The sequence below is a fragment of the Panthera pardus genome, unplaced genomic scaffold (genome assembly GCF_024362965.1).
Source record: "Panthera pardus isolate Hobbes unplaced genomic scaffold, ASM2436296v1 HiC_scaffold_16, whole genome shotgun sequence".
NCBI lineage: Eukaryota > Metazoa > Chordata > Mammalia > Carnivora > Felidae > Panthera > Panthera pardus.
Window position 1 is genome coordinate 122,949,902 of NW_026526721.1, and position 144,179 is coordinate 123,094,080.

At 43.7% G+C, this 144,179-nt stretch overlaps 2 protein-coding genes and 1 long non-coding RNA gene across 4 annotated transcripts; 1 reads left to right on the plus strand and 2 right to left on the minus strand.

Moving 5' to 3' along the window:
* The first annotated feature begins 1,097 nt into the window (after positions 1 to 1,097).
* Positions 1,098 to 31,730, plus strand: COPB2 (COPI coat complex subunit beta 2). Its single transcript, XM_019437900.2, has 22 exons — positions 1,098 to 1,231; positions 7,401 to 7,538; positions 10,997 to 11,083; positions 11,282 to 11,408; positions 12,253 to 12,401; positions 14,504 to 14,650; positions 15,509 to 15,608; positions 16,226 to 16,368; positions 16,877 to 17,076; positions 18,958 to 19,068; positions 20,776 to 20,864; positions 20,949 to 21,055; positions 22,206 to 22,349; positions 22,971 to 23,101; positions 23,379 to 23,586; positions 27,415 to 27,525; positions 28,702 to 28,916; positions 30,322 to 30,414; positions 30,508 to 30,688; positions 30,836 to 30,904; positions 31,056 to 31,127; positions 31,355 to 31,730. The coding sequence occupies exons 1-22, from the start codon at positions 1,229 to 1,231 to the stop codon at positions 31,448 to 31,450; spliced, it is 2,721 nt and encodes a 906-aa protein (XP_019293445.1). The 5' UTR covers positions 1,098 to 1,228; the 3' UTR covers positions 31,451 to 31,730.
* On the minus strand, positions 19,993 to 22,207 carry LOC128777316 (uncharacterized). The gene is made up of 2 exons (XR_008422572.1): positions 22,111 to 22,207; positions 19,993 to 21,617 (listed from the first exon to the last, which is right to left on the minus strand). It is a non-coding gene; the product is annotated as an uncharacterized LOC128777316 (long non-coding RNA).
* Positions 31,731 to 32,146: 416 nt separating the features above from the next.
* On the minus strand, positions 32,147 to 53,236 carry MRPS22 (mitochondrial ribosomal protein S22). Of its 2 annotated transcripts, none has more exons than XM_019437912.2 (8): positions 53,034 to 53,236; positions 42,403 to 42,566; positions 41,170 to 41,334; positions 39,186 to 39,329; positions 38,183 to 38,266; positions 36,781 to 36,926; positions 33,334 to 33,442; positions 32,147 to 32,375 (listed from the first exon to the last, which is right to left on the minus strand). In XM_019437912.2, the coding sequence occupies exons 1-8, from the start codon at positions 53,203 to 53,205 to the stop codon at positions 32,280 to 32,282; spliced, it is 1,080 nt and encodes a 359-aa protein (XP_019293457.1). In that variant the 5' UTR covers positions 53,206 to 53,236; the 3' UTR covers positions 32,147 to 32,279. The 2 variants fall into 2 exon arrangements, with proteins under 2 accessions (XP_019293457.1, XP_019293462.1); XM_019437917.2 differs by lacking the exon at positions 53,034 to 53,236 and adding an exon at positions 42,671 to 42,693.
* Positions 53,237 to 144,179: the final 90,943 nt, after the last annotated feature.

The following is a 144,179-nucleotide window of genomic DNA, read 5'->3' on the forward strand; positions in this document are numbered from 1 at the left end:
CTGAGGCCCACAAAGAGATCACATTAGCAGCAAAGCTCTCACTGAAAGACACGCAGAGTCCATGTCTCTCTCTGAATGTTTCTACACACACACACACACTTTTTGCCTTTCTGAAAATACAGAGGTCTTAAAAAGCCAAGGCTTCTGTCAGGCCAGAGGTACTCATTTAAACGTAACAAGTTTTTATTTGGCCCACGGTGTTTAAAACAAAATAAAAGCAGGAATATAGGAGGATGTTGACAGGCAAATGCTCTCGCAGTTTTTGCAACCTGTGGCTCATGTCCTTTCTACAGTTACCTCTATGAAGAGATACTCTGATGTAGTAGAAAGATCACGGGACTTTGAGGACACATGGATCTGGGATGAAATCCCGACTCCACCACTTACTATGTGGCCTTGGTCAGGACACTTCTTTGAACTTTAGTTTCCTCATTAGTCAAATGGAGATAATTCAGTTTGATGGAAGGGTTTGAGAGGAAAGTATGTCTAGCACACAGCTGAAGATCGATAAATATTTGTTAAATAAATGAATAACACAGTCGATGCTCAGTAACAAATGATCATGCGTGATTGGAATCCCTATCTCCTGGGGGCTCCAGACTGAAGGCTCTTGGCCTCCCTGCAAGCTTACAGGCCTCAAGCCCGGCCCTGAGTCTGGCCATTTCTTCCCAGGCTCACTCGGCGCTCGGTCCAGGGCTCGCAGAGAATTTCCTGGTCCTAGTTCTCTGGCCACCTTAGTACTGAGGCGTCGGACCCGTGCTCCGCCTCCTCTCCCGTTCCCTCCCATCAGAGCCAAAGTCGGAAGAGGCGGACGCGGCTCCTCAAACCACAACTCCACTACGGCGGTGCTCCCCCTGCCGTTAGCGTCCAAAGGGATTAAGCATTTCGTTTTTCTCTTTTTTTTCTCTCTCGGTTTCTAGTTCTCAGTCTCCCCTCACGGGATCGAGTCCATTTCGTTTGGTGGTTAAAGACCACACGCAGCCTTCTCAAACCCTTCGGTTCAGAACAGTTTAGAAGGCCGCGTTGCCTGGGAAACTGAGAAGGGCGTTGGAAAACGGCCACCCTGCGTCGCGTTTGCGCAGGCGCTAGCGGCCTGGCTTCCATTATCGCGAGAATCGCCTCCCGGAAGTTCCACGTCAGTCAGTCGGCCGGCAGCAGGTCGGTGGGTCTCTCAGGGTCTGCGTCGCCGGTGGCAAGTGCGGGCTCCCGGGCTCTGACCAACGGAGCGATGGTAGGTCCAGACCCTGCAGGAGGGAGCGGGGCCTTTTCGGCTGAGGTCACCCTTGAGCTGCTGGAGTGTGGGCTGCGGATGCGGCCGCCGCCTCAGGCCTTGCGGGGTCCTGGTCCGGTTTGAGTTTTTTGAGGGAGGCGGCGGCGGTGGGGCCCAGGAATCTGAGGTGGTTTGGAGACGCAGTGCCTGGGCTTTGACAAAACTACCTCATTCTGCCCTTAACACGGCGGCAGCTGACCGTACTCTCATGTTGGGCTTGTTCTTGCTATAATAACGTGTGCTGACCGCACTGACGATCTTAAACAGAAAAGCATTCCCTCTGAAATAGGTAAATAAAATGTATATGGATTTCAAAGTGGAATTTCGAATGCTTTGGCATCCCACTTTAAGTTTCTAGGGGGCAAAGAAGGGTTAGGATGTTGCTTATAAAACTGGTGTGCTTTTCTGCATTTGCAAGGATAGTGGCTGGTAAGAATGGCAGTCAGGACAGGTAGCACTTTTTTATTGTCATTCTCACCCTCAAAAATACCCTAAAGTACTTTTGCCCAAGAGTGTTCTAATAAGAAGAAAAAAAGTACAATAGTGTGAGGATATGATTTCTGCAAAAAAGTAAGAAAGTCGGTATTCTGTATTTAAACATTATCCTGCACCTCCCCCCACTTTTTACTTGTTCTGGAGCATAGGTCAGAGATTTTGGAGCCAGAAGAACTTTGGGATTAATAAATCCAAAATCTGTATATTGCGGTAAAAAAAAAAAAAAAGTTTGTAAAGAGCTAATTGAGGCAGAGTTGGGATTACAGCAGAGGTTGAGTCCTTAGGGAAACTGGTGAAAGTTATGGATAATGGGTAGAGAAGCACACAGCGTTGCAAAAAATTCAGTGGGTTCACTAGAGACCACCTCTCCCCTATCCTTATCCATGAACTTCGTTGGGTCCCCAGGTTAAGGGTCCCTGAACAAGATCTGAGGTCTCTTAATGATCCTACTTCATATTGCCAATGATCCGCTCTGGTCTGGGATCTGCTGCGCTTTCAGTAATGGACATTTTCTAACGAAATATCCTTCATTCTTTAATACATTTAAAATCTTTTTAATGAGATACAAATACGAATGTATTTTTTCACTTGTTTACCATAGAGTGTTTACTATGTGCCCATGCAATTTGCTAATCATTTGCCTCCTAAGTCTTTCAACAGCTGGGAGAATGAGTTATAAGAAGTGTTTATGGAGCGGTTATGATAGGCCAGGCACTATTCTAACTGCTTAACACTGAATTTAATTCTCATAACACTAAGACGTAAATAAAAGTATTATCCCCGTTTTACTTAATGTCGAACCTGAGAGAAGTTCTAAGTAAACTTGCCCATTACTGCATATTTGAAATGAGTGGCAGAACTGAAATTTGGGTGCAGCATAATTCCCTAGACCTGGATTATACCATCTGTCCTTAAACCCCATATCCAAATGTAGAAGATGCTGTGGAGATAAAGACATGAGTAAAGCAATGACCCTGCCCTTAAGAAGAATCGACTCTATAAAGCAAAAAGAGATACGTATACAAATGTTAAAGGTTAAAATTAACTTCTATAAGATCCCTTAGGAAAGGATAGTTCTGGCTAAGGTAATCCAAAAGATTTTATTGGTGGCAGCAGCATTTAAGATGAGTCCTAAATGGGGACGCCTGGGTGGCTCAGTCAGTTAAGCGTCCAACTTGGGCTCAGGTCATGATCTCACGGTCCGTGAGTTCGAGCCCCGCATCGGGCTCTGTGCTGACAGCTCAGAGCCTGGAGCCTGCTTCGGATTCTGTGTCTCCCCTTCTCATTACCTCTCCCCTGCCCACAGTCTGTCTGTCTCTCTCTCTCTCTCAAAAATAAATAAACATGAAAAAAAAAAAAGAGTCCCAAATGCATCCGGTTTTTCGAAAATGGTGGCATTTAGAACGAAGGGTACATATGAATATCTTACTCGTGTTTGTATCCTAGAGTGTCTAATACAGTGTCTCATTCAAAGTAGTCACTTAAATGTTGGGAGAAATGTAACAAGAGATTTCATACGTGCTTTTTAAACTGGGATTTGTGAATTAGGGATACTTGGAAGTATTCTAGGGTTGCTTAGTCCCCCGGCCCAACTTTCCATAGCATCACTTTTACTCAGTAATCATTAAACATCCATATGGTAAAATATATACAGTTTGTAAGTGATGGATTTCCTCATTTGCTAGAGGAAAAGTGTGAGATGTGCTGGCTTACATGAAAGCCCCCTCTGTGGTTCCTGGCACACAATAGACATTTCATGTTTGTTCACTCTGAAGAGACCAGCAAAAGGAGTTGAAATTTGTCCTGCAAATTAATGAGGCAAAATTGAGAAAAGGATGAAGTAAAAAGTCCTGCTTCCCTGAATGACCAAGAAGTGTCAGGATGGTGATTTGAAAGTGGAGAGTTTGAGATGGAGAGAAAGGCACACCAGTGGAAACATTTTTTGGTGATTGTAGAGAAGAGCCAAAGAACTCTGATCTTTTAAAGTAAAGAGATCTAGGTTATTGCTAAAAGTGGGAGAGGCGTGTATAGAAGTGATAACAGGGTTGGAGGTAGTAGATGAATAAAAGCCTTGTGAGGCGTTTGCTTTGTTTCAGAAAATTATCTCTGCTGAAAATATCTAGTGATCTTCATTTTGTGTTGAAAAGTAACCTTAAATTTCTGTTCCATTCATGATCATTCTGGAAGATTACAGAAATAAAGATTCCGCAGTAACTCAACTTGCCAAATAAACTTTTCGGTTGTGTTTAAAACCTGTCGAAGGGGAAACATTTTAAATCAGTCTTCCCCAATATGCGTCCAAGAGAGAATTAAGACTAAATCCAAAGGTATCACTGTTTATAATGAATTAACTTTTTTTCTAGAATGGTAAGTATTCTTGGGAGAATTGAGAAAATACTTTATTCACATCATTTTCTTGTCTGTGGTGTAGATGAATCCAGGTTGAAAAAAGCTGTTTTAAACTATTAGCATTTTCTGACTCAAGAGTATTTTAATTTTTGTTTAAAATTGTTCTAATTAGAATTAGGTTCTTGTATTAGATTACTAAGTAATGCATCCATTAGGTTCCTAATTAAGTACGTTAGGTTCCTATAACTTTAAATCCATTAAAATGTTATAAATATTCCCATTTGCCTCCAAAGGCCTTCATGGACATGGATATAACCCATATTGATCACACATCCCATTCATCTAGTATTTACTAATACTGTTGCCAAAATACTTTTGTCTGAAGAAATCAATTTTTTTATTGAGGTATAATGGAAATAATGTTATGTTAATTCCATGTGTACAATATAATGACTTAGCATATGTATATATTGTGAAATGGTCACAACAGTAAGTCTAGTTAACATCCATCGCTATATGTGGTTAGAGTAATTTTTTTTGTGATAACTTTTAAGGTCTAAGCAACTTTCATATATACAACACAGTATTATTAACTAGTCACCGTGTTGTACATTATATCCCCAGGACTTAATTATTTTATTACTGGAAGTTTGTACCCTTTGACCTCCTCCATCCATTGTGCCCATCCCCACCCCTTGCTTCTGGCAACCACCGATCTGTTCTCTGAATGTATGAGCTTGAGCTGTTTAGTGTGTGTGTGTGTGTGTTTATTTTTTTTTTAAGATTCTACATACAAGTGAGGTCATATAGTGTTTGTCTTATTCCAACTTATTTGACTTAGCATAATACTATCAAGGTCCATCCATGTTGTCACAAACGGCAAGGTTTCATTCTTTTTTTATGGCTGAATAATATTCCTGTGTGTATACAATGGAATATTATATATAAATATATGTAATATGTATTATGTACATATATACAATGGAATATTATATGTATAGTATGCATATATTACATATGTTTTCTTTATCCATTCATCCATCAGTGGACACTTATACATTGTTTTGATGTCATGGCTATTGTAGATAATGCTACAGTGAACATGGGGGTGTATATATCTTTCCAAGTTGGTGCTTTCCTTGTTCTTTGGATAAATACCCAGAAGTGGAATTGCTAGGTCATACATATGGTAGTTCTGTTTTTAATTCTGGCAGAGGTGGGGGGGTGGGGGGGGAGCCTCCACACTGTTTTCCAATAGTGGCTTCACCAATTTACATTCTAGCCAACAGTGCACAAGGGTTCTCTTTTCTTCACATCCTCACTGACACTTGTTATTTCTTGTCGTTTTGATAATAGCCCTTCTAATGGGTGTAAGGTGCTATCTCATTATGGTTTTGACTTGTGATGATTAGTGACATTGAACATTTTTCATGTACCTATTGGTCATTTGTAGTCTTCTTTGGGAAAATGTCCATTCAGAACCTCTGCCTATTTTTAACTAGATGATTATTTTTATTATTTTTTATTTTTTTGTACTTGAGTTGTATGGGTTCTTTACATATTTTGAATATTGATCCCTTATCTAGATATATGATTTGCAGGTATTTTCTCCCATTCAGTAGGTTGTCTTTTCATTGATGAAATGAAATGAAATGAAATTCATTGCTGATGTTTCCTTTGCTGTGCAGCGTTTTATTTGATGTAGACCCACTTGTTAATTTTTGCTTTTGTTGCCTTTATTTTTGGTGTCAGATCCAAAAAAATCATCAAGACCAGTGTCAAGGAGCTTGCTGCCTATGTTTTCTTCTAGTTTTATGGCTTCAGGTTTTACATTCAAGTCTTTAATCCATTTTGAGTCAATTTTTGTAAAATTAACTATGGTGTAAGATAGTGGTCCAGTTTTATTCTTTTGCATATGGCTGTCCAGTTTGCCAAACATTTATTGAAGAGACCATCCTTTTCCCATTGTATATTCTTGGCTTCTTTTTGGCAGGCTAATTGACCATATATGCATGAATTTATTTCTGGGTTCTCTGTTCTGTTCCATTGATCTATGTGTTTTTATGCCAGTATCATACTGTTTTGATTGATATAGTTTAGGATTACTAAAACTTCATGAATAACACTTTAGAATATTTTCGAATAGGACACTCATGACATGGACACAACATTGTGATTTAGTGGATATGTTATGTATGCTTACTTAGATATTCTGTAAACCAAGGGTTCTCAAAATGTGATCTGCAGTCTCCTAGGAGTCCCCCATTCTTTTTCAGGAGGTTCACAAATTAAAACTGTTTTCCTTATAGTAAGGCACTATTGGCCTTTTTCACTATGTTGATAATTTGCACTGTTGGTGTAAAAGTAATAGAAGATAAAACTGAACTGGTATAGTGTCACCAAATTGTACTGTTAGTATATTCTTCATTACCACAGAATTTTTTTTTTTTTGTAAGTTAAAAGTCAGTGTCCTTAATAAGGGTGCCTGGATGGCTCAGTTGGTTAAGTGTCTAACTCTTGATTTCAGCTCAGGCATGATCTCATGGTTCATGAGATCGAGCCCCACATCAGGTTTCAGTTTTCATATTGCAACTAACCTTTAAGAAACTACCACTTGTCAAGTTTTAACGTGTATGAAAGAAGAATATTCATAGCTGTTTGAAAAAAGTTATTTAAATATTTCTCTTTTTCCATCTACATATCTTCATGAGACTATTTTATATACATCAACCAGAACAACATATTGAAGGCCAAAGCGAATATGAGAAACCAACTTTCTCCTATTAAGATAGAATGTAAAGAGTTTTGCAAAAATGTGAAACACTACCACTCTTCTCACTAAATTTATTTGGAATATATAGTTGTTTCTCATAAAAATATGTTAAGTTAACATGTAATGACTTTATTTTTGTTATTTGAAAATGAATTAATAAGTATTTTTAAGTTGTTTCAATTTTAATATTTCACATGGTATTAGTAGATATAAACTTCATAAACAAAAGCTTTTTAGTAAATTTTTTTAGAGTGTACAAGATTCCCGAAGCCAACAAGTTTGACAACAACTACTGTAAATTAAAAATAACTTAAGTACTCATATGTTTTTATGAGTGAAGAAGTAGGTGCTTTAGACTTGAAACTGTGCCTACAGTTTAGCAAAGTAAAAACTGAATTGTTTTATAGGCCTATTAATGCATGTTAATGTAGTGTTTCAGTTGAGATCTCAAATATGTTTTATTTGGCATAGCAATTTAATGTTTTGTGGGTTTTTGATGTTGTTTCTCCTTAGCCTCTGCGACTTGATATAAAGAGAAAGCTAACTGCTCGATCAGATCGAGTTAAGAGTGTGGATTTGCATCCTACAGAGCCATGGATGTTGGCAAGTCTTTACAATGGCAGTGTGTGCGTGTGGAATCATGAAACACAGGTAGGAATTTTTAAGGACTTTTTAGAAATAGTGTGTTAGACAGTGATTATAATGAAAGAGAAGAAATAGAATCCACTAGCTATATGCAGACTGCTTTCTCAAATAGATTGGTACAAAGTATTTTCAGTAAAGCAGAACTAACATTTATGGGGTAATAGCTTGTGGGATAAAACGTTTGGGTCTTGTCATACACAATATTTAAATGTTAAATTCTGACGTAGGTAGTATTAACTTTTCTTTGAAATTAAGGAAATTGCCACCAATATAAGGTCACTTGCTCTAGATAAAGTATTTAATAGTACTTAATTTTCTATTCAGTGAATATTCTAACGTTCCTAAGAATGGGATTTTTAATTTTATTTATTTTTCCCAAGTACTCGATATAATTATTTGCAGATAACTTTCAATCTGCCATATGAATTATAGAGTATGTCAGAGAAGTATTTATAGTCAGCTTTTGATTACACATATTAAAATATGCATTATACGGATTGTCTGCCTTACATGCTTGTTTTGCTCTTTCATCTGAGTAAATAATTAACCTTCAAATTGGTTTGTCTCGTTTTCCTTTTTGTTGACCATTCTTAATCTTTTTCCTTCAAAATACAGAACATATAGTCAGCAATATTCCATACACTTCTGTGTCTACTTATACAATAATTACCTTCAACATCCACGTTTAAGTTCTTAATACCCGACAAACCTCACATTGAATAATTTAAGATGGCAAAAATAGGCTTAGGAAATCAAGGCCAGGAATAAATGTAAAAACACCGTTAGTCTTATGTCACTAATGACACAGAATGCACACTAAACCAAAACCCCATCAGTGACAATTTATACACATTAACACTTTGTTCTCTGCTTTATGCTACTGCTGATAACATTGTTTGACACGTAGGAAGCGCTCAATTATTACTTTTTGAGCTGATGAATAATGAACATTCCATTTATCCCTATTTCACTGTATCAGGAATTCTCACCTCTGCAATTTCACATCTTCATCTTGTGAATCCATTTGTATTAATGGAGATAATATGCATGCTAATTGCTTTTTTTTTTTATATACTCCTGCATTCACACGTTTAAAATCTTTGTGATTTTATGCTAAACAGATATGTTGGTGCCTCCCCGAGCCCTCACTGCGCTTCCTAATTCTTCCTGGGGATCCCTTGTCTCTGCTCCATTTAGCCATTTCTCAGCTGTCATTTCACTGTAGTATGTTTTAAATCCCAGGTGTACTTCCCTTACCCTTCTCTAGGTTTTCCTGTAACGTAACTCTGCTTTATCTTTACCCACTTTGCCTCATGTTTCTCTTTTGTGCCCTCCTGTGCCCTCTGGCAGGGCCGCTTGCTTCCACTTTCATAATTTACCTCATTGGTAACTTGTCTAATTTCCTTCTTTCCTTCAAGAATGGCGGTTCTGAGGTGGACAGGGATTATCCTAGTCTTATTTCCTACTGGTACTCCAAGTGCATATCTGACAGATTTATAGTAGATACTCAGTAAGTCTTTGTTGAATGGTTTGCCTCTTTTGGTTCTCCCTGCTTTTTCCCCTCTATCACCAACAGAAGCTACTTGGCACTCATGTATATTGAGAGCAAAATTCTTGAAAGAGGCAGAAAGTTTTTGGAAGTATATTCAAATGTACTTGAATTTCAAATACGTCTTTGAGGTGGTGAGTCCAATGATTAAAAAAATCAGTATGTTGGAATTTGAAGCCATCCTGCCAATTAAGTGGTGTGGGCAAGCCTTTTAACCATGTTAAGGCTCAGTTTAATTATCTAAAATGAAGATGATATTGTTGCCTTCCCTATATCACAGGAGTATCAAAAGGATTAAATCCAATTAGATAAAATTGTGTGTGAGACCTGTAAGGTACCATACAAGTATTAATCATTATTTTCCTGACTTACATTGAGTGTTTGTTGAGTGTATAGCCTTTCCTCCTGTTTAGACTGTTTAGGTTCTAGAATGTGGAGACCGTCTCTTGTGTTATTTGTATCAGTCATAGCACTTAACATGGACCTGAACCATGACTGTTCTGCAGCTGCTTTATGTGTACGGCTCAGCAGATCCCTGGATTTATTGACTACTCATAAGCTTTCGTGGATTTGTCCATCATCTTAGAGACTGCATGTTCTTTCTGCTCTCAGTGTCTTTATTGTAATCAACTGACAGTGGCTGTACAGGTTGGAGCTTCCCCATTTAATGTCTTTGTGTGAAGAATCTTTGAGGTCTGTCTCTATTCTTTTTTTTTTTTTTTTTTTTGTAACTTAGTTTTTGTTTGTTTGCTTGTTTTAGTATAGTTGACATACGATGTTAACATTAGTTTCAGGTTTACTAGCTTCTGTTCTTTTTATTTAGTGCACATGGTTCATCAGTAAGATTGTACTTTTTTCCATTACTCTCTGGTACACAAAAAGATACTGCAAAATGATAGCTTGATTTTCAGAATTTTAAAAAATAAGGCATCAAAGTAGGAGGACAAAAAGATGCATTTATCCCTGTTCTTTCTAGGAGGGGTCTCCTAGTTATCTACTTTTATCCTGTGTATATTATTCCATTCTGAACAACTTGAAGAGATATCTAAATCACTGTGTAAAGCATAACTTCACTAAAGACAGGTAAACAGCATTTGTATGGAAACATATTGCTGAGATGTACAAAACAACTGCATCTTCTTTAGGAGTTTATTTTGTGAGTTGACGGGTTTAATTTTAAAGAGAAAACTAAGCAGGGGTGTTGGGTGGCTTAGTCGGTTAAGCTTCCGAATCTTGGTTTCTGCTCAGGTTATGATCTCACAGTTCGTGAGTTCAGGCCCTGCATCGGGCTCCATGCTGACAGTGCAGAACCTGCTTGGGATTCTCTCTCTCTGGCCCACCCCTGTTTGTGGTGTCTTTCTTTCTCTAAATAAATAAGTAAGCTTTAATAAATAAACAAACTAAGCCAATTCATTCAACAAATAGTTGTTATACACTGGTTGTTTGCCAGCCACTGTTCTAAGCTCTGGAAATACAGTGGTGAAAAGATTCCTGCCCTCAGGGAGCTTAGTAGGAAAGATTGACATTAAACACATAATTATGAAGGTGCTGTGTTTTGAAAGGGGAGTGTAAGGATCTGTGGGTAGGTTTTCAGGAGGAGGAAAGGTAAGGCTGGGAGTAGCCAAAGGTGAGGCTAGAGAAAAAAGAAAGGGCAGGCTGGAGCACAGAGGATCTGGAATTTCATCTTGTGGACATTTGCTCTCTTTTATCCTTTGTAAGTATTTTAGTTTTGAAACTGTTAAAGAAGAGAAGATTGGTCTGTGTTTTTCATTTGATTGTTGAACTTTTGTATTTTAGCCTGAAAATATTTTTAAATTAGAAGTGATCTAAATAAATAGATGTTTTAAATATAACAATAGATTCTTCAGTTATTTTCTCATAACTCAAAGTGTATGTGTTTTCATTAATTTTAAAGACATTGGTGAAAACATTTGAAGTATGTGATCTTCCTGTTCGAGCTGCAAAGTTTGTTGCAAGAAAGAATTGGGTTGTGACAGGAGCGGTAAGTAATTCTGTGAATCTCTAATCCCTTCGGTTCAATTTCTGAACTGGTCAGTGATAATGTGCATGATTTAATTCTTGATTTTTTAATTAGTGTAATGTTTTGAAGCTTGGACTTTAATCCTTGAGCCTATAATCCACTTTTCTTGTGCAGTTGACTTCGTAACAGTAGTAATGACTTCTAGATTTTCATTTCCAGGATGATATGCAGATCAGAGTGTTCAATTACAACACTCTGGAGAGGGTTCATATGTTTGAAGCACACTCGGACTACATTCGCTGTATTGCTGTTCATCCAACCCAGCCTTTCATTCTCACTAGCAGCGGTAAGAAGTGACTTCTTTTGGTTACGTGCATCTCTTTGAGTCATTCATTTTCATTCAGCGAGACGTGCAATTCTTTCACTGCCATTACAAGTAGAGTTCTAATTCCAAGCAGCCTTTAAACTATTTAAATCCATTAGCGTGCTATCAATGCTGCTTGCTTTTGTATTTAATGAAATATCAACTCTGCTTAGGATTTGTATAGCACTTGTTCCAGTTCCTGTCAGGGAAGGCCTACAGGTCTAGATGATTAAACATCTGAACAGAAAGCTAATTTACATGCTGGTAAGTGAGTTTTTGCTGGATTGCCATATACCCTACTCAGGTTATACTTGGGCTACTTTGCTCGCTGGTATTCCATCTAAAACAGTGGACTCTTTGGAGGGCAATTAAGACAAGTTGCATTGAATTGGTAATGGTTCTTTGAAACATTTTTAAGTTAAAATTGAGAGAAGTAATTCAAAGCTTTTTTTAGCCATTCATATAAGAGGAATGCTTATTCCCTAGTCACCGACCTCGTTATTCAGTCATACTTAGATTCTAATCAAACTTCTGTTACTCTTTTGTCATTCTGTAAAGCCCACTGAGGCTTTCTTAAATTTTCTCATGAAACTTTTTTATTTGCCGTTAGTAATTTCTGTATCTTATCTCCGCTCTTGTGTAGAGAGTTAAGTTTATTCTTAGGATAAATAAGGATTTTGAAAAATGTATTCAGTTCTGATTCTTTAAGTCATGGAATGTATGATTTCTCTTAGATTTGCTGCCTTAAAAAGCACAAAGACTGCCTCTTAGTTCTGACTGAAAGAAATATAAATTGCAACTAACTTGAGACTTTCTTTTGGTCTAGATGACATGCTTATTAAGCTCTGGGACTGGGATAAAAAATGGTCCTGCTCACAAGTGTTTGAAGGACACACCCATTATGTTATGCAGATTGTGATTAATCCCAAAGATAACAACCAGTTTGCCAGTGCATCTTTGGACAGGACCATCAAGGTAGGGTGTCCACTATTTGTATCAGTTATGGTGGTAAAATACAGTTGTTTAGGTATTTTACTCCTGGCTGCCCAGAAAGTTATTCCTGATTATAAGTTTCTCTCAAAAGCTTGTATTGAAGTCAAAATAGGATCTCTCACTTTGATCCAGAAGGACATATTCTGTTTAGAAGAATATTGTAGCAACTTGGTACTCTTTTTTTTTTTAATATGAAATTTATTGTCAAATTGGTTTCCATACAACATCCAGTGCTCATCCCAACAGGTGCCCTCCTCAATACCCATCACCCACCCACCCCCCATCAACCCTCAGTTTATTCTCAGTTTTTAAGAGTTTCTTATGGTTTGGCTCCCTCCCTCCCTCTCTAACTGCAACTTGGTGCTCTTAATGGAAGGAGTGTTTTTCCATATCAAAGCAGTATACTGAAAGACTTTTAAACCACCTAAACCACTGCAAACCCAGAATAAGAAAAATGCCAGAATCTTCTGTTCCCTCACCTTTTAGTGTATTTCCTCTATTTCCTCTTTCCTTTTAGTGTATTCATTGTTGACCTCTGCTGATTGTTAATCTATTTTACATTTAAATTTCATCTGCCTCCATTCTCTTTTTCTTATTCCACTTCTCCATACTGCTGCCAATTATCTTTCTATAACATGGGTTTCATCTTTCAGTTCCCAGTCTGAGAGTAAAGTTCCAATACCTTAGTGTGGACTACAAGGGTTTCCAAGACTAGCCACAGCTAATATGATGAGACATCTCCTATAACCCTGGTCTATCCACCATTCTCTAGAGATGCCATGAATGTTCACATAACCATATTCAGCTATTACCTCTGCTTGTGACACTCTCTATTCTCCCTTTTGATTTTTTTTTTTTTTCCCCTCTAGAGAACTACTTATCTTTCAAGGCTTAGCACAATTATTTACTCTGAGAAGCTCTTTTCAGACACCCATTTCATCTCCAGACAGAGGCAGTCCTGCTCAGTCCCTTCCTTCCATTCCTTTTGTCTCCATTATGGCCTTCATTTTGAATGATAACTGATGTGTGTATGGAAATCTGTATCCCCCCGAAATGTTGATGTTTGGGGCAGGAACTATGTGTCACCTCCACTCCCTCAAACAGATACTCAGTATCTTGCAACACAGTACCTTGCTTGTACTAGATGCTTAATACAAGATGCAAGAGTGCAGCTATACTCCTTTTTCCATTATGATTTTTAAAATGCCTCTACATGCATAGATTTCAAATTATATATTGCATTAACTTTTGCTTACGTGTGTATACTTAGGTCTGTATAACATTTTTGTTAGTTTTCCTTTAACTTATAGACAATGATACATGTTATTTGTGTGATAATTATTAAATGATACCTCTCTGAATATCTTAGCATTTTGGCCATATTTTTTTTCCTTTTGCTGGGTTGTCCTTGCTTTTGACATAAGTTGGAAACTTTGAATTAGTTTCAGACTTGCGTCACTAAATTAGGTATATCATGAAAACATAAATTGTCTTATCTTTGGCTCTAGTAAAGTGTGTTTGATCCAGTCAATGGTAAACATTTGTTTACACATCTTTACCCTCCCCTCCCATGTAGGAGGCACTCAGGAAATATTTGTAAAGGTAAAGCTCAATACTAGTGCTCTAGTAATGTTTGACTACTTTTACAACTTAAAATTTTTTAGTTAAGTGGTAATTTTCTCTTTTTAATAGACCTTCTTAAATTCACTTTCATGATCTTTATGTTAAAATTCTCATAAAATCATTTCTTACCCTTAAAGTATTACTCTTCACACTATAGCCTATGGACCATTGGGGTTTCTATTAAAAATCTAGATTTCTGGGGAATCTCTAGGGATAAAGAAAAATCTCTAGGGATGAAGCCTGGCAATTGGAATTTTCAGAGAATGCCATAGTTATTCTACCCCCTAGAAATTCAAGTAAAGTAAGAAACAACAGAAACAAATGGGTGAAAAAAAATGTACATTCTTTAGTTTCCCTCCCCTGTGCTTTGGTGTTTTATATAACATGTCAGAAGTGTGGTGGATCTGCCTTGTGGAAGGCGAGTCCCCATATTGAATGTCAGATGCTGTTGTTCTCTAAAGGTGTGGCAGCTGGGGTCTTCCTCCCCAAACTTCACTCTGGAGGGACATGAGAAAGGCGTGAATTGCATTGATTACTACAGTGGTGGCGACAAACCATACCTCATTTCAGGCGCAGATGACCGTCTTGTTAAAATATGGGACTATCAGGTACAGTTTTTTCATAACCTTACTTTGCCATATGTTAGACATGGATTTCGTTGTTTCTTACAGGACAGTTAAAACTTGGGTTATTGAACTCCATTCATAGCACAAAATAACTTCAGGCTTCAGTATTTACACCTAAACAGCGATCCCAGAGTTCTCCATAAAAATGAAAACAAATGTCTGTCAAGGTTTTAAAAATAAAATGCCATCATGTTTATTTTTCATTTAAAAGTAGAAATTAGAAATTTAAACATATGATTAAAATGAATTATTACATTTCTAATATCCTCACTGGTAAACTTTTGTTTATAATTGGAAACTAGCAGATTAATAATATCATGACACAGCCATGCTATAGCCATTTTGCCACATAGACTTTGCAAACCTAGTTATGATTTCTTGTTACTATGCTTTTTATCTCTAAGAGACAGATTCAGTTTCTGTTTTTTGTTTCTCACATCAAAATGTCCATAAACAGTTAATAAAATGAAGCCTAGAAAATCAGTGTTACTTAGAACCTTATTCAAATTTGTGCTTAAGTACAGAAATAAAAATATGAAAGACATTACCTTAGGAATTTGGTGAGAAAATATTCAAATGAAAACCAGATCTTTTGAGGTGTGTGTGTTTTCTTCTTTAAATAGGATGGTTGCAATTACATTTCCCTGTACTATCAAAGAGTTAGAGAAAGTATGCACACAACAAGATAATTGTGTTTCAAAACTCTCTGTGTCAAATACTATTTAGATTGTCATTACTACTATCATTTATAATGTATGTGGACTGGAAAAATTAAAGATAAGTTACTTACTTTTCACACACAAAAAATGTTTTCTGTGTCTTGCTGTCTTTTGATTACAGAATAAAACTTGTGTGCAGACACTGGAGGGACATGCCCAAAATGTATCTTGTGCCAGTTTTCATCCTGAGTTGCCAATCATCATCACAGGTTCAGAAGACGGTAAGTTAGAAATGTATGTTTATTCCTGTGCTTTTAATTACAAAGTAGATATTTAAGCCAGGTAGTGCCCGGCATTGTAATTAGGTTTGCTGTTTTTATTAGAATAGAATGTTTGAGTTATAAAATGAAGGGACATTGTTATTGTCATCGTTGTCATCATCCTAATGTGTTTTGACTCTATTATTTAAATAAGAGGACACCCAGAAGTCCTAGCGAAAAACTGAAAAAGCCTGTCAATGCTTTGGAGTCTACAAACTTGGGGTCAGATTCAGGCACTGCCACTTCATGGATGTGTGGTTTGGGCAGATTATGAAATGGGAACAGACATATCCACCTCACAGGATTATAGTGAACATAAAAGATCATGTGTATCAAGCATCTGCAGGTACATAGTAGGCACTGTGCCCGGGAAATACATTATTTCACACGGAAAATCATATTTCTTACCTGTAATTTTCTGTTTATTTGTTACTTGATAAAATCACCTACAGACTGTAGATCAAAACTTTACGCTGCCAGGAAGCTAATAAAAAGGACTTCGCTGTGGCTGGTTCATCTGACCTAATCCATCGTTATATGTTCAAATTAAAAGGGAGTATTCACATTGTTCTTTTTAGGAACCGTGCGTATTTGGCATTCAAGCACGTATCGCCTTGAGAGCACATTAAATTATGGAATGGAGAGGGTGTGGTGCGTGGCCAGTCTAAGAGGGTCCAACAATGTCGCTCTGGGCTATGACGAAGGGAGCATCATTGTTAAGGTAATCTCTAATTATACTGTCTCTGAATAAATGAACATAGTGGAAGCAGTTTTCCTTGTATTTTTGTACAGTCATCTTCCAAGTCACCAGTTTTATTAAACTGGCTCTTCTTTCATTAAGCAAGCACAAGAGATTAAACACTGGAGGTTTAAAGTGAAAGGATGGAGGGGTGCCTGGGCGTATCAGTTGGTTGGGTGTCCGACTTCGGCCCAGGTCAGGATCTCGCAGTTTGTGGGTTGGAGCCCCGCGTCGGGCTCTGTGCTGACAGCTCAGAGCCTGGAGCCTGTTTCGGATTCTGTGTCTCCCTCTTTCTCCGCCCTTCCACTTCTCATGCTCTGTCTCTCTCTCTCTCTCTCTCTCTCTCTCTCTCAAAAATAAATAAACATTAAAAAAATTAAAAAAAAATAAAGTGAAAGGATGGAGCCCTCTGTTAAACAAAAATAGAAAGTGTTTATTTTGTGGTTTTGTTTTCTTTTTATTGCTACGAGCCATTTGTTAATTCTTCTAGCTTGGTCGGGAGGAACCTGCCATGTCCATGGATGCCAATGGAAAGATAATTTGGGCCAAGCATTCAGAAGTCCAGCAGGCCAACCTAAAAGCAATGGGAGATGCTGAAATTAAAGATGGAGAAAGACTGCCACTGGCAGTAAAGGATATGGGCAGTTGTGAAATATACCCTCAGACCATTCAGCACAATCCTAATGGGCGGTAAGTCAACCACAATCTCTCTCTGAGCTTCTGTGTTGTTAGATATGTGGGTTTGCAAATCCACAGTATATTCTGCTCTTCCTCTAGGGTGGGCATTCCTCATGAGCTTTTGCCCTGGCCTCACAATCCTCAGCATGGCCACAGGCAACCCTACCAGTTGATTAAGTTGGCATGCAAGGGGAAAGCATATTTGCCTTCCTGGCTTTGTCCCACCGTGCAATTTTGAACAGTTAAATAGTTTTGTATTTACTCATTTTATTTTTTTTTTTAATTTTTTTTTTAACGTTTATTTATTTTTGAGACAGAGAGAGACAGAGCATGAACGGGGGAGGGTCACAGAGAGAGGGAGACACAGAATCTGAAACAGACTCCAGGCTCTGAGCTGTCAGCACAGAGCCCGACGCGGGGCTCGAACCCACGGACCATGAGATCATGACCTGAGCCGAAGTCGGACGCTTAACCGACCGAGCCACCCAGGCGCCCCTGTATTTCCTCATTTTAAATGTGTTGGGTTTGTGTCCTTGTGCTTCTCTGAGGGCAGGTAACATGTACTTAGGTGCTCTAAATACTTACTGACTTAAGAAGAAAAGCAGACTCTGAAGTTTGTGTCCGTTGAAACAATTTGGGTTGGGATGAGCACTGGGTGTTGAATGTAAGCCAATTTGATAATAAATTATATTAGAAAAAAAGAAACAATTTGGGGACTGGTAATAATTCTGCTTCTTAGCTATCATTTGAACCATCAGTTTCGTTTCTTAAGATTTAGAAAGCACCCAACGTCTTGTTAAGAGAGGAGTTTCAAGCATGAGTTTTAATTAAGCCTGTGGTTCTTTAAAAGTCACTTACAATAGATCTGGGCATCTTATAATTCTGTGCTGAGTATTGAAAAAGACAAATTATGTAAACCAGGTATGCTGCCTCATTCAGTAAATGGCATCCACAGTTATTTCTAATGTAATTTTCTTAGGAAGATTAAGAATGCATTATAAATATCACAAAGCTTTTTCTTCCTGTAAGTTTTGCATTTCAGCATTGGCAATCTGGTAGCAGCCAATACAGCCAATACAACTTTAAATAGAGTTGTTTTATATCTGTGGAGAAAATGTTACTCGACTGTGCAACATCCTGTTTTTACTGATTATTTAAATGTTAAAATACTCTATTTTGATAAACTTAACAGTCATTAAAAATGAGTATTTTTATTCATTTGAGTGATGTGCTTTAAAATTAAGATAGTCTTGCAACAAATAGTGCCTCCTAATGGTGTAAATGTAATGAGCAAAGTTCTAGACATCTTGGTGCTCAACAAGTATCCGTTGTATTATTAGAATCCTCCCCCTGTGCATCGGCAGCCATTCTTGTCTTCCTGCCTCAAGTCTCCTTTGCTTATAAGAGAAGGCCACTGCAGTAAGATTTTCAGCAAATGCCCATGTTCATGATATGTTTTGGGATTTGTTGATAAAATATTTATGTCTAGCTCTGTATTTGAAGAAATGTATAACTTCAGAAGATATTAGATTCAATTATAAAAGTCAACTGAAGGGGCGACTGGGTGGCTCAGTCGGTTAAGCGGCTGACTTCAGCTCAGGTCATGATCTCCCAGTCCATGAGTTTGAGCCCCACGTCAGGCTCTGTGCTGACAGCTCAGAGCCTGGAGCCTGTTTCAGATTCTGTGTCTCCCTCTCTCTGGCCCTCCCCCATTCATGCTCTGTCTCTCTCTGTCTCAAAAATAAATAAATGTTAAAAAAAAAAATTAAAAAAAAGTCAACCGAAGTAGCATTTGTCATCAGAAATATTTTATTACGCAGAGGAATCAGTGTTTCATAACTTCCACGTGTCATTGATCCTACTCTCTCTCTCTCTGGCTTCCATAATTTCCAGGTTTGTCGTGGTGTGTGGTGATGGCGAGTACATCATCTATACAGCAATGGCCCTGAGAAACAAGAGCTTTGGATCTGCCCAGGAGTTTGCATGGGCCCATGATTCTTCAGAGTAAGTTTTGGCTTGTGCTGTCCCGCTGGCCCTGACTGCAGATGGGTCATCTGTGTGCGGCTGTATGAATCATGTTCCCAGGGCTCGGTGTTGGCTGTGCTTCTCCCTTTCAAGAACAGTTCTCACCAGAGCTGTCTTTGCCCTTTCTGTGTTCAGTATGCAGCAGGTTCACTCAGACTGATCCACTAATCCCATTAAACTGGGGGCCCAGCACCCATTTCCTTGATGGAGCCTGCATTTGGGCCTGGTGCTTATGGGCTCAAGATGAGGTAGGCTTTCCCTATGAGCTGATGTCCTGAGCTGCTGCAGGATCCTGAGCTAGTTGGGAGAGACTACAGTGTGATGTCATCTTGATGCTAACTTCATTGAATCTTTTTTAAAACGTATTTTCTGTGATGTTACCCACCCCCTATTTTTAAAACAAATTCTGTTTGAATTTAGAGTGTTCATAAAATATTCTTATTAAAAACAGGAAAAATCATTTAACTCTGAATTATCATATTAGATACTGGTTATTTATAATTTCTTATAATTATTCTAGATACTGGTTACTGAGTGGTTCTTTTTTGATTCCTTTTTGTGCTCATAATAAACACCAGGACTTCCCCCCAATCCCCCTACCTGACCACACAACTGACGTACATCTTCATAGTTATCTTAGTTTTGTTTCCTCCATATTTTTTTATTGCCCCTGCCCTCAACAGAGTAACCTGAGCCTCAGTGTTGCATATAAGATGCATGTTTTTAAATTTAACAAAAGATACACTGAGAGTAGGAATTTGTTTTGATCTTTTCATAAATTTCCTAAATACACTCATATATACACAGTTCCATTTCTAAATGTATTTTGTTATCATCCTAAACAAAATTATAGTTCATGAATTCTTACCTCTCTCACCATACCTCTCTGTTTTGATAGTTCACTTTCTTTTTTTAGCTTTATCCAGCTAAGGTCCTATTCAGCATCTTTCCTATCTTGATAGGAACACTCATCAGATCACTTCCTTAAATACTCTTGAATGTCCAGCAACAGCCACAGTCCCCCTTTTTCAAGACGCCTGAATATACACAGTGTTGTAAGTTGTTGCCAAATGTGGCTAACTTCTTGAGCCACTTAACAAAAGTTTTTATTTTTTAAGTTGCCTTTATTGAAGTATAATTTATACAGAATTAAATGTACTATTTTAAGTGAACATTTCAGTGACTTTAGGCAAATGTATACAATCTATAACCGCCAGCACAAAGACAGAGAACATTTCTACCATCCCCAGAAAATCCTCGTTTTCCCTTAATAGTTCCCTGGCCCCAGTCACTGATTTGCTTTTTCTCACCATGTGGATTAGATTTGTCTTTAGAGTTTCATATACATGAAACTCCAATATCCAGTCTATATGTCTGGCTTCTTCTGTTCAGCACAGTATTTTTGGGATTCGTCCATGTTGTTGCATGAGTCAGTAATTGGTCGCCTTTTTTGCAGAGCAGTGTTCCATTGCATGAATGTACCACAGTTGGTTTAATCACTCATCTACTGAGGGATGTTGGGTCTTTCTCAGTTTTTAAAATAGCTTGTAAACCCTAATAATTTGTGTAACAGACAGTGTGAAACTCATAAGTCATTACTCAAGTATACCTGAAGATATTTCTGACATTCGATGGAAGTATGGTTTGGTATATAACATGCTGTGTTTGCCTTCCTTTTCCCCCCAGATATGCAATAAGAGAGAGCAACAGTGTTGTAAAGATATTTAAGAACTTTAAGGAAAAAAAATCCTTTAAACCAGATTTTGGAGCAGAAAGTGAGTGCTATTTATAAATGATAGATTTTTAGAAGCTTTGCAATGGCTCAGAAACATCTACCCAAAAATCTTTTGTCTTTTCAGGTATCTATGGAGGCTTCTTATTGGGAGTCAGATCTGTAAACGGCTTAGCTTTCTATGACTGGGACAATACAGAACTCATACGCAGAATTGAAATTCAGCCCAAACATGTGAGTTTTCCCTTCACTGTCACTTTTAGAATGTGTAACTTTGTGAGAAGCTCTGAGTCCCTGAGGCAAAGAAATGTCCTTGTACCCAGCTGTCCTGGTTCCGTTGTGTTGGACACAGTGTCATTTACTTCAAGATTACTTAGAAAATCAGACTTGCAGTATTTGAATGAGGTGGTAGATGTTGGGTATTTTGAAAAGCAGGAAAACTTATACAAATGCCAAGTGCTATTCATATTTTAAATGGCGTTTGACAGAGTATGAACAGCCTGCTTTGAAGACAAGAAGTCAGAAAGGTCTTGACTTGGAAAGATCCAGGATCAGATCAGAAAGCCTTTTCATAGTTTCCCTGATGCTGTTTAAACTTTAGGTAAATGTCTCCAGTGACAAAGTTTTCTACCTTATGGAACTACCTGCTTCTTTGACAGCTTTCATTGTCACAAAATTCTTTGGAGACAAATCCACCTCTCTTGGGTCCTGGTTCTATCTTTTATAGCATGCATTCTCAGTGAGCACTAGTACCCCAACGGCAAAAATTGCTTCTTGACGATGAAGAAAATTTTATCTATAAAGCATAGATATTCACATGTATTTATATGTTATGCAAGTATATATATTATATGTGTGTATATACAGTGTGCATATATATGTTATATAATTTTATATATAACACGTATTATATAATTGTATATGTATAATATATATATAGTATCTATGGATTTAAAATTTTGTAGGTGAGGGTGATTAGGAGAAAAATGTCTAAAAACATTCCTGGGTGGGTGGATGTGGGTGATAATGGGAAAAAAAAAGGCTGAGAAACACTGTTCTAGAGCAATAGTGAATAGGCTGCTGCTCCTAAATTACATTATATCCACTGTTCACTGACAGTTTCCTTCCTGTCTCCCTTTAGTCTTTCCATTTCTAGACCAAATAGCCCAGCCCACCCTCTAAATGCATATACATACACATGTGTATGTATATATATGTGTGTTCGTGTATCTGTGTACGTATGTATATACCCACTATGCACTACATAAAATTGTTCGATGCGTACTTACTGTCCTAAGACGAATCTTGTAAGAAACAAAGTGTATGCAGTTTGTCATACCACTCGGAAATCCGAAACCATTTGTCTGTTCTGTTTGTCATGTAGATTTTCTGGTCTGACTCTGGAGAGCTGGTCTGTATTGCCACCGAGGAGTCATTTTTTATCCTTAAGTATCTGTCGGAGAAAGTCTTGGCTGCACAGGAAACACATGAAGGAGTTACAGAAGATGGCATTGAAGATGCCTTTGAGGTGACTGCATCAGCACAACTTTACCTTCATTCTTAAATGATTTATATGCGTGTAACCTAACTTCACTGATTTTAACATTCTGTTAAGTTAGGTTTGAGGAAAGTAAACATTTAAGGAAGTCTGGTGAAATGTGAAGATTAAAGCCTTGGCTCAAAGATCAGAGTTTGAAAGTATATATGTTTAAAAGATATTTATTTGTACTTTGATTTTAGGGAATCTTCAGATGACTTTGATATCTTTCAGTAAGGAAATTAGGTGTTTTGGTCTTAAGACATTTTACCCAGTGATTTAAATGAGCTCTCAAGTGGTAAAGATAAATCACCTATCGTGGAGATGTTCCTGGAAGATTTTATGAAATACTTCCTATTCCAGTTTCATGTATATAAGAAATTTAGATCAACAGCTTTGATGCAGCAGTGAGATTTTATATTATAAATACTCATCCAGGAATCTGTTTTTAAATGAAAAAAGAAGATAGAAATTCCAGGGAAGTATTTTCTTTCTTGAAGTAGGATTTTACTTTGCATTTCTTAATCTCCCTTATCACCGCCAATCATATTCAGTTTTTGTAACAGGATTTCTAATGCTGAATAAGGTAATAATAGACTCTTCTCTCTGCAGGTTCTTGGTGAGATTCAGGAAATTGTGAAAACAGGGCTGTGGGTAGGCGATTGCTTCATTTACACGAGTTCTGTGAACAGATTAAATTATTATGTTGGAGGAGAAATAGTCACCATTGCCCACTTGGATAGGTAACTGAGAATTGCTTTGCTTGTGTCTTAAGCATCCTAAATTTAAAATTACACTTTTGTTTTCTTTCTTTTTTTTTTTTAAATGAAACTTATTGCTGGCCTGTAGCAGTGATGGGCCTGATTTTTCAGTGTTAGAGTTTTAATAGATGGGCTGTTGTTGATCAAAATTGCATCAAAGTGGAAAGATTTTGAGCAAGAGGTAGTGTGTGTGTGTGTGTGTGTGTGTTTACCTACTAATTTGGGCCTACTCCTAAATTAGTTTCTGTTTCTATTACAGAACAATGTATCTTCTGGGCTATATTCCTAAGGACAACAGGCTTTATCTGGGGGATAAAGAACTGAACATCGTTAGCTACTCTCTCTTGGTTTCAGTGCTGGAATACCAGACAGCTGTCATGAGAAGGGATTTTAGCATGGCTGATAAAGTTCTTCCTACCATTCCAAAAGAACAGAGGACCAGAGTTGCACACTTTCTGGAAAAGCAGGTAAAAGGATTTTGTTTTGTCTTTTTGCTTGTTTTCTTTTGTGGGTTTTTTTCTTTAAACCAGTAATTTTAAAAGAATGTTAATGTGGATTTGAAAATACTATTTCTTTATTGCCACTGATTTCCTTATGGCAGTGGAATTTCTCCTATAAACTTAAGTCACTTATTATATGCTTCCTTGTCCTTTCTTAATGCCCTTAGTACCTTCTTTAATTGTTGGAAATGATTATCAGTCTTCTCTTTCTGTAGACTTCTTTTCCATTCTATCAATATTTTCATTTCTGCCCTGCATTTTCTCTCTCTATCCTAGCAGGCTTTTCTTTTTCTTTTCTTTCTTTTTTTAATTGTAAAATATACATAACATAAAATTTAGCATTGGTGGTAGGTTTTTTTCTTAATGGAGTGTTTTTAAGTCAAAGTTGTGCACAAAGTATAAAGTTCTTCAAGGCTCAAGGAAAAAAAGCAGCACTTCCTTCCCTCTATCATATCTGCTTCCTAAAGGAAGTGGAAGTTTAATTATTTTGGTTGATTCTCTTGGAATTTATTTCTACATCTCTAGATAATGTATGCTGTTACTGAGCTTTAGGCATTTCTTGTGACTTAACACTCTGTAGAAGATGAGGGTTTACCTTTCTCTCTCCTGCTACTTATACAACATACATGCCATTTTTCTGTCCTCCTCCCACTATAGTTGGATGATTTTGATTACATCAGTTTTCAGTGTTTACATTTTTAGAGCTATGTAAACACTGCTCACAGCTGAACCATTTAGTATAGTGTAGCTTTCCCTTCCTGCAATTGTTTTCCCTGGAGTTGTCTTTTTTCCTTTGCTTATTTTTCTGTGTACTTAGAGTTAATTCTCACTAGATTCTGGTGGTTCTCCAGATTTCCTTGAAATCTCCTATCATCATGGATATCCCCTCACCATCAGGTTGGGCCTTCCTTTTGCCTCTCAGTTGGATCCATTGTTTCCTGTATCCCCTATCTTCTTTGCTGGTTTAATCCCTTATCTGGCTGGAGCATGTCCTTCAGTAGTTTTCTGAGAGAAGGATTATTATTGGAAGTAAAGTTTTTTGTGACCTTGATTATCCGAAACTGCCATTGTTCTCCTCTAAAACCTATTTGACTATTTAACTAGATACAGAATTCTAGGCTGGAGGCAATTCTCTCTCAAAATTTTGAAGGCATTTGTTCCATTGCCTTCTAGCTTCTAGTTATTATTGAAGTGTTACTGCTTTATATTACTGATCTTGGTACCTGATCTGTTTTTTCTTTCTGGAAGCTTTTTGGACCTTGTCCCTATTGTTCTGAAATATTATGATGGTGGGCCTTGGTAGAGGTCAATTATGAACAAATTCATTTTTTTGGGTATTAGACAAGCTTATTTAATTGGACACTCATTTCTGAGAGATTTTCTTGATTCATTTCTCTGATGATGTCCTTCCTTAGCTTTCTGTATTCTTTGTGGAACTGTTAGTGAAATGTTAGGCCACCTACACTAGTCTCATTTTGTTATTATTGTACTTTTAAAATCTTATTCTTGTGTATGGATAAAAGTTTATTTCTCTCAGGGTCTGAATGATAGGTTTTGTTGTTGTTTTGAGGTTTTCTTTTATTCCTTCATGGTATGCTTCCTTCAGGTTGCTGTTATTGGTTCATTTTGATCTGTGCCTTTCCTGTTAGAGATTTTCTTCACGCATCCGATGATCCTTGGGCCCTCATTTAAGAGGAGAGGTCTAAGAAGCAGATAAAAGGCCTGAATTTGTGAGAGGTCTTGTTCGATACGGACTTCACACTATGGATGTGGCTGGGCCATTTGATTAGGGATGCTCAAGGTCCATATGTTCATCTTGTGAATTTAATGAACACTGAACATTGCACCAGGTACTGTTCTAGCTGACATATAGCTCGCAGGTTGTTGATATTTTAGTGTTACCCCTTAGGCTGGTTAGGGTTTACAGCCCAAGGGGTAAGATTGAGCTTAAATCACCATCATTCTGGATGCAAAGTAGAAAACAGGTTGGTGTCTCAGCATCTGGTATTTCATTTAGTCTCAATCTCTATTCTCATAATTTCCTATTTTCCTCTTGAAAGATGTATAAGATATCCCTCAGACTGGAAACCCTCTAGTTTATCCTCTTCGAGGAATAAACTTGCTGTCTTCTGTGTGTGTCCAGAGGTTGGGGGAGGAGAGGAGTGGGGACCTGGGGTATCTTGTTTCTTACCTGCTTGCTACAGAGACTTTCAGGCAGTTTTGTTTATTTTAGCATTGCCTTCCATGAGATGCCACTGGGGATCCTGATGTGTGAATGAAGTTGTTTCTATGCTGTCCTCACTCCTGATTTAGGATTAGTTTTCTTTAGTGTTTTAACTGTTTAAATTCCTCTGCCAGTTTTCTAGCTTCCAAAATTTTGTTACAGAGGTCTCCTCTGTCTTTCTGTATCCTAAGGAATTTATGCCCTAGGGGCACCTGGGTGGCTCAGTTGGGTTGTTTCCAATTTTTAATTTCAGCTCAGGTCATGATCTCATGGTTCCTCAGATCAAGCCCCATGTAGGGCTCTGCACTGACAGCCCTGAGCCTGTTTGGGATTCTGTCTCTGCCCCTCTCCCACTCTCTCTCTAAATAAATACTTTTTAAAAAAGAATTTGTTTCCTAAAAAAAGAATCCTTTTAGTGTCATTTCAGTGGGGATTTGGGGGAAAACAAAAGTTGATTTAGTCCACCTAATTTCATCTGCTTTGCTTATGTCTGATGAGTTCCATAGATCTTACATACTCTGTTCTTGGATTTTTATTATTTACACCAGTTGCTAGGAAAGAAAAGGAGTATGCAGATTATTCAGAATGCCTTGTTTACATTGTTCACATGGATGAACGAGAGGAGGGACAGCTTGGATAGTCTGGGAAGTTAAAACATTTTAAACACAGTGATACAGCCATCTTGAAGATCCAGCCGGAACTTGGAAAGCTGCCCAGTTACTCCCTCTTAACCCCCCTGTAACTGAGCATCGTTCCTCATTCCAGTGAAGTCTCTTGAAGTCTGAGCTTTGTCCAACACACCGCATCCATAGAGCTGAAAAACTTGCCCACAGTGTAGACTCCCATCAGTACTCTTAGAGGAGAAGCTAATTTGGTAATTACAGTAGTTGGTTTTAAAGCCTGTTTTTATGACACAGTGGAAAATGGAAGACAGTTTTAGATTTCCTGCCCTCTGGAACGCTGGCTGATAAATAAAGTGGATGTAAGACCAATAGTAAAGTCCTAGGTAAGGATACCTGATTGGCATTAGGACCTGGAAACAAATGTTTGCCAAATGACCTAGATTACGAAAAACTGAAAGGAAGACTTTTACATTTGACTTGCTTTTCTTTGAGGGACTGGACTAGATGACTCTAAGCCTAGCTTAGTGAGTAGATTATGAACAGCTAGGTCTACACCACTGTGCCTTTCTTTTTTTGAAATGGTTCTTGTTCAGTCAAGTTTCCAAAATCTTGTTCTTGACAGCTGTTTACTTTTGAATTTCTGATTTTACCAGTTTTACAGGAGTTTATCTAGCTAACATCAGTCAACTTTCACTGCTTAGAAAACAGCGTTGTGGGACTGAAATCTCTCTGCTGGGTTGGTTCTTACCAATTAATTTAATGACTCCTTAATTTTTCTGTCTTCTCATTAAAGAGTATTCTATTTCTTTTGTTTAGGCCGTGGGGTTTCTATGTCAGCAGGGTATTCTTAGTTCAAGAGGGAGTGGATCAATGATGATTTGCTGTGTGTGCACTGTAAATCTACACAGACAGTCTGCCCACACATTGTTACATCTATTCTCTGTTTAGGGCTTCAAGCAACAAGCTCTTACAGTATCCACAGATCCTGAGCATCGCTTTGAACTTGCTCTTCAGCTTGGAGAACTAAAAATTGCATACCAATTAGCAGTAGAAGCAGAGGTATGTACTAAGTCATGATTTTTCATAACTAATGCAAAAGTTAGTAGGTACTTAACGTGTGTTTAGTGTAAGTTCTCTTCATTAAAGTTTTCCGAAATGCACATTAGGGACACTCTTTGGTGACTTTAGTGCCTCTCTTTGATCTTTTAAAAAATGCATTTTGTTAGTCTTTAAATTAAATGGATTTTACTGCAGATATTCTTAGCATTCTGATTTAAGAAGTGTTTTGGGGGCACCTGGGTGGCTTAGTTGGTTGAGCGTCTGACTTCAGCTCAGGTCATGATCTTGTGGTTCCTCAGTTTGAGCCCCATGTCAGCACAGAGCCTGCTTACGATCCTATCTCCCCCCACCCCACTCCTTCTCTGCCCCTCCCCCACTTGTGCTCTCTCAAAAATAAACATTCAAAAAAAAAAAGAAAAAATGTTTTCATAGCTTATAGGAGATCTGTTTTGCAAAAGATGTAAGATACTAGATATTATAGTCTGGGAACTCTAGGAGTGCAGACAAAGCACTAATTTGCCAGTATCCCAAATTAGTGAGAAAGTTGTTGGTTTTAAAGAAAGATTTTAATATTTCGACACAATTTAATGACATTTTAATGAACTGTTACATATCGAGGGGCCCCCAACCATGGTTTACATGTAGTATTTATTGGTAAATTCATTTCAAATGTGCTAAATAAATTTCAGCTATGTTAAGATAATCTAAATGTGTAGTATTTTGATTTCTGAGAAGCTACAAATGACAGATAATATTACTGTTAAATATTTAAGGATGTATGAAATAATTTTATTCTTTCAAAAAATGGTATGAAATCATTCATTAAAATAATTACAATCTAATTACCTTAAAATTCCAATTAGATAGTATTACTTTTAGTCTTACTGGGTAATTACAAAATAAAAATAACATGGGTTTGATGATTATTCATGCATCATTAAAATTGATTTGTGTTTGAATTTTGTATATGCGAATAACTTGTTTTCTCATTACACATTTTGTCACTACATTCTTATTTTGATTGATAGAACCAATTTAACAAGCACAGCTCAGTATATGTGTAAAATATCTCCCATTATCAGCACAATAATACTCAGGTTAACAGAAGAATATTGATGTTGAAAACTCAAATGTTTATTTCCATAGATGTGTTTACTTGGAAACTCTTTCTTACAGTCAGAGCAGAAGTGGAAACAACTTGCTGAACTTGCCATTAGTAAATGTCAGTTTGGCCTCGCCCAGGAGTGCCTGCACCATGCACAGGATTATGGGGGTCTGTTGCTCTTGGCCACTGCCTCTGGAAATGCTAGTATGGTGAATAAACTAGCAGAGGGTGCGGAGAGAGACGGCAAGAATAATGTGGCATTCATGAGCTACTTTTTACAGGGCAAGTAAGTATCAAATCAAGGTCTAAAAGGTGAGTGTAGTAATTTAAAGCACTGATTTCCGCACTCGCCAACTTTGAGGGTGGTTGAGAGAGGAACGAACCCTGGAAAGAGACAGATGGATGCCTGGCCTAGACCCTGGCTAGTAGGGGCAGTTGGAGCACAGTCCTACCTTGGTGGCACTGGCCTTCAGCAAGGGATGTTCTTACCAATTTGGTCGAAATGTCTGAGCAAAATGAGCTGTTCAAGGAGGTTTGGACTGAGAGAAACGTGAAAGCCGTTTCTCAAAAGCCCTGCCTCTCCCTGCCTGAGCCATTTTATTTTCCCATGGCAGGAGGCTGTTGTGATGCTCCCATAGTACTCAAAAGGCAAATAATTTTGCCCAAATTGGGTAATTCTGACCTGTCCATGGCAAGAATAAAGGGGTTTAGGATGCCAGTTACTTCTAGATTTGAGTCCCAACTATAAAGCATAAAAATGTCATATACTTCTGAAAGTTAGCAGTCAGTGCAGACCAGATCATCTCAACATTAGCTGACCATATTATGAAGTAAAACACGAAGTATTCATTAACCTTGCCCTGCATACATTTAAACCTCATGCTTCATTATAGAAACCTTGTGCACCCCAATGTGTATTTATAATGTGTTTGTAAATTTGCATATGTGTAGGAATAGGTCCATAATTCAAAAACCCAAAAATATCCTGAAAGTTTTTTATAACTTACTTGATAGCAAAACCTGACCTAAACTCCGAAATACTATTATTAGTTGCTCTTATGCCACTTGTTTTTATCATATTTAGTATTCACGTGTTCCTGCAAAATATTGTTTATGACTTTTATTTGATGCTGAGGGTGGTAGGTAATGTGTGTGGTGTATGTACTGCTACCTTTCTAATATCCAAAAACCTGTGTTTTGTTTTTTTGAAAAACATACGACTTCTAAAACACATTATCCACTTTATCAAACTTCGAAAAAGAAACCAAATAGACGCTAGGACATTGCCCTGCTGGACATCACTACATTGCTGCGCACAGCCCACACTCGAGACACCGCCCTCGATGTTCCCACTTGTGAAATCGAGTTTCTGCTCCCATATCCCCTGAAAGCTCTTAAAATGTGCTTGCTTATAAGCTGCCTTAGCTGGTCTTGAAAAGCCCCCTTAGGTTCTTCTTAGAAATTGTTAAAATAGGTTATTAGGAGATTGAAAATGGTCACCAACTGCCCTACCCCTCACACTCTTGGAGTCCATTGATTATGTAACACACTGGTGCTGACCAGTTAATGGCTCAGTGACAGAAATGAGGAGTATGTGTGGAAACTGGGGAGGAAGTGCTGACTTTGCAACACTACATCTACACTTCGTTGTTTATTCTTGATAATTAGTGCCTCTCCTTTTTAATCTTTAGGCTTGATGCTTGCCTGGAACTCCTGATTAGAACTGGCCGACTGCCAGAAGCTGCCTTCCTGGCCCGGACTTACTTACCTAGTCAGGTTTCAAGGTACAGACTTTTAATTTTAGGAACAAATGGTTCAGATAAAAACTAGAGCACACTTAACTCACTTTCCCTTTGGTTTCATGATACCTACAACAGGGTGGTAAAACTCTGGAGAGAAAATCTTTCAAAAGTCAATCAGAAAGCAGCAGAATCCCTTGCTGATCCAACAGAGTACGAAAACCTTTTTCCTGGATTAAAAGAAGCCTTTGTTGTGGAAGAATGGGTGAAGGAAACACATGCTGATCTGTGGCCGGCCAAGCAGTACCCACTTGTCACGGTGAGTTGCCAGGGAGCCAGGCCTCATTTATAATTTATATACATTATTGGTGGATTGAGAGCTAATATCTGGGATTTAGGCCAAGTCCATAGATGAATTAGGACTTCAGATTACACTGCTTTATTCATCATTGCTTTATTCTGATAGCCAAATGAAGAAAGAAATGTTATGGAAGAGGCAAAAGGCTTTCAGCCCTCAAGATCTGCAGCTCAGCAGGTCAGTAGAATATCTTAATCAGATAATCTGGTTAAGATTTGTTCATTTTAAGTACCATGTCCCACTTCCTAATCCTGAACAGCCTTTCCTTGGGGGAAAATTACCTGAACAAATTCCTTCATCTTTCTATTCTCTCCACTTGGGCTTTCAGGAACTTAATGGGAAACCTGCTTCTCCTACTCCAGTTATTGTGACCTCCCACACAGCCAACAAAGAAGAAAAGGTAGGACATTATACCCAAACTTCCCATGGGAACCCCAGGCTCACTCCTCCCTCCTCATGAATGGCCACAGGATGTGCAGGCCTCTGCATTTCAATGACATAATCACTTTCAGAGCAGGGGCTTTGAAATGAGAAAATGCCCCTCTTGACTATTGCTTTGGTTCTCTTTTGATCAGGAATCCGATAACTTTTCAAAAAGTTACCTACCAATAACTCTTTTCTTTGCAGAGTTTACTCGAACTAGAAGTAGATCTGGATAATTTGGAATTAGAAGATATTGACACAACAGACATCAACCTGGATGAAGATATTTTGGATGACTAAGTGTAATGTTTCCCGTGAACCTTGCTACACAGGCCATTATTAAGGACAGGTGTTGACTGCCACCGTGACCACAGTTCTTTGGACTCTAAGAAACTCCTGAGATTTTTTTTATATGGAAAGGCTGTGGCCCACTGGGAGCACAGTGCTCTCCTCATTCTAGGAGTTTATGTGCCGCATCTAAATCACTGCTTCCTGTTAAGTAAAACAGATGTGGGCTTTGATTTTTTTTTTCATACTGTCACTAGATCACATCTCATAAAATCTTTTGAATTAATGAAAATACTCAAAAGTTTCCTTTCTAAATAATGAAGATAAGCTTCTAGTTTTAGAAGGCTGAACCAAAACTACACCTCACCTAGGGATCAGCCCATATTCTCTTAACCCTTTTTTCTTGATCTCATCCTCCTAACCCTGCCCTAACTTTTTAATACTTGGATTATTATGTCCTGATTTTTGTCTAGTAGCTACCTGCTTCTAGAATCAGGATCTGAAACCCAGAAACCTCATTAAGCTGGGCTCTGTTTAAACTACCTAGTTGGTAATACAGAAAGAAGTACCTTTTTGTTGTTTTATACTGCACCATCCACTCTGGTGAGAGAAATTCATAACCAGGCACTCAGATATACTTCAGTTATCCCCCTGTGGCCTAGGAAAATGAGTGGAGTAACAAGATTTTCTTTGTATTTTTGTTAGAGGCACTGTTAAAAAACAATTTTATTGGTAACTCCCATCTGTAGTTTTCATTTTGACATTTTTAAACATTCAGCTCAACATTAACAGAAAGCTAGTTATAATTTAAGTAAAATGAAATTTATTTAAAAAAATATTTTCAGGAAGCTGCAGAATGGCTAATGAATGCTTCTTGATAAGCTTGTAGTGTTAATTCTATATATGCTCCCTTCTGGGCTTCTGTTTTTGCAAAGACCTGTTTAAATTTAAAAAAAGAAACTCTTAAGCAATAGAACATGTACTATTTATAGTTTTCCATTTCTGCATTAGCAAAGTCCCAGTTTAAAAAGTCTTCCAAGTTACACAATTTTTTTTTCTGATTATAAAATAAGCATACTACATGGACCAAAAAATAACATCCAATACAGTTCAAGCCACAGTAATTCTAAATACCAGAAGAATTCTAACATGGTTGCCATGTCTCTTAGCCTGTTTTGAGAAAAAAATTAAAACCTGACATTGTACCCCCTGCTAGGTCAAAATGAAAATCATTCAATTTCAAAAAAAATCACTTTATTTTCCCCAAAAGCATTTTGCTTTACCTGACCAATCACAGAAAACCAAAATTAGTACCATAGTTTCTCTCTACTCCTCCTAGGGGGTCCATCACTGGTCACTTTTATCCTTAGAACTGCTTTGCGGTGTGGGTAAAATAATATTGGGAGGGAAGCCAGATCCACAAAACCATGTCTAATTCTGAGCATTAGAAGTGATGAAAATTATACAGTGACAGAGAACTCTGTGTAAGGCCATGGTTGGGAGAGGGAGGCAGCTCCAAAGTGCTAATGCAACTAAGACTTAGTAATAATACAGGCACCACCCTCTCCCCTTCTGGACAGGATTGTGACCGCCCTGAAGGACGGGAAGGTACACTGGGAACACGTGCTACCTGCTCCACACTGCCCTGCTCGTCACTTGATCCCCTCAAAGAACAAGGGGGCGGCTGCCCTACTATCTGAACTACTTGGGACTTGAGCGTGCAGCTCCTCCACTCCCATCCCATCTGTTTCTGTTATCCAGGCTGAAGAAATATGGGGCTCTGGTCACTGTTTCAAGATCACAAATGTTTATTTACTATTAAATATGACCCACTTTAGAATTCTTCCCATCTCAATTAGCACCACACAACAGCCGGGTGAAAAAAGTCCCTTTACCTTAATTAAATGTACTCCCTCAGCAGCCTGCTCCTTGGCCTCCTGAGCCGACGGGCCATCTGGATGGAGCATGTGATACAGCTGGACCAAGCTGGTGGCATCATCCAGTCTAGGGTGAAAGGAATTACTGCTGTCAGTGGGTTTTCTTCATTTGCTTCACGGTTCTATAAAAATGTGTGCCAACTTAAAACTAAATTACACTTCAAACTTTCCTCGGGCCAGACATTTTTTAAGCCTTCAGGTTTTATACTTTCAAAGGCATTTTCAGAATACGGGCCAATTTAGGCTTTACTTCTACTCTGAGGTAGGCAGGCCGGGAATCAGTACAGGGAGTGCCCAATTTATGAAAGTGAATATATTCTAAGTGTGACTATATTCCTTTTGGAAACGGAGCATTACTTCTCATAGAAACAGCATTCTTAATGGTAGATGGCCGCCAGGCCAGCCCACTTCACCAGCAGCTAATAATGTCCTGTTCCTCAAAGGGCAGGAATACTACCTTCCTCCCACATAAGCTGGAGGCTGGTGGTCAGGGGATGCTCAAAGCCACTTGCCTTTAAGTTCATTAGCAGTGAACTTATTGCCAGCTAACAAATTTTCATTAAGACTCTGAATTAGTGGGAAAATGCCTTTACAAGAGGCCTCCTAGGAGTCCAAGGAAAGACTCCCAGGCTACCTTTCTATTCATAAGAACCCACTAGTTAAAAATTAGCATCCTAGTGAAGCCAATCTGAAATTGTGCACCTGAGTCAGAAGGAACGTCAGGTTCTACTTTTGCAATCTAGAATTCAGTCTTCTGGTTTGTACTTACCTTTTTAGAAACCTATAGACAACTTCTATCAGCAAAAAAACCTCTTTAGCCTTCCCCAAACCAGTCACTGTCTTCTCACATAGTCAACACGTGCCCACCATTTGTTACCTCAAAGCTGAGGAGGTAACAACCTTTCTAAAATGCTTATGCTTTTGAGGTTATGCTGTGCACACTAGTGAGGTACTGGCTTCCAGTTGGGGGTAGAGGGATAAAGACAACCTAATTCAGTATTTCTCCCAGCCATCTCATTAATTTTCTCTGCTTTACATCTGAGCTGGTGGATAAAGAGTGGAGTGATCGTGAGAGTAAAGAATTTCTCAAGCCATGGTGACCTTAGAGAAATGCTCTAGGCTTATCCCAAGGCCCATCCACTCCAAGGCCATCCTCTGGGAGAAATGAGAAATCAGAGCTGTTCATATAGTAAAACTTTCCAGGGAAAAAAATTCAAACATGTTCATTACAAATGTATTGCTTGTTATAATCTAACAAAGTCCAATAAACATGGCAACAAAATTCCCCAAATAAAAAATAAAATTCCCTTTAGAGCTTAAGCATGTGGTCCTGTTAGGAGCTTAAATGGGTTTCTATATATATTTAGATTCCATTTAGGGCTTTATTACATTCATGCTAAAGTATAATGCCTGCATCTTACTAAACAAGTTAGCTTAACACCTAGCCATATTTGAAAATAAGAGGAAATAAGTTTCCATGTTCAAACAGATTTTAAAAGAATCTCAACCACAAACCAACAGTGGGACTTAAGTCTGAAATAAATAGAGCCGAATCCCAGTTCTGCCTTGTGTTTCATTCAGTGAGGATGTGCACCCTCTACTGTCCGGTCTGAGATTTGCAGCACGTTGTCCAGGTCATAAACCACACAGGAATGGTTTTACTTAATATGGAGCAGGAAAGATTACTCAAAACTCCCTCCCAGTATACAAATAAACTGCTTCAAATGTAAAGCTTAAATACGGTAATGAGTATTACTATAATATATATTACTACATTTTGATAAAGAACTTTGATTTTCAGTTACATGTTAATTTTTTACAAAAATGTTACATGTCTTTAAAATTAAAAAATTTCAGAATGATTCCATCTTAAAAACCTTATAAGAAAATTTGTTCACAGGAGATGTCACTGCCAACCGGCCCCCTGCTTATGTGGGATGAGGTTATGTGTCTGCCCTCTGAACTGGGTTACAACACACTTGCTAGTAAAGTAGGCTGGCCTGAAGTCATCAACCATTAGGAATGCTGCTTCTATGAGAAATAGTGCTCTGGTTCCAAATATGGGCTGTATTTCTTAAAGAATGCCTGTGGCACCTTCTAGTTCCAAATGCTTTAGGAACTTTATGTGAAGGACTTAGATGAGATTACATGGAGGATACTCTGAGTCAAAGCTCCTCATAGTCTGAAGGTGGCAGTAATCCCTATAACCCTCTTGTAGCTCAGACTTTTGAGTCAGTCAAGGACTGCCTACTGACCTTACTACAACCATGCTGGTTTCTTTTCCTTGTCATCTTGGCATTTCTAATCCAACTGATAATCAAAAACAACAGTTTCATCACAAGCTGTAAAGTACAGTTTCAGCTAGAACCTGGGAGCACACCAGTTAAAATACATGCATGTTAAAATACAACAGATATTCCAGGGGCGCCTGGGTGGCTCAGTCGGTTAAGCATCTGACTTCAGGGTCGCCTGGGTGGCTCAGTCGGTTAAGCATCTGACTTCAGCTCAGGTCACGATCTCACAGTTCGCAGGTTTGAGCCCTGCATCAGGCTCTGTGCTGACAGCTCAGAACCTGGAGCCTGCTTCAGAGTCTGTGTCTCCCTCTCTCTCTGTCCCTCCCCTGCTCGTGCTCTCAAAAACAAACATTAAAAAAAAATACAACAGATATTCCTTGTTTCATGCAACTTTGGAAAACTAATTTTTTCAACATCTTAAAAGTCTTCCAAAAGCAAGGGACATTAAAAACAGTATTTTCATAAATTAAATGATGACTTTTACTGAAAAGCTCCAGTCCCACCAGAAGACAAGCACCTGTCAGAGTTTATGTCTTTACATTTCCTATTTAATCCCTTTTTGAGTCTCTGGAAAGTTCACTGATCCCCAGGAACTCTGGTGAGGCCCAAGATAAGTCAGTATCCAAGGTATATAATACAGATGCACTACCACGTATCTTTCAAAGAATCTAGCCTTGTTTAAACAACACAAAAGCAGGGGCGCCTAGGGGGCTCAGTTGGTTAAGCGTCCGACTTTGACTCAGGTCATGATCTCATAGTCTGTGAGTTTGAGCCCCGTGTCAGACTCTGTGCTGACAGTCTGGAGCCTAGTGCCTGCTTTGGATTCTGTGTCTCCCCACCCACCGCTCCCCCCCACCCCCACCGCCCTGTCTCTCCCACTCTTGTGCTCTCTCAAAAATAAACATTAAAACAAAAACAAGAACAAAAACCACCAAAGCAAAGACTTGAGAAAACTGGGTTGTGCTGGAAGAACAAACCCATAAACAAATGAGGTAAATGAAAGGTATTTATTATTGGACAATACACTGTCATCAATGGGGAAAAATAGCTTAAATACAGATTTACTATAATAGTTGTGAGAATTTCTTTTACTTACTAAGATTGTACTTACAAATCTCTCTGAATCTGGTCAATCAGTAAACCATCAATCTTTTTCTTATTTACGAAATACCAAGCCATTCCACCGAAGTGTCTTGTTGAGCGTAAAAGGTCGTACTTTCCATGTTTATCTATATCTTCGTAAGTCTGATGATGAATCTATCCACACAAAATATAATTTTTCAGAAACATGAAAATAAAAAGTGAGGATTACTGGATGCACATTTACTAACATGAACATTGCCCAAAAGGTATCAGTAAACCAGGTCTACTGATACCCGCCTCCACTATCATTAACCAATAGGTATGGTTTAGACTGGCCCTCCACTGTGGAAGTGTGTGTGGCAGCCGGGAACAAGTTTGCCACACATTTACAGTCAGATCAATTACTTTTCAGCAGCCAAGCACTACTCTCGAAGCACCTACTACATATACTGGAGACCACTAGAAATAATAGACCACCATTATCTTGGTCACTAGGGGAAAAGAAAAGAAATCAAGAATGTTTTTTCACTCCTCCCTTTTTCTCCTATCCCATCAACTGCTCCATTCTTACTAACTAATGTTCCTTCAGTTCTTCCAGATTCATCTTGCATATGATAAATAGGGCATTTCTGTGTTCAAAAGGCTTTCAAAGGCCTTCTGACTAAAGTCCAGATTCTTGAGTCTAGCCTCTGAGGTCAAGTACGGCCCCATTTACTTTTCTAGCTTCATCTTGAACACCTCCCATACACACTGCATGTACAAGCAAACCAGATGACTAGCCATTTGCAAGCACACTGTTTCCTACCTGTTTTTCACACTGTTCCCCCTCCCTGCCTGAAACACCTCTTCTCACTTAACTTCACCATGTTCCCTGCCCTTCTAGAACCCTGGTCAAGACCCCTATGAAGTCTTTCCTGAGAGCACTTTGTAATCTTCTCTTAGCACCTAACATCTTAAACCCAAGGTGATAATTATCTGCATACTTATCTAGCACCCTTCTCCACAGTCAATGCCAGACTGCAGCTCTGACAGAGCACACCTGATCTTAGTTCATGTCCTCGCCTATATTACCCACCACACTATCTCACACATGGAAGGCACTACGTGATTACTTACTGAAATGTAAGACACGTGACATTTTGGCAAATTTTAGCAAATGACTCTGTTCCTGTATGATAAAATGAAAAGAGAACAGGCTTTGCCTATTCAAGTTTGGGTCCTAAACTACCACCTACTAACTGTGCAACTTCCAGCAAGGTACCCAACTCTCCAAACTTAAATTCTCTCATCTGTAAGGGCTGCTGTAAGGATAAAACATCTGGTATACTTCAGGTACTCCATAAATGTTCAGGTATTTCTCTTTCCCTTGAATAAATCTTACTCATAACCATACTTAAGTCCATACTTTAGAAACTATAAAATATACTCACTTTGATATATTCAGCAGAATCTGGCTCAAACTGGGCAACACAGAGATTGAGGACATCAACATGCCGGTCCTGGCTGTACATGGTCTAAAACCACACAGCACAGATGGAATTAGATGAGATAAACATGAAAGCTCAACACCCGTCCTGATGCCATGACAGATGTATTCATCCGCATCTGTGCCCAGTAAGAGGTAGGCAGAGATAATACAGGCTCCACAACTCACACCCACATTCAAATCCCAGCTAAGCCAATTGCAAGACTGATAACAGCGGTGGAGTCATCATTAGAAACACGTATCTGTCAGGAGTGCTGATTCGAAGGGGCACATGCACCCCAATGTCTGTAACAACACTATCAACAATAGCCAAATTATGGAAGAGCCCGAATGTCCACCGACTGATGAATGGATAAAGAAAACGTGGTATACATACAATGGAATATTACTCAGTGATCAGAAAGAATGAAGTCCTGCCATTTGCAACAATGTGGGTGGAACTTGAGTGCATTATGCTAAGTGAAATAAATCAGAGAAAGACAAGTACGTGATTTCAATTCACATGTGGAATTTAAGAAACAAAACAGATGAACATTAGGGAAGGGAAGCAAAAATAATATAAAAACAGAGAGGGAGACAAACCATAAGGGACTCTTACATACAGAGAACAAACTGAGGGTTGATGGAGGGATGATGGGTGGGAGGATACGCTAAAAAGGTGAGAGGCATTAGGAGAACACTTGCTGGGATGAGCACTGGGTGTTATATGTAAGTTGATGAATCACTAAATTCTATTCCTGAAACCAATACTACACTATATGTTAACGAACTTGGATTTAAATTAGAAAACACACACACACACACACACACACACACACACACACACACACACACACACAAAACCCTGTGTATCTGTGCTTATCAAAGCAGAATGCTCTACAGCAGCAGAGCCAATGTTCAACCAAGAAACCATCACCACTGACTCTACGAAAGCACAGTCACCTTACCTTAAGATTTTCTTCCTTGAAAATTACTGGTGTCAAAACCCTACGACCTTCTTTTGGGAAATAAACTTGTATCATCCTGTCCCGTTCTTCCCAAGAGGCTTTCCGTAGCGTGCCACTTGGTTCTCTGACAACAATAAAACGCTCCTGAAATAGAAAACATAATCAAGAATGAGTTTCTGAAGACTTATTTTTAGTTCCAGTGTTCCATTAAGCACCATTATATGAATAATTTGCAATCAAAATATAAAATGCAACTGGGAGACATAAAATGCAATGGTCTATGATTTCAATGATAATGTTAAACCTCGAAGACTTGGCAAGATTTGATACTTCCTTCACTAATCACTGCTCTGCCTCTGACAATCAGAAATCTAAAATGAACGTATTTACTAAGTGCCAACCATGGTCCTAAAGTGAGCTCAATACATAAAACGATTCAACTAAAAAAAACTGATCAGAGATTCATCTAAATCCATTTCAGAGGAAAGAAGTACTATGAGACCTTTCAAACTGTTTCATTTCCCCATTCCAAAGTCTCACTGAAACAGACTTTATTTACTTTGTGATCTACTTCTAAAGTCCCTGGGATAAAAGGAACAAACCCAAGAATGTGGAGTCTTAATTCCTCACCTGTGTAATTCCTTATAGTGACAGGAGACATAAATGTGTCAGAGAGACTGTCTCCCTGCTTCCGGCCTCTTCACTTTTCCAACTACCAAATCCCAGGCCATGAGATGGCTTCCCTCTGAATTCCACCCACTGTGTGTGCCACTCAGTGGGCAATTTATCATGTGCAAGATTCCTGACACTGCTCAGATACTGTTAGAAAACTTAAAATGGGCAGGAGCTATGGATTATAATTCTTCACAATACCCGGTGACTTACAAAGAACTTTGCAGTTCGCAGATACTTGATATACATCTGATTAATGTTTAAATTAACTGACTTTCACCTTTTCAGAGATGTGAGAGTCTCTGAATGTGTTTTGAGGATAATAAAAACTTTCATCAAGTACTGCAAACAGAAAAAAATAGCAGATGCCTAAATAACACAATTATTTCTCAAAAGGACTAAGGTAATTTGAATTCTAAGTTCCTCTCTCAAGTTATAAAATGGTCCCATAAACAGCCTTCAAAGCACTGCAAACGTATAATAAAGCAGCCCAAAGCAAAAATTTTAATTAAAATGAAACTCTGAGATCCTTGTTCATCAGGTCAGGCATACAGGCAGTTGATGTACACAGATATGGACACTGCTCGAATCATGTCTTCTAACCATAATCATATATGATAAAAAGAGTAACGTGGTGTGGCCCTTCCCCCAACCATAGCGTTACATAGTACTCTAGTGCATTTTTTGGGCTAAATTATAAATCGCTCTTGTTTCACTCGTAATTGAAAAGGCTCAAACACAGTTCCCTTTTGGAACTGGTCATCAAGGGAAGAGGAGCTAGAGAATAAAAACCACAATAGAAGAAGCAGTGGTATCTGAGAATTATCTGGGGAAACCTGTCACTCTTGCTGCAAATTCTGAAGAGCGAATAACCTTTGGGCAGTCTGGGTTTTTCTGGCATCCTCAAGAATTTACAGGAAAGAAAAACGTTTCAGCTTAGGAAGTCAGTCTAACTTGGGCAGAAAGAATCCCCTTCTGCCACTGCCTTGAAGATTTCTGCCTATTTGTGGCTTAGGGGTGGGTTTCTGTCTGTCTGTCTGTCTGTCTCAGCACACCTTTCTCTGCAGTCAATCTGGAATATACTGTGTCCATAATCTGTAGGGAAATGGTAACATGATGATGTGGGACTGGTCTTCATTTCTCTTCTTCCTTATGCTGGGCTGGATCTTCCGGAAGGGTCTCACCCAGTCACAGGAGTTCTGGTTTGGAAGATTCAGAGACAGCTGGGTCACAGTGATGTCGACCCTCGTTCCTCAGGTCCAACCGCACATATTTCAAATAAAGATCATTTTGCAGTTAGATATATACTCACCCGGTGTGGTATGCTATACGATATATCAGTAAACACATATTTGGCTGTTTCCGTTCCTTCCAAAATTTTATCTTCAGCTAACACGTCATTTATTGGCGCTCGTTCTTCCAGAACCGGTGGCATTTTTAATCGTACTTTAGCTGCCTCAACTGCCTTTCTTGTAGCCTAATGAAACAACACATTTCTTAAGGAAAGCTACAACGTTACAGACAAGAAGGATCATCTGACAAAAGCAGATACTGATATAAAATGCCAAGGACTGCGAAGAGAAGAAGCTGTAGCCACGATTCAGTGAGTGAAAAGGCCCCTGCACCCTGGTTTTTGCCTCTCCGCTGTGGCTGAGAGCACCACCTACAGACTCAACCATTCTCGACACAGCAAAAGATGCTCGGAGACCGAGCTGGGCCACAAAAGCTGCTTAAAATTAAAGAAAGGATTTCATTTATTGTGTACATACTATGTACCATATATTGTTTACATACTCTGAAAATATTTGGCTCATTTAATGCCCACAACTACCTTATGAGCTAGCTGACACTGTTATTCCATGGAAGAGAAAATAAAGGCACACAAATGTTAAGTAAATTGCTAAGAAGTTGCAACACTGGGACTTGAACCCTGGCAACTCAACTCCAAATCCCACGCTCTTAACCAGTGACCACAGTGCTCCATGCCACACAGTTAGCAATGATTACCTCTGAGAAGTTCAAAGGGGACCTTTTACTCATGTGATATACTATTGGATATCTGAATGTTTTGCTCTGACTGTAATGGGCAATAATGCTTGACATATTCACACATGAAAGCATTTTCCACAAAGCACTCAATACGCATGACTCCAGGAGAACCCTGGTAGCTTACAGTAGGATGTGCTTCAGCAGGATCTCATAATCCCACGAAAGCATCAGCTTCAAAGCAGCTCACAGCGGAGGCTTCTAAGGAAAGAAGCTGAAGCAGGCAGGACAAAGAAAAGACACTCGAGCAGGTTTGGGAGCAGAGGAGGAGCTCTGCTTGGACACGCAGGCCTGACCCATGTGCCCCCATCTGCCTAATTTCAGCCATGCTCCCTGCTTCTATCTGCCTGCCTGATCCCATTTCTCTTCTCAGTCTGTGCCTGGAACTCCCATCATGAGCATCTATGGAAGAGCAGCTCTCAGCATCCAGGGGGCCTCTGGAAATCTAATTTAACCCTTGAAAGAAAAGTATCCTGCCCATATGTCTGCATTCACGTACTTCTTCCAACTGTGCCTGGGTCATCAGCTTATAGGTTGGTGGCTTCAGTTCTTGTACAGCTGGTTTAAAAATCTTCTGCAGATTCAAGCCTGTCATCTTGATGAGTATGTTTTGGACTTCCTCATCCATAAATGTAGGTTTCTTGATCTCTGAGCTACCAGATTCTGTTAAAATGGATTGTAGTAAATAAGAAGATGGTAAAAATGACAAGCCAACGAGACCTCAAAACAGAAAAGTTAACAATAGAAATGATGAACAAAATGTCTACCTCAGTATGCATAATGTTAATCCCTATGAAATCCATTCATCCATTCCTTGATAAAATTTACTGACCACTTACAATGATTAAGAATACTGGAAAAAGACACTCAATCTAGTGGAAAAGCAACATAAAAAACTAATTAATCTGGGGCACCTAGCTGGCTCAGTCAGTAGAGCATGCAACTCTTGATCTTGGAGTTGTGAGATCGATCCCCATGTTGCATGTGGAGATTACTTAAAAGTAAAATTTTTAAACTAAGTAATGTAATAATGTTAATCATAATAACTTACAGAGTTGTCTCCTATACGTCAGGCATTACACATATTTTCAGGAATGTTTACAACAACCCACAAAACAGGTATTGATATCTCAATTTTATAAATGAGGACACTGGAGTCTCCTTAAAGACAACTAGCTATTAAGTGACAGAGTCAGGATTTAAACCAAAGTTTGTTTCTAGAGCCTAGATCAGCTCTAGTCTCTCATAGTGGCCCCCAGTGCAAGTGCCATATACATACTCTTGGAGCAGAGATGGACACGGCAGGGTCAAAGAAGGCTTCCCAAGGGCCTGAACAGCACAGAATAAAGGGAGAGAAATTCCAAGCTAAGGGGCTGCAACTAGGAAACACAGGCTTGGATTACAACATGGGACTGAAAAGGCCAAGCGGGTGTCATGGAAGAGGCTTGGACAGGAGAGGAGACCAGATATCATCTCTGCCTTATGCAGTTTGCCTATCCATTTGCCTAACTTCCCCTGTTCCATTTCCATTAGGAAAAAAAAAAGAAAGAGAGAAAAAAAAAAGAGAGGAAATAAGTACCATTCCTTCCCAGCCACCTCTTCCTCTGCTAGTCCTGTACATGCTGATTCCCCTAAAAATCCTTCTCTTCTCCCTTCCTATATTCTCCCTGAATGATATCCTAGCAATATAACTTTAATTACTTCTTTTTTTTTTCAAGTTTTTTATATTTATTTTTGAGAGAGAGAGAGAGAGCATGAGTTGTGGAGAGGCAGAGAGAGAGGGAGACACAGAATCTGAAGCAGGCCCCAGGCTCTGAGCTGTCAGCACAGAGCCCGATGCGAGGCTCAAACTCACAGACCATGAGATCATGACCTGAGCTGAAGTTAGATGCTCAACCAACTGAGCCACCCAGGCGCTCCAACTTTAATTACTTCTATATGCTGGTGACTCTAAAATCTGAATCTTCAGTTAAGATCATCCTCCAACCACCTAACCCATGGACATCTCACTTGCACTCCAGTACTGCCAACTTTCTCCCGTCTTAAACCTGCTTTTCCTATTGCTCCTTATCTTAGCAGCATCCATAGGTCATGTGGGCCTGAAATCTCACAGTCATTCCTGACTTCTTTACTCTCCACATCTAGCCAAAGAGCAGTAGTAACAGCAACAGCAATGATAATAAATAACATTTGTTAGGTGCTTACTATATACCAGTACTTACTGAGCTAAAAATGTTACGTATTCAGCACATTTAATCTTCACAACCCCAGCAATACCATAATTATCCCCATTTTACAAAAAAAGCACACTAACACAGAACATACTGCCTGTTATACCTCATAAATCTCTCTAATCCTCCATTTCCCACTGCCACTACTCTGATCAAGGCCATCCTCATCTCTTGCCTTTGCCTCCTAACCAGTCTCCCTGACTCCAAGAATGACTCAGACTCCATTCTGACACCACTGTAGACCATTGTTCACAGAACAACCAGAGTAATCTCATAAAAACGCAGTCAAAACAACAGGAAAGATTAACGAAACTAAGAGCTGGTTATTTGAAAAGGTAGGAAAATTCACAAACCTTTAGCTACACTAAGCAAGGAAAAAAAAGAAAGGACCCAAATCAACAAAATTATAAATGAAAAAGGAGACACTACAACTCATACTACAGAAATACAAAGGATCCTAAAAGGCTAATGTGAACAATTACATGGCAAAAAACTGGACAACCTAGAAGAAATGGAAAAATTCTTAAAAACATATGCCCCACCAAGACTGAGGAAGAAAGAGAAAATCTGAACACACCAATTACTACTAAGGAGGTTCAATCAGCAATAATAAATGTCCCAACAAAGAAAAGGCCAGTACCAGATGGCATCACAAGTGAATTTTACCAAACATTCAAAGAAGAATTACTGCCAATCCTTCTTAAACTCCTCCAAAAAACTGAATAGGAGGGAACACTCCCAAACTCATTTTACGAAGCCAGCACTATCCTGATACCAAAGCCAGACTCTACAGCCATACCACCCTGAACACACCCAATCTGGTCTGATATCAAAGCTAGAAAAGGACACTACCAGAAACTACAGGTCAATATTCCTGATAACTATAGATGTAAAATTTCTCAATAAAGTACTTGCAAACCAAATTCAGCAGCACATTAAAAAGATCATTCACCATGATCAAGTGGAATTTATCCCTGGGATGCAAGGATGGTTTGACATACACAAATCAATGTGATACATCACACTAACAGAATGACAGAAAAATCATATAATCGTTTCAACAGATGCAGAAAAAGCATTTGACAAATTTCAACACTGGTTCATGATAAAAGCTCTTAACAAATTAGGTAGGGAAGGAACATACCTTAACATAATAAAGGCTATATATATGTCAAACCCACAGTTACCATGAAAGACTGAAAGCCTTTCCTCTAAGTTCAGGAATAAGACAAGGATGTCTCCTATTCAACATAATGCTTCAAGTCCTAGCCAATCAATTAGGCAAGAAAAAGAAAAGGTTCTCAGAATTGGAAAAGAACAAGTAAAACTGTATCTAATTGCAGACAATGGGATTTTGTATGTAGAAAATCCTTAAAACGCCACCAAAAAAACAAAAAAAAACAAAAAAAAACCCAAAAACTATTAGATTTAATCAGCAAATTCAGTAAAGTTGCAGGATACAAAATTAACATTTAAAAATCAGTAGCATTTCTATACTAACAGCAAGTTATGTGAAAAAGAAAGAAAGCAATCCCATCGACAACAGTATCAAAAACAATAAAATACTTAGGAATAAATTTAGCCAAGGAGGCAAAAGATCTCTGTATTGAAAACTAAAAGACAATGATGAAAGAAATCAAAGAGGAGGAATGCAGGGAAGATGGTGGAGTGGCAGGATCCTGAGCTCACCTCACCCCAAGGATGCACAGAGGCAACAACTACATGTATGGCAACTAACCCTGAAAATGACCTGAAGCCTGGCAGAACAGATCTCCCACAGCTGGTTGTAGAAATAAGGCCACATCAAAAAGGGTAGGATGGGTGGAAACACTGTCAGTAATCAAACCCCTGGGTCAACTAACCAAAGGATATCACAAGCACAGAGGAGCAAGAAGATCAGACTCCCAGACTGGACTCCTTCCCAGACCCACACTGGGAAAAGGAGTCCCCACAAGGTCTGGCTTTGAAAATGAGTGGTGCTGATTTTAAACTCTGAGACAGCCAGAGGTTAAAAAACCTGAGACCCAGCATGCTAAGTAACTCACCGCAGACACAGCACAAAAGCAGCAGTTGGAAAAGCACCTGGGGCATATGTGAAAGATATGTATGGACGAAGCTGAGGACCTGTGCCAGAAAGACAGGAATCTTCAGGAAACTTCCCTGGGAACAAAACTGATGGTGGTGCCATTTTTCTTGCCCTCCCCAAGCCTAGACGGCCAGACTCTTGACAGAGCCTGTTCTAACACACTCTTCATCTACCTTGCTACCAGCATGTGCCTTGCCTCAGTGTTGCCCCGTGGACCTGTCCCACCCAACCCACCTGCCTTGGTAGGCACCCCTCCAAAGCAATTCCTGCCACGGGGAGTGGAGGAGATAGTCCCACACACCAGCATGTGTTCAATTCCTGCCAGCCGGGCCTCTTACTGCCTGCATGGGGAACAAACCCTGCCCCCTTCAGCTGTCGCAACGACTAACTGGAAACAACCAGGCTACCTACCAGCAAGCCCATGGCAGCCGCAGCCAGGCCTTTCAACAGGACAGTACACTGCCCACTGTGCCTGTGGCAAATGAAGCAGGACATGGAGCCCACTGAGCTAAGGGCCAGCCCAACCCATCAGGATGCCCACAGAAATTGTGGCCTAGCCACAAAATGAGGATACACACAGTCCACACAGGGGACACCCCTGGAGCATGTGGTCTGGTGACAAGAAGGGATTGTGCTACAGGGCACCACAGGACCTCTTCTACACAAGGACACTACTTTAGAGATCAGGAGACATATCTACCTGATATACAGAAACAGATACGGAGAGTGAGAAAAAAATGAGGAGACTGAAGAATATGTCCACAAGGAAAGAACAAGACAAAAATTACAGAAAAAGAACTAAACAAAATAGAGATAAGGAATATGCCTAATAAAAAGATCAAAGTAACAATTATAAAGATACCCAACTAGACTTGAGAGAGATGAACAGACGAATTCACAATTTCAACAAAGAGATAGAAAATATAAAAAATAATCAATGAGAGTTGAAGAATACAATAACTGAAAGAACAAATACACGAGAGGGAATCAACAGCAGATTACAGAATGCAGAAAAATGGATCAGTGATCTGGAAGACAGTGTAATGGAAAACAACCAACCTAAATAGCAAAAAGAAAAAAATAACAAAAAGTAAGAATAGGTTAAAGGACCTCTATAACATCATGAAGCACAGTAACATAGTACTATAGGGATCTCAGAAGAAAAAGAGAGAAAGGGGCAGAAAACTTATTTAAAGAAGTAATCACTGAAAATCTCCCTAATCTGGGAACACATTCAGGTTCAGAAAACACAAAAATTCCCAAACACGATGAACCAAAAAAAGTCCACACCATGACATATAATTAAAATGACAGAACTTGCAATAAAGAGAGAATATTAAAAGCAGCAAGAGCAAACAATTACACACAAGGGAACTAATGCTATCACCTAATTTTTCAGCAAATAATCTGAAGGTCAGAAAGGAATGGCAGGACATATTCAAAGTGATGAAAGGAAAAAATTTACAACCAAGAATGCTCTACCCAGCAAAATTATCTATCACTCAGAATTGGAGAGATCAAGAGTTACCCAGATGAACAAAAATTAAAGTTCATCACCACTAAATCATCTTTACAAGAAGTGTTAAAGAGAATCCTTTAAGTGGATAAAAAAAAAAAAAGACAATAAACTACAATTCAGAAAATTGTGAAAGGAAAAAATTTCACTGGTAAGAGCAAACATATAGTAAAGTAGGACATTAATCACTTATAAAGCCACTATGGAAGTTAAAACACAAAAGCAGTAAAATCACCTATATCTACAAAAATTAAAAGAAATATTAGGGATATACAAAATAAAAAAGATGTAAAATATGACATCATACATATATAAAACGTGGAGGAAAAACGTAAAACATAGTACTTTCAGAATGTGTTCAAACTTAAGCAACCATCACCTTAATAATAGGGACTGCTATACATATATGATGTTATATATACACCCCTGGTAACCACAAATCAAGAACCTGTAATACACACACACAAAAAAAAGGGGAAAAAAGCTAAACATGACAGTAAAGAAAGCCACAAAACAACAAGAAAGCAAAAGAAGAAGGGAACAGAGAAGAGCTAAAAAAAACCACCAGAAAACAATTACTAAAATGGCAATAAGTACAATACCTATCAATAATTACTTTACATGTAAATGGAGGTAAATGCTCCAAACAAAAGATACAGGGTGCAGATGGATTAAAAAAAAAAAAAAGACCCATCTATGCGCTGCCTACAAGAGACTCACTGCAGAACTCAAGATACACAGAGACTGAAAGTGAAATGATGGGAAAAGATATTCCATGCAAATGGAAGAAAAAAAAATAGTAATATTTACATCAGACAAAACAGACTTCAAAACTAAGACTGTAGCAAGAAACAAGGAATTACATAATGATAAAGGGATCACTCCAATAAGAAGATATAATAATTGTAAATATCTATGCACCCAACATTGAGGCACTTAAATACATCAAGTAAATATTAATAGACATACAGAGAGAAACTAACAATAATAAAATAATAGCAAGGCACTTTAACACCACTTTTACATCAATGGATGGAACATCCAGTAAGAAAATCAGTAAGAAAACAATGTTCTTGAATGACACTTTAGACCAGATGAACTTAGCACATGTATACATAATATTCTATCCAAAAACAACAGAATACACATTATTTTCAAGCACACATGGTACATTCTCCAGGTTAGATCACATGTTAAGACTACAGAACAAGTCTCAATAAATTTAAGACTGAATCATATCGTGCACCTTTCCCAACCATAACAGTATAAAACTAGAAATCAACTAAAAGAAAAAAAATGAAAAAAACAAAACAAAAAAACACGAACACATGGAGGCTAAGCAACATGCTCCTGAACAACCAATGGGTCAACAAAGAAATCAAAAAGAAAGATATGGAGACAAACGAAAATGGTAACACAACAGCCGCAAATCTTTGGAGCACAACAAAAGCAGTCCTAAGACGGGAATTTATAGGAATACAGTCCTACCAAAGAAACAAGAAAAATATCAAATAAACAATCTAACCTTCTACCTGAAGGAAACTAGAAAAAGAACAAGGCCAACATTAGAAGGAATAAAATAAAAAAATTTAGAGCAGAAATAAATGAAACAGAATAAAAAATAGAAAAGACCACTGAAACCAAGAGCTGGTTCACTGAAAAGATAAGCAAAATTGATAAACTTATAGCTAGACTCATCAAGAAAAATAAAAAGGACCCAAATCAGAATTAAAAGAGAAGTAACAACCAGCACCACAATACAAAGGATTATAAGAGACTACTACGAAAAATTATATGACAACCTAGTAGAAATGGTAAGTTTCCAGAAGTATAACAATCTTCCAAAACTGAAGCAGGAAAAAATAGAAAATGTGAACAGACCCTTTACAAGTGATAAAGTTAAACCACAATTTAAAAACAACAAAGTCCAGACCAGATGGATTCACAGGTGAATTCCACCCAACTTGTAAAGAAGAGTTAGTACCCATTCTCCTCAAACTATTCCAAAATAATAGGGGCACCTGGGTGGCTCAGTGGGTTAAGCATCCGACTTGATCTCAGCTCAGATCTTGATTTTAGGGTCATGAGTTCAAGCCCTACATTAGGCTCTACACTGCATATATAACCTACTTTAAGAAAAAAAAAAAAAGTAGAAGAGGAAAGAAAGCTTCCAAATACATTCTGTGAGGCCAGCACTACCCTAATACCAAAACCAGAAAGAAAAGAAAAGAAATACAACCACAGGCCAATATCCCTGGTGAACCCACATTTATGTCATCAATTAATCTACCACAAAGGAGGCAAGAATATACAATGGAGAAAAAAAGTCTCTTCCGTAAATGATACTGGGAAAACTGGGTATCTACATGCAAAAGAATGAAAGTGAGTCACTTTCTTACACCATACACAAAAATAAACTAAAAATGGATTAAAGGCATAACTCCTACAAAAAAAAAAAAAAAAAAGAAAGAGGGGAGCCTGGGTGGCTCAGTCGGTTGAGCGTCCGACTTCAGCTCAGGTCATGATCTCGTGGTTTGTGAGTTCCAGCCCCGCGTCAGGCTCCGTGCTGACAGTTCCAGAGCCTGGAGCCTGCTTTGGATTCTGTGTCTACCTCTCTCTCTCTCTCTCTCTCTCTGCCCCTCCCCCTGCTCATACTCTGTGTCTCTCTCTCTCAAAAATGAATAAACTTAAAAAAAATTAAAAAAAAAAAAAAAAAAGAAAGGCAGTAATTCCTCTGACATCAGCCATGGCAACATTTGTCTAGATAGAACTCTTCAGGAAAGGGAAACAAAAGCAAACAAACTACTGGAACTTCATCAAAATAAAAAGCTTTTGCACAGCAAAGAAAACCACCAACAAATGAAAAGGCAACCTACTAAATGGGAGAATGCAAATGATAAATCAGATAAGGGATTAATATCCAAAATATATAAAGAAGGTAATACAACTCAACACCAAAAAAGCAAATAATCTGATTAAAAATGGGCCGAAGACCTGAACAGACATCTTTCCAAAGAAGACATACAGATAGCCAACAGACACGTGAGAAGATGCTCAATATCCCTAATCATCAGGGAAATGCCAATCAAAACCACATTGAGATAATACCTTACACCTGTCATAATGACTAGACTCAAAAAGACAAGCAACAAATGTTGGCAAGGATGTGAAGGAAAAGGAACTCTAGCGCAATGCTGATGGGAATGTAAACTGGTGCAGTCACTGTGAAAACAAGTATGGAGGTTCCTGAAAAAACTAAAAATAGAAATACCATATGACCCAGTTAATTCCACTATACTGGTTATTTATCAAAAAAAGCCAAAACACTAATTTGAAAAGATATATGTGCCCCTATGTTCAAAGCAGCATTATTTACAACAGCCACAATATGGAGACAACTAAGTATCCATCAATGGATAATAAAGTTGTGGGTTGTGTGTGTGTGTGTGCATGCACACGCATGTAAAAGAATATTATTTGACCACAAAAAAGGAGGAAATCATGCCATTGGGGACAACATGGATGGATTGTGAAGGCATTATGCCAAGTGAAATAAGTAGAGCAGAGAAAGACAAATACTGTATGATCTCAACTACATGTGGAATCTTAAAACAAACAAAAACTCACAGAAAAAGAGATCAGGGGGTGCCTGGGAGGCAAGGTCAGTTAAGCGTCTGACCCTTGATTTCAGCTCAGGTCATGATCTCATGATTTGTGGGACCAAGACCCACATCTGGCTCTGTGCTGACAGCACAGAGCCTGCTTGAGATTCTCTCCCACTCATGGGTTCTCCCTCTCTCTCTCTCAAAATAAATATTTAAAAGGAAAAAAGAAAATGAGATCAGACTTGTGGTCTTATGGTTACCAGATGAAAGGGTAGGAGGAGGGGGAATTGGAAGAAGGTGGTCAAAAGAAACAAACTTCCAGCCAAAAGATAAATAAGAACTAGGGATGCAATGTACAACATGATAAAAACTGTTAACACTGCTGAAAAGCATATATGAAGGTTGTTAAGAAAGTAAATCCTAAGAGTTCTTACCACAGGGGGAAAAATGTTTTTTGCTTTTCTTTGTATCTACAGGGGAGAAAATATGTAAACTAATCTTGCTGTAGTAATAATTCATGACACATGAATTTCACAACATATTATCACTGTGTTGTACACCTTAAACTTATACAATGCTGTATGTTAATTGTATCTCAATAAAACAAAAAAAAATTTTAAATATGATCAAGATCATGCATGCTTGAAACTCACCAATGACTTCCAATATCATTTAGAAAAAAAAACTAAGGCAGTCTGCTTTCTCACTGCATCCCCCAGTAAACAACGTGCTCCCCCAAAGGCCAGAACCCTGTCTTATACTCATCTCTAACACCCAGGTCACTTAAAGCACCTGGCAGACAATATGTGCTCAGCACTATTCTCTCAGACCGTCTCACCCATTCCCCCAGCTTGAGTTACCACTTTCACCAGATGTTTCTCACTTCAGATATGACTGCGTATTAGATACCTACACTAGAATTTCAAAAGCACCTCAAATTTAACGTGTGCAAACAGACGTTTAGTTCTGCCTTCCTTCCAAGCTCATCTCATCTACTCCTGCCTCTTCTTCCCTCACCTCCCTACCTGTTCCTACAATTTCTCTGTCTTGGTATAAATGGGGTTATTCTCCACTCAACTGTGCAAGCCAGAAACCTGAGAAGCAACACTGATTTCTCCTTTTAAACTTAGAGCCAAAGCCATAACCAACCCTTATCAATCCTACCTAAAACATGGGTTTCCAAACTACCTGTATTTCAGTCTCATTTCTGGACTTTTGCTTATGCTGTTTCCTCTGCCTGAAATGCTTCCTGTTTTCTCCCTATAGCGTGGTTAGCCAGGTCTCAGCGTTCGTCATCTCCAGGAACTCTTCCCTGCCCCTTCCAACCTAGTTTGAGCGCTACTCTTATGTGCGATCCCCTATCCACAGCCTGGGTCACACTACACTGCCACCTCCCCCTTGGGCCACGAGTTCCCTCAAAGTTTAGTTGGCCGTTTCCCCAAACGTAGTTGTGCTTTGCAAGGAACCGAACTCAGGCACTGTTAGTTAAGCGAGTGAAGAATTACAAAGGTGGGCGATAACAGACCCTTCAGGTACAAGGTACAGAAGGAAGCCGGCTGGGTCTAAGGGAGCACTGCTAGAGGAGCCGGGGACTGGGATGAGGGGGTGGGGCCCGCGTGGTTCTCGCCAGCCAGAAGGACGCTCTGGGTCTCCCAGGAAAACGCGCCAGCGGACATCTGACAGGTCACTTACCCGCCTCAGAGGCAAGCCGACGGCATGGCAACCCCGCCCCGCAGGGCCTGGGCAGCGGCTGGAGCAGGGTGCCGAGATGGAGCCGAGTTCGGGCCGGGAAAGAGACCCGCTCGGTGTTCCGAGAACCTGTCAGCAGGCCCCACAGCAACACAGACGATCTGGGGGTCGCCATGATTATCCGGGGCCATCTGCGCCGGAAGTGGCTGTGAGACATTTCGGGTCTCGCGCGCTTCGCGCGGCATTCTGGGAAATGTAGTCTGGTTGCGGGAGGTGGGAAGCAAGGCTGCGCAGCTTTACGATTTTCTTGTAACCCGCTTCTTACCACGTAGAAAATGTTCGTGTCCTGTGTATGCATACAGCCAAAGGTAAAACGTACAACATCTGCCTTATATATTTTTTCCTGGACCTTTCCTTCGGTTTCCATGGCTCTAACCGATTTCCATTGTCTGCCCAAACCTTTTCTCCCTGCCCCAGGTTTAAATCCAACTGCCTATTCGACTTATCCATTCCAGCTTATCACAGACCCTCCCACATGCCAAATATAACCGATTGCCACCACCAACTTCATCCATACCAACTCATACACTTCATTCTGTCTCAGAACCTTACCTCTTTACTTCATAGCCCTTTTCTCAGTTTGTGATTATTTTGTTCATTTATTTGCTTATTTTTCTCATCCCATGAAGACAATCACTCTACGTATGTCACCTAACCTGGTATGTCTATGCCCAGCAAACATGTGTTGAATAAATGACTGAATGAATGATTAAGTGATCCTGTTATTTTCTTACCAGCTGTCCAGGATGTGTAGGTCTCTCTCTTCCCTGTAGTTTGGCACTTGTGCTAAGAACTCATCCCAAGGCCTGGCCAAAGGAGGATGTTAACACTTGTTTGAGTTAGTTGGACAGGTAGACTCATCTTCTAACCTTAACCTCTTTTCCACCATGGCGCATTTAGATCTGTTTCTGAACAGATTCCCTGATTGGGTGGGGGAGGATAGAGCTCTAGGCTGCATTCAGGGATGGCTGCTGCCCTATGCTTCCCAACACTTCTGCTCACACCTACATCATAGCAGGTAGCAAGTGTCAGGGAGTGGTAGTGAAATGCATGCAAGTGTCTCCCAGCCTGTGCCCTTTCTCTAAGAATCGACCACCTACTTCATTCCCATAGGCACTGCTGAGAGGATAGGCCTCACTGGTTATGTTTTTGTATATCACTCCCCTGAATAATACTGTTTGGACAATGAGTGGACACCTAATGCAGGAGGAATGAATCCATCGGCTGCTGTATTAGTTTCTTGTAGAGATGGCTGACTATGTGGTTTGAGAAAAAGAGAGATGAGGAAAGGTGCTGTCTTGGCCAGAGACCCTCCCATGTTCCTTTCATTAATCTCCTTTATTCGGGCCACACTAAGTTTTACTAACAAGTATTAACCAAGTTTCCTAGTTCTAGCTGTAACCGTGGACAGTCGCCCACGTCATTCAGAGTCTCAGTTCCTCACCTACCAAATGGCTATAATGAGAGCACTTACCTTGCAGACTTTGAGGATAAAGGACTTTCAGGATTTGACGTCTGGCATTTCATAAATGGGGTGGGTGCAAGACAGCTGGGTGGCAGCAAGTTGGGGCCTGTCTGAAGATCTTCAGAGGGAACACTTATCAGTGAAGGCTATCTGGTTATAAGAAACAAATATTTTCTGTCTAAAACAGAGATGGAAGTGTTGGGAAAGATGTTGACTATCTCACAGAGTGAAAGGGAAAGGTGAATAGAAAAGCCACAGGAAGGCCTTGAAGGATGGAAGCTCCAGGGTTCCCAGAGGCAGGAACTCAACAGAAATCTCTCCAGGAGGCTGCTGTCAGAATGCCTTGGTTCCAACTACTTGCTTTCCATCAAAGCCGAGTTCCTGGTGAGAGAAACTGACTGGCCTAGGTGAAGTCCTATTCACCCCCTGGGAAATGGGGAGGGCTGGCCCTCTGACAGTCCTAAGACACCCTAGAAGCATCCAGTGATAGGATTCATCAGGTCAAATCTGGGATCACCAGCTCTGTGAAGCAAGAGTGGGTATTATTTGTAAAACAAAAGTATAGTGACATTTCAATTACTCAACTGCCAGTGATTTTACAGGGTCTGAATTTTCATTATTTTCCTAAAGGGACTGGGATTTTGCCCTGGGATTTTAGAATTCTTCAAGATGATGATCTGGGGGCAGAATACTGGAAGAGGGATGTAGAGAGATGGAAAGAGGAAGGACAGGGCCTGAGAAGGAAAAGTGACAGTGTGGAAAATCGAAGAGCCCTTGCAATCTCCAGCAAACCCTTGAAACTTCCACAGGTCTTCAAAACACCATCTTCCTGAAGGACCACATCTGCCCCATTTGGGTCTTCACCCAGAGTGTATTTTCCCTGCCCCTGTTCAGGTCCCAACTCCCAACATGTTCCCATAGACACAAATTCCATGGTCAAAGCCCCTTTGTGCACTGAGAAGAGATGGGTAATAAGGCAAGAAATGAAATGAGGAGGGACAAGTAATGATGGGAGGCTCCCAAGGAAGCTGCAGAGAATGAGGCCCTAAATGGGGAAACTGGCCACTGATGGGAAGCAATCTTTGTACCAGGAGGCAAGTTTAAGGTGAGTCGAGTGTGGATAGGTCTTGAGGAAGGAATCAGAGGGCCTTCCTGCCTCTCTGCCTCTGTTCTCCAGGCAACAGAAAGCAAAGCAATTGGTTGAGAAAAAATGGGGTTGTGTTGGTAGCTGCAGGAGCAAGAAGTTTGATGGTGCTCCTGGGGGCTGTACATCTGGCTGTGATGCCAGAACCTGAAGGAACAGCAGTCCACCAAGTGGTGGAGCAGTCACAGCAGTGCAAGAGAAGAGGAACCAGGATCTGGAAGCCTGGAAGTTATTCCTGATTGTTCTAAAGGAATATGGAAATAATGTGTGCCTGGAAGCCTGTGAAAATCTGTACCTGAGCAGAAACATCCTGAGCAATGGTGAGAATGTTGAAAGATGTGACAAAGCACAGCCATCATCCCTTCATTCGGAGGACACTGTTTTCTCATCAGTCCTGCTGGTCTTCCTGGCAAAGTGGTGAGGCAGACAGGACAGGCACCAATATGACCATCTTCTATACATATAAGCTGAGGCTCCAAAGTTGGGCTTGCTCAAGGCCTTCCAATTTATTCAAAGCAAACACAAGGTACACTCTAGGGTCCCTGGCAGCTATTATGGTGGAAAAGTTGTTTCACGTGTGTTTCCTGGGGTAAGGAAAAACACTGAGACTTCCAGGGATGATACAGACTCTCTTCTGAGTCCAGAAGGTGGCCCAAAAGAGAGCAAGCAGGAAGACCGTCTTCCACCCTGAAATAGTGGGAGTGAATGAGTCACTTCCTCCAACCCTGGAGTTATCAGTTTATCTCCAAATTTCCACACGGCACTCTGTCTCCTTGCTTCTGACAGCACCCGCTCAACTATAATTCTACCCAAAAGTGAATTCTACCCAAGACAGAAAATGATCGCCAGAGGCCAAGGCTACATCTGTCTGTGATAACAGGCAGACCCTCTGTCCTACAGCACAGTGACATAAATGTCAAAGGCACTTAGGCTGGCTCCTTCCTGCCATCCCAGATGCCCTCGCAATGACGGAGGCCCAGAGTAATCACCCCATGTCATGGCCATCATGGATATGATCTATAATAGCTGACACTTGGCTCCCTTGCTCCCCAGAGCTGGCTGCTGTCAGGTTTGGTATGTGGAACATTTTGTCAGAGGGACATGCTGGCCTGGGTTGAAAGTAATTCCCATCAGCTCAGAACCGGGTGGTCTGTCACAAGATTATTTTTCAGTTCGATCTGGACTCCGGAAGTCCTTTGGACAGAGAGCTGGTATTTTCAAAGGTTAATAAGCCTGTCAGAAATTTCTTTCATGAGAAAATGTGATGCATCTGATTTCCCTGACTTGCATGCAGTTCCCAGATCAGGGGTCTGAGCATAATTTCACTTTGGGCTCAGAACTTCAGTGTCCTGAAGATTCCTGGGGCCTGAACTGGGAGAAGCTGGCAGTGGGTTGCAGTGGTTGGAAGCCAGAGCCAAAAGAGCAGAATATAGATTCTTAGGGTGCCCTAAGTGTGTGTGCCTATGTGTATGTGTATGTGCAAATGTGTGTGTTTGGCTGTGTCATGCAAACGTGTATATGTGTGTCTTCTGGGGACATAGATGCATGCATACATGTGTGCACATGCATGGGTGATCATTTTGTGTGCACGTTCAAATACACATGAATATGCATGTATGTCCATGTATGCAAGTACATACGTATATATGCAAAGTGAGTGTATGTGTGTGTTTATGTGGTCTCTTCTGTGTACAGGTGAACATGCATGTGTTCACATGTGTCTACTGGCCTGGGAATGGGAGCAGATTCATGGTAAGAGCTTTGGGGCCAGACAGATGTAGGTTAAAATTCGAGCTCCACAACTTATTAGCTGTATGAGCCCTTGTTACTCATCATCTTCATTTCCTGCTAAGATGACGTGACAGCAGCTTCCACATAGGACAAGAGCAAAAGTTAACAGGCATGAAGCACACAGTCAGTGCCCATCAGATGACAGACAGCATCATTACTATTACTATTACCACCAGCATCTTTCTGGTCTCATCTCATCTTGTTCCATGGCTACGCAGCATTCCTTCTGTCTCCAAAATTTCCCTATGCCCCTCAGGAATCCCTTTATTCCACTCAGCCTGCACAACTTCCTTCCCCCAGGCCACCACTGCTTTCCTCCCTCACAGAATAGCTTGCATTTTCTGGAGTTTTATTAAAAAAAGCATCCTAAGTATGTGCTCTTTTTCCATCTGGCTTCTTTAATTCAGCATGATGATTTTAAGGTTCACCCATGTTTCCTGTGTATCAATAATTGTTCCTTTTCATTAATGAATAATATTCCATTATGTGGGTGTACCACAATTTGTTAGCCATTCATCTGCTGAGGGGCTTTTGGGTTGTTTCCATTCTTTGGCCCTATTAGAAATAAAACTGTTAATATTTGTGTACAAGTCTTTGGACATGTGTTTTCATTAATCTTAGGAAAATATCGAGGAGTGGGATGGCTGAATCATGTGATTAGGTGCATCAAATTTTTCAAGAAACTCCCAAACTATCTTCTAAAGTCATTGTACCATTTTGCATCTCCTCCGCGGTGTGTATGAGAATTTGGTTTCCTCAACATCCTCACCAACACTTGATGTGGTTAGTTTCTTTGCCATTCTAATACATGTGGGATCTCATTTTGGATTTTTTTTTTAGGTTTATTTATTTTGAGAGGGAACATATGCACGCACATGAGCAGGAGAGGGGCAGAGAGAGAAGAGAGAGAATACCAATCAGGCTCCATGCTGTCAGCACAGAGCCCAATGTGGGGTTTGATCCCACAAACTGTGAGATCATGACCTGAACTTAGAGCAAGAGTCAGACATTTAACCGACTGAGCCACCCAGAAACCCCAAGTTTTTAGTTTTCATTGACCTAATGACTAATGATGTTGAGCATCTTTTCATGTCATGTTTGCCATTCATGGATCTTCTTTGGAGAGCTGTCTACTCAACTCTTTTGCCTGTTTTTAAAGTGGGCTGTTTGTTTTCTTAATGAATTTCAGGAGTTCTTATATGTCCTGGATACAAGACCTATATTAAAAATACATTTGCAAACATTTTCTCCCTGTTTGTGACTTGCCTTTGTATTCTTTTAACAACATATTTAAGAGAGAAGTTTTTAATTTTGATGAGGGTCAGTTTATCAACATGTTCTTTCATGGGTCAGGCTTTGTCTACCCAAGGTAACAAAAATTTTTCTTATGTTCTTTTCTGGGAGGTTCATAGTTTTACATTTCGCACTTAGGTGAATGGTACATTTTGAATTAATTTTTTGATATCATGTGAGGTATGGATTTAAGCATTGTTTCAGAATCATCTGCTGAAAAGACTGTCTTTTCTGCACTGAATTGCCTTTGCACCTTTTAAAAACATCAGTTGTCCATATATGTGTGGATGTACTTTTGATGTCTCTATTCTATTCCACTGACCTATTTTTATATGTTTATGCAATACTACACTGGTTTATTACTGTGGTTTTTTTAATAATAAATCTTGAAATTAGACAGTGTTAGCTCTCAATTTTGTTCTCCTTTCCTTTTTTTCAAAGTTGTTTTGGCTATTTTATGTCCTTTACATTTCCATATAAATTTTAGAATCTAGTTTTCTGTTTCTACAAAAATTCTGCAGGAATTTTGACTGAGATTATATCAAATCTCAGGTCAAATCTAAGATCTCAGATCAAATCAAATCTATTCTCTCCATATAAATTGATTTCTAAAGAAGTGACATCGTAACAATACTGAATCTTCTGACCCATAAATGACACTTATCTCTTCATTTATTTAGGTCCTCTTTAGTTTCTCTAAGCAATGTGTGGTAGCTTTCAGGGTAAAGATGTATCTTTTGTCAGATTTATCCCTGAGTGTTTCATATTTTTGATGCTACTGTAAATGTTACTTTAATTTCAATTTATGATTGTTACTAATTTAGAGGTACAATTGGTTTTTGTTTATTGATCTTGTATCCTCAAACTTGCAAAACCTACTTTCTAGTTCTTGTTTGTAGATTTTATATTTTACATAAACAATAACATCTGTGAATAAAGAGAGTTTTAAATTCTTCAGTCTGGATGACTTCTTTTTTTTCTTTTTCTTGCCTAATCACACTTACCAGAACCTCCAGTACAATGTTGGAGATCAGTGGCTCAAACAGATATCTTTGTCTTGTTCCTGATCTTAGAGGAGAAGCATTCAGTCTTTCACATTAAGTGTAGTGCTGATTGTAAGTTTTTCACAGATGTCCTTTGTAAGGTTGCAGAAATTAATTTTATTCCTAGTTTGCTGAGAGCTGCTCTCAGGAATGGATGTTTGAATTTCATCAAATGCTTTTTTAGAACCTCTTGAGATAATCACAGGGTTTTACTTTTATAGTTTGTTAATATACAATATATATTATATAGAATAAATATATAATTACATAATTATATTTATTAATTATAATTATATATGATATAATATATAATTACACTGATTGCTTTTCATACATTAAACCAACCCCACATTCCTGGAATAAACCCTATTTAATACGGATGTATCTTTTTTTAATATAGACTGTTGGACTGATTTAATAACATTTTTAGAATTTTTTCTCTATTTTCATGAAGGATTTGGTCTGTAGTTACTTGTTCTTGTAGTCTTTGTCTGATTTTGGCATCAGGGTATTGCTGACTGCATAGAATGAGTTGGGGAATTTTTCATCCTCTTCAATTTCCCAAAAGAGTTTGTGTAGAACTGGTATTGTTTCTTCTGTAAATGTTTGGAAGAATTCACCTGTCAAGCCATCTGTGCCTTGAGTTTTCACTGTGGGAAGCTTTTTAACTGACGTTCAATTTCCTTAGTAGATACAGGACTACTCAGATTACCTTTTTTATTTTTTTAAGTGAGCTTTCATAGCTTGTATCTTTCAAGGAACTTGTCCATTTCATCTAAGTTGTCAAGTTTATTGGCATAACATTGTTTATAGTATGAACTAACTAGGCTTTTAAATCTGTTGATTCTGTAAATATATCATGTCTCTTTTTCCTGATATTAATAATTTGTATATTCTCCTCTTTCTAATGAGTCTAGCTAGAGGCTTATCAATTTTATTGATCATCTCAAAGAATGTTTTTTTAATATTTTTCTGTTCTTTTATTTTCTATTGATTTCTGTTTATTTGATCCTTATTATTTATTCCCCTTATTCTACTTATTTTTCTAGTTTCTTAAGGTGGAAGCTGAGATTATTGTTTGGAGATTTTCTCTATTATAGGTGTTTCATGCTACAAATTTCCCCTTAAGAATTGATTTAGCAACATTCCACAAATTTTTATGTGTGTTTTCATTTTCATTCAGATCAAGATACTTTAAAATTTTCTTTGTTATTCCTTCCTTTAACCTGTGGGTTAGTTTCTCCACATTTGATGATTTTCCAGTTATCTTTCTGTTATTCATCTCTAATCTAATTCCACTGTAGTCAGAGAATATATTTTTGTATGAATTGAAGCTTCTTAAATTTATTGAGACTTGTATTGTGGCCCAAAGTATGCTCTACTGTGGTAAATTCTCAGTGTGCACTTGGCTATCTTCCTGTTTTTGATTTCTAGTTTAATTCCACTGTGATCTGAGGACACTGTATGATTTCTGTTCTTTTAAATTTGCTAAGGTGTGTTTTATGACCCAAAACAGGGCCGACCTTGGTCAGTGTTCCATGTGAGCTTGAGGAAAATGTATATCCTGCTGTTGTAGGATAAAGTCGTTGACAGATGTCAATGATATCCAGTTGACTGATGGTGCTATTGAATTCAACTATGTCCTTACTGATTTTCTGCCTGATAAATCTGTCCATTTCTGGTAGAGGGCTGCTGAATTCTTCAACTATAATAGTGGATTCTGGTCCTCCTTGGAGTTCCATGAGTTTTTGCCTCACATATTTACAGTCTCATGTTAGATACACACACATAAGGATTGTTATGTCTTCCTGGAGAATCAACACCTTTGTAATTGTGTAATGCCCTCTTTATCCCTGGTAACAGCCCCTGCTCTGTCTGAATGTAGCTACTCGCTTTGCTTCAATTAGTGATAGCATGGTATATTTTTTTCCATCCATTTACTTTCAGAATATATGTGTCTTCCTAAGCCCAGAGATTCAGCCATGTATAGACTACTAATGAGCCTACCCATCAAAGGCATTTGTCATTTCTGCTGATATCAAATTTTTACATCTTTTGTTTATCTGAAAAAAATCTTTATTTCACCTTCATTTTTGGAAAGATATTTTTTGCTAGGTATAAAACCCTAAACTGTCAATTTTTTCTTTCAGCACTTTGAAGACTGGCTCCAGTGTATTCTTGATTACATTTATGATGGGAAATCTGCTATACTCATTTTTTTTTTTGTTCCTCTGCATATAATGTCTTTTTTCCTGTGGCAGCTAAGATTTTTCTCATTATCTTAGGTTCTCAATATTTTGATTATGATGTGCCTTGATGTAGTTTTATTCACATTTCTTGAGCTTTCGGTCTGTTGAGACTCTTGGATCAGTAGGTGTATAGTTTTCAGTGAATGTGGAAAATTTCTGTCCATTACTTCTACAAAAGTTTTTATGTCTATTCCCTTCCCCACCCTCCACTCTCCTTCACAGACTCCAATTATATATATGAAGCCACTTAAAGTTGTCCCTCAGTTTACTGATCCTCTATCCTTTTTCAAAAAAAAAAAAAAACACCTGTTTTCTATGTCTGTTTCATTCTGAATAATTTCTATTGCTATGGCTTCAAGTTCACTAATCTTTTCTTCTGCTGAGTCTAATCTGCTATTAATCTAGTCTGGTATACTTCTAATCTCAGACATTGTAATCTTCATCTACAGAAGTTTGACTTAGACGTTTTCTTGTATTTTCTATGTCTCTACTTAGCTTTTTTAATAGATAAAATACAGTCATAATCACTGTTAACGTCCTTTTCTGCTAATTCTAATATTTGTGTCAGTTCTGGGTCAGTTCAGATTGACTATTCTTGTTCTTAACAATATTTTCATGCTTCTTTTTATGCCTGTTAATATTTGATTGCCACAGTTTGTGAATTTTACTCTGCTGGGGGGCTGAATATTTTAGTATTCCTATATTCTTGTACCTTGGTCTGGGATTCAGTTAGGTGAACTGAAAACACCAATCTTTTTACATATTCTTTAAAAAAAATTTTTTTAGAGAGAGAGGGCATGAGTGGGGAAGAAGGGCAGAGGGAGAGAGAGAAAGAATCCTAAACAAGCTCCATGCTCAGCACAGAGCCCAACATGGGGCTTAATCCTACAACCCTGGGATCATGACCTGAGCCAAAATCAAAAGTCAAACACTCAACTGACTGAGCCACCCAGGGGCCCCTGGATGTTCTTTTGTGATTTGTTAGGTAGGTCTAGGGCAGTGCTCCACATAGGGCTAATAATTTCACATTATTCAGATAACACCTTTCAAATATTCTACCCAATTCCCCATAATTTATGAATTTTTCTTGCTGGTGGGAACAGTCACTATTTCCAGCCTTTGGGGTATGCTGTCCACTGCTCTCTGTTCCTTTTAGACGTTCCCCCACTTCAGCTTCAGTTAGTATCTTCATACTCATGCCCTGACCAACACTCTGCTGAGTGCTTGAAGGGAACCCTTTGTGGATCTTCAGAGTTCCATGTGCAGCTCTCTGCTTCTTTGGTATATATTTGGCAAACTCGAGCCACCGTGGTCTCCCTGGGCTCTTAGCTCCATCTCCTGAACTCAGGGAGTTTTCTGAGCTCTGGCTGGTTTCTCCTTCTCTCTATAGCCTAGAAAACTTCTCAAGTCATTAAGATGTGAAAATTGTAGGACTCGCCTCATTTGTTTCCCATGACAGGGACACTGCCCTTCATTGCCTGGTGTCTGGTATTTTGAAAACCATCATTTTGTATATTTTCTTGCTTTTTTGTTTCAAGTACATCTAGTCCTTGTTCCTCTCTCTTGGAAGGAAGTGGAGATCCTCCTCAATGGAGTCCGAAGGGCACAAACACCTATATGATACCACTAGGGAGTAATTCAAGACTGTAGAACATGAATTTTCTGAACCCAGACTGTAAAGGGGCATTTTTCTTCTGATTTAAAAACTAAAATTCATGAAGACTCACAAAGGAACACAAATTATGAGGCAACTTAAAGCAAGCAACAAAATCCCAGGAAACTGGAAATGTCACTGAGGACCTAGGACAGAGGGCCCCATGGCTGGAGGATTTCCTATAGTGCATATCCAGTATGGGCTGGAGGTTGTGAGGCATGCTGCAGAGAGGGGAGCCCCCAGACTAATGCTGTCGTAGTATTCCAGTCCTGCCTTCAGAGTGCTTATGAAGATTGTGGTCAAATACTTGTAAATTTACTTGGTTATTATCTATTTTACCTTCCAGACTATGGGCTCTGTGAGGGCAGAGCCTTTCACCACTATATCTTCAGTACTCATCAGAGTGTCTGACACACAATAGGAGCTCAATAAATATCCATTAAATATATGAATGAATAAGCACATGAACAACAAGCAGAACTAGAAGAGAAGGGTCCAGGCTTCCAGGTGAAGATGAGAAGAGCCCACCCTAACTGGAGTCAGAGAATAGCAGTGATAGTGACCTTGATGGCAGATAGGGGCCAGGATTCATGTTGGACTCCTGCAATGACAGTGACAGGGTTCATTATATGTTTGTGGAATACATGATGCTGATGATGGTGACAATAATGATGCCCATTTTTATTTAAGCCATGAAGAGAAAATGAACCTGAATTTGGTAGAAAACTTATTAATGTTTTATGGGAGATTTTTCTGGTTGCAAAATTTTTTCTTCCACCAAAGCAGAGGCTGTTTTAAGACAATGATGATAAAAGGAAGAGTTCCTCCAAAGGGGGTGGGGGGGCACCTGGGTGGCTCAGTCGGTTAAGCAGCCAACTCCAGCTCAGGTCATGACTTCACGGTTTGTGAGTTTGAGCCCCACATCCGGCTCTGTGCTGACAGCTCAGAGCCTGGGGTCTGCTTCAGATTCTGTCTCCCTCTCTCTGCCCCTCTCTAGCTCATGCTCTGTCTCTCTCTCTCTCAAAAATAAATAAACATTAAAAAAATAGGGGTGCCTGGGTGGTTCAGTCGGTTGAGCGCCTGACTTCAGCTCAGGTCATACTCTCATGGTCTGTGAGTTCAAGCCCCGCGTCGGGTTCTGTGCTGACAGCTCAGAGCCTGGAGCCTGCTTCGGATTCTGTGTCTCCTTCTCTCTCTGCCCATCCCACACTTGTGCTTTGTCTCTATCTCTCAAAAATAAATAAATGTAAAAAAATAAAATTAAAAAAATTAATAGTTCCCCCAGGGAAGCAGGTACCTAAGGGCTTTAGGTTGTGAATCCCAGTTCTGTTTTGTACAGCAGGGTGAGTTTGTATGCATTACTCTACTTCTCCAAGAATCAGTCCCTCTTCTGTAAAATGGGATTGATAATCCCTGCCTTTCAGTGTTGTTGTGGGGTTTAGTGAGACTACTCAAAAATTAATAAGCAGCCTCAGGCACAGAGCAGGTACTCAGTAAGTTAAACCACTTTTCTCAGGCATTTTATATTTGCCCGCAAAATGACTTGATGGGAGAAGACAAAGAGGATCACCCAGGAGGCAAGGGGGACACAGGTGGTCATGGGTTAAGGGCACTGGAGAGGGACAGGAGGAGCCACTGCTGGAAGCAGCTCTGACTTGTCCCAGCAAGGAATCAAGTTCTTCTAGGGCCGCTCACTCTGAGCCCCGTCCCTTTCTCCTGCCAGGCAGAGTTGGTGGGAGGATTAACAAGGTGATCTGGCCGCATAATGGGCAAAAGCACCTGGCCCAGGTTCTGGCTTAGGAGGTGCTCTAGGTCCCTGTCCTGGGCCCCACTCCACATGAGGGCACATGTATTCTCCCTGAATGCCACTGGGTGGCGCTGTGGGACCGCCGTCAGGACCCAGACCATGGTGTATCTCCTCCTCTGAGGCGGCTCAGCCCTGGGGGTGCCTTTTCGTGCTACCGCAGTCCCCTCTACATTCGCATCTTTGGAAGGACACAGAGTGTCCTCCCCTTTCACACAGCCTTTTGGCTACTTCTCCACCCGTCCTGAGGACAGAGAAAACCTCAACTCTCCCTCCTCCAGCCAAAGAGGCAGGGGATCTCCCAGAATACAGGGGTGGTAGGGAGCAGACAGCAGACAATAGAAGTCAAGAAACTGACCTTGCTGCAAAGACCTCGCTTGCTTTTCTAAAAGGGTCTGACAGCCAGAGAGCCAAGTCCCCCTCCCATCTGGCACTTAAGAACCCCACTTGTGTCCAGGGGCCTTTGCTGTGGAATTTTCAATGTGGGTAGAAGAGAGCGTGAGTCAGGAAACGTCAGACCCAGAAAACAAGTTCAGCTTCCACGAACAGGGTGATTTAGAATCAGAGTCGGCATGTACCTTCTCTGAGGCTTATCTGCAAAGGGGAGCGAGTGGTCCCTGCTTTGTAGGGTTGCCATGAGGAATACATGAGTGTATCCTGTGAAAGTGCTTTGTCTGTTGGAAAGTTCTAGGCACCTGTGAGATGTGATTATCACAAGAAGATAACAAACTTGGACAGCCTTGAAACACGTACAAAATGGCTGGTGTGGGCAGGGCCAGGGACGCTAGAGGAGGGTGGAAGGGAGAAATGGACCTTGAGCCAGGCCAACAGGATTAAGGGTGGAGGGGGAGTGGGTTCACAGAAGTACAGGGACTGGAAAATGTGGGTTGTGTGGGGCCTGGGGCACAGCCTGGAAGGAGAGGACAGGGGCAGAGGTGGAGACTTAAGTGCCTGACTACTGAATCTGAACCCAGTACCCCAGCTATCAGGGAATTTTTACCTACAAGGGGCAGCGCTTGGAGAGATCCCTCTGGTAGCAGTGAAAATGGAACACTGGGAAGCCAGCCTGGAGGCTGTTGTAATTAGTGTGCATTTCACCCTGTGTTTTTTAAGATGTTTAAACAGCAATTATTTTATTAGTTCTCACAATTTTTTGTAGGGCTCAGTTGGGTGATCCTTCTATATGGCGGCAACTGAGAGTCCATGTGGAATTCAGCTGGTGCGTAAGCCGGGTCTGACGGATCCAAGATGACTTTACTTACATGCTGGCAACTTGGAGAGGATGGCCAGGCAGCTGGGCTTAGCTGTTGATCAATACACCTACATGTAGCCTTGTCATTGTGGTGGTTCCCCCTATTCTTAACTGTGACCCTGGAAGTGCTCTTCTTTTTCTAACTTTTCTGACACCTGAAATGGCCCTGAGAGTGGAGGCTCACTCATCCTGTCTCAGGAAGATAGCATCCAGGGCATTGCGCGCACACACGTGAGCACACACATGTGCGCGTGCGCACACACACAGATATGTCTCCATCTGCACCGATACCACAAATTATGTCTCTGCGGCTTCACCTCGTGCTTTCCAGCAAGGCAGGAAGCCCAGCCGAGGCCCATGTGAGCTGTCTCAAGGAGAGAAGCTGGTTATGGCACCCATGACAGCACCACCCCCAACACACACACACACACACACACACACACACACACACACACACACACAGATACACTTAGGGAATGAAACGTATGGAGGCCAGGGCCACCTCTGCTCTGAGGGGAAGCCATACAAACCACATGGCCGTGTGGTCTGCTGACAGGTTATCCCCTCTGCCACACACAAGAGAAGGTGCTGCAGCTGTGAGGCCCCTCCCATGCAGTGTGGCATCTCTCTCTACAGTAACCTTATCACCAAGCCTTGGGACCTTGGCTAGCCAGAGGCCTGGAGCAGGGAGCTCTTCCATCAAGAGTAAAGTGGCACCCCAAACCGCTTTCCTTTCTCTGCCTGTGGCGGATGATCTTTCTGAAATGCCAATGTACACAATTCCCATCGTTGTTGGTGGTTTGGAATGTTAACCCTGAACCCCAGCAACAGAAAGACTACAGAAGGAGGAGAAGAGGAGGACATCACAAAGGGTTGGCCTGTCCTGAAGACATATGTGGGGATCACCTCTTTGGAGGAGGGTTCAAATCTCAGATTATCTCCATGCCTCCTGAACCTGTCTCCTTCAGGAAAAAGGCAAAGGAAGAAGGCAGAATCTGGGATGACTTGGTTTGTTGGGTTCTGGCTCAGTGAGATTTATGTTCTGAGATCCAGGGGCAACTCCCCATGTCACATAATTTTCCCCTCCCCGTGGAGGACTGGCAAGACCTTTGAACCAGAGCCAGCCCCGTTCTATGTGCCCTGCACAGCCCCCAGAGGCCTTCGTGTTCAATTATTCCATCTGTAATATGGGGACAACAGTACATGAAGACATGTCATGGGGGTGATGGGAGGATTAACGAGTAAAAGAATTTGGAAAATGGCCACGCACCATTTAGTAAAGGTGGTACTTTCCCCCAAGTGGAAAAAAGCAGCAGTATCTTCTCCCTACATACAAGTAAAACCTCAGTCCCCAGAGCCAAGCGAGTCCAAGAAATGAAGCCAAAAGCAAACCTGGAAGGCTGTGGCTGGAATTCTCAGCGACACGGCCTTTGAAGTTACAGCTCTCCCTCCCTCCAAGGGCCCCGGCAGCTCCCCCGGCCCGGCCTGATGAAAGGCAAGACGGGCTCTGTTGTGGTCTGACACATGCCCCAGATGTCAGGTTGCAACTCTGTTCAGCAATTAGCTCTCAGAGGTGGCAGCTGTGTGCAGTGGAAAGGGCTGGGATCACGGCACATGGTGCCAGTGCCAGCCATGCCCCACACAGCTTATCTGTGCCGCCATTCCCTTCTGGGTAAAATGGGGATACCAGTCCAGGCCTCCTCCTTCCGGTTGCCAAATTTAGCAAAACGAAAATATAGGATGCTCAGATGGACTTGAATTTCAGATAATCAACAAATAATCTTTTCCTACAAGTATATTCCAAGCAATACTTGGGACATACTAAATGTTTTATACTAAAACATTTGATGTTTATCTGAAATTCCAATTTAACCGGGAACCTTGTATTTTATCTGGCAACTCTATTCCCTCAGACTTTCCAGACGGTCATCTGGGTGAAAGGGCTTCAAAACTGTCCACACTTTGAAAATGCAGACTGGGAGGTATTCTGGGGAGGTCGTGGACAGTAACCTTAGCAACCAAAATGGTCTTTCATTCTGAACCCCCCAAAGCCCCTCCCCCCCCCCACTCCAGTGGAATCTCTTCATCTCTAAATGGCTCCCTTGCTCTTCTTCAAACCGCACTGCCCTGCCCCCTCTCACACCTGCCCCCTGCCCCCCCGCCCACCTCAAGGGCTCTGGAGAAGTTTGCTTGGTTCTTAGAGGCTGCTGAAATCACTCTCTGCTCACCGTGGTTCATGTGACTTGGGCTTGTTGTGGCTTTGCCTTCAAGGAGCATGTGCTGCAGTGGGAGGGTCCCAGGTCTGTTCAAGAGTCCTGGATGGAGTGTGTGCCTGCTGCAGAAGCACAGTCCGCAGACAGGCTGCTCCCCGTCTCTAAGCCTCAGAGTCCTCATCTGTGTAATGGACATGATGCCAACCCTAGTTTAAGACAGGAAAAGAGGATGATGCCAGTAAAGTACCTAACAGGGTGCCAAGCATACAGTAGGCACTGAGTAAGTGCACCTGCTAGTTACCACTACCACCTGTTGGTCCCACCTTGCACCATACCAGGCTGGCCCACTGGCCATCACCCATGCGCTCTGTCCGCAGGGAAGGCTCTCCCACACTTGCTGCCCCTCCCCTTGTCCTCACACTCTCAGGATTCCGGGGTATTGACCTTGATAGCCTCTGTCTCCCCAGTGCCCATTTCTCTGCCCCTCCCGAAGCCTCCATGGATGGGAAATGACAGTCACTGTCGCTGTTCCCAAATGCAGCAGAGAAACAAACAGCTTGCACTGCAGCTGTGCCTTAGTCACCCCACCGGCACATGCCCGCCCTCCCTCCCTCCCTCCCCAAGACCTTCCAGAAATCCAGCCACTTCAGGGAAGCAAGGCAGGTTCCTCCCACCTGCCCACTGCCTCCCTGTTGGGACCCCAAGTGGCATCCAGAACAAAGTGTATTTGGGAATGGGGGTGGGTAGGGAACAATAAGAAGGAGGAAGACTCTGGGGTCATTTTGTTCTTTCAGCCCAAGTAGCAGTTGGGGGTGGGGGAGGGCTGGGGCCTGTGTCCCACTGGGAAAGACAGGGTTAAGAGTCTGGAGCCTCTGTCTGCCTCCTCCCAGAGCTCTGGCCCCAGGGCTTACCCCACTGGGCTGGGCTGCAGTTTCCCTTCTTGTCAGAAGGAGAGGCTATCACACACATGGATTCTGGCCCTTCCCCCCACCACCCAGAAGTATTCATTCATTCATCCAACACAGAGTCTGCTGGTGGGACTGGGAACACAGTCACATCCCTGCTTTTGTGGGGCTCCCAGGCAAGAGAAAAGGGGGACAGAAATGAGGCAGATACAATGCAGGCAGGGAGAGCGCAGTCAGAGGAAGGCTCTGGCTCTGATCACTTGGGATAGTATGGGGGCCAGGCGCCCAACAGTGTGCAGACGAGAAATGGGGTGTGAAGAATAACATAAAGTATACGCACGCATCCGTTGATGAATGTTTAAAAACTGGTCATCTCAAATGATGGCAAAGATGGGAAAACAATAGGACTGTTCACACCCTCCCTGTGGGAGGCTAATTTAGCACAACTACTCAAAAAAAAAAGTCCACTTGCTATGACCCCTCGGAGAAATCCCACCCCAGGAGAATGGCGGCATGCTCACCACAGCCCTGGACTAACACCGCCCAAGGGCCATCCGTACTAGAAGGTACACGAGCCAAGTGTGGCATGTTCACACGACAAAATGCTGCACGGTGATGAAAACGCACACAAGGCAACTGCATGCAGCGGTGGGGACGCGTCTCATCCAGACTTGAAAGGGTGTACCGTGTGATCCTGTTTCTACAAAGTCTTAGAACAAGCAAAACAAAACCATGTTGCTTTAGGGATGTGCGCATGAGTGTTACAGCTCTAAAAATCAAAGTCCTGACTGTCACCAAGTCACAGTGGTGGCTTCCTCCACGGGAGAGCTTCCCCACTGGGGTGATTCTGCCCCCACCAAGAGATATTTGACAATGTCTGGAGAAACACTGATTGTCACAAACGTGGGGGGTAGCAGTGTGCTACTGGCCATGGGTGCTGCTAAATATCCTACAATGCACAAGCCAGCCACACACACACTCCCCAGAGAATTATCCTTCCCTGAATGTCATAGTGCTTCTCTTAGGGACCGTAGTCTAAGGGACAAGGGGGATGCTCACATAGAGTTTCTAAGATCCTGCCGAGGTACAAGGGTGGTCATTTTATATATAGCCTGTAAACCCTACATAAATGTTTTATACATTCCAAAAACAATTACCGAGCGTGTGGCTAGGTGTTTGGAGAATCAGCAGGGAGTCCCATGAGATGAGATTAGCCTTGGCCACCAGCTGCAGCGGAGCCCAGGGACCAGTGCTATTGCCTGACAATAAGCTTACAAGGCATTGCAGAGACCTGGGCAGCCCAACACATGCCATCAATGCCCCTCCATAACAGTGGGACAGGAAGGAGCTCCCCATGCCAAGGACAAGTGCCCTGTGCAGCGAGGTGAGTCCTCTGGGCTCTGTTACATTGTAGATTATGCGGGGGTCCCGGGGGGACCAGGTGGAGAGATGGCTGGCTAACTCCTCTCTGCTCAGCAAGACCTGGGGCTTTGAGGCTTCGCCGAGGCATTTTGGAGGGTCCCAGAAAATTGATCACTTTGGTCCTTGGGTTTTACAGGTGGGGGTATGACCAGACAAGCCGTGAGCTTTTATACCCCAGGATTAGTAAGGAAGGGCAGCAGCAAGCTGTATTAGGAGACAGACCAAGGAGTCAGACCCGCGTTCGAAGTTGGCTTGACAGCTGTAAGCAGTATGACCTTGGACAGGTTACCTAATTTTGTCAAACCTCAGTTTCATCACGTGTAAAAAATGGAAACCACAGTGTCTCAGCCATAGTGTTGAAATGAGGAAAAGATGAAATCATGTGGGAAAGATGGCCATACTAACATTGAGGGCACAGTAGCAGCTGTTATGTGGAAGTCACCAGGGCAGCTCAAACCACGGCCGCTGGACTCCTCAGCAGTGTAGGAGGAAGCAGGCAGGGGCTCCTGTGGGCTCTCCAACCTGCTCTGTGCCACCTGCCTGATTCAGGCCTCTTGGGTCTGTCCTCTCTGTTTTCCTGCTATGTCCCTTGGTATTGACTAATTTAAAAAATTATTAGCTCCTTTAGGGAACCAAGAGAAGGAATATGTCCAGGCCTGGGGGCCAAGGCTTTGGAAGAGGACTGTGCTCTCTGGGGCCAGTTCCACAGGCGATGGCATGAACACTCGCACATTAATGGGAAATACAGGGTACTGTGGCCCCCCCTTCCACCACCTCCACCTGCACCCCAGGTTCTCTTGCAAAACAGAGCCTCTGGTTTGTTTCACCAAAAAGCGTGTGTGCTCTGTCAGTCGGGATCCCCGCAAGCAAGAGGTGGCACATTTGAATTAGGATAATTTGAAGGGGGGTTAACCAAAGGACTACTCAAACAGCGTGGGTGAGTGTAGGGCACCTTGGGACAGTGCAGACTTGGAAAGGGTGGGAGGATTACCAGACCCCAGAAGGGAGATGACCCAGACAGGCTGCCTTGAGGGGCTGTGACCTTCAGTCCAGGGGCACGGTTGGCCTGCAGCAACCCCACAGGATCTGCCAGGGGAATAAATGCTCCTACCCACCTTCCTCCGCCCTCAGATCTGGTGCCCGCTGTTGGCAGATCTAACAGGAAGATCATGGGCAAGGGGCCATCCACGCAGTCCATTCCAGCCAGCCTCCTGGACACAGAGCAGGATGGAGGGGTGGGGGAGCAAACAGAGATACCCAGCACAGGGGTATGTGAAGGGGGGGCTAGTCAGAAGGGGGCACCATGTGTGTGGGAGGGTCTCTCTCATGATGGGTCCCTGCCTCACCCATTAGTCTCGACAAGGCTCTCTACTTCATGTTTGACTGATATCCTTGAAGTCAACTTTATTAAGTCCTGACAATTTATATACCATCGCCGCAATCAACATACAGAACATTCTCCTCTCCCTAAAGGACTCCGGGCCCCTTCTCAGTCAATACTCCCTTCCACCTCTGGCTCTAAGCAGCCACCAGTCTGTCTTCTGTCATTACATATTCCATTAGGCTTTTCTAGAGATTCATATACATGGAAAAATATAGTATGTACTCTTTTGCATCTGCTTTTTCCGTCTGCAGGATTTTGACATTTCTCCACTTTACTGTGTGCCATGGTTGTTCACAGATTTCACTGCTGAGTTAGGATTCCGTTGCACTAATATGTCACAGTGTATCCATTCCTTCACTTGCGTATGGGCATTTAGATTGTTTTTAGGCTTTTGCTATTACGAAGAAAGTTTCTGACTATTTGCATACAAGACTTTGTAGATATAATCTGTTTTCATTTCTCTCAGGTAAATACATGTGGGTGGGGTTGCTAAATCATTTTGCAAGTGTTGTTTAACTTGGTAAGAAACTGACCAACTGTTTTCTAAAGCGGCTACATCTTTTTCCAACCCACCAGCGAAGTAGCAGGGTTCTGGCTGCTATCCTCACTACCACTTGGTATTGTCAGTCTGTTTACCTTCAGCCCTCCTAGTGGGGGTGTAGTGATACCTCATCACGGTTTAATTTGAATTTCTCTATGACACTCAGCATTTTTCACGTGGCCATTCAGTTATCTTTTTTTGTGTGTGAAGTACCTATTTAAATCTTTTGCCCTTTCTTAGTTGTTTGCATACTTATTGGATTAGTATCTGCCAGTCTGTGGCTTGGCTTTCTGCCTCTTAACAGTGCATTTGGGATGTCAGAAGTTTCTGATTTCTCATTAAGGCCCTTCTTTAAAAAGCTTTTTTAATGTTTATTTATTTTTGAGAGAGAGAGAGACAGAATGTGAGTAGGGGAGGGGCAGGGAGAGAGGGAAACACGGAATCCGAAGCAGGCTCAGATGTGGGGCTCGAACCCACGAACCACAAGATCATGACCTGAGCCGAAGTTGGATGCTAAACCGACTGAGCCCCGCCCCCCCCCCCAGGTGCCCCTCTCATTTAGGCCCTTCTTAAACTCAACTACTATGTTGTGTAGGGAGGGCCGTTTCCCCTCCGCCTGGCCCACTCCAAGGTGGAGAGACATGCAGGCTCAGGTCTTTCCTTCATTACATCAGTTCTCACAGGAGAGCTTGGCTGGAAAAACTGCCTCCAGGCCAGCTGAGAGGAGCCCATGAGAGCACTTTGCTCCTCCCCTCAGCTTAAAACAGACACAAGGGGCTGCACTGGGGGCCCCTGGCTAGGGCTACCCTGACCAAGCCCTCTCTGGGTGCAGCCTGGGACCACGATGCTCTTCATGGGAATCTCTTCACTGAGTCCTCACTGGACATGAAGTCGCTGTGCCCACTGGACAGGCGAGGAGTCTGGTATGAACCGGTGTCTCCCTCAGGAGAGGGGAAATGTCTTTTATTTCATATAAGCGCTGTTAACCAGGAATTAAAGAACCGAAAAGGCAAAAGGGAACGCTGAGCTCTCACAGAGGTAGCGACAGCAGGAATATGTAAATAATTCTTACAACTCAATAAATAATAAGAAAGCGATCCAGTTAAAACAAACAAACAAAGGGCTTCAACAGACACTTCCAAGAAAATATAGGAACCGCAAATAAGCACATGAGAAGATGCTCAGCTGCTAGGGCTGGGGGAACAAAGGTGAGACTTCAGGGTTATAAAGACCAGGCTCCTGGAGGGGCCCATGCAGCTGGGACGGCTGGGACACAGAGCTCTGAGGACCGGTGTCTCTGAGGGGATGCGATGGGCTGGCCCTGGGCACATGGAGGAAACAGACAAATGGAACCAGCAGCTGCTGCTGAGTGCAGGGCCACCGCTGGAGCATCGCTGATGGGAGCAGGAGCAGACGCAAAGGAGCAGTCCCTTCTCCCTCCTCCAGCCACGCAGGCTCCACCTGGTGTCTCCTTTTGGCAGAGTCTAATGGGGAGCCCCTGGCAAGGCTAACCTGGTTTTCAGACTCCCACAGCACCAAAGAACAATACAGAAGGGCAGCTTTAGAACTTGGAGACAATAGCCTCATAACCAGCACCACAAATCAAGTCACTTACCCAGGTGACCCAGCTAGCAAGTGATGGGAGTTTTGATCCAGGAGCTTCTGGCTCTGAGGCCAGTGCCCAGCTGTGGGTTGAGAGGAAACTCTTGGCAGGTACCAGCCTCCGAGTCCAGACCAGAACCTGAAAAGTCCGGTATGTTGGGCACTGGGGCAGGGGCAGAAGGCTGGGCAGGCAGCACCAAAGAGCTCCCCATGGGTACCAGGAACCCACCATGGGTCCTGAAGTACAGCACCAAGGCTGCTGACGTAGCCAGGCTGGGAGCGCGTTAGGGGGCTGGGGTATGTGGGGCAACAGTTCATGTTCCCGAGCTGGGGCCCCAGCCCAGCCCGGACGAGGCAACAGCGCCGATGTGCTGAGACATCTGGGCCATCTAAGCCAGGGAACCGGAAAACAGCATCTCTTCTTTAGCTGAAGTCTTCCCAAGGCAAGGCCATTAGGATCCCAGATGGATCATCTGGGTATGCATCTCCCAAACCGGTATGCAGCTTTCTTCTAAAACTAGCCTCTCGGTTGTAATGACCATAAGTCATCCACCACCCACTTCACCTCTGAGTCCTCTTTTCTCAGAAGTTTGCAGAGAATGGGGCCACACCCCAGACTCGAGGGTGTCAGGAAGAGCTATGAGATGGAGAGTGTGGGTGGCTCTTCCCTGGCCCTGCCAAACCTCCTGGCCACCCCAGGAGGATCCAGGCTGGCTGGTCACCAGCAGGAGATGGCCCCTTGCCCACCCCATTCCCTCTAATTCTCTTTCAATCTTCCCCTGGGTGTGCCAACTGCTGAGCTGGGGTTCTCCATACGTGGATTTCTTCTGTGCCAGCCTCTCACTGGGAAGCCCTGTACCGCAAGCCCTCAGTCCCCCTGACCATCACCTTTCCCGTGTGATAAGGCTATAACCAATCTGATCTCTGGGCAGTAACACAGTCAGGGATTAGGGGCCCGGACTGTGGGCTCACACTGCCGTGGGTTCAAATCCTAATTCTGCCACAAGCTAGCTGGGTGAAGCTGGACCCAGCACGCAGTCTCTCTGTGCTTCACTGTGTTATCTGTCAAATCGGGAGATGCTAGTATGCATGCCCCCCGACCCCCACCCAAGGCTGGTAGGAAGACTGCACGAGGCTTAGCATGACAGTTCTGGCATGAAGCCAGGTGTATGGCGGGTGCTCAGGCAAGGTGGCTGTTGTAGAGTTAGCTTCAAATTTGGGGCTTCCACGATCTCCTCCGGTCCTCCACCCACATCCAGGGAATAAGCACCATCTGTGCTTTCTAATTTTCCACCTTGCTCCTGCAGGCATGGCCCCTCCCCACCCAGCCCTACCAGCCTGATTCCCTGGCCTAGCCCAAGCTGTTGTGATCTGACTTTGGACATGAGTCGTCACCGATTCATCTCGGATACCTTGGGCACAGGGCCCGTCTGGTGTCTAACTGGTCAGCAGCTCATGGACGGCAGCCCCCCACCCCCACGGCTAACAGGGCTGGCAGCCTGCAGTCCCAGCTGGCTCTCCCCATGTTGTGCTGCAGCATCCACGGGCAGCGGGACGTCTGCCTTTTCTGCTTTGATCAGGACAGGGGGGGTGCTCAGCGGTTGGTTTGGGATCATCTCTGTGATGCATTTTGACAGCCTTGGCCAAGCATATGCTTTAAATCCTCATGAGAAAGGGTCTTTTTAAGTGGAGAGGGAGCCCACAGCAGCCTTCAAAGGACTCTCTGGACAAAGTAGGGTGTATGAAGAAGACCCCTGGCTCTGGATCACCCTGCTGCCCCATGTGCAAGTTCAATGTGGCTCAAAGGAGAAGACTCCTGGTCTGTCCCTCAATCCAAACAGTGACAGCGGAGTCGAGTCACAGCCTAGCTCAGTGTCTCCTCCACAGAGTTCAACATCCTGAACCATTTTCCCAGGTTTCCCGTGCCTGGCCTCCCGACAATCCCTCTGCACTGGCCCCCTTGGCTCTCTATTGTAAACTGCCTCGAGCAGAACCTGCATTCCTTCTAATGGCTTCAGGAGTTAGATAATTTGTACCTGACGCACCTGGAAAAACTTAATGAGACTTCAACTCAGTGCTTCTGAAAGATCAATGATATCCAGCTACGAGGACTTAGAGAGTAGACAGAACATTCCAAACAAGAGGATTTTTCCCCTTTACTTGTCTTTTGTTACTAGTCTCCCTGTTTCAGTTAACAGGGACACATCATCTAGACGCAACTGCCACCATGGGGTCCCAGCTCTCTAGCTGACAGCAGGGTCAGCCTTTTCTCCTGAAGGTGCTCAGAGTCAGGCTGAGCCTCCAGGAAGGCAGGGACGGAAACTTCCCTGGAGCTGGCATGTCCTTCTGTGTTTAATTTTCCCATAAGTCAGCTCTGATTAAGGGGGACGGCCTCATGTTTCGTGCATTCAGAGCCAAGTTCTGAGAGCACCTTGCGAGGGTGGGGGAAGCCCCCTGGGCTGGCGGGTGGGGGGGCGGAGGGGTAGCTGCTCACCAGGTCGCCCCCAGCACACATGTCTGCTACCTATCAGATCTCATTGTGGGAATGATCTGCCGGACACTGAGATCATCTGACGGTCTCCTCCTAATGAGACCCAGGGCTGCTCCCAAGCTTGTGTGGGAGACTGGATGGAGCAGAACCCCCAACACCCTGGAGAAACACCTCCCAGGGAAGAAAGATGTTCCTTTTCCACGCCTGCTCTGCTCTGTGACATGGTGGACCCCAATACTTCAGAGAAGCAGATGCCTTCATGCTCACTCTCCATCTGGGACAGCCGCAGTCAGGTCCCTGCAGGTGAAGACAGAAACTTCCCATATTTACTCATGACACTGGCTTCTCTGCCACTGGTTCATTGCTGATGGCTTCATGCAGGCGCAAGAGGAGGCACCTTCCAGTTGGCGCCTACAGGAACTTGCAATCCTCCTGGGGAGACGCCCACAGAATGAGGGTCAGTGTGCCCCACAGGAAAGGGAGGGCTCTGTGAGCAGGAGTACGTGTCCAAAAGCATAACTCAGATTAGGCATTCTCCCTGCTGATGGTGCTCTACTGTGTCTCCTATCACTTGGAAAAAAATCCAGACTCCTCACCAAAACATGCTCGCTCATCCCTGCCCAGCCATGCTCCAACCAGGATGGTTTTCTTTCGTGCTTCAAATGCTACCCTTGCTGTTGCTTTGCCTAGAATTCCCTTCCCCCAGATCATCATGCGGCTGTACCTTCTCACACTGAAGTTTCAACCCAACCACCCTGTCCTCAGAGAGCCCTCCTCAAGCCACCCAGTATAAACAGGGCTCTCTCTCCAAGCACTCCTGGTGGCACCAACTTGTCACAAGTCCTTACCATGGCATCTTTCCTGTTGACAGATCAAATGACAATCTCTCATGCTTCCCACCAGAATGTAGCTCCACGAGGGCAGGGACCTCATGAGTCTTGTTCTCCAATGTATTCTAGAATGTGAGGACCTTTAATGAGTCTAACAGAGGACTCATTAAGTATTTTTAAATATGTGATGGAAGAGGGAAGAAGGAATCTATGCATAGCAGCTGCTTTGAAATGCTACCAGCATCCCACATCAGCAGCCAAAGTGCGCAGTAATGATCTCAGCTCCACAACCTGCTAGCACACAGTGTGGGCCTCAGTTCCCCTGTAAGTAAAACAGGATTGTTGTGAGGATTAAGTGTGGACTGTTTAATGCTTAGCAAGTGTGACATACGGTAAGTGCTCCAGCACTTGTAGGTTCATCCCTACCACCATCATCATCCTCATCATCACCATCATCATCATCTACCTGGCAGCTCAGCAATGACCCGCTTTAAATCCTTTTTTGTCTCCTCTCAGCTTTTGCCTCATGAGGCTTCCTGCCCTGGCTCCCCTCCTTTTCTGGCTTTACTTGAACCACTGGCAAACACTGTTGGCTTTCTGGCCCAAAGACATCCCAACCTAGCTCTCTGCTAAGAGAACCTTGATTATCTGATAATAGATGTCTTGATCTAGGGCAGGTGGGTATAGAACCTGGTCTGGGGAGTGGGCACATGAGCTCCCCTCCCGTCAAGCTTCTGAAAGAAGTTCTTCTGCCAGCAGAGAGATGCATAGGAGCTGAATCTGAACATACTTGTATGAGAATGTGATGTCTGGAGTTACTGCAGGTGTATTGTGACTGTGAGGCAACATGCATGGGGTCAAAAATGCTGATGTTCTAAGGACAGGAAAATAGCTGGAAAGAGCCTTGGCCCTTGATGACATCCTCAAGCCACTGAACTAGAGTTCAGAAAGCCACCCTTCTTCAGTCTTCCTGTTAAGTATCTTTATTTTCTAAGTCACCCTTAGTTGAGTTGGTACTTGCAGCCAAAAGCTAAGATAGCAAATGTGGTTTCAAGCTACAAAGCTTAGGTCTGTCACTCCTTCTAGCAATCTGCACTCAAGCTGGCTACATATCCTCCCTATGGGATACCAGCTAAGCTGGGCCACTGGAAAACCCATCCCTGCCCTCGCTCTTCTCCCCCACGGAAGGGAAGCACGTTGGAAGTACACAGGGATTGGGATGGAAGAACAAGGGGGCACAGCAAGAACATTCACACTTAAAGGGAATGAGGAGTGGGGTATAATGGTCTTTAAAGGCCTCTGGTTCTGGGTATTTCAAATTATAAATGATAAAATAATTTAAAATAATAAACGGTAAGTTATCTGAGAGAAAAGATCTCTCACATGTGAGATACTGTGCCTTCAGCATAAATTTATGGCCAAACCTAAGATTAATCTTGTTTCATGGTCAAAAATTTGACACATTACTGGGGCACCTGGATGGCTCAGTCGGTAAAGCATCCAACTTCAGCTCAGGTCATGATCTCGTGGTTTGTGGGCTTAAGACTCATGTTGGGCTCTGTGCTGGTAGCTCAGAGCCTGGAGCCTGTTTTGGATTCTGTGTCTCCCTCTCTCTCTGCCCCTCCCCCACCTGCACTCTGTCAGTCTCTGTCTCTGTCTCTCTGTCTCTCTCTCTCTCTCAAAAATAAACAAATATGTTTTTTTAAGTGAAAAAGAAAGTAAAAACTTGACACATTACCACATGCTGGACTAAGCCCCAAACTGAAGCTTCCTTTTATTTTCTGTATATATGTCTCCTCTATCAGGAGAGCAGAGGGAAGCAGGTGGTCACTGAGTTTAACAACAAATGGAATCTCAGTCCCTTTCATGTAAATATTCTTTCTCCCTCTTTCCTCTTTTTCTTCAAAGAGTAGGACGACGTTTGTGTGGCCTTTTTTAGGTGGGGGAGGGGTCTCAGGAAAGTGAGTGACAAGCCTTGGAATTGTTCTCTCAATCCACACGTGACCTCCTCTGATGGAGCTCAGGGCTGAGAACCCATGCACAGTCTCTCCTTCAACATGGTCCATGCCCACTGGGCTCCCCAACCTTAGCACCCAGCCCGCTCCTCAATGATACTGCACACACTGTGTCTCAGCCTCCTCTGTTCTGGTCTCTATTCTGGGCCCCCTTGACCTTCACCACGGCAGTCCCTTAGCTGTTCTGCTACCTTCTTCCAACATCTCCCAGTGGGAGCTTGCAGACAACTCCAGACTCCTCTAGAGGAAGACCAAAAAGACTGTCCACCACTTGCATTGTTCCCTGTCCAGCCATCACTGACTCTGTCCTCTGGGCAGTGCACCACGTTAGATGCAGGACTTTAAGAGGGATAAAACTGTTCTATCTACCTCCATGGAAACCATAAATCAGCCCTGAAATCAGAAATACCCTCAGACTTATTGTATCTTCTTACACCACATCTGTCTTGGATTCCATGGGGGAAGCGCTTGTGGGGCAAACTAGGAGACACAGTCAGACCACTTCCCCTGCCTTCTTCCTCTTTCTTTCTCCCTTCCAAGACTAAAAGAGGTTTTCCTCTCCCTTGCAGCCTGACAGAGACCTCTCGGCATTTCTTCCTTCCCTGCCCTAGGGAGCTCCATCTTCTAGGCCATATACCTGCTCTTTCCTCCCCTGGAGCACAGACCCCCTGGCTTTGCCTCAGCGGGTAGGTGGGATTTCGGAGAAAAAGCCAGCTTACCCATTTTAGAAAGTATGTTGAGAGGCATTTTAAAAATAGTATCCTGGTTCTATTCACACCTGCACACTCTTTAAGGACTTGCTCAGTTGCAGCTCTTTGACTAGAATTTATTTCCAAATGAGAAGGCCATTGATAGCTCCCCACTGCCAAGTTTGTTCAGCAGATGACAACGGCTCATTGCCTCCCTTCCCTCTCCATTTCGGCCAACTGGCTTTCTCCTGGGCCTCCAAGCTGTGGTGTTTCCACCAAGTGGAACACCCAGGTGGGGTCACGGTCATCTTGCACACAGGTCAGGGCTGCGCTGCCATGCGGGTATGATCAGCATGTGTGGACTAGACAAGCTAGGCTTCCTGGAGGAGGTGGGCCTGGAACTCAGCCCTGAGAAGTGGGTAAGAACCAGACAGGAGTGGAAGACCACCCTGATGACTCAGAAGCAGGTTGAGCTTGGTGAGAACACGCACTTTCCCTGGGGTCTCCCTGGTGAATCCCAATTTGATTTTCCAGACTCAGATACAAAGATCTCCAAAGTTCCGTCAACACTGCTGACACATACTCTGTGCCAAAAGTGGGAAACACATGGGTCCTCCTTGATCAGAGGCACCGGGCGCCCCTACAGGTTCACACCTGACAGCCCCCAAAAGGGCTCTCAGCTTCAGTCACTAGAAGTCAGTCCCATCCTTGTCCTGATTCATACTCCCATATTCATCAGTCTGCTGTGTGGACTTGACAAGCCTCTTAACCTCTCTGGGCCAGTTTCCTCATTCATAATGTACCCCTTGCAAGGCTTTAAGGATTCCTTAGATTCGTGCACATAACACACTTAACACATAGGACATGCTCAGCTAATGGCAGTGATTACTACATTTCTTCACACCTCATCAGTAAGGCAGGTTCTGCTTTCGTAGGAAGCTTGTCTTTTTTTCCCTCTGGGTCTACACAAGTCTGTGCCAGGCTGCCCAGAAACCATGGTCAAGTATATCACAGAGGAATGTGTCTACCTCACAGAGGCCTTGCTCATCCCTAGGCCTCTAGTTGCTGCAGCCCCGCTGGGGCTCTGCTCTTGTCCCTTGTGGGGTGCAGCAGAGAGCCGTGGGAACACTAGGCCCCTCTCATGTCCTAGAGACCTGTTTTGTCCTAAGTTCCCTCCCCCTCCTCTCCCTGTTCTTGTCTCCCATCTCTGCCCACCAACACACTCCTGTGCACACATATGCTCACACACACAATCACATTCACACGTGGTCTTATACATATGCACAGATGCACATGACCACAGGCTCGCCACCTTCTAGAAACCACATGCTGAGGTCTAATGATGCTAAAATGCCTTAAACACATACTGAAAAGCTGGGTTTAAATGGCACTAGGAGATGAAGGGGCCAGTCCCCTTAAACTTGGGAAGCCAGGGTTAACTAGATGGTCCCGAGTTGGTGGCAGCACAGGGGAGGACAGTGAACCTCTGTGAGGCAGCCTGCACACAGAAGGGCACAGGTGCTGGAGACACTAGCTTTCCAGTCATACGGATGAGACATTCAAATCACTACCACCACTTCCTGGCTGTGTGACTTCTGGCTGGTTACTTAACCTCCCAGAGTTTCCACTGCCTCATCTAAGAAACGAAGACAAGGGGACCCACCTCCTACCAGGGTTGGGGAGTTAATCCAGAAAACATACGTATAACGCTGATCACAGAGCAGGCCTGTGTGAGCACTGAGTGAACAGAGCAGCTTTTTATTGTCATGGTCAGGCTCTTGGGGAGCCAGGAAATGAATGGAGGTCATAGAAACCCAAGAGGGCTGTGTGCAGTGTGCAGGGGTGGACAGTGCACCGGCCTCGCAGAGGGTTGGAGGAAACGTGGGCACAGGGAATGGCATTTATGCATGTGCAGTCCTGGTTGGCAGAGGGTTTGTCCTGCAGGTTGGAGGGTATTCAGAGGACACCCTTAGCCTGGGGTGAATCCTATTTAAAATCCTCTTAGCCTGAACTCCTTTTGAACTAGTTTGAGGGCCTCAGTATCAGTGAATGTCCTTGAGCATGTTTCAGTGAGCAGCAATCTGCATAGTGAGGGAGTTCAGGCCCCGGTCCCAGGTCCCAATACTGAAAGACCCAATACTGCCCAAATCACAGTGGAATATGCAACAACTAGGTTCTTTGGAACCAACAAACCCAGCTCTGACCCCAGATCCCCACTTACTGGCCACAAGACCTCAGACAAGACAATTCACTTCCTCTGTGGGAGGGGCAAACAGCAAGTGCTCAATGATGGTTGTCAGCGACCACAATTTGGGTCCTAGCCTGCCTCCCAGTTCAGTTTCCTGCCTCAGCTCATACCCCCTCACTAAGGATCCAGACCCACGTGGTCACTGTCCACGATGTTCCTCCCCTCCATGTGAATGCTAACGTTCCTCTCCTCTCCGGAAGAATTCAAAGGGCCCTGGAAACTTGTTTATTAGGAAAAGCTGTGGGAGTCTGTCCTGCTTGGTGGAGGCGCTGACCTCTCCCATCCTTCCTGCATATTTCTCCTCAGCGACATCTTTTCATGTTCCCTGGCTCACTTGGGTGAGTCACAGATCTGTAAATCCCGACCACAGAAAGCTTGGCAAAGTATGTTAGGTGTTTATTGGAAAGGGAAGGAGGCAAATGATCAAAACACTGGCTGTGGCTCTGGTCTCTGAAATTTGCAAGAGCGAGTTTTAAAATCTATGTTTGAAGCATCTAAATAGATTCATGGAGCACTCTTTTTTTTTTTTTTTTTTTTTTTTAACCACAATGAGAATAAGATTGTATATACTCCTCAGTTGCAGCTGAGTCTTTGGGCTATCTTTGTTTTTGTTTTTGTTTTAAGTTTATTTATTTAGAGACAGAGAAAGTGAGAGTGGGGGAGGGGCAGAGAGAGGGGGAGAATCTCAAGCAGGCTCTGTGCTATCAGCACAGAGCCCAACGTGGGGCTCCAACTTACAAAATTGTGAGATCATGACCTGAGCTGAAATCAAGACTCAGATGCTCAACTGACTGAGACACCCAGGTGCCCCTGTAGGGTGCCAGACATCCAAATGAAAACTGAGAAATTCAATTCAGTTTTCAGCTTCCCTATTGATACAGAACACTGTTTGGACACAGCCCCACTGATATAAACACAGGCTGCAGTTTTCCTACTCTTACACTTTAAAGCTGATTCCTGCCTGCCTCCATGCCTTTGTACACTGTTCCCATTATCTGCAACTCTGTTCCTCTCACTTCAGGAAGCATTTGTTGTACTCTAACCCAAGCCCTGGGCTGGGCAGTAGGACACGGAGATGAATGAGACCTAGTTTCTGACCTCAAAAATTAGTGAGGAAAAGAGCCTAACGGGAGGAGACCCAGGCTGGGTCCTGAAGGATGAGTAGTTCTCCAACTGACAAAGGGAAGCCCTTCCCATGTGAGCACATCTACCCATCCTTGAAGACACAGCTATGTTTCCTCCTCCAGGAAGCGTCCCCACCTTGCTGAGTTGTTGATCCCCTTTGCATCCACACTGTAGCAGATACACTCCCTCCCTTCCCCACCCCCATGCCAAGACTCATTTCCTGGATTATGTATCTGCCTGGTGGTCTAGGCTGGGTGTTTTGGAGAGTAGACATTACTTCCTGTCTGTGCCTCCAGTGCCAACTCTGGACGTGCTGCACAGTGGGCTCACTGGGTGTGTCTGATGGTGTTTTTAAGCTGAGCTTCACCATCAGCAGCAGCAGCAGCAGGCAGGAACCAAAACGGCCACAGGGCCCTGGGAGAATGCTGACTGCTGTTCTGTCAGAGAATCTACACCTGAACCCCACCTGCCAGCCCCTGTTGCTTTAAGCATCTGAGCCCTGAAGGGGTCTGGGTGGGATTAACCCCTGGATCCCAGCCTCATTCCAGCATCCTGGTTTGGTGGTGGTAGTGGGGGGGGGCTATTCAATCAAGGAAGAAATATGCTTTGAAATGAAAACGCTTCTCTTTCTGATCTGCCTGGCTCTGGGTTCTCCTGCCTTCTTAGTATGCATGAATTCAGCCCCCATTTCAAGACTTACCCTCAGCATCTTCTCCACAGGGTTGGAGCGGGCTCCCTCCCCTCACCGCCCCCACCCCTCCAGTCCTCTCCAAAGACAAATTGCTTACATCTGTCAAGGCTTTTCTGATTAATAGAGGAATACGCCATGGGATGTCATCAGGGGTTCAGAGGCTTTTGATCAAAGGGGGAGGGGGGCCAGGCCACACAACCCTGTTGGTTCATTTATCAGGTCAGTTCGGCACCTTTCCTCCTGAGTGCCCCTGGCAAAGATGCACCCAACAGCCCACCATCAGCTCCCACCCTCCCAGGCCCCAGGGAGGGGGAGCAGGGAGGAAATGCTGCTCCAGGAAGGGGGCAGTGGGGAGCCAGAGGCAAGGATGGAGGAAGAGGACCAAGTGCAGGAACCTGGCCTAGGCACTGGTCCTTGAGGCAACAGACCCCAAGTGCTTTTCATTTTGGACAGCCAGTGGGATGAGCATCTACCAGGCAATTCCCCAAAAGTGGGAATAAAAGGAGGCCGCGAGGGAGGAAAGGAGGGCAAGAAGGAAGGAGAGAGGATAGGAAGAGCCAGTGAATGAGTAAATCAGAGAGAATGGGAGTGAGAGGGGCTAAGAAAAAGCGATTAAAGGAGGGGAGGGATGGTTGAATCAATGAGTCACGAAGTGTCTGAAGGGGTGAAGGAATTAAGGAATCACAGTAATCGTTACAAAAGCTGTATTTTATAGCAGATTCATCTTGCATTCTTTCTTCCATTCACCCACCTGTTGGTGTTGACAAGACACGGCTCTGGGCTCAGAGGAAAAACACTAAGGTAACTCTGAGAGAATTCAGCCTTAATCCGCACACCAGCCCCTCCCTGTGCATGTTGCTAATGGCCCCTGTGAGCTGGGCGACCACAGATGAGGCCTGGGGTGGCTGGGTGACTGGCGCAGGGGCAGGGCCAGCTCAAGAACACTCACTGCCTGCCCCCCAGCTCAGGCTTCCTCCTGTAGCCAGGTCCCCACGGAGCAGCTGGTGTCCATCATAGCTTTGTGTGTCCTCAGGCTGTGAGGTCACTGCCCACAGTTTCCCCCATAGCTCACCTCTGCCGGGGACTCTGCAGTGGGAACTCCAGAGAGCCATGTAGGGTAAGGCTTCGGTTGGCCTTGGAGGCTGCTAAATTAGGCTCTGAGGATTTAGATTAGCCTAATTTAATGACACGGATGGCTGGCTGGATTGAAGTTCCTTGCTACGATTTTTTTCTTTCAACTCACTCAACAATTATTTCCCTCAAGTTGGTTGCAGATGCAGCCTTCCCAGGAATTATAATCCATTCCTTACTGAGCAGCACAGAGACCAGGGAGATGCTGGCCGTGTCTACACGCACACCACCCAGGCAGGGGGGATGGAGGGTGGGCAGCGCCACGGGCTGTGTCTGTGTCACGTGTCTTAACTTGGAAAAGAGGGGACAGAGTGTCTTGCTGGGCTGGGCTGGCTGTCCTGGGAGGCTGGCAGGCGAGAGGTTCCGTGAAGACATAGCTGGCGGGCTCCTGACTGGTGACTGTCTCTACCCCCCACTCTCAGCCCAGAGGGAGCATCCCCCACACAGGCACGCAACACACACAGTCACGCAGTCACAGAAGATACACATGGACACATCCAGGATTAGACACACATGGACACTCAGCCACAGACATATGCAAGCACATGTACCTAGATAGGACACAAAGACACAAACCACAGGATACTTACAACAGACACACAAATGCACAAACACACCAACCCCACCTACTCTAATACCCCACTGTCCTAAGCCTAGTCAGGGAGGCACACAGGTAAACAGGCCAGGGCATCACCAACTCTCAAGGGTGTGCCATAGAGGGCTGTGGAGTCCTGAGGAGTCAGGAGGGGATGCCTGAGGTGAGGGATTAGGTGAAAATGGCAGGAACGACATCTCTGGCATTAGGCAGAGCCCAGGCTAAAACCCAGGAAAACTGGGGTGAAGCTATGTTCAGAGGAGGGTAGTTCATGCAGTATGGCTAGACCGCAAGGAGTGGCTGGGAACATCTGAAGAAGTAAGATCACTGATGGTGCTATGATTCATATTAAAAACAGCTTGCCCCCCTGTGTAGGGCACCATTTTGAAATTGTCCAGTGCTAGTCCCCTGCCCTGGCGGTGGCTGCTGACCTCCCCACCACCACTAGTTTCCAGTCCCTTCCGAAGGTGGCCCAGACCCTGGAGGAGGTAAGAAGATGACTGAGGTAAGACTGAGAGACCCAGGAGGAAAGGTATGCTCTCAGAGAAGTCCCTGCTATTGTCTGTGGGGCCACTTGCCTCACACCTTGCCAGGGCCCAGAGCCTAACTGAGGACAGGGTTTTGGAGCCACAGTCCTGATGTGCCCTGGGCAGATGTCAAGGGCTGTGCCAGATGTGAGGCCCCACACTACGGTCAGTTCTTTGAGAGACCAGTCACTCATGTGGAGTGAGAAAAGCCAGGTAACTCCCTGACAGCGATTTCCCAGGGATTGGGCCCCTAGTCCAGGCTCCTCCCACAATCTTCCCCATTTTCCATCCTCCCCCTGGCTAACTCTTACCTGCCCTTCCAGACCAAGCTGAAGTGTCACCTCTTCCAAAAAGCCTTTCTAAGCCCTCACCCCTACTGCCCCAGGGGAGTTTGACGTACTTCCTTGAGGCTTCCCTCTATCCCGCCTTATCAAGCAAGAGAGTCACTTTCTGTTAACTTAGAGATCCCCCCCAGAGACCCTGAAAGTGGGCCCAGCAGACCCTACATAACAAACTCTCCCAAAAATCAGTGACTCAAAACAACAACAGTTATTGGGTCCAACATTCCCAGAGGTCAGGAATTCACCACAGCAGGGACATCATGCCCACAGCATCTAAGGCCTTAGCCAGAGTCTAGAACCAGCTGATGGGCCAGTCACAATGGCTGGTGGCTGATGTTGCCTATTGACCAAGCACTAACTGGGCCCCTCCATGTGGCCTAGGCTTCCCCTGGGTGGTTGGGTGCCAAGGGCAAGCATCCAAGAAGAGAGAGAGAGTCAGACAGACAAACACAAGAGGAATACGTATCATTTTTATGACCTAAAACTACAAGTCATACGGCATTACCTTTGCTCTACTCTGTTGATCAAGGTAGCCACACACACCCTTCCAGACTGAAGCGGAATAAACATAGGTCTCCACTTCTCAGTGGAAAGAGTGACAGTCACACTGCAAGAAAAGCATGTGGGGTGGAATAAACATAAATGTGTGGCTATCTTTGGGAAATATGGTCTGCCACAATCAGTTACCAGCAGGCACTCAATGAAGGGCTGGTGAATGAATGAATGAATGAACGAACGAACGAACAACTCTTGTTCTGTACTGTCCACCTCTCCTCTGTTCTCCGACAATTCTTCTCAGTTAAGACTCAGCCAACTCCAATAAATACAAGTGGCAAGTCACTTGGATTGCTTGCCCACCCACTCCCACTTGGAATTGCTTTCTGGTGGCCCCTCCTGTTTTGGAGGCCAAGGGGCCCTGGAATCCCTTCCAGCTACAGAGCTCCCTGAATTGCCCCTGGAGTTTTAGCAGTGCTCCCTGGTCTGGGCACAAGGAGTGGCAAAGGCAACTAGAAAGGCTACGGAAGCAGGCCAGGGGAGGTAATCTCCCTTACTGATCCACAGACACTATTTCAGGATACAGATCTATGGAACGAAAACTTTAGGGGAGTTACTTTTTTTTTTTTTAATTTTTTTTAACGTTTATTTTATTTATTTTTGAGACAGAGAGAGACAGAGCATGAACAGGGGAGGATCAGAGAGAGAGGGAGACACAGAATCTGAAACAGGCTCCAGGCTCCGAGCTGTTGGCACAGAGCCCGACGCGGGGCTCGAACTCACGGACCGCGAGATCATGACCTGAGCTGAAGTCGGACGCCCAACCGACTGAGCCACCCAGGCGACCCTAGGGGAGTTACTTTTAAAAAGCTTTCAAGGGCGCCTGGGTGGTTCAGTCGGTTAAGTGTCCAACTTAGGCTCAGGTCATGATCTCACAGTTCATGAGTTAGAGCCCCGTGTTGGACTCTGTGTTGACAGCTCAGAGCCTGGAGCCTGATTAAGATTCTGTGTCTCCCTCTCTCTCTCTACCTTTCCCCTGCTCACTACTGTGTCTTTCTCTCTCTCTCTCTCTCTCTCTCTCTCTCTCTCTCTCTCAAAAATAAATAAACATTAAAAAAATTTTTTTAAAGTTTCCAAGGTTTAAATGGCTGTTTTCTTTTTTTTTTTTATTTTTTTTTTATTTTTTAATATATGAAATTTACTGTCAAATTGGTTTCCATACAACACCCAGTGCTCATCCCAAAAGGTGCCCTTCTCAATACCCATCACCCACCCTGCCCTCCCTCCCACCCCCCATCAACCCTCAGTTTGTTCTCAGTTTTTAACAGTCTCTAATGCTTTGGCTCTCTCCCACTCTAACCTCTTTTTTTTTTTTTTTTCCTTCCCCTCCCCCATGGGTTTCTGTTATGTTTCTCAGGATCCACATAAGAGTGAAACCATATGGTATCTGTCTTTCTCTGTATGGCTTATTTCACTTAGCATCACACTCTCCAGTTCCATCCATGTTGCTACAAAAGGCCATATTTCATTTTTTCTCATTGCCACGTAGTATTCCATTGTGTATATAAACCACAATTTCTTTATCCATTCATCAGTTGATGGACATTTAGGCTCTTTCCATAATTTGGCTATTGTTGAGAGTGCCGCTATAAACATTGGGGTACAGGTGCCCCTATGCATCAGTACTCCTGTATCCCTTGGATAAATTCCTAGCAGTGCTATTGCTGGGTCATAGGGTAGGTCTATTTTTAATTTTCTGAGGAACCTCCACACTGCTTTCCAGAGCAGCTGCACCAATTTGCATTCCCACCAACAGTGCAAGAGGGTTCCTGTTTCTCCACATCCTCTCCAGCATCTATAGTCTCCTGATTTCTTCATTTTGGCCACTCTGACTGGCGTGAGGTGGTATCTGAGTGTGGTTTTGATTTGTATTTCCCTGATAAGGAGCGACGTTGAACATCTTTTCATGTGCCTGTTGGCCATCCGGATGTCTTCTTTAGAGAAGTGTCTATTCATGTTTTCTGCCCTAAATGGCTGTTTTCAGTTATTCAATATTCTTAAGAGAAAACGTACTATTTGTACTGATTATATTTTTGAGCTCCAAGTTTTGAACAATTACTATGTGCATTCACAGTGTTTCCTATTAATAACAGAATGCACTGAGGCCTTAAAGAGCCAGGCTCTGTGAGTAGTGCTTTGTAAGTACTATTTCTGTAGCAAAGCAAAAAGATGGATGTATCAGCACTCACAAGCTCCCATCACTTGCCATATTATGATGCAATTCAGCTAATCACTAGGGGAAGAACAGAAAAGCCCTTTGGTGAGTGAGGATTTTTGTGGCAGGTGCAGGAGAATTGAAGAGAAAAGAAGAGTGACTTTGGGAATCACTCTGGTGAGTTACAGAATGGATCCCCCACGGGGTCCTTCAAGACATGCCATGAAGACTGAAATACTTTTTAAGTTACTTTTGGCTCCTGGTCTGGGCTTCCTTGAACCACAGATACACTGGAACTTCTGGTGTTATATTTCATTTGATCCTCACAACTGAATGAAATAGAAATTCTCATTATCTCCTTTAAATAGCTGAGTAACACAAGACACAGAGAGTCTAAACAATATGCCTAAGATCACAGCACTGAGAAGTGGCTCAGCCAGGACTAGAACCCAAGTCTCTCTAATATGGAGGCTGATCTCATAGCTACCATGTCATACCACCTCTTAATCTCTGCAGATAATTGGAAGAGCATGGGAATTTCACCAGAAAGGGATTCCAGGTATTATTTTCCAGGTGGGAGTGGGTAGCAGGAAATCCAAGACAGGTTGTTTCCACTCTCCAGATGGGACCTGGGACTCTGCTTTTCCTTCTCAGCAGGAACATTTTAGATTAAAGTTTTCAAAGAACACACATTCCAAATAACTAGTTTTTTTAAAGGGGGAAAGAACTGAAAGGACATTTTTCAAAAAAAGATATACGAATGGCCAATGGGTACATGAAAAGGTGCTCAGCACCACTAGTCATTAGGAAAATGTAAATCGAACCACAATGAGATGTCACCTCATGCCTGTCAGAACGGCTACCACGAACGAGACAAGAGATAACAAGTAGTGGCGAAGATGTGGGTAAGAGGGAACCTCATGCACTGTTGGTGGGAATGTAAACTGGTGCAGCCACTGTGGAAAACAGTATGGAGGCTCCTCAAAAATTTACAAATAGAACTACCATATGACTCAGCTATTCCACTTCTGGGAATATATCCAAAGGAAGCGAAATCACTATGTCGAAGAGATACCCGTCCCCACCCCCCACCCCCGCCCCCGTGTTTACAGCGGTAGTATTTACAACAGCTAAAATACAGAAACAACTAAGTGTCTATAGACAAATGGATAACGAAGTGGAGGCAGATATATACTATGGTATATTATTCAGCCATAAAAAATACCATTTGCAACAACATGAGTGGACTTAGAGGGTATCACACTAAGTGAAATAGACAGAAAAAGACAAATACTGTATGATCTCACATGTTGAATCTGAAAAAAAGAAAACAATCAAAGTCATGGAAAAGGAGATCTGATTTGTGGCTACCAGAGGCAGGAGCAGTGGGAGGGGGCATTGCAGGAAGGTGGTCAAAAGGGAGCAACTTCCAGTTAGAAGATAAATAAGAACGAGGGTAACAATACACTACAAGGTCACCAGAGCTAACACTGCTGTATGGCATGTTTGAAAATTGGCCAGAGAGTAGATCTTAAGAAATCTCATCACAAAGCAAAAACCTTTTTCTTTTATTTTTTCTTTTGTATCTATATGAGTGATGAACGTTAACTAAATTTATTGTGGTAATAATTTCACAATATATGTAAGTCAAGTCGTTATGTTATACACTCTAACCTTACACAGGGCTGTCTGTCAATCACATCTCAACAGACCTGGAAAGAATAAAACAACACACTTCCCCCTCCACTGCATTCACGTTAGGCCCTGGCCTGCAACAATCATGCTTGAAACTGTTTCCTCCGTTAGTCATGCTGTGCTTTCCACCTGCATGTCTTTCCCTCTGTCTCACCAATCCAGCTCCTACCCTCCTCTTAAGGCCCAACTCAGGGGCCACCTCCTCCATGGAGTCACCTGTGAGCTCTCCAGCCCATGGTGCAGAGAAACAGGTACTGGTCTTGTCACCTCCACCTGGGCTGTAACTCCCTGTGTGTGGGCTTCATACCTGCTCCTTCCATCTCCCTCCCTTCTAGGAGCAGCTAACCCAGGCCCAAGCACACGGTGAGTGTCCACAAAGAACTCTGGATGAAAATGGGAGCTGGGAGTAATCCTGAGCCTTACAGGGAGCCTTTTAGAAAATCCAAATCTAATAAAATAAATTTCATGATGTCAAATTCGGCCTCAGTTCCCATGTGGTCAGCTCTTCCTTTTGTGTTTGCTGTGTTCAATAAAAGTCTGGGAAACCTGCAAAATGAATGAGGCTCATCTCCAGCTGACTCCAAGCTCATCAATCAGTGCTCCTGTCTTCTCCAGCATGAGGTCCTTTCTCAATAAATCATCATACACACACACACACACACACACACACACACACACACACACACACACACCTGCTTGTTCTAAGTCACGTTCCTGAGGGTCCCATTCTCAGCAGCAATACCCAAACTCTCTTGCCTGACACACACAGCCCTCTCTAGATCTGGGCCCCCTCCCCCCAGACCTCCCTCACCTCCCTTCACTCCTTGCCTTGAGTGCCTCAGCAAGTTCCTGAGCCCTTCTGAGTCTAGGTCACTGCACCTTACAATATGGGTGGTAAGAACACCTGGAGGACGGTAATGACTAGTCCAAGAGTTGTGGAGTGAATGAATGATCCCAAAATACCTACTTCATAGGGCTGTTGTGAGAATTAGGGGCAACGTGATGAGGTGGGGCAGAGCACACAGTAAGCCCTCAATAAATAGTAGCTTCTGTAATAAAACAGCTGGAAGGACTGAATCCCTGCACTGTGAGTTTTCTTGCCACTCATAGCCAAGAGTCCTTACTTTTTTTTTTTTTACAGAACCACATCTCTGTCTGATCTAAGCAGTATTAAGAAACAGTAACAAACACAACCCCAAACCAAAATAACCAGCACCAAGTAACTCTAACTGTCCCATGACCACACACATGCCAGGCATAGCTTAGCGGGCCAGTCCAGCCACCACAGAGAGAGAAGTGAGAGAAGTCCTGACGAGATCCAGCAAAGGAAACCTGAGACTGCTCCCGGGGTGGGGGGTGAGTCAGACTCCAGCGTGGAGACCAAGGAAGCCAGGGTGAGTGGGGAGCAGTGTGGGGCCCACGTGCGCACATCTGCACAGCGCCAGGGCCGGAGACACCTCTCTGGCCCACGAGTCTGTGGGTGGGTGGAGAGAAGGCTCAGGAATGAGCAGAACACAGGAATCACATGAATAGAGGAGAGCCATGGAAAGCTCAGGTTTCCACCCAGTGGAGCCTGTCAACACTGCCACGTGGAGAGTCACTTCACTGGCTCCTTGGGGACCTTCCTCAGAACCCTGTGGCTCTTCTGGAGGCCACTTCCTTCTCCCCACCCTTCCCTGCTGTTCATAGTTAGTCCCCCAGGCAGCAGACCAAGGGCTGGGGCAGGTCCCAGGCTCCTCCAGCTGTTCATCTAACTGACCTCTATGTAGACATCTGAGTAGCTCCCAGGGCAGGGCGCACCACAGCAGAGCAGACACTCAACAGACAGAAGATACAATTAATGACGCGGCAGGGCCTTCTGGAGTCCACTCTGCTGGGGGCACAATCTCCTATGTGTAGCCTTTGTCTACTCACTCACCAAGCCAGTAGCCTGCTTGGGCGGGGGTGGTGGGGTGGGGGTGGGGGGTGGGGAGAGCCATTTGGACCCTCAGTTCCACAGGAGGTAGGTGTGCAGGGAGCGGGGAGTTGTGGCTTGGATTCAGTGGACTCACCCCAGCCCAGAGCTTTGGACCCTGCTGGGTGTCCTGGACCATTTAGGAGGTTTCCCCTGACTCTCCAGCCATGTCTCTGGACTTCAAACCAGACCGGAACTCAGGATGCTTCTGACCTAGAGGCTTTGCTTCTTCCCACCCACTCAAAGCTTTGCACTTTCCATGGCAACAGAGATTTTGTTTAGCTTTGCAGAAGGGATGAAGGGAAGCCCAACTACAGGTCAGCTCTTGGCAGGCTGGGTCGCCCTCTCAGTGGGCCTGCTCCTTCCTGGGCTCTCCCCAAGGAACAGGCAAAGTCGGCTCAGCTGGCTGCATGAAGGAGCCACCCTGACCCACCCATGTACACATACTCCTCCCTCCAGTGGGCGTGAGTTGGAGCACTATCCTCTCCCCCGCCCACCTTGAGGCAGCGAATCTTCCAGGTCAGTTCAACATGGTGCTTTTGACAGTCCCTGAGCGTACCTCTCCCACTGGCCGTGTAGGAGTGGAGCAGGCGGGGGCAGCCCTTACCCTCCCGGTCTGGAGAGGCACCAGCCCCAGGAATATTCACTTCTATTTATTGTTAAGGCTGGTTGGTCGGTTTTTTCCAACTACACAAGTAGAGCTAAATCTGCAGAAAACTGTACAAACAGAACATTTCAGAGAGGAGCAATCAACATTACAGGACTTTTCCTTCCAGTCTTTTTTCCCTTCATTCATTTCTCCCCCAAATAACTGAGAACACTATTTATCATTCTGTCATTCTGTGCCCATCTTCCCCTCCCCCTACCTTTGGCTCAATTTTAAATCAGCAGGATTTTTCGGGTTTCATCAAACTCTCTTTGTCAACATCATTTTTAAAGGCTGCATAGTCTTCTTCACTGGACTGAGGCACAGTTTATATGAGCATTCCCCTAGTTCATTTGTTTTGTGGTTTTGCAAAAGGAATGGCATGCAAAGCTCTGCCTGTATTTCAAAAGACCTCCCTGGGGCAGATTCTTAGAAATGACACCATTGGGTAAAGTGTAGGGGACATTTTTAGGGTTCTTGGACTTTATTACCCAATCTTCTCTGGGAGGACTGAACTGGTTTACACTTGATAAACAGGGAATTCAACACCCTGTGCTCGTTGCCAGTGATAGAGCCCTCAACCGCAGACCTTGCTGCTCTGAATCCAGTTATCTTGACACCACTATCAATTCTGGGGTTGCAGGCACCAAACATTCCCCCATCTCCACCCCCCAAAGGCCACCTTCCCCACAAAATTAAAAAAAAAAACAACAAAACTTTAAACATCTTTGGAAAGAGCTCTGGGCCAAAGAGATTAGAAGACCAGGTCTCACAATCTCTGTCACCAGGGAGTCGGGTGAACTCAGGCTTCAGGGTCTTCATCGGTCAGGCAGGGCACCTGAACTGGATGGTCCCCAAGGGCCCCAGCCGGCGGGCTTAGGCTGGTGGTATTGGAGGTAAGGACCTGGACCAGGGTGTCAAATTGCCTCAGCTCATATCCTACCCTTGCCACTTGCCAGTAGGATGATCATGGAAAGTTATTTAACTTGCCTGTCTCGATCCTATAATCTGCAAAATGGGAATGAAGGAAATTACATTACCTATATCATGTCATCGTGAGGATTAAATGTAATTATATATTGAAACATTGTAAAATGGTGCCTGACACAAAGGTCTGACAGATCGATCACATTTGCTTTGTGTGGACTACAAACACATTGATTGCAACACAATCAAAGGAGGGCCTCTAAGGTTGACACATCCAGCAAGGAGAGAGAGCAAATGCTCCCGGCCCACGGTGGCACGAGTTATCTGGCAGTTGCCTAACCTTGTCTCTGTCTAGCCCAGGCAGTGGCCGGCACTCACTCATCTGACGTCTGACCCCGAGGTCTGGCCGTGCAGCGCCCCTCAGACAGGCAGCTCCAAAACACGAAACACGAAACACGACGCTTCCCCGGGAGGGGAGTTGAAGGCCACTCCGCCAGGTGGTTATCAAAGCCCTGGGCTGCACAGAGGCTTGGGAACATAATCTCCGGAAAGAGATTGTCTTCACTCACTCGCAGGGGAACAAGGACGCTGCATTCTGATAAGCCTGTGTAGTAGCCAAGAGAAACTGTACCTGGGGGCTCAGGGAAGGCCTCACTGACTCAGCGTGCAGACATTTCCTCAGGGCTTTGGTGAGCCAGGAGCCAGATCCCTAACTCCAGGTGGTGGAGGGTGGCAGTGAGACCAGGACAGAATCCTCTCCCTGGGCCAAGGATGGATATAAAGAGTCGTGATCAGAAATGTGCCCTGTTACCAGGGGCCAGCCGCTGGGGCCAAGCCAGAACCTTCCAAGATGAATGGCTAGTTGGCTCGGGGGATGCCTAGGCTCTCACGAGGAAGCGGTCACAGCTCTAGTCAACAGGTGTCCTTAGCACCCCAGTTTTGCCCAGCGGCAATAGGAACCCCTGATACCAGGACAAGATGTTCTCATGGGGAAGACTGCATGGGAGTGACTATTGGCATTTCACAGATCTCAACCAGAAACTGAGGTTGAGAGCAGGCAGAAAATGTGCCCAAATTGACAAAGTGAATCAGGGGCCAAGCAGCATGTGAGCATAAGTCTACTAACATTTCATTTTTCTGAGAAGGGCTCAGAGGCTTCATCAGCCTGTCACAAAAGAGGTGAAGAATCCCTGAGCCAGTTACCAACGTGTTGAGCAAAGTCACCTACTGGAACCAAGCGAAATGACTCTATGTAATAGGAATTAAGAATCTGCCATGGGGAGCATCACAAAGTAGCTGCTAGAAGGTATTTCTCTTTCCTTGATGGCTTGAAATCCAACATTCAGGCAACAATCATAACATCCACTTCAGTGGATTCTGTTACCTATTTGGCACTTACTCCCTCTCTTTCTCTTTCAAAACAGAGCCCTAATTTTGTTCAGATATTTATCTCCCTCAGGCCGGCTTCATGGAGGCAGAATAATTACCCTGAGCCCATGGTTCCCAAACCACACACTAACGTGCCCCAAGGTGCATCACTAAATTCACCATAGCACAGGGTGGTGTTTTAATTTTTTGAGGGAAACAAAGTGACATCTGTCAGAATCACGAAAACTACTAGCTCAAGGTACTTCGCAGTTTTAACATTAATGACCCCATATCTTTGTAACGTCAAGTTTTCAGTGTTGCTATCATAAAAAGCAAGTACTGCAAAAAAAAAAAAAAATCAATGTAATTAGGAAAAAAGGATGGCATGTGCAGTCTAACTCCCAGGTTGGAGAAACTGTGCAGTGCCCAACAGACACATACATCCCTTTAATAAATACCTGTGGTTACTTAAGAATGATATAAAAGATGATTTTTTTCCATTATGTGTCTTATTTTTTTCAAATTACTACTAATTTTGTGCCTAGTCTGTACCTAGGTAATTAATAAGGAGAGCTGTCAGATGTTTCTTTTGGCCTAGGATGCCATGAAAATGTCGGAGGCACTAAGGGTGCTGTCACTGAGGAAGTTTGGAAACCTCTGCCCTACGCTAATAAGAACAAGGAACTTCCCTGGTACCTGCCCATGGTCCAGGGTGTGCCGCTGTCCCTGTGAAACTGAGGATAGGGACACATGTGCCATGGCTGGTCGCTTCTCTCACTCTCCTTCTGGGTGAGAACAGAGTAGCACACAGACCTGAGTGCCAGTGGTGGCCACCTTGGTCTCAGGGAACCGCCCTTAGCACAGCACTCACACTGAGGACAAATGAGCAGAGGGGCATGGAGACCGGGGTCCCTGATACCATCACTGAGCTGTAGGATCTGTCCACCCTGCCCCTGGGCTTCCTTGTAGTGTGAAACAAGACATCTCCTTATTGACTAAAGTAGTTTGACTCACAGGTTCTGTCCCTTGCAGCCCAAAGCATTCTAAGGTATAGACAAACTTGCCCTGATTCAAGCTGTTAGGAGGAGCTGGGGAGGACAGGAGCAAGCAGGGCCTCTGCCCTTGAGGAGCATGGCAGGGGAGCCACCAGGGCTCCCTCTCCTGGGCCAGGGCCAGGGCCAGGAGGACTGGCTCTTCCCAGGGGAAGGGGGAGGGCAGTCAGCACAGGAGCCTTCCAGGAGGGCACCCCCCTGACAACACATCACCCAGGCCAACCTTTCTGCACTTAGCACTCTGCACCAGGACTCACTGTCCCCATGTGTCTCCTTCACTTTCGTGAGCTCCCTGTGGGCAAGAACTGAGCTCCTGAGGACCCATCCAGTCCAGCTCCAGACACCCCGAGGCTCATCAACAATAGCGAATCGACCAAATTAAAAGGACAGTAAGTGAATCAACCAAATTAAAAGGACAGGTAGGGAATGGGGTGAAGAGAGATAGAGGGCTTCCAGAGGAGGACCAACATGGGTGCAAGCAGGGCTGTTTACTGATACAACAAGTGTGGTTGGCCCGGCTGCTGCTGGCATGGGGTATCGTCCCTTTCCTGGGGAGCCCACAGCCCAGGCGGGAAGGCAGGCTTGATGAAGGTTATGCGTGTAATTTCAAATCGTGGGGAGGGAAGAAGATGCTCTGAACCAGAATAAGAGGGAGTCCTGCTTTAGAGTGGTGGTCAGGGAAGGCCTCCCTGAGGAGGTGACACCCAAGCTGACACATGAAGGACCAGGAAGAAGCAGCTGAGCTGAGGGAAAAGCGAACGAAGCAAAGGCCCTGAGGTGGCGCACATTCAGCAAGTGGAGAAACAGGAAAAGCCCAAGCTACGGTTGCAAGATTTCAGGGCCCAAGTGCAAACATGCACACACGTGTACACACCCACAAATGCTAAATCTGAATTTCAGACAACAACAAATACTTCTCTAGTATAAATATGTCCCAAACATTGTATGGGATATATATACCTCTACTGAAAAAGTAGTCGTGATTTCTCGGAAGTTGAAATTTAACTGGGCATTTTCTATTTTATCCAGGAACCCTCTTCCAGACCAACCAGAATAGAATAAGCAAAGGGAAATGGCCTGAGAGAGATCAAAGGAGGGCCCCTGGGCAGATCCTGCAGGGGCTGGCAAGGGCTGGCCATCATTCTGAGCTCAAGGGGAAGCCAGAGATCAGCTTTAAGCAGAGTCGTGGCATCAGCAGAGCCCAGAGGACACGGTGCATGGGCTCCGGACCCAGAGATGCTGGGTTCTGGTCCTGGCTCTTCCACTGGTAGCTGTGGAGTCTCAAGTGAGTTGTTAAACATCTGTGACTCAGTTTCCTTATCTATAAAATGGGCATGAGGAAAGTGATCACGCCACCCCCACTGGGTTACTGTGTGCAAAGCACCTAGAAGAGCATCTAGATCAGTCTCTGCTATTACCAGTATTGCTTTTCAAACAGACCAACCTGCCTGCCATATGAAATGGTGGAGCAGGGAGGGAGGACACCGAGAGAGGAGGCAGGGAGACCACTGAGGAGGCTGCTCCAGTCTTCTAGGAGAGAAGACAGTGACCACGGGGGTGAAGAGGGTGGCTGGAGCGTGGCCAGAGGTGCCACACTCAGGGAGGAGTGAAACCAGCCATTCACACTCCCCCCCGCAGCTGGAGGCTTCTCTAGGGGAGCGGAAGGGAGCTGTCCTTCCCATGTGAAGCGGCCGGGTGGGATGGTGGCAGCCCCACACAGATGCCGGGGGGCCCTGGCTGGCAGAAGGGTGGCCTCTCCTCTCTAGCAGCCTCCCCGCTTCTCCCTTTCCTACAGAGGCAGGACTCAGCCCTGGGAGCTGCCATCTCTGTAGATCAAAACTGGCTCTAAATGCAAATCAAGAAGGAAATTACAACAATGTGAAGCAGACTTGCCTTCTATTTCTGGCACCTTGGTAACGGCAGAAAGTCCTGAAAGATTTAAATGGTTTGTCATTTGGGGAAAATTCCACCCCCCTTCCAAAGTGAGGCCAAGCCTGCCAAGCTCCTGCCCAAACAGTCAGACATTTTCGATGTGCATTGTTGCCACAGACGGTGCAGGTGGGAAACCACAACTCACCGCTTACTGCTGAACCTCAGACCCAGGGGTCCCGGGGCCAGGCTGCCAGCCCCAGCCCCTCTCCCTGTAGGCCAGGGCTCTGCGGCTGGCCGCCAGCTGCAGCTGCAGTTGTGACACTCTGATCTGGGATCCAACAGGGGGCACCAGAGACTGCTCAGGACAGTGAACACAGAGGAGCCAGGAAACTGGTGAGAAGGTTCCAGATCCAGAATCTGGTCCCTGGAGCAGCAAAGATGAAGATCACTGTACACTCACAGAGAACGCTTTCTCCCCATGTTCTCAAGTAACTGAACAAACTCACCCAGGGCATACCTTCATCCCCAGACACTGCTATAGCAGCTCCAGGCTGAGATTGATTAGCAATGTCTGCTATGGACACAGGAGAGATGGGAGTGTGCCAGGTTCCTCCCATTCATGAACGAGACAAATCTTGAGATACAAATGTTATTAGTGTTCATTAGTTCAAAGAGCCACAGTGGTCTGGGCTGCCTCCAGAAAGCGCCAAGCTTGGCATTCAAAGCCCTTCGTAACCCGTACCCCATATCCCTGGCAACCTTAATTGCCACCAGTTATCCACTGAACCATATACTTCAGCCAGACCAGCAGCCTCACTGTGGGCCTCCAGCATGCCTTCAGGGTTTCTAGTGCACCTATACTCGCTGGGCTCTGCCTGACTGAAATGACCTCTCTTCTTTCCACTGTCTACCAGCCCCCGCTCAAGACCTATGCGTCCAGTGACCCATCCCTGTCTCCCAGTCCAAGTGGCCTGCCTTCTGCTTGGCTTCTAGAGGACCAGTGTTAAGGCCCGGCAGAACCAATGCCTTTTATGCACGTGGAGTTTGTCTACCCATCTAAACTATAAGCCCTCTGAAGACACTGCCTACCTCTTCCTTGAGAAGGAAAATTTAATATCCACTCTGCTCCAGGAAGCAGCCTGGGAATTTTCATGCATTTATTTCACTCAAACCTGATAATAACCTTGTGATGGGAGAATGACCACCTTCATTTTGTAAATGGGACATAAAAGTTCAGAGAGGTTAGGCGACTTGCCCAAGGTCACACAGCTAAAAAATGCCAGGACTAGGATTACAGACTCAGATCTGAATTCAAATCCAGTCCCCTTTTGCTCTGCTCCAGGTTTCCCCCCAGAGAGAACCACATTTCCATGGAAGACCCTGAAGGGGTCAATGCTGAACTTCAGTGGATGTGCCTGATGCTTACCAGGCGCTCAAAAATATTTGTGATCTGACCGATAAGGTTCTAATGGTGGTTGTGGCATATGAAGGCAGATATGGGAGTGGGATTTGCCCAGTTCCCCACCAACTTTGTCTCCCAGGTGACTGGTGATTGTACCTGGGGAAGGCTAGCAAGACCTTTTAATTTTTGGCCTGCCCCTTTCCTCTACTCCCAAGGTCCAGTCTCTGACCATCCTGGATGATTCAGCCTTGAATCTCTGAGGTTGCCACACCGACTGCTTTAACCACACAGAGAAGCCAGAAATGTCTGTCACTTGTGCCCTCGGTTCATCTTTAGAAGAAGAATGACTGAAAGGACCTCCACTGCCCAGGATGATTGTTTTGACAGGTTTTTATTGTGCATAAAATTGCGTCATTGTTTTGTTTAACATTGAAAGGAGTTAAACCGCTATGAACTTAATGCGCCACCCCCAGTAAACCATTAGGTCCCTTCTGTGTTCCTGACTTTATAAGTCTGTTTCCCTCAGAGGAACATCTGTTGTATACTTAAATGACCTTAGTTCAAAGGCACGATCAACAAAAAATTCTTAACTCCACTAGGAAGCATTTGAGGGTATCCGTTACTCTGCGCTGGCCGCAGTATTAGGGGCTTCTCCATTAACAGCTGTGCACATCTGCCCATGCAGGCAGAGGCCCCTCTCTTTCTGCACGTCATTAAAGATGCTCAGGCCTGCTTTGCAGCCTCATTCCCACTTTGCCCCATGCAAGCAAGTCTCGCCAAAGTCTCCATTTTATGGGCATCGATAGCCAGGGTTCTACTCAAGTATAATTTTTACCCCACGTGCAGAGGGAGTGTGGTGAAAGACAAGCAAGGGGTGTTCTGCTAATCCTTGGAAAGAACATGAATGAGCATTAGAAATTTTGAGCAACTTGACAAATGTAGGAAAAACAGATTGTTCTTAGCCAAACGCGGAGGAATTTGGGGAGAAAAACAAGCCTGCTGCAGAGAAAGATTACAAGGAGACACCATCTTGGAGGCCATAAAAATCATATTGGAAACAGAGATGGCAAGACAGCAGGCTTTCTGGCTTTCTCATTGATTAGCTCATCCTGACATTATCCCCATTTTCCAGATGAGTCAATAGGCACTGAGCACTCCTGACTTGACCAGAGGAGGACCCAGGCATTTCTCTCCAGCCATCCTGTTGGGATGAGGACAGTGGGGTATGGACAGTAACAGTGAGGTGCTTTGACTTCCTGCAGCTCCTGTGCTATGGGCTGGGCTCTCCGTGGGTCTCCATGAAGTTAATGGACAACCTTTTTCCTTAGTGTTCAGTGAGGTTTTCCAGAAAATGTGACTTTTCAAGATGTTCTGAAAGATGTCAGGTTCGGTGAGGTTTTCCAGAAAATGTGACTTTTCAAGATGTTCTGAAAGATGACCTGAAAGATGTCAGGTCCCCCAAACTTCAGAGAAATGCAAAACTGAATTTCTCCAGGAGCCTGAGGAGAGGGGCTGGGGCTGCCCCAGTGCAGCGAAGCTAGGCTTGTTCGGGAGGCCTCACTGTCCAGCCCGGCTGGGGGAGCTATCCTAGGGACAGGGCAACTGGGCCCCAACTCATGTTTCCAGCTCTGTCTGGGGGCCCCATCTCTAAAAGGGGTGATTGGTTTATCATGCACATTCGAATCTTTAGGAGTTGTTGAAACTTTTCTGGAAGTTGGTGGGTTTATTGGACCAAAATGCAAGGCTGGTTCATGGAATCGTGCCTTCTTGCAGTTGAGAAAACCATTGCTAAAAATAAAGGGAAGTTGGGTTTTGCCTTATTTGGAAAGGATTGGCCTGCACAGTCTCCCTCTTCCTATGTTATCTTTTAGTTGAAGAGCTGTATTCATGAAAAAAATTGTTTTTAAAAAGTATAGGTCAAATTCCATTGCCGAGAGTTTCAGAGACCGTTAGAATCTCTACTGGACCAAAACGCTGCACCACTCATTCTAGGTGCTGGCAGCACACGGACCCATCTGGGTCTGAGGAACTTCAAGGGTGTTGTTTGGTTTTGGTCATTAAAGTTTTAGTTGAAATGGCATGTGACCCAGAGCCCTGTTATTCTTTCATTTGTCCATTCATTCATGGGTCAGCCAGAGACGATCAAAGCGTAATCTGCGTCAGCCCCCACGATGGGCTTTAAGAATGCAGAGATGAGAGAGTCAACATTCCGCTCTGAAGGAGCAGAGGCCAAATGCTGGCAGTGGTGGCTGGGGTGGAGGAGACAAAGAAGGTCTCCTAATCTGGCCTGGGGACAGGGGAGGGACGGCCAGAGCTGAATTTCAGAGTCATTCTAAAGGATCCAGGTAAAGAACAAAGAAGGAAGACAGGAGAGAATTCTGGGAAGAGAGAACAGCACAGTAAAGTGGTGCTTGGGGGATTCTGAGCAGTTCCTTGGGCCCAGTTGGGTGGTGGGGAATAAGGGGGACGCATCCAGATACAGGGCCAGCACCAGGCCTACATAAAGGCTGCATCTGACCCTGCCTTGCACAACTCACCACTTCTGTCACTAACCCTCGCCCTGTTGGTTCATGTCTTCGTTCAAAATTTTGATATTTTACCATGGAATTTTTGCATTAATTTTGATTCCAAAACAGACAGCATTAAGACATTATTTACCTCGATTACTGCATTTTGGGGCATGCCCCCTTATATTTTGCACTGGAGGTGAGTGCCTCATTCCCCTCACCCTAGTCCCAGATCATTCAAGACAGGAGGCTTGGGAAGTGGGCAAGACAGGGTCCCAGGAGAGGCCCTCTCAGTTCAGAACTTTGTCTTTCCCCCCGTAGGCAGCAGGGAGCCACAGAGGATGGTAAAGCAGGAAAGTAATACCATCAAATGTATTTTAGAAAGTCTCCTGACAATGGCAGGGTGGAAGGGAGCCAGGAGGCAGAGGGATCAGAAGCAAGAATACCCATAAAGAGAGAGTCCAAGAATCCCAGGTAAGGGCTGATAAAGACTCAAGTCAAGTCTAGGGAGATGGGGTTTGAGAGGAGGATGTGGACAGGGGCAACATGCATTACAGAATCTCTCCAGCAGCTCTGGCACCCAGCCTGTCTGGGTTCCCTTTAGTAAAGAGTGGGGAGGGAATTCTTGGACCCTCTGTTGGGCAGAGGAAGGTATGGGGGTCGGAGCGGACAGATGACCCGGTTGCAACTACCTGGGGCAAAGCCCTGCCATGCCCACCCCACAGGCTGGAGCTGCCCTGATCCCTGCAGAGTAGGGGCCACATGCAAGGCTCTAGCCCCTTCCTTCCCCCACCCCATTCTGGCCCAGTAGGGGTGAGGGGGCCTAGGGCCTGCAGGCAGCACAGGGGCCCCAAGGGCAACGTTCTCAGCTCAACACATAGGCATGCTGACACACAGGCAGGCAGGTGGGAGGGCAGAGGAGGTCTGGTCCCCATTAGGGGCCATTTGCTCACGGTATCAGGCTAGTGGGGCTGCAGGCTGGTTAACAGGCATGGCCACGGGCTGCTGGGAAGGAAGCTGCTGCCTTGAAATCGCCTTGATTGGCTCTAATTTCCCCTGCTCTATGCAGGGGGCCCCCAGAGCAGCCTAATGCAGGGTGGCAGCCGTGGCAGCCCTGAGACAGGACATCTCTCCTAAGAAAACACAGGGGGTTTCTTCTCTCCAACTGGTTCTTACAGATAATGCAATTTACTGTCACTGAAGTCTTGGCTGATCAAATTCCACCTCCTCCAAGAAGCTTTCCTGCCCTGTCCTGACCCCTGGGTTCTGGCATCAAGCACATCTGAGTCCCTTCCTTCCCAGTCCCTGCCTGCTCTCCCCTACCACAAACCTCTTAGCCTCTCTCAGACTCAGTTTCTTTAGCCGCAGAGTGGACAGAACCTCCACGGCAGACATGTGATGACAAGGACAAAGTGAAATACCGATGAGGCACCTTGTTCAGTACAGCACTTCCCTTCTAAGAGCAGGCAGGGTCTTGGTGTCCTGATGGCCGCTCTGCCCCATGTCCCACTTCACCCTCACCCCACCAGGCCTGATGCACTTCTCTGAAGCTACAGAGGAGGCATCTGCACCCCCTCCTTCAAAACAGAATCCAGACCTCCAGACCAGCCTCAAAGTTCCCATCATCCATTCTCAAAGCTACCCACTGCCAAGGGAGAGCAGAGACAAAGCTTGCTGGCTGGGAATGATCTTGCTGGTGCTGGCACTTGGGCACGGGTTGGGGTGGGCCCTGGATCCCCAGTCTTTTGCAGCTGGGGGATGTTCGGGGGGGATATCCCACCCCCCTTCACTGCTGGCTGCTTCCTTTACCTCTTTCCCTTTCTCTGCCTCTCTCTCTTCTCATCACTGACCTCCCTGAGTAGCACCTCATAGCCAGCTAGGCTCCCTACTTATCTGTTATTTCTGTGACTGCTACTTCATCTTCTTTTTCTCTACCAGCTGTTACCCCTAAGTTTCTAGCTCTTTCCCTCTTCATTCAGCAATACTTATGAAGTTGTCCATACACATTTTGTAAGTGCCTGCTATGTACCAAGGGCTATGCCAGGTACCAGGTATGGAAGGATTGGCTAACATAGGGATATTCTAGTGGATGCCCTCCCCACTCTTTCTGTCTTGTCTTAGAGGTCTTTCTCAGGTTAAGAAGAGATCAAGGCTGCTTCATAACTACAGAGGGGAACAGGCAAAGCCAGGCCTTTGAAAGACCATCCTTTCCTCCCTCTTATGCCTGCCCTGGGATGCAGAGGCCCTCCCTGCCCCTCTCCTCCTCCTCGCTCCATCCTCTAGCCACTATTCCTTCCCCCATAGGTTGGAGGAAGGAGGGAACCTCCTTTCATAGGCAACTGCACCATGGGGATAGGAGACTGAATGGCCAGAGAAAAGCATGAGGAGCAAGAGGCCAGGTCACCACCAAGTCAGGCCCAGAAAGCATTGCTTTATCCCCACCCTCCCCCCAGCTGCTGGCCTGGCCAGCAGCCCCCAACCATTTCAAAGGGCTTGATAAACAGCTTGGCGGCCTTGTCTCCCCCACACGATGCTCAGCAGCACAGGCTGGGAGAGGCAGCCTCCTGGCCAGCAGCAGCACCAAGGGTAAGGTGTTCCTCTTCTGGGTCAAGGTGCTCCAGGCTCCTTTCTGGGGCCCCAGAGCTAGCCGCCTTCTGGCAGCCAAACAGCTGCGATCCCTGCCTGGCCCTGCGAGGCACATCTGTTCACAGTTAGGAGTCAGTGCCCATCCGGGAAGCACAGAGAGGCAGCATGCGCTCAGACCCCTGCGCATGTGTACCCAGGCCTCTGTGCACCCAGGCACACAATGACACCACCTGTGCCTGCAGAGACACAGCAACCCACATGTGTCCACAGGTCCCTGTGCACACCCAGATACGCATTTATATGCTCACACCATTGAGAACATGTTCAGTCCAGGAATTATACAGCCAAGTAGATTGCAGGAGGCAGGAGGAGTGCTTCAACTGAAAAATAAAATATAGGCTACGGAGGTTCAGAAACAGCTTTAAAAGAAAAAAAAAAAAGGAAGGAAGGAGCTACGCCAACATCTTAGCACTCCTGATGCTATCAGATGCTATCCCTGTTCCTCAGAGAATTGTTCTCTCCAGAGCTACGCTGGCTCTCTTCTCTGGCAGGGTCCAACAGTGTGGGATGCATGGGGCATTCTATGACAGTCGGGCCTGAGTCTGAGGCCTGGCCTCAGTCCCCACTTCCTTTAAGGCATGTGGCCCCTGAGCATGAGTAGAGTCAACCTGGCTTCAGGAGGAGACCCATGGGGGACCAGGAACCTGGCCAGGTATAAAATGGTTATCCTCTGTGTGAAGCCCCTCTAGGTGTTAGGGTAACACGGGGCCCTCTCCAGTTCCCTCATTATACAAATGCAGAGGCTTGACCCAGAGAGGTGCAGGGCCTGTCAGGGGAGTCTGCCATGCCTGCAGCAGTTGAAAGGGTAATCCAGACCTCCACACTGCTTACCCCGCCCCTTGTATTTCCCCCACTAGTCTATCCCACAATTCAGGCCAGTTTGGTTGGCCTCAGGGAGGCCCTGGCCTGGGTCAGCAACATCAGGGGGCAGAGGGAGCACTGCTCCAGAGCATGCCGAGGCCTACCCTGACCCTTCCATGAACAAGGGTTTCTCTAGTCTCTGAACTGATCCCACGGTCTTGGCTGTTTACCTGTCTTGAGGGTCTAGGCTGTTTACCTATAACACAGCGCATGGCTTCTGGGGCCAGACTGCCTGTCTTCTAACCCTAATTCTACTGGCCAGAGGTGATGCAACTCTGTCTCAGTTTATCTTTCTCTAAAACGGGAGTACTAATCCCTTATAAGGATTCAGTAAGATAATGTAGGTAAAGTGACTCAGACCCAATAAAAACTCAACAAATGTTACTACTCCTATGGTTAATCCTGATAAAATGAATTTTGAGGCCCCCTTTGCTTTCTTTAGTGTATGCAGCCTGGCTCTGGCTCTTCCTGTTCCCCAGGGAGTGGGGAGGCAAAGGACTTTAGGCAGTCATTTGAGAGTGTGGTCCCCAGACTAGCAGCATCACCCAGGAACAGTTAGAAATGCAAATCCTAGGGACACCTGGGTGGCTCGGTCAGTTAAGCATCCGACTCTTGGACTCAGATCATGATCTCACAGTTTGGTCTGTGAGCTTAAGCCCCAGGGACAGTGCAGAGCCTGCTTGGGATTCTCTCTCTCTGCCACCATTCCCCCAATTATGCTCTCTCTCAAAATAAATAAGTAAACTTTAAAAGGAGGAGGAGGAGGAGGAGGAGGAGGAGGAGGAGGAGGAGGAGGAGGAGAAATGCAGATCCTGGGCCCCACCCCGGACCTGCCGAATCAGACACTCTGGGGCGGATTCTAGTATTACGTGCTTTAACATACCCTCCAGGTGATTCTGATGCAAGCTCAGAGTTTGAGAATCCCTGAAGAAGGTCAGGACATGCCACTTAGGCAGTAGATTCAACACTTGCCTTGTGTTAGCCTTTCTGCATTGCCCAGAAATATCCATCACCAGGCTCTGGGGTAGGCCCTGAGCACCAGCCCCTGGTCTCCACACCCTGCAGGTCTCTGACCCCTCCTGGTTACCACGCCTGCCCTCTTCCTGCCAGCACCAGCCCTTCTCCCCTCTTTCCTAGCACTTCGCTTCCCCACCAACCTCCGCAGCCCACATTCTGGGGCCTTCCCTGGTCCTGCTTCCGGACACGTGCACCCCAACCTCTGCCCTGTGTTCAGTCTGTGTCCAGCTGGGCTAGGCCCAGCCTCAGAGAGAGAGACTCAGGCACTAGACTTCAAAGCCTTGTCAGAGTGAGCCTGGTTTGCAACGGAGGTCAGAGATAAACTAAGGAACAATCAGGCCAGAAAGTGTGCGTGGGGGGAGGCTGCCCAGGGCGCCAGGGAAGCTGGTTTCTGCAGACGTTTCTGGAGATGCCCTTCCCATGGCTCGGCACCATACTTCTGCTTAGGCAAACTGGGGGAGGTATCCCCAGCTGATCTCATACTACCCCATCTCTGCATGAGTTTACACTGCATCTGTTCTGTCCGATCCCTTGCATTACCTCTCAGTAGTCACATGTAGTCAGAGCCGGGCGAACGTTTAAGTTGACCCATGGGCAATTTGGTGGAGGTAACACAGTTGGATGGGAGTAGAACAGAGTCCACCTGGGACCCAGGTGTCCAGCACAGGTGTTGCTATCTGTAGTGCGTGGAGCTGCTTGTGCCACAGCCTGTCTGCCTGGGCTTCAGGAAAGGTCTGTATTTGCACCTCCTGAGCATTTCACATGCGTAGGGGTGAAGTCGGTGAGCTCTATTCTATACTAAAGCAGGGGCACAGTGGGTAGCATGGGGGCAGAACCTGTAGGGTAATTCCCCCAAACCAACATGCATGATGGTGGCTGGTGAGCCTGCTGGGTGGGGCTACCACGAGAAACAGGTCTGCCCCCCAACTATCAGTGGGGAGGGAGGTGGAGCACAACCATGTATTGATGCCACTGTGTGCTCAACACATCGACATGTATCTTGCTTAACCCACAAAGGCTTCTGTTCAGATAGGTGTTGCTTTCCGCATTCACAAAGAGGGATGTGAGGCTGTGTGACCAGGAAGCAACGGTGCCAGGAATGGAAGCCAGCTCTGACCCCAAAGGCTCAGTGCCCCCACCAGCCTCGGTTGTGGTCACATGACAAGAGAGGAGCCTCAGCAGGCAGCAGCTCTGCCTGCTTTTTGTCCCTGGCACATCACATGGGAGCACCTGATCTCTGATCACCCACAAAGCCCACATGTGACCACCATGTCCAAGACAAGCCCACGAGGAGAGACTGTCATCATCACTGTTCCCATCTGCATATGAGAAAGTAGGCTCAAGGAGCCGCCCTACCTAGCTCAGCCCGAATGAGAAGTGGGTTAGCTGTACTGGGAGCCCAGCTCTGACTGACGGTGCACTGGGTTCACATGTGCTAAGAGAAGGTGGTGTGGGGAGCATGCTTTTGTCCTAAGGGTGTTGGCCAATGTTATTTTAAATAAATTGCAAACTTCTTAGTGCAGCATACAGCCTCAGATACCATGTACCCCACCAATTCCACTCCCTCCCCAGAGGTAACCACTGTCATCAGACGGCTTGTGGCTCCTTCCAGAGCTTTTCTATGCACGTACAGACATCTCTAACTCTACATATGTTTTATGTGTGTGTCATTTTTTACAGAAAAGTTTCATACTATATATGTTATTCTTCTATGACTTGCTTATCTCACATCATTTCTTAGAAAGAGTTCCTTCCACTGTATTCTTTTTCCAGGTTGCAGAGGCTATCCAGGAATCAAAGTCCTGCAATCAGTTTACTCACAGAGGTCAGCCCTGGGCCCTGGCCAGGTCCCATCCTTCCATAGGCTGCTGGAGTGACATCGGGCCCGATTGCCCATCAGGCAACACCAGAAACCCAGGCTTCTCTCAAGACCAAGCTGGTGCTGGTGTCCTTCTGTCTGGCCCAACCCCACCCCTCTTCCCCAGTCTCCCAGGACCCCTAAGCTAGGGTCTCTCCAGTCCAGTTCCACTGACCCACACTGAAGTATTTGAGGCCTAATGTGCTACCCTTTCTGGGAATGTTGGCACCATGAGAGGAGGCAGAACCTTAACCCAAAATAAAAATTCCCGAGTGGGAGTTCAAGGTACCATGACAGATAAGTGGCAGAGACATGCAGGGACAGAGGCCTTCCAAACTTTGAATGGTACACTGCAGTGGGGACGTGCCTTCATGCTCATCCAGCCTGGACTCCTGCCCTGTGTGAAGGTGCCTGCTGTCCACTGGGCAGGTGTTAAGCTTGTTGGGTGGGGATACTTGAAGCACCCCCCGTCTGGCCCAGACTCCTGGCAGTGTGCTAGCCTCTCTGGCCCATGCTCCCTTCCACAGAGGATGGTCTGGATGTGAGAGGCCCTCCAGCACTGGCAGCTACAGATGCCAGGCTTACCTTTCTCCCACTCAGCTCTGGGATATCACTGGGCTCTCCCATATACAACTTCCCTGACTGTAATGTGCCCTGCAGGCTCCTGCTTCTCTGCCTTTGTCCTTGCTGTTCCCTCCACCTGGAATACCCTTCCCTTTCATCAAGCCTGTTGAAAATCTACCAGTGCCCCTTCCTCTGGAACACAGGCCCAACAGCCACCAGGAGCTCTCCCCACTCACACTGCTCTGACATTTCGGTGGCCCTCTCAGCCCAGCCCCTACCCACCCCACCAGAATGCATGTGCCCTAGGGTTGGAAACTGGACCATACTCACTTCCCACCCCAAAGCCCAGGTGGGTCTGTCACAGAACACACTCCCTGTGGCTCCTCGGCCAGGTGACCTCGGCCACAGGGTCACCCCCACTCCCTCACCAACAGGAAACCTCTCCTTGAATCACAGAGAGCACCTCGTATTATAGTTCAAGACTGTCCAGATTACAGTGGGGAAAGGTCAGGGTAGCTACTCGATGTTGATTCCCTCTTTGGGTCCCAAATAGTCATTCAACAAACATTTACTGAGTACCTACATGTCAGATATCACACTAGTCAAATAACTGCTCACTTCAAGGGGCTCAAAGTCTAGCCAGGAGGCAGATAGTATAACCTGGCAGAGGGAAGCCAGTGAATAGGTAGGGGTGTGTGTGTGTGTGTGTGTGTGTGTGTGTGTGTGTGTGCGCGCACAGGCACGCACGCATGCATGTTGAGAAAAGGTGCTGACGGCACAACAGAGAGAGAAGTAAGGAAGGTGGAGAAGGTGAAGCTGAGCTGAGTTCTACAGACTGAGCAGATATTTTCCAGGAAGAGAAGGGATGGGGGTAAGGGAACAACATGTGCACAGAGAGAGAAAGTGAACTGCACAGGGAGCCTCCCTCTGCCACAGTACTGCCCACTCTATGATGGTCTCCCCTGCCAGACCACAGACCACAGTCCTTGAGGACAGGGACCACCTGGGACCTGCAATAGGCCTGCCCCATGCACATCGCTCAGGGAAATCTGCTGAAATAAGCTCAACAGAGGAGCCCTGACTGCTTCCCTGCTGTCACCTCTTCTCAGGAAGGCAGGAGGGCACAACTCCAGGCTAGGGTGCCCACAGTTTAGCTCTACCTGGAAACTCAGGCCTTCAGAGAAGAGGTGCAGCAATTGGGAGGTGGGGGTTGGGGTACCAGTGGAAGCAGCCAGGGCTGGATATCTCACGCCCTTCGGTCTATGTTCAGCTCTTCCTCTAGTTTTCTGGGTGGCAGTGTATACAGTATATATATCTCTTTCCTTTTGTGAACCCTAGTTCTGAAAAATTGCAATGAAGTCCTTTCTGATCAAAGACTCTCCGAGATATAACTGGTACAATGACCTTGAGAGAACATTTCTAGTTCCAACATTCTGTGATTCTAATTCCATGGGCCATTCTTAGAAGCCTGTACCACCTGTTTCCCTGGAAGGCTTTCTTCCCCTCTCCCCCATTGTCTCTGCAAAGCAGGGCTGGGTGGGCAGGCACAGGGCTAAAGGGCCACACGCCAGGCACTGGGCTCCCTTTCCTCTCTTCTCTTCCACACTGTTCCAAGTCATTGACTTGGATCTCACCCCTTCTGACCATGCTCCTTCCAAGAATGCACATACACTCCGAGCACTTCATCATGAGCCAGGTGACCTCAGAGGACTTGGCCATCCCTCACTCCTCAGAACTGACCAGTGGACAGAGCAAGGAGACCAGCTAAGCAGCTCAGAGGCTGAGGTGGAGAGAGAACCCGCCCAAAGTCCCAAACCAGCTGGGCCTAGGTACCCAGCCAAGCGCCCGTCTGGGACCTGCCTGCAGCGGGCACTGCCCTTACGATCCCTGCAACCCAAAGGAGAGATGGGCCCACACACACGTCTCCTATCCTGGCTGCCAGAGGTGCTGGCAGGAAAGCCGTCCAGAGCGGATGCTGCACACTCAGAGCGGCAGCATCTGCCAGTGGCGTGACCTGGCCCACATTTCTCCAGAGTGAAGAAAAGAGAAAGCAGACTCCATCCTCACCCACTCTAATTGCCTTCCTGCAGCCCGGGAGAGAGAAATTGCCTCGTTCTGCCAGAATCTTGCCTCCCGGAGGCTCCTAGGATCTTTCTCCATGGGGGAACAGCTTCTTCTGGCAGGACCTGTGGGGCGAGGGTGTGCAGTACACAGCGGAGGCAGAGCGGGTGCTGGCGGGAGAGGAGGCTGAGTGGAGACAGCTGCCGCCCCTCTGTTGTGGGGCCGGCGTTGAAGAGCCGTCGCATACATAATTGGGGTGACGTCCTGGTACATTGATGAGACCCACTTCCAGATGGCACTGAGGGACCACTTAGAACAATTAGACAGGGGAGATGACTCTACCTGCTATTTTTAGAGAGTACCACATCTGGAGGTGGTATCTTTTGGCTGGAGATGTCTGCACCAAAGGCTGGGGGATTTGCATCATCTTCCGTGATCAGCTCATCAAGATTTCTCCACCATGTTTTCAGGTCTTCAGATGACAAATCATTCGGGTTTTGTGCATGGGGCCTGGCCCTTGAGCAACCTCCAGAAATATCCTCCAATCAGTGCTCAGTGCTGTGCTGAAAGGGGAGGAAAGGGCCCAGGCGGTCTTGCTTCCTGTAGCCATGTTATCCAGCTCTGTCCACAGGGCGTGGTGCTGAGCAGCTGGGGAACCAGGCCTCAGGCACAGCCAGGTTTGAGCGTCTTTTTGCTGGGAATGCAGCAGATACGCTGTCCCAGGACCCCCAAGGAGCAGGCCACAGACATGAGACTAAGGGACTAGACAGGAACTTTGAAGTCACAGAGCTCAGGTCCCAGCCCAGCCACTTGCTCTGGCCTTGTGTAAACAACTTCACCCCCTGTGCCTCAGCTCCCTGTCTGCAGCAGGGGAGGAGAGCTACTTTGGAGGAATAAAGCTAACACACTGCAGAGGAGAATGAAATTTACACACCCACACCCCAGTGGACAAAGTGGTGTCTTTATTTCCCCACTTTACCTCTTGAATCCTGTGTCCACTTGCTGGTATTAATTTCTTAGAAGACCCAGTCTCTACCAGACTTTCTCAGTTAATTCCCAGTCAATCCAGCGTTCCTTCCCTTTCTCCCCCATCTTTTTCCCCAGAGGGGAGATGGAAGCTGCAGGTGTTAGAGGAAGGGACCCCTACGTCTCCTTGTAGTGGCTTCTCACCAGTTCCAGTACTGGTCCTGAATGCCCCTTATCTGGTCTTTGTCCATTGGCCTCTGGCCACACTGTGACTGCTATTGCCATGTCGGCATGCTTCCCATTCTCTGCTCACCAAGTGCACATGGTCACTTGGTGTTCTTCCTGTTCTGATGCAAGACATCTCCAGAACTGCCTCCCTCCCTGCTCTCAGCCTCTCCCTCACCTCCATGGGGCCCAGCAAATTCACAGCCACTTCCCTGCACCACACCAGGAGTTTTTTTGTGGTCCCCTGCCCAACATTTCTTCCCTTTCTTCCTCACTTCCCTGCCAACCCTCATCTCACAAACCCAGTTTACTCCAACCAATGTCCCTTCTCTGTAGCACCCCTATCAGCAGGCCCCGCTTGGACAATGCATCAAGCACAGGGCTTGGGTCATCTGAACATGTCTTATGTCTTACATTGATGGAGAATGGTCTCTGCTTAGAAGTCCCTGACTGTGACCACAGTCGTCTCCTATAACCTGTCAGGGCTAGGTCCCAGCTGGGCTTCCCCTATGCCAGGCTGTGCTTGCTCATGGGGCAAGGGTTGTTTCTAGGACTTTCTTCATACTCCCTTGGGTTCTCTGAGGTTTATATAATCAACACATATAACTGTTTCTTTCTCAATTTTAAAAGAAGTCTTTCTGATTTTTCTTAAAGATAAAGAAATCAGTCTTTGATAAAGAGCTTCCCTCCTGCCTCCCAGCTAGAAAGGTAGGGTTGAGAGGTGGTTAAAAGTGGGAGCTTTTCCACGTTGTTGCAAATGGCAAGATTTCATTCTTTTTCATTGCCAAGTAGTATTCCATTGTATATATAAACCACATCTTCTTTACCCACTCATCAGTTGATGGACATTTGAGCTCTTTCTATGATTTGGCTATTGTTGATAGAGCTGCTATAAACATTGGGGTGCATGTGCCCCTTTGAATCAGCACTCCTGTATCCTTTAGATAAGTTCCTAGTAGTGCAATTGCTGGGTGGTAGGGTAATTTTATTTTTAATTTTTTTTGAGGAACCTCCACACTGTTTTCCAGAGGGGCTGCACCAGTTTGCACTGAAGTCAAGACTACACTGTATGTTAGCTAACTTGAGAATTAAAAAAAAAAAAAAAAAAAAGACAACAATTTTTAAAATTTGGGCACATTTGCTTAAATAAACTACTTTTGTACATTTAACATAAAAAAAAATGGGATCTTTTGCCAAAGTCAGTAGAAGGAAGAAAGTAACAGATTAAAGTAGAAATAAATGAGATGGAGACTAAAAAGACAACAGAAAACATCAATGAAACTAAGAGCTTATCTTTTAAAAGATAAACCTTTAGCTACACTCACCAAGAAAAAAAGAGAGCACTCAAACAAGATCATAAATGAAAGAGGAGACATTACAACCAATACCACAAATACACAAAGGATCATAAGACCACTATGAATAATTATACACCAACAAATTGGACAATCAAGAAGAAGCTGATAAATTCTTAGAAACATACAACTTGCCAAGACTGAATCATGAAGAAACAAAAAATCTAAACAAACTGATTACCAGTAAGGATATTTAATCCATAATCAAAAAATTCCCAAAAAAAGTCCAGGACCACATGGCTTCACTGGTGGATTATACCAAACATTTAAAGAAGAGCACCAACCTTTCTCAAACTCTTCCAAAAAACAGAAGAGGAGAAGGTACTTCCAAATGCATTTTATGAGGCCAGCATTACCCTAATGCCAAAATGAGACAAGGACATTACAAGAAAAGAAAATTACAGGGCAATATCCTTGATGAACACCAATGCAAAAATCTTCAACAAAATATTAGCAAACTGTATTCTCAATGCAGTGAAAGGATCCTACGCCATGATCAAGTGGGATTTGCTCCAGGGAGGCAAGAATGGTTCACCATCTACAAATCAGTCAATGGTATACACCACACTGACAAAATGAAGGATGAAAATTATATGATCATCCCCATAAGTACAGAAAAAGCATTTGACAAAATTTAACATCCATTCATGATAAAGACTCTCAAAATAAATTGAGTATAGAAGAAATGTACCCCAACATAGTAAGAGCCATAAATGACAAGGCCACATCTAACATCATACTCAATGGTTGAAAAGTTAAAAGCTTTTCCTTTAAGATCAGAAACAAGACAAGGATGTCCACTCTTGCCACTTTTACTCAACATAGTCTAGAAGTCATAGCCAGAGTAATTAGGCAAGAAAAAAGATAAAAGGCATCCAAACTGGAAAAGAAGAATAAAACTGTCTAATTATAGATAACATGACATTATATATTTAAAAACCCTGAAGACTCCACCAAAAACTGTTAGAATAAAGTCAGAAAGTTGCATGATACAAAATCAACGTACAAAAAAATCAATTGCATTTCTATCCATTAACAATGAACTTCATAAAAAGAAATTGAGAAAACAATCCCATTTATAATTGCATCAAAAATACCTAGGAAAGGGGGTGCCTGGGTGACTCAGTTGGGTAAGTGACCGACTTCAGCTCAGGTCATGATCTCACTGTTCGTGGGTTCGAGCCCCACATCAGGCTCTGTGCTGACAGCTCAGAGACTGGAGCCTGCTTTGGATCCTGTGTCTCCCTCTCTCTCTGCGCTCCCCCACTTGTGCTCTCTGTCTCTTAAAAATGAATAAATGTAAAAAGAATTTTTTTTAAATACCTAGGAAAGTATAAACCTTTCAAATCACTGAGTTGCATACCTGAAACCAATGTAACACGGTGTGTCAACTATACTAAAAAAAAAAAAAAAAAACTAGGAATAAATTTAACCAAGGTGTGAAATACCTGTACACTGAAAATTATAAGAAAGTGATGAAAGAAACTGAAGAAGACACAAATAAATGTAAAGATATTCTATGCTTATCCATGGGAAGAATTAATATTGTTAAAATGTCCATACTACCCAAAGCAATCTACAGATTCAATGGTACTGAAATTCAAATCCTAAAGGCATTTTACAGAAATAGAACAAACAATCCCTAAATTTGTATGGAACCAAAAAGGACCCTGAATAGCCAAAACAATCCTGTGAAAGAAGAACAAGGCTGGAGGCATCATATTTCCTGATTTCAAACCACATTACAAAGCTACAGTTTTCAAAACTATATGGTACCAGCATAAAAAATGGACACATAGTTATGGGCACCTGGGTGGCTCAGTCAGTTAAGCATCTACTTTGGCTCAGGTCATGATCTCACAGTCCGTGGGTTCGAGCCCTGCATCAGGCTCTGTACTGTCATAACACCTCAGAGCCTGGAGCTTGATTCAGATTCTGTGTCTGCCTCTCTCTTTGCCCCTCCCAGGCTCACACTCTGTCTCTCTCAAATAATAAACATAAAAAAAAATTTTAAATGGACACATAGTTCAATGGAACAAACAGAAAGCCCACACTTATATGATCAATTAATTTATGACAGAGTCACCAAAAATATACAATGAAGAAAGGATAGTTTCTACCTCACACCATATAAGAAAACAATTCAAAATGGATTAAAGATGAGTGTAAGATCTGAAACTATAAAATTCCTAGAAAAAAACAGAGGTGTTAATAAGCTCCCTGCCATTAGTCTTGGTGGCAATGATTTTTTTTGACACCAAATAAAGACAACAAAAACAAAAATAAACAAGTAGGACATCAAACTGAAAAGCTTCTGCACAGCAAAGGAAACCATCAGCAAAATGAAAAGGTTATCTACCAAATGAGAGAAAACATTCACAAATCATGTATTTGAATAGGAGTTAATATCCAAAATATAGAAAGAACTCCTACAACTCAATATCAACAACAACAACAAAATCTGATTAAAAAATGCTCAAAGGACAGGGGCACCTGGGTGGCTCAGCCGGTTAAGCATCCAACTTTGGCTCAGGTCAAGATCTTGCGGTTCGTGAGTTCGAGCCCCATGTTGGGCTCTGTGCTGACAGCTCGGAGCCTGCAGCCTGCTTCAGATTCTGTGTCTCCCTCTCTCTGCCCCTCCCCTGCTCACACTCTGTATCTCTCTTTCTTTCTCAAAAATTAATAAACATTTTTTAAAAATGGCCAAAGGAACTGAATAGACATTTTTCCAAAGAAGACATGTGGCCAAACAGGTACATGAAAAGGTGTTCAACATCACTAATCATCAGGGAAATACAAGTCAAACCCATAATGAGATATCACCTCACACCCATTAGAATGGCTACTCTCAAAAAGATAAGGAACAATGAGTGTTGGTGAGGATGTGGAGAAAAGGGAATCCTTGTGCACTGTTGGTGGGAATGCAAACTGGTGCAGCCACCGTGGAAAACAATAAGGCTGTTCGTCAAAAAGTAAAAATAGAACTACACTATCCAGAAATTCGACTTCTGAGTGTATAGCTGAAGGAAATGAAATCACTACCTCAAAGAGATATCTGGACCCCATGTTTACTATAGCATTAGCCAAGACAGTGAAATAACCTGTCAATCAACAGATGAATGGATAAAGAAGATGTGGTGTATACATATACAATGCAATATTACTCAGCCTTAAAATTAGGAGGAAATCTTGTCATTTGTCACAATATGGATGAACCTTGAGGGCATTAAGCTAAGTGAAATAAGTCAAAGACAAATACTGTATTATTTCATTTAGATGTGGAGCCTAAAAAAAAAAACAAAAACAGAAAACAAAACCTCATAAATAAGGAGAACAGAGGCAGTTACTTATCAGAGGCAGGAGGTAGGAGTGGGAAAAGTGAAGAAAAGTGGCCAAAGGATACAAACTTCCAGTTACAAGACTAGTAAGTTCTGGGGGTGTAATATACAGCATAGTGACTATAGTTAACAAGACTGCATTGTATATTTGAAAACTAAGTGAGTAAATATTACAAATTCTCATCACAAGAAAAAAATTTTTGTAACTATATGAGATGATGGATATTAACTAAATTTACTGTGGTAATCATTTTACAATAGATACACATATCAAATCATTACATGGTACACCAAAACTAATATAATGTAACATGTCATTTTATCTCAATAAAACAATAGGGGTGGGGAACTAGGTTACACAATCCCACTTTTATGAAAGGAAAAAATGTATACATAATTACACTGAATCTAAGATATCATTGATGATTAAATGCAGTTTTTATTTACCATGAATAAACAAAAAAAAAATGTTCCCAATTAAGCCATGAGCTTCCCAATTAAGTCATGAACATCATGACTTCAGAGATGTTAAAATGAAATATATATCCTAAAAGTGATAAGATACCATACTGTTACATTACTTTTATTGTAAAACAAACTCCCACCACCACCACCCCCAAAAAACATATGGGCTTTCAGTTCAAATCCCACTCGGCCCCCCAAGTTGACCTGAGTGGGTTCTTACCTCTCTTTAGCTTAGTCTTCAACTCTAAATGGGAATAATAACTACGCCTCCCTCCCAGGACTGTCAGGGAGGGGTAAGTTCCCTCAGCAGAGCACCCTGCAGAGTAAAGTACTTAGCAGAGGATGAGCATCACAGTCACTATTATCGTTCCTGTCTTTGTCCCACTGGATGGACTGACTCCCAGAATGTGGCCTCCTACATCCTACCCCCAGCTGAGCCCCTGGGCACTCTCCATCAGCAAGGCCACCCCACAGCAGGGTGGACACTACTTTGCTGATAGGTGGGCTCCAAATTTTAATGAATGGAAGACTCTAGGCACTCCTGGAAAAAGTCAGATCCCTCTACATCACTAAGGCTCCATTGCCAAGCTTCCAGGGAGGGGGATTTGCCCTCCCTCCCCAGCACACTCCCTTTCATCTCCCCAATTCCTTTCCATCCCCAAATCCTCTTCCATACCCGAAACATCCTTCTACCCCTAAATTCCCTTCTGCACCCATACCTCTGCTACCCACCTGATTTGTACCCACTCCCAACTCCCTTTCACCTCCCTTCTCTTGCAAAGACAAACCCACTGGCCTCAAGTAGCCCTCAAGCAGAAATGCATTTTTCTAGCTCAGCCCAGAAAATAGCTGCAAACAAGAGAAAGGGCCATAAAAGAAACCACTGCTTACCAAGGGGTGTTTGGGGTAAGGCTCTCTACATGTGAGGACAGAGTCCAGGAAGAGTGGCCAAGGCTTCCAACATCTAGGGCCAGCCCATCTGCAGAGTGTGAATCGAGGAGTGCCTGCTTCCCAGGCTGCCAAGGCAGGAGCTGCTTTGAGGGCACATTTCTATGTTGGTCAGAAGTAGTTTCCTGGGACCTCAGGACCAGAGGGCATGGGTCTCCAGGATGGCAAGATGGGATGCCAGGTGGGTGGCATGGGATGTGTGCCCCACTGGGCTGCTATCCATGGTGGGCACACAGCTGAACCATCTCTGGAAGGCTAGCATCACCCAAGCCAGGTCCTGGCCGGGAACAAAAGGAAAGGAGTTGGATTCTCACCCAAACCAACTGGAACTGTCAAACTCTGGAAAGAGAAATCCAGAAGTGAGCAGCACAGAGGGGAAGAATCAGACATTTAGTCAGCACCAACTCATACATGCAAACCACACTTGATCTTACACCCACTTTGGGGGTGGGGGAGGGCTGGAATCAGATGAAAAACTGGCAGCTCAGAGACACTTAGTGAGTTGTCCACCCTGCAAGTTGTGGAAGAGGACCCTGGAGCTCGTAGGCACACTGGCCGCTGAATCCATAATTTTACTAAAAAGTCAGTGGTGCATGTGTCAACAAGGAGGTGGGCGTTGGGACTGCCATTTTTTCCAGTCAAAAATTGTAAAATACCCACCAATTTCTTTGTTGTAGCCAATGTCTGAGGTAATGTAAACACTCTGGGGAGATGCCCTGCTTTCCTCCAAATCTCTTCCTGCCCTGGCACCTGATATTCTACCATGAGTAGTTCACTGCTTTGGCATCTCCCCTTTTCCAAAGTACAGGGCCCTACAAGGTTTAAATAGAAAGGCAACAAGGGTCATTCACACCTTAGTGTAAATTAGTTCACCATTTGTTCAGGAGGAATAGTTCTGAGAACACACCACTGAGGAAATGGAACTTGCTAAGCAGAGAGCAAAAGTGATTTGGAAGGGAAAAGGCAGGCAAGAGTGACCATGAAGAGGGGGTCCAATAAGACTGTTGAGTTTGGCTACTTAACCATAATCCTCACATTCCCTAGTTATAAAGATTTGCTAAGTGCCTTTGAAAAGTCACCTAACTTTTCTGAGCCTCTCTGAGTTCTCCTTCTGCTGGTGGGGACAAACTACCCTGTCCACTTAGCTCATTCAGGACAGTGTACAGGATGACCTCAGGAAGCATGAACCTCCAAGGTCCTCCCTGCTTGAATCCTGTCCTTGTGACAGTCAAGATCTTCTACCCAAAAGGAAAGCAGCGGGAAGTCCAAGCCTCTTAAGTCTTCATGAGTATCTCTCTCTGCTCAACCCCAGGGACCTTCCTAACCTTCAATAAGCATAGCTCCCACTAACCGTGTATTTACTTATGTGGGAGGCTCTGGCACAGAGATCATTCTCCCCAAGTTACAGATGAGGAACTAAGGGAAAGAGAGGGGAAGTAGCCTGCCCGGGCTCACACAGGCTGAGAAGAGTCAGAGTCTGATTCTAACCCTCATCTGGCTGATTCCAAATCTCCTGCTTCTATTCTCTGGTCCCTGCCAGCCTTTGACTTTTCAAAGGTTGGTGTCTCAGAGTGAGAAGAAGGGGAAAGATGTGCCTTCAAGCCTCTGGGTATGCCAGGCTCTGACCCCCCGGCTGAGACCCCCTGGGCACCCACAGAATGGAGGGTAGGCTTTGAATTCTCACAGACCTCGAGAGTGCTGGATGTGAACAAGCTGGCCCACAAGACGGAGGGGCAAGGGCCTTGGCACAGAGACTCAGGCCTATGGTTGTAGGAAAGGACATCCAAGAAATGATAGGAAAGAGTCCAGATTTAGAATTATCACAGATGTGGGTTCAAATTCTAACTCTGCAGCTGCATGATTTAGGGGAAGTGGCTTAGCCCCTCGGGGCTCCCACTTCTCCATTTAAAGCCCTCCTTTGCAAGGCTCTTATGAGAAATGAGAACACGGCAGACAATGTTTAGCATGGTGTTGGCTCCAAGTAGGCAGTAATAATTTTTAGCAAAGTTTCAGGGCAAGTACAATTTGGCTTGGCCAAGAAGAGAAACAAGGGCATGGAGGCCTCACAAAGCGGTGGGGGAGGTGGGACTCACAGTCCCTTTGTGAGAAAGGACTTAGGCTAGGCATCCCTAAGGTCTCCCCCACCAGGTAATTCTTTGAAATCGATACCATCTACCAAACACACCAAAGAGTGATGAGGAAATATATTAAGAGAAGTAAAGTAACTTGCTAAGTATCACAGAGTTTGGAAGCAACAGACCTGACCTTTAAAACTAGGTCTTCCAAATTCAAAGGTCCACACACTTCTCCCCATGTACACACTGCTGCAGGTGATCTAGAGCTACATTCCGAGACACTTTCCAGCCACCTCAGTTTAACCACATCTCTTCATTTCAGGAGCTCAGAGCCACTGAAAGAATTTTTATTATGAAATACACACTTGACTCTTGAACAACACATGGGATTAAGGATACCAACCCCACACAAAATCAAAAATCTGTTTCTAACTTTTGATTCCCTAAAAATGTTACTAATAGCCTACTGATGACCAGAAGCCTGACCAATAACATGAACAGTCAAAAAACATACATACATACATATATATATATATATATATATATATATATATATATATGTATATATATATTTTATATACTTTATTCTTACAATAAACTAGAGAAAAAAATTAAGAAAATCATAAAAAACAGAAAATACACTTACAGTACTGTACTTATATTAAAAAAAAAAAATCTGTGAACATGTGGACCTGTGCAGTTCAAACCCATGTTGTTCAAGAGTCACCTGAACTTGTGGTACCAGGGTGGCTCAGTTGGTTAAGTGTCTGACTTCGGCTCAGGTCATGATCTCATGGTTCATGAGTTCAAGCCCCACATCAGGCTCTGTGCTGACAGGGCAGAGCCTGGAGCCTGCTTTGGATTCTGTGACTCCCTCTCTCTCTGCCCCTTCTTCATTCATACTCTGTGTCTCTTTCTCAAAAATGAATAAACATTTAAAAAAAATTTTTTTAAAGAGTCAACTGAACTTATAAAAGAGTGTGTTAACAAAAGTATATACTGAAAAGGAATATATATATATACACACACACACACACACTTAAAAGTAAAGTGTCTTTGATGTTCTGTAGTTTCACCACAATTTATATTGCTGTGAATTTCTATTTATCTTAGTTGAAATTTCTTGTGCTTTTTAAGCCTGAGTTTTGGTGTTTTTAAAAAATTCTTGGTAAGTTCCAGCCACTGTGTTTTGTTTTGTTTCGAAAATTGCCTCTTCCCCATTATTTACACAATCGTCTCCTTCTGGAACTCCAAAGATATATATATTAGACCTTCATGACCTATTCATGTCTCTTAACCTTGCTTTTTTGTTGTCTGTATCTCTGGATACTGGATAGTTTTTTAAAGAATCATCTTATCAGTTCATTAATTTTCTCTTCAGCTATATCTAACCTACTGTAAATTCATCCAGTGAATTTTACATTTCAATAATTGCATATTTTTTCCCTAGAAGTTCCTTTTGGTTCTTTTACAAATCTGTACTTTAAAAATTAGTGTCCTGACTTCCCAGGGAGATGGTAGAGTAGGAAGACCCTGAGCTCACCTCATCCTATGGATACAACTAGATAAAATCCACATCAGTTAAATTACCCAGAAAACAGCCCAAAGATTGGCAGAAATCAGTCAAGGGATTTACAACATAAGAGGATGTAAAGTACAACATCATATACCTAAAACATGATGGAAAGAGAAATAAAGAATAGGTTCAAACTGAAGTGACCATCAACTTTATATAGACTACTATATATATAAGATATTATATACAAACCTAACAGTAACCATCAAAAAGCCATTAATTGATATGCAAATAATAAAGAAAATGGAATCCAGGTATATCACTAAAGAAGCAAGCAAACCATGAAAGAGAGCAACAGAAGAAAGGATCAGAGAAAAACTACAAAAACAACCACAAAACAAGTACCAACATAGCAATGAATACACACCTATCAATAATTATTTTGAATGTAAATGGACTAAACACTCCAATCAAAAGATACAGGGTGACAGAGTAAATTTAAAAGGCAAGGCCCATTTATACATGCTACCTATAAGAGACTCATTTCAGACCTAAGGATACATACAGATTGACAGTGAAGGGATAAACATTTATTATGTAAATGGATGTCAAAACAAATCCAGAGTAGCAAAACTTATATTGGACAAAACAGACTTGAAAACAAAGACTGTGACAGGAGATAAAGGACACTGTATTATCATAAAGGGGATAATCCAATAAGAATATATAACAACCGTAAATATTTATGCACCCTACATGAAGGCACTCAGATACACAAAGCAGCTAATAACAACATAAAGAAAGTAATCAATAGTAATATACAATAGTAGGTGGCCTCAACACTCTACTAACATCAATGGATAGATCATTCAAACAGAAAATCAACAAGGAAACAGGGTCTTTGAATCAACACTGGGCCAGATGGATCTAAGAGATATATTCAGAACATTCCACCTTAAAACAGCAGAATACACATTCTTTTCAAGGGCACCTGCAACATTCCCCAGAATAAATCACATATTAGGCCACAAAACAAGCCTCAACAAATTCAAAGATCGAAGTCATACCATGCATCTTTTCCAACCACAATGCTATGAAACTAGAAAGCAACCACAAGAAAAAATCTGGAAAGAACACAATACATGCAGGTTAAATAACATGCTCCTAAATAATGAACAAGTCAACCAGGAAATCAAAGAGGAAATAAAAAAATACATGGAGACAAATGAAAATGAAAACACAATCGTCCAAAATCTTTGGAATACAGCAAAAGTGGTTCTAAGAGGGACATTTATAGCAAAATAACTCTACCTCAAGAAGCAAGAAAAATATCAAATAAACAACCTAACATTACACCTAAAGGAGTTAGAAAAAGAATAAACAAAACCCCAAAACAGTAGAAGGAAGGAAATATTAAAGATTAGAGTGGAAATAAACAAAATAGAAACTAAAAAAAAACCAAGAGAACAGATCAATGAAAACCAGAAGCTGGTTCTTTGAAAAGATCAACAAAATTGATAAACTTTTAGCCAGACTCATCCAAAAGAAAAAAACATAAAAGAGGACTCAGATAAACAAAATCAGAAATGAAAGAGGAGAAATAACAACCAGTACCACAGAAAGACAAACAACTGTTAAGAGAATATTATGAAAAATTATATGCCAAAAAACTGGATAACCTAGGAAAAATGGATAAATCCCTAGAAACATAAAACCTCCCAAAACTGGATCAGGAAGAAATAGAAAATCTGAACAGACCAATTACCAGTAATGAAATTGATTCAATAATCTAATAACTCCCAACAAACAAAAGTCCAGGACCAGACGGCTTCACAGGTGACTTCTACCAAATATTTCCCTATTCTTCTCAAACTATTCCAAAAAATAGAAAAGGAAGAATACTTCCAAATTCATTCTATGAGGCCTGCACTACCCTAATACCGAAACGAGATAAAGATACTACAGAAGAAAAAAAAAACTACAAGCCAATATCTCTGACAAACATAGATGCAAAAATCCTCAACAAAATATTAGCAAACTGAATGCAACAATACATTAAAAAAATCATTGACCATAATCAAGTGGGATTTATTTCTGGGTTGCAAGGGTGGTTCAATATTCGCAAATCAATTAACATGATACATCACATCAACAAGAAAAAAAAACCATATGATTGTTTCAATAGATGCAGAAAAAGCATATGACAAAGTACAACACCCATTCATGATAAAAAACCCTCAACAAAGTAGGTTTAGAGGGAACATATCTCAACATAATAAAAGCCATATGTGAAAAACCCACAGTTAATATCATACTAATTTGTGAAAAACTGAGAGCTTTTCCCCTAAGATCAGAAACAAGACAAGGATGCCCACTCTCACCACTTTTATACAACATAGTACTGGAAGTCCAAGCCACAGCAATCAGACAAGAAAAAGAAATAAAAGGTATCCAAATTGGTAAGGAAGAAGTAAAACTTTCACTATTGGCAGATGACATGATGCTATATATAGGAAACCCTAAAGATTCTACTAAAAAACTACTAAAACTGATAAACAAATTCAGTAAAGTCTCAGTTATACAAAATCAACATTACATTTCTGTACACTAATGATTAAGTAGCAGAAAGAGAAGTTAAGAAACAATCCCATTTATAACTATACCTAAAATAATAAAGTACAAAGGAATAACTTAACCAACAATATGAAAGACCTGTACACTCTGAAAACTATAAACTATTTTTTTATTTTGTGAGAGAGAGAGCTCACAAGTTGGGGGGGGGAGATCAGGAGGGGGGAAAGGGATAGAGAGAAGGGGGGCAGAGAGCATCCCAAGCAGACTCCATGCCCAGTGCAATATGGGGCTTGATTCCACGACCCTGGGATCATGACCTAAGCCGATATCAAGAGTTGATGCTCAACCAACTGAGTCATGCAGGTGTCCAAAACTATAAACTATTGACTAAAGAAATTGAAAATGACACAAAGAATTGGAAAGACATTCCATGCTCATGGATTGGAAGAACAAATATTGTTAAAATGTCTATACTACCCAAAGAAATCTACATATTTAATCCAATCTCTACAAAAATACCAACAGTACTTTTCACAGAACTAGAACAAATAATTCTAGAACTTGTAGGGAGCCACAAATGACCCTGAACAGCCAAAAGAATCTTGAAAAAGAAGAACAAAACTGGAGGTATCACAATCGCAGATTTCAAGATATACTGCAAAGCTGTAGTCATCAAGATAGTATGGTACTGGTACCAAAACAGACACATAGATCAATGGAATAGAACAGAAAACCCAGAAATGGACCCACAGCTATATGGTTAGTTCCTCTTTGACAAAGCAGTAAAGAATATCCAACAGAAAAAAGGCAGTTTCCTTAACAAATGGTGCTGGGAAAACTGGATGGAAACATGCAGAAGAATGAAACTGGACTACTTTCTTATACCATACACAAAAATAAATTCAAAATGGAGGAAATACCTAAATGTGAGACCTGAAACCATAAAAATCTTAGAAGCGAGCACAGGCAATAATTTCTCTGACATCAGTCACGGCAACATTTTTCTATATATGTCTCCTGAGGCAAGGGAAATACAAGCAAAAAATAAATTTTGGAACTACATCAAAATAAACAGCTTCTGCATAGCAAAGGGAACCATCAAAAAACTAAAAGGCAACCTACAGAATAGGAAGAGACATTTGCAAATGACATATCTGATAAATGGTTAGTATCCAAAATATATAAAGAACTTATAAAATTCAACACCCAAAAGACAAATAATCCAAGTTAAAAATGAGCGATGACATGAACAGTCATTTCTCCAAAGAAGACATACAGATGGCCAGCAGAGATGTGAAAAGATCCTCAATATCATTCGTCATCAGGGAAATGCAAATAAAAACTACAACAAGATACCACCTCACACCTGTCAGAATGGGTAAAATTAACAAGAAACAACAAGTGTTGGCAAGGATGTGAAGAAAAAGGAACACTCATGCACCATTGGTGTGAATGTAAACTGGTGCAGCCACTGTGGAAACAATATGGGAGTGTCTCAAAAAATTAAAAGTAGAATTACTATATGACCCAGTAATTCCACTACTAGGTATTTACCCAAAGAAAAGAAAAACACTAATTCAAAAAGGTATATGCACCCCTATGTTTATGGCAGCATTATTTACAATAGCCAAATTATGGAAGCAGCCCAAGTGTCCACTAACAGATGCATGGATAAAGAAGATGTGGTATACACACATACAATGGAATATTCCTCAACTATAGAAAAGAATGAAATCTTGACAGGTGAAACAATATGGATGGAGATAGAGAGTATAATGCTGAGCAAAATAAGTCAGAGAAAGACAAATATCCTATGATTTAACTCATATGTGAAATTTAAGAAACAAAACAAAGGAATAAATAAAAGAGACAAACAAAAAAACAGACTCAACTACAGAGAACTGATGGTTAGCAGAGGGGAAGTGGGTGGAAGGATGGGTGAATTAGGTGAAGGGGATTAAGAGTACAGTTATGATGAGCACTGAGTAATGTATAGAATAGTACATTCTATCACTATCATGTACACCTGAAACTAATATAACACTGCATTAACTATACTGGAATTAAGTTTTTTTTATTTCTTAAATAAGTAACTTAAAATGAGTATCTTTTGCTCTACTCATATTATCAAACCTTTATTTCTTAAAACATATTCAGCACAGCTATTTCCTATGTCTGATCATTTCAGTATCTGAAGTTGTACATCTAATCGTCTGATTCTGTAGCCTGTTGTTTCTGCTAATTCTCATTCATGGTATCCTGTGTCCTGGTGTGATTTTATGATTTTTGACTTGAACTTAAATGTCCCCTGGAATCTTACACCTATGAGAACTCTCTGAGCCTGTGCTGACCTTGGCTTCCTGCAGAGATAACGTGTCTTTGTTTCTGCCAGTCACCTGTAGGAAGCACCAACTCCCAAATGTAGGGAGCATTTTCAGTTAGACTTTTTGCTTAAGGATTTCAGGCTACACATGAATTTGGGCCATGTATCCATGTGAGAGTCAACTTTGGATTAAGAATTCCCAGAAGAGGGTGTTTGAGTGGCTCAGTCAGTTAAGCATCCATCTGACTTCAGCTCAGGTCATGATCTCACGGTTCATGAGTTCAAGTCCTGCATCAGGCTCCGCACTGACGGTGCTTCTCTCCCTCTCTCTATGCCCCTCCCCAACTCATGCTCTCTATCTCAAAATAAATTTAAAAAAAAACAGAATTCTCAGAAGAGGCATTTCCCCTCATCCACATAGGGCCAAGGTGTTCTTGTTCTCTCTTGTATGAACAGGGTTCATTTCTTGGTTACTCTTATATTAAAGGTGTAGCCCTTGGGGCCCCAGATTTATGCAGGTGTCCTTTACTAAACTTCTTACTTGGGCAGGCCTCAGGATTTATCTGTATTCTCCCACTCCCAGCCCAGCATCAACATGGAAACTTAAGGTCACCAGTGTTTGGTAAATCCTGGAATAAAAGCAGGCACTGTGCTCCATCCCAATGTCCATACTCCATCCAGTTTCAGGCTCTATGATTCCCTAGTTTCCTACAATTCAGTAGCGTATTATAATTTTAGAAGTATTTTATCTGATATATCACTGTTATCATTTGGAAACTTGTTCAGGGTATTTAAGGCATCGTTGCTTCAGAAATGAGTCTTTGCACAGACATTGCAGGCAAAAATATTAGGCATTTCCCATCTCAAAGAGAGGCTTAAGCAAATCTGGGCTGTGGGTAAGTATTTTATAAAATATCACTCTCCCTTCTCTTTCTTCTTTTCAGTAATTCTCCCCCATCCTGAATGTACTTAATTCCCATTGTTGTACTCTCTCCCCTCGATAAAAAGAAAGGTGTAAACTAATTATGTTAAAGTATGAATGAGTAACAACAGTTTATCTCCTTTCCCTGGTAGGTTACATATCATAGGTAGTATATTATGTTATCAGGAAACTTCTTAGATTTTCTCTTCCTTAAAAATTAACATTTTGAGAGGATCCTAGAGAGATAGAGTCTGACTGAAGGAGTGACTCCACGATTTTAAATTACAGGAATCTGTCAGTCAGAGATCCTTCCCATTAGCCACAGGCCAGATGCATAGAGACCACTCCTTCTTTAGACCCCTTCTGTCCTCTAAAGACCATGAAGTATCAGGTGGGCCAAGAGGTTCATAAGTTCAGTTGTGAGCTGGCCTGCCACACCACATGTGTGGATCCAGACCCCTCACCCAGCAGACCCACCATGGAACTGTACACATGAGCACATTAGATTCAGCCCAACCTGCCAGCATGGTGGGTGGTGAGCTTATGTCAGATGGCTCTTTACAAGCTCCGACAGCTTACTTTCCTCCTCTATCTCTCACCAGCATTTCCTAACCTCTTGCTCCAGGCAGAGAGGAGCTTTGAGGAGGTAGAGTCACTGATGCATGCAGGAAGAAAAGTGGATTCTAGTATTTAGACAGCTTGTAACTCTGGCATCTGGATACACCTGTGTGTATCCTGTGAGATCCTTAGAGAATATACCAGACAGTGATGAGAGCCCCTAACACCTTCTGCCTATCTTTTGGGATGCTTCCCTCTCTCCCATCCTCCCTCCCAAGCAAACTTAGGGTCCTAGTCAGCTGTCCTATTGCTGCTTCCCCTTAGAAGGGGCCCAGGGATGTCACCTGGGAAGACTGCCAGCAATCCCTTGAGGGACCTCAGGTAGCACTTCCTCTCACACATACATGTGACTAGATGGTGTTCTAGTTATATATTGCTGCATAATAAGCCACCCCAAAACTTAGTGGCTTATAACAATTGTTACTTTTGTTTATGAATATTCAACTTGGGTGGAACTTTATGAAGGAGCTCATCTTTGCTTACCAGCTGGGGCAACTCAACTGGGGCTGAAGGATCCATCCCAAGATAACCTAAATGGCTGGAAAGGTGGTGTCATCTATTGGTTTGGGCCTCCTCATAGCATGGCACTTGGGTCCCAAGAGTAAATGTTCTAATACGTCCAGGCAGAGGCTGCAAGGCTTCTTATGATCTAGCCTCAGAAGTCCAGAACGTCATTTCTGCTTCATACTAAAGTTTTGTTTTTGTTTTTGTTTTTGTTTTTAGTAATCTCTACCCCCAACATGGGGCTTGAACTCACAACCCCAAGATCAAGAGTCACATGCTCTTCTGACTGAGCTAGCCAGGCACCCCATTTCTGCTTCATTCTAAGTCACAATGCCAACCCAGATGCAAGGAAAAGGTGATTGGATGACACTCTCAATTGGAATAGTAAGATAGAAGATGTGGTCATCTTTACTACACAGGAATCTGAATGAATAAGAAGGTTTCAGAATTTCAGTGTGTGGGTGTGTGTGTTTGGAATGGACGGTCATTTATCCATTCATTCGACCATTCAACAAGCACTTCTGAATACTTCCACAGAGTCATTCAAGGCAAGGCCTCACTCCCGAGGAGCCCCTAGTCATGTGGGGGAAGCACACACAGATACATGAATGTGTATATTTATTTATCCATTCAACACACGTTGTTTGAGCACCTACTGAGTGCCAGGCCCAGTGCTGGGGCACAAGGTGGCCAAGCTGGACAGGCCCTATCCTTATGAAGTTCATAGTTTGTTAGAAAAGACATCAAAGCTATGATTACAAAAAGTGTGGTGAAGGCTCAAAGCAGGGCTTCATGGGGCTGGGAGGGTCTCTGGCACACAGATGTGACAAAGTCTCCCTGGAAAAGAGGTATTTAAGCAGGAACCTGTAGTGAGAGTTTATGCAGATGAAGGGGAGGAAGCAAGTATGCTCTTAGATGTTTAGTGAGGTGTGTGCTTGCTCATGCACATTGTGTGTATGTATCTGTGGGTGTATCCGTGTGTGTGCATGTTGGAAGCATGTACAAGTATGTATGGGTGCATGCACATGTGAGTGCATATATGCACGCATGTGTTTACAGAAACACCAGGACCTCCTCTCCTTCACCAGGGCTAAGCTGATGGACTGTCCCTACTCTGCAATTCAGAGGCCTGGGGAACAGCACCCTTATCCCTACTGCCTCACATCTCAAGGGCATGACCCATCCCTTTTTGCACTCATTTGAAGCAGACACACATCCCTGGTCCCCATGCAGGCACATGTTGGCATGACCTGTGACTGGTGTGCAGCACTGAAAAGAGGAGGCAAGCTCCAGACCCAGCTTCAAGGCAGTCTGTCCACTTCCAGCTCAGGCCTGCTGGGGCATCCTTGGGACCTCCCAGCTCTCCTGTTGAAGCTGCATATAACCCGAGGTCAGGATAACACAGGGGGAAGGGCATAGGAGGGGGGCCCTGCCACTGACCAGACTAGACTGCCAAATGCAGCCTGGACAAGCCCTTGCTCATCTCTGGGCTTCAGAAATCTGTGTTGTAAGAAGGGGACCCATCCTGTGAGGAAGAGACCCTTTCCCTCTGTGAGTCAGGCAATGCTACCCCAAAGATAAGTGCATAAAAGCTCTCTAAGAGCCACTCTAGTTTGCAGTCCTTTTCTCCATGATAGGGAGGTTAAGGGTAGAAGGAGTAGGCAGAAGAGGGAGGGAGGTGAGGAACAAGGCTGGGCCTGCCCTGGGCTGTCACATGGCCCCAAGGGAAAGCTGTCCCAGCCCCATGTCCCCAACTCACCAGCCATCTGCTCCTCAATAGCACACCGGGGAGAGAAAGAAAAGACAAATAATAATCATAGCAGTAATAATAGTCTCAGGACTATTCCAATCATTCTCTCTTGGCCCTCCCATTGCCCTATAGTCATCTCCCTTCTGTCAGGATTTAATTCAACTGCACATAATCAAGAGCAACAGCAATGGCTAACAGTGGCTTTAACAGGATAAATGTTTCTCTCCCACATAAAAGAAATCCAGAGGCAGGCACTCTAGGCCTGGTATGGTGACTCCACAAAGTCTATAGGGACCCAGGCTCCCTCTAGTTCACTGCTCTTAGGTTAGTAGAGCCTGATCCTTATCTTCATGTCTAAGATGGCTGCTACAGTTCCAGCCATCACATCTGTAGACAAGGAAGTTCTTTACCTTTTTTTTTAGTTAACTAAAAGGTTTAATGAGGTATAATTTACCTAAAATAAAATGCATACATTTTAAGTATAGAGTTTGATTAATGTTGACAAATTTAAATGCCCACATAACCACCACATCAGCTGAAAAACAGCACATTTCCATCTCCCTAGAAAGTTCTCTCATGCTTCTTGCCATCAGTGCTCCCCTTTGACATTACTATAGATTAGTTTCCCTTTTCTAGAACTTCATATAAAGTGCAATAATTTAAAATTTACTCTTCTGAGGAGGGCACCTGTTGGGATGAGCACTGGGTGTTGTATGGAAACCAATTTGACAATAAATTTCTTATAAAAAAATAAAAATAAAATTTATTCTTCTGTGTCTGGATTCTGTCACTCAGCATAACACTTCTGAGGTATACCATTGTGTGTATCAGCAGAATTTTATTGCTGAGTAATATTCCACAGTATGGATGGGCCATTGTTTATCTATTCACACATTGATAGACATTCACTTATTTCTTCCCCTCTCTTTTAGAAGACTTTCTAGAAGTTCCACATAACATTTCTTCTTGGATTTCAATAGCCAAAAACATTCACATGGCCACATGCAGCTACAAGGAAGCTGAGAAATGTAGACCTTCAGCTGAGTGGCAGTTGGGATTTTTCTTCTAGGAGGAAGGGGCAAGTGGATGATGGGCACAAATAGAGGTCTCATGTGGTAGACTGAGAAACCAAGACCCAAAGAAGCAGTGATTTCCCTAAAGTCATCTATGTTCTCATAACAGAGAGGGTCAAAGCTCCAGATTTAGGGCCTTTTCAATCTGTGCCCAGCAGACCATCTCACATGGAGTGGGAATCACCCACTGGCCAATGTCCACAGAGTCTAGGTTACCAGTAGAGAGCATCGTGAAGTAGCCAGCTGGCATCACGAAAGAGAGATCATGCTGATGCCATGGAACATTTGACTGAGCACCAGGCTTTTACCCAACATGTCAATAATCTGTAAAGCCATCCAGTGGGCTAGTTACTCCTGTTAGCCCCATTTCTCAGAACAAACCGACACTGAGAGAGGTTAAGTAACTTACCTAAGGTTATACAGCTAGCAAATGGCATCTCTGGGGTTCCAGACCTGCAGTTCCGCTGAAGGTCAGTTCTGACCACACTGAGAAATACACTTTAGAGTCGCTCAACATCCTTTCCAACAGGTAGAGGAGACTGTGGCTTCAGACGCATAAATAAACAGTCCTTCCAGAGCCCCTGTCAGCCTCAGGGGCCTGCCACAGACCCCTACTCTCCTAATTCACTCAGGACTTCTCATAACTCCACTCTCCTCCATTTCATGCCTATAACGTATTAACATAAACAACGGTGCTGACAGCAGCTCAGTTCTAACAGGCTCATGCTGGAATCTGACTGATGATTTTCATCAGGGAAAAGACTAAACAGGTTAAGATGATTAAATTTTCTTAAACCTACAGCTAAGCCTAATCAAAGCCATTTGTGCAGAGGTGTGTGTGTGTTTTCCTTTGCTGGAAGGTTGATTGGCAGTTTCAAATAGATGAATATGACTTCTGGGGGAACAGAGTTAAAATAAGGCATTTTCCACAACTTGTAGACATTAGCAGAGGCCACTGCCACTTCTCGGTCTGGGCTGGAACTATTGTTTTCCCTGAGAAACCTCTAATGATGAAAATAAAATTCAGAAGATCTATGTTTCATCCTCTCCCTTCCTACTCCTCCCACCCCAACTTGTGTTCTTTTATAATTAGAGCTGTGTTGAACGGATAGGAAAGGCCCACAGCTTCCAGGAATTTGAGGGCGAAGGAACCTCTCACACAGCCTGCATGCATTATCTTGGGCAGGGCCTTTCCCCCCTCTGAACCATGGCTGCCCTGTCTGTGCAATGGGAGGCTGGCCCCAGGGATCTCTTGTATATCACTCCTGGTCAGTAGAATAGAGTCAAAGCAAATGGGGCAAGGCAGGAATCAAGCTCCTTATGCGTGATGTTCTTTGTCACACTGAGCTCTCAAGAGGACTTGCTGATTATGATTAGGTCACATAACCTACCTGGATACTGAAGAAAGTGCACATAGGAGAAGGGAGGATGAAACTCCTGACCAAGAAAATACTGCCTGGCTGTTCTGCCCTCTGATAACACCAGATGTCAAAATGCTGACCACCCCACCCACCTATTGGGAATGCATTTGTAGGCTCTTACAGACACCTGCTCACTGCACAGTATAGCTCCCTAGTGATGGCTATGCACTCTCTGGATCTTTGACCCCTTTGTCAGCACCCTCCTCAGAGGGTGATCCTCCTCAGAGCCTCTTATAGCTCAGGTTCCTCTTCCCAGTAGGCAGGTCCTATCAAGATGGCTTGAGCCCTAGTCTGTCCACATGACAGGAAAAGCTCATGTGAGGCTGCTCTACAGCCACTGCCCTTGCCCCTCCCCCTGCCACCAGGGGCCACTCCAGCCAGCTCTCCAAGTCCCTAGAAAGAAGCAGGCAGCAATCTGCATGTTTGCAATCACTGCCAAACTCCAGGTGATATATGCTATAACCATTCTCAGTGTCCTTCCTTCTACTTCATGTAGCAAGACAGCCTATGAGTTTCTGAAGCTCAGCAAATATCATGGCAAGGGGTAGTGCTAGACTCCTCTTCTGACAGCCCACTTCCAATCACCGCAAGTACTTCTGAGGTCCTATTAATCTGTTTGGGGGAAGCATTTCTTTCTTCCCCATGGAGTAGAGGATATGGGAGGACACAAAGACACCTGAATTCCGTTCAAATCTCTATTTTCTTTTATGTAGGCTGGAAATAGATGATAAGGGTGAGTAGTCACTGGACCATTTCTGCTACCTTTTAGTAATCTGCATAGATGCGGCTGGTGTCTTACTTTGTAATTTTTTTTTTTTTTTTTTTAGTTTTGGGGTTTCAGCCAATATCCTAAAATATCAATATGGGGTTACACAGTTTTTAGGGTCTTTCCCAGGACTTTCTCCTAGAAAAAGAAGGGCAAACTAAACCCAAAGCAAGCAGAAGAAAGGAAATAAATACCAGAGTAGAAATAAATGAAATAAAGACTAGAAAAACAATATAGACGGGGCGCCTGGGTGGCTCGGTCAGTTAGGCGTTCGACTTCAGCTCAGGTCACGATCTCACAGTCTGTGAGTTCGAGCCCCGTGTCGGGCTCTGTGCTGACAGCTCAGAGCCTGGAGCCTGCTTCAGATTCTGTGTCTCCCTCTCTCTCTGCCCCTCCCCTGCTCATGCTCTGTCTCTCTCTGTCTCAAAAATAAATGAAAGTATCAAAAAAAAAAAAAAAGAAAAACAATAGAGAAAATCAACAAAACCACAAGTCATTCTTTGAAAAGATCAACAAAATTGACAAAATTGGAGCTAGACTGGCCAAAATGAAAAGAGAGAAGGCTCAAATGACTAAAATCAGAAATGAGGGAGAAGACATCACTATCAACCATATAGAACAAAAAGGGTTACAGAAAGGTCCCATTTTCCTGGACTTCACTTTGCTGAGCTTCATCGACATTGTGTTTTGCAACAAACTGAAGATTTGGAAATCCTGCACTAAGCATCTACAGGCACCATTTTTCCAACAGCATTGGCTCACTTTGTGTCTCTGTGTCACATTTTGCTAATCCTTGCTATATTTAAAAATGTTTCATGACGGTTATATTTGTTATGATGACTTATGATCAGTGATTAAACTTGCTGAAACCTCAGATGATGGTTAGCATTTTTTAGTAATAAAGCATTTTTTTAATTAAGGTCTGTACATTGGTTTTTGAGACATAATGCTATTGCTCACTTAATGTATAGTGTAAACATAACTTTTATATGCCCTGGGAAACCAAAAAATTCACTTTGCTCACTTTATTGTGATATTCACGTTACTGCAGTAGTCTGGAACAAAACTCACACTATCTCCCAGGTAAGTCTGTAAAAGGGAATACTTCAAACAACCATATGCCAACAAGTTAAATAATTTAGCTGAAATGGACAAATTCCTACAAAGATAAAAACTATCTAAACTGGCTCAAGAAGAAATAGAAAATCTAAATAGACCTATAACAAGACAGGATAATTAGTAACTTTAAAACTTCCCACAAAGAAAAGCCCAGGCTCAGAGATTCCACTGAATTATATCAAAACACTTAAAGAAAAATTAATACTAAAACATCATAAACTCTCCTAAACAATAGAAGAGAACACTTCCCAACTCATTATGTGAGACTAGAATTACCTTGATACTAAAACCAAAGACATCACAAGAAAGCTAAAGATCAATGATCTTTATGAATGTACATGCAAAAATCCTCAACAAAATACCAGCAAACTGAATTAAGCAAAATAGAAAAAGAATTATACTGTGATCAAGTGATATTTATCCCAGGAAGGCAAGGTTGGTTTAACACCTGAAAATCAATGTAATACATCATACTAATATAAAAAAAGAACCAAAAAAAGGAAAAAAGACACCCACATGATCATCTCAACAGACACAGAGAAAGCATCTGTCAAACTCAAAAGAGAGGAGACAGAAAAAGGTACTCCGGACAGAGGAAACAAATTAACCAAAGTTATAAGGGAAGAAGTTTTATTTGGGGGACGAACAGGGAGTAAAGAAGATATTTTCAGAAGGAGATGAGGGAGGGGTTCAATCTATGGAGAGCCTTGAATGCCAGTTTAAGGGATCAAAGGGGAGCCATATGAGGTTTGAGTAGAGCTCTGACATAATGAAAATTGCATTCTAGGAAGCTAATCTGGACCAAATTATCCAGTGATGAATTTATATACACCAATGTGACTCTAAGGTACAGATAACAATAACCAAAATTTCCTGGAGGGTGACTTGGAATCTAATTTACTCCCACAGTAGATACATGCTTTTCAGATGGAAGTATACATAGGTTTTGAGGCTCTCTTCAAGAAAAAGAAAATAGGTGTGTCTGGGCAGCTTAGTCAGTTAAGCTTCTGACCTCAGCTCAAGTCATGATCTCCTGGTTCATGAGTTTGAGCCCCGCATCAGGCTCTCTCCTGTCAGCACAGAGCCCCCTTCAGATCCTTTGCCCCCGCCACACACACACATCTCTGCCCCTCTTCCGCTTGTTCTCTCTCTCTTTCTCTCTCTCTCTCTCTCTCTCAAAAATAAACTTAAAAAAAATTTTAAAGAAAAGAAATACAAATCAAAATGAAGTACAAAAATAATATATATTTCAAATGAAAAAAATATTACTACAAATTACAACGTGCCCATGGCTACTCCAAACCATGCAATACAAGGAATAGAAAGAAGAATCTTAACCAATGGAGTTATCATATCTGACTTTTGCAAACTGTACAAAAACATATGCCCAGGTGAACAACTGCACGGGCCCTGGAAGGATAACTACAAATGAGCAGCCCTGAAGTTTGAGCCTCCTTTGCCTCGTGGTGAATCTGTCCACAAGTATGCTTGAGCCAGTGTGTATGGGCTCATGAAAAACCATCATTCACACCTCTTCTCAACTTAATGTTCAGTGACGTCATGTTGGTAGATCAGCCATGGTGGGAACACTTGGGACGACAGAAATCATCAAAGACTATATAGTAGGACTTTTCCCAACTTTAGAAAGCTGGTTGTTAACCATTTGTCAGTAGAACACTGAATTTGCTCCTATTTATGGCTAACGTGTAAATCCAGTTCAGGTCCTTGGCAGAAAGTCCCTGTCATTGGCTATCACAGCTGGACGATTCAGAGGCCAAACTCATTAGCCTCAGTATCAAATCAGGAGAGGTCTAAGGCAGCGGGCTCAGTCTTCCATTTGTGCACTGACCACTCTCACCTTCTCTGTCCTTCACCGACCAAAACCCCCAAAGCAGCCCTGTAAGTGGTGCCATGCAGGTGAGACGAGGACATTTCAGATAAGGATCAGGGGTGACCCTTTTCCAGCCCTAGTAAGGGCAAGGAGACAGGGTCACAGGGGAGGGAGACTCTCTAAGCTACGAGCCTTGAAGTCCTCCAGGATAACAACCCTAAAGATAAAACCAGGCCCTGAGCCATCTCAGTGCCCCACTGGCTCCCTGCATGAGGTGACCTGAGTCTCCTGGATTAGGTGACATTTCCAGCCTTCAGCACTCTCAAGGCAGTGAGGCCCTATCTCCTCCCCCATGTCCACATCTCTCATTTCCCCTCATTTCACCTCCAGTTCTAAGGAGCCCCTCATTCCAATATGATGAGCTAAGAGGAGCCCATGTTCTTCTCCCTGTGCTCTCCAGAATTCATAGGCCTTAACCCTCTCCTTACTCTCCCTTCCTACTCCACAGTGAGGCTGCCTCAGGTTTTAGTGGGCCTCCAGCCTACCAGCCTTCTCCACCCATTCTCTGGACCTGCAGGCCCATTTCACAAACAGAGAAACTGTTCAGAAATCGGAGTCACACTGAGGCCTGCCTGACTCTAATGTCCACATCCTTTTCATTCTATTACATTGCCTCTTGAATCAGTGTGGGTTATGTCACCCACCAGCAGGGAGCCAGTTCCTAGGAAGAATGCATTCCAATCCCCCACAGAGGGTCCAGAATGCAAACTGAATGAATGGCAGTCCTTGCCCAAAGTTATCCAGCAAACCAGAGATGAGAGGCCAGTTCACTCAGGGGAGGAAGCGTAGTCTAATGGTTAGGCACATATACTTTGAGGTCATAGCACACCGGTTCAAAATCCGAGCTCAGCCTAGACAAATTACTGAACCCATCTGTGTACCAGTTTCCTCATCTGTAAAATGGAGACAGTAATAGTATCTAATTAATTAGATAAATAGGTATAGATAGGTGTAAAGGATATATATTTTTAAAGGATTAAACTAATATTTGTAAAGAGCTGAAAAAAACCAGTGCCTGGCACATTTTTTGCCATATCCAGGTGTCAGCCTATGGCTGTTGGCCAATAGGAGGACACTGGGCCCCAAGACTAAATTATTCCCTCCAGGAGCTTTTGCCCCAGGCACATAGCCCCATACGGAAGGTCTCCCACAGCTGCCAGACCTCTGTCATCTGTACCACTGGCCCCACCACTCACCCTGCTCAGATTTCCAATTATTTGTCCTGTTTTGAATTCAAGTGGGATATTAGCAGTGAGTCTGGCTTTATTAATGGCGGTGTCTTTAGTGTTATCGACTTTCTCACTCACTCCTCACTCTCACTCCAAGAAGCTCTGTTTCCTTTAATTAAGCCCCATGCTAAGTGCTGAGCAGGTGACGTGAGTCTGGAAAGGCCTTTGTTCTAGGACTTAGGCGCTTTCTCATGGACTGGATGTTGGAGAGACAGTGCATTGCTGCCTTTGAAGTCTGACATCTATCCCCACAACCAGAGAAGCGGGACGGTGTGGGGAGCCAGGCCCGAGCGGCAGAAACCTGGATCTCTCCCCGGTCTGTCTCCCTTATACCTATGAAGTGGGGGTGGGGTGCATGAGAGCATCTCCAAGCACTGTGACATCAGCCTCTACTGAGGATTGGATGTATTGGGCCAGCAGAGGGGAGGTTCCATTCTGCAGACTCAGTGGTGGGGTAACAAAAGCCACAGGTACCCCAAAGGGAGCAAGGCACAGAGAAAGCAGCCCAAACTTTGCATTACAGAGCATAGTTTCAATCCTGGCCCTGTTGTGCCTTGGCAAGTTACTTAAGCCTCAACTGCCTCCTCTGTAAAATGGGGCGAGAGGGGAACCTACCTCTCAGGAAATGACAGACCTTCAATGCCAACGCTGCTATTAGGATCTCACTGCACAAAAAGGTTGCTGTTTGAAGGATAATTCTTCCCAGCCTCCAAGTCCTGCTTGGCCTTCACTACCTCAGTATGCCTTTCTGATCGCCAACACTGAATTAAGCCCAATCTTCTCGGCACGTGTTTCTACATATTGTCATGGACAGATGAACACACACATCCCAGCATGCGTCCCACACTATGAAAGGATGGTGGTCAGCTATGGCCTGCTGCTTATTCTATTTTTGGCAGCTGAGTAGAGAGGGAGGTAGGCTCAGTAAATAGCAGGCACTTAGCGACTGGAACAGCTGAGTTCAGTTCAATTTACTTCATAGTAATGGTAACACCATCATTGCCAAGTAGACCCAGGCGAGACAGGCCTGCACTTAGTTCTCTAAGCTTTTCTAAGCACCATCAGAAAAGTGAGAGCCAAGGAAGGTGGTTCACTGTTAAGTGAGGACATGGAACGTTGTGTGTCAGTCCCCAGCATAGTAGCCACCACATGGAAATACGCAGCAAATGTCACAGAATTGTTGATGGCCACAGAGGTCTTGGATAGTGATTGCCATGACGAACGTGACTGGCTCATCCAGACAAGTATTGGCACGTGCCTCCCTGCCTCACCATGTGGTTGGAAAGCCCCATACCCTTCTGCTGGCCCCCAATGCCCACACACGTCCCAAGACAACCTCTACACTCTTCTGCATCATCTCCCAGCTGAGGGGGCTGCTATGGAGTGGGCTGGAAGAGAGACAACCAGGAGACCTCTGTCCAGTGCTAAATGGAAGTTTAGGGGCCTATGTTCCAGAGGTCTGGGGCGAGGAGCCTCATCCCAGGCACTGCCACCAATTTTACAATTAAACCTCTGCCCCTCCCTCATGGGGCCTTCTCACTTCCCTATGAAGCCCTACCCACCCTCCCAATGTCTCCTCGGCTCTCTCATCAGGATGCTCCCAGAGCCCTGTGGCTGGGGTGATTCTCCACAGCACACAGGGCACTTCCTCCTCACAGCCCCTGGCTGCAGCTGGCCACTGCTTCTCTTACCTCCCCTCCAAGACTGTGGGCTCCTCCGGGCTGGGCCTGCTCTAATTCTTCTCTGTGTCCCCAGTACCTAAAGGAAGAGCCAACACAGAGCAGGCAGTCAGGACAAGTCTGGCAACCCGGCTTCAGTCACAGAATTATGTGATTTTGATTTTGATAGTCTCTACATTTCACTCAGTTTTGGAAGAACCTAAGCATCACTCCTGGACACTAGTCCTGTGCCTTCTGTACACATCACTTCTGGACACTAGTCCCGTACAAGTCAGAACTAGTGGCCTCTGTGTGAAAGACCGAAGCCCACTCAAACTGGTTTAAACAGACGAGAGCCGGTAAAGTATTGGATTCAAGTACACGTGAATCACCCACGTCTGGATTCAGGTGCTTGACCACGGACCAAGGAATTGCTCTACATTCCACTTCCCATGAACTTGCGTCACATTCACAGTCGCTTCCCCCAAGAAGTAACCAAATGGCCAACAGGAGCTGCACTCTGAGTCTCCCGGTTTAGCAATCCCAGAGCACAGACGTGCCTCTCTCCCGGTAGCTCCAGCAGCCTTCCCAAGGCGGTTTCTCATTGGCCTGGCGTGAGTCACGTGCCCAACTCTGACCACATTACTGCAGCCAAGAGGAGTGGTGCTCTGATTGGCCAGCTCTGGGTCACGTGCCCACAGGCGCATAGGGTGAGAGGAGTCTAGTCAGCACTGCCCACAACACGTGGAGTGAGACTGGGATGGGGGTTGGGCAGAGTGGATACCTTCCCCAAGGGAAATCATCATCCTCTTTCCAAAAGGAGGAGAATCGACACTGGCAAAAGAGAATCAGGCAAAACCAATTAATACTCACTGCAGCACTTTCATTAAATAAGGAAAGAAATGCAACAAGTCGAGATTGCAAAGGAACGTCTAAAAGCCTTCAGGAGACAGCACACCAAGCAAAAACAATCCAAGCTAGTGAATATGTAAATAAGAACCAGCTCTATCTCGCTGAAGCTCGACTGGGTGTCTCAGACTGTCAGAGCTGTAGGAGGTGAAAAGAGAGCAGGCTGGAGCAGTCCGGAAGGCTTCCCGGAGGGGTAGGTGAGGTTTGAAAGGCTGGCAGGCTCAAGAAAAACGAAGGATGTGTTTTGGGGCTTCTATGCTCAGGCATCAGGGAAATGGTGCTGGTCTTGGACGTCATACCGGGGCACAGAGCTGTCACAGAACCATGGTAGGGGTGGGAAGGGAGGTGAAGGGTAGGAGAGCCTCGCCCTTCCCAAGAGCTAGGCTCCACCCACAGGACCCGAGCCAACAAGATCAAAATCTAATTTACTCATTAGGCGTGTTTCTTCTGTACAAATCAAATCATGGGCTATTTTTCCACATCGTAAATATTGTTTTAAACTCTTGCTCATAGGCAATTAGATTACAAGCATCGCCTGGTGAGCTATACGCCAGCGCATTTGGCGGGCCTCTGGCAGCGCGTTTTGCTAGCAGTTTCCTTTTGAAATGTTTCCCAATGATTTTTAAGGGTCTTTGAAATCTTCTCCCTAGTGATGCGTGAGGGCCCTTGTCTGTGGCCATTAATCTCCATAACAGCCCAAGAGAGGCTCAGGCTCATCTGTGTTCATTTCCAAACGGCCTAGCTGAGCTCCACACCACTCCCCATTTCTCGCGGTTGCTCTTCACCAGTTAGCTACGCTCCCCTCCCCACCGCCTTGTGGGGAGGTCTTTTTTATTCATTAAAGACCCAGGAACGCATACTGTTTAAGCACCAGCCATTTTGGGATTTATATTTCAGTGCCAAGTTCTTCACTCCTCTTGAGCAAGTTATTCTATCTGTCCTCCATGGGCTTCAGTTTTGAGACCTGTAGAATGGGGTTGATTCTTGCCTCACTAGAGTGGCCCCCTATTCTCTCTGCTGGCCTTTCTGGGTCCTCCTGAGCTCCCACAGCTAACTAGAAATACTTGTATTCTTGCTTCTCTCCAAAATGCTCCCTTCCCTTTCAGAGCAGACCCTAGCCCCTTCATGTGCCCTCTCTGGCTCACATTAGGCCCTACCCAGAGGTGATAGCCCTCTCCTTGACACCCGCATAATCCCAATCTGATCTGGCTGGGCACCAGGGACACCTCCTCCAGGGCATGTTTCTGTGCCTTGGCCCTCGGTTACCTATATCCTTTGTGGACATCCATCCTATGAGACACAGTTTAGTCTCTGATAATAACAACAATAACTATAACCACCTTTTACTGAGCACCTACTATGTGCCATTCTCTATGGTAGAGGCTATATGTGCTATTTCTTTCAGTCCTCCCAACAATCTTACACTGTAAGTGTTACTATTCCTATCTAACAGATGAGGAAACTAGGCTCAGAGAGGTAACGTGACACATCAAGTTCACACAGCTTGTAATGGCTAGGCCAGAATTTAAAGAAGGATCTTGTACTGATCTTTTGCTGTGTCAGGAAGGGGCTGGACCTCTTTGAATACCCACAACCGTCCATGAAGCAGGTAGTGCTATCCCCATTTCAGAGAAGAGAAAATAAAGGACCAGAGAAGTGGCATCTCCATCCACAGTTTCTTAGCTGACCCATGGAGTAAGAGTTTAAGTCAGCTGCTGACTTCACAGACCTACTCCTCCTACCCTTCACCCCACCCACACACAGCTCCAGAAGTGTAGTTGCCTTCTCCCCAGACTAGGGGACAGCCCCACTTCCCAAGGGTCCCAAGGGACCAGCCCACCTTCCCAGAGACAGTGTAC

What these genes read in the sequence shown, in the direction of transcription:
- MRPS22 (XM_019437912.2), bottom strand. Translation starts at nt 53,205, where the DNA reads ATGGCGACCCCCAGATCGTCTGTGTTGCTGTGGGGCCTGCTGACAGGT. An exon ending in TCGGCTTGCCTCTGAGGCGG is followed by an intron (nt 42,567 to 53,033) that starts GTAAGTGACCTG and finishes CCATTTTAACAG; the next exon opens with AATCTGGTAGCTCAGAGATC. An exon ending in AGGGAGTACATTTAATTAAG is followed by an intron (nt 32,376 to 33,333) that starts GTAAAGGGACTT and finishes AAATTTAAACAG; the next exon opens with GTCTTTGCAAAAACAGAAGC.
- COPB2 (XM_019437900.2), top strand. An exon ending in AAGGGAGCATCATTGTTAAG is followed by an intron (nt 16,369 to 16,876) that starts GTAATCTCTAAT and finishes TAATTCTTCTAG; the next exon opens with CTTGGTCGGGAGGAACCTGC. An exon ending in AGCAGTACCCACTTGTCACG is followed by an intron (nt 30,689 to 30,835) that starts GTGAGTTGCCAG and finishes TTATTCTGATAG; the next exon opens with CCAAATGAAGAAAGAAATGT.